Here is a 144,179-nt window from a genome sequence, read left to right on the forward strand (position 1 = left end):
CTCTTTGGTTTGTAAGTTTAGACTTCCTCTCATCCTTTCTCTTTATGACCCATCAGGGGTCAGAGCTTATTCCTGGTTGAGAGCAGGCATCAACTTTCTCCACCTTCGTTAGGTGACAAGTAGAAAACAAAGAGAAAGTCAGGGGCGAGGAGCCTACAGGAGGCCACTTATCTTCATTTCCCCTCCCTTTAGTTCAAGCAAAAGTAATTTTTTATGCCTAAAATGGATTGGCTTAGTTCATAGAGTAGGAAGCCAGAGAGCATGAGGCCAGTGCAAGCACCATACTAGAGTGCCTGTTTGCCTGGACTTGCTCTTTGTGTGTATACCTGTTGGGATCCAGCAGAGGGTGCTGCACATGTGGCCAGGTAAGATTCTGGGGATCAAGATCCTGGCACCCATCGTGAGGTCTAACACACACTTGGAGGCATTTATTTGCTTCCTTTTTAACAGCTTCATTTCTGCAAAGATTGGTCTATTTTCTCTATTTCCATCGAATATAACTTTCCTGTCCCAATTCTTGCCTTTGTCAGCTTGTCTCTCTCCTCGGTGGTTCTTTCTGAGATCTTTGAAAGCTCCAAATAAAAGTGCATGTATATATGTGGAGTGAATAATGCATGAATCCATTCCTTTCAATGCATGAAATTGTGCTCCTTGTAATGTCACTTGTTAATCTATACGGCAAAAACAGTGGAAGAAGGTCAATATGGTTAAAGATAATTAGCAATTGATTAGCACCTGAGAAGCTAAATAAAAAGACACATCTTCTCTCGATGGGTTGAGTTGATAAAAACAAGATTTCTTGTTTGAGTCAAGTTGTGGTATTCAGTGCTGCGATGGGGAAAAATCTCTGCGTTAATAACAGCTTGAATCAAGGTAAATATTTATTTGGGAAAAGAGACAGGAACCATTCCCAAGTATTCATTATAATGTATCTTGTTAAAGAATATCTGTCACCAGAATTCTAAAATCTTTATAAACACTTAGTGGTAAACATGTGAAATACTGATATTGTAACACCAATTAAGCCTACCATTTTTCCCAATGTATTCAATATTTTAAAGGTGGCTATTTCTCTTTGCAATCTTTTCAGGTAGACTCACAGAAAGCCAACCGTTTCATAGAACTAGATCTGTGCCACTGAATGGTGATCGGGCTGCCCGTGGCTGAGACGTAGGGACCACCCTCCCTCACACAGCAAAGGCATGCTTGCAGGGACTGCGTGCCATTCACATTTGTTTTTCTAGAGCCTTACACACATCTGAACATTAAAGATGCCCAAGAAATCCTCAATGAAAAGAAAAAGGTGCAGAGACTCAGTGAATGTATATGGCTTCACCCTAGTCTCAATTTTTCGTGCTTTCTCTCCTTCCGCACTCTCAGCCTCTTTTTATTCTCCTCCTTTCTTCTTGTGCTAGGAGCTTGGGAGGACCCATGATGGTTCCTCCTTCAAGTAGAGTGAAAAAAGGAGGGCTATAGGCTATAACTCTTTTCTATTTAAAATTCCTTTGGGCTGAAAGAGGAAAGCAGAGGGCACTATCACAAACTGTGAAGCACAGACCACCAATATCCTTCTGTTGGAGGAGGTCATGGAGAGGAGGTGACCGCTGGCTGACCTGTGAGCAGGAGCTGGGCAATCAGAGGCTCCTCACTCCTCTCCTGTGCTTGGAATGTGTGTTTGGCCCACTGTTCCCACAGCTGGAGCCATTTTCAAGGTGTAGCCTTGAGCTAGTAAGGTGTTGTAGAGGCCACTTGGATGGCATTAAGGCCTCTATATAAACTTTATGTTTCTGGCGGTTGGGTGCGTAGATCTACTCGTCTTGTGACTGCTAAGACAAGCCTTATATGTAAGTTCCCTTCCTTATTAAACTTGCCACCTACCCATCTGGGGTAGCTTGTCTCTTTCTTCAGTCTCTCCCTGCCCTCCGTGTATGGGGGTTGGTTTGTGAACCAATGCCTTCTCCATCTTTGATTGTAACAAAAGTTTATCAGAAGAGCTTCAGATATTTCCACGTTTCTATAAAGACACTTTATTACTTAAAATGTGGGGTGGAGTGGGAATGAGGACTTTATGTAAAAAAAATATAGACATTTACAAAACAAGAGGCAAGGGGAAAAGATACATCCTACTCACATAACTGGTACTTCAAGGGAGCTGTACCTTGGACTAAATCTCAGAGGTTTGTTAATAATCATAAAACCTGTCATTCAAATAGAGGTTAAATGAAATATGCAGGCAAACAGAAAAATCTTTGAATTTCAGGCTTCTTCCCTCTCCCCAACTTCTTTCCCATTCTCTGCCATCCTTTGACAGTAATTTCTTAAGGTGGGATATCCTTAAATGACCAAACATTTGCTAAAGATTTTCCTTGGGGCTTCTCTTATTCCACCTATAGACTATTTTGTTTATTGCAGAGTATTTTGTGATAATCTTTTAAGAATCTGGATGCTACTCCCCGATCCACATACTATAAAGTCCAATGGCTTCCCTGTGATATCAAAACCATCTAAGTTTCTGAGAGTCAGAATCATCTTGGCTTTCTTCCTGGTTTTCTTCATGGAGGAGGCCTGGAGGACTGGGGTAAAAACCTTGGTTCTTGATACATAAACAGGTTTCATTTTGGGGCAACCTTGGTGTGACATCTACTGGAATAGGAAGAATATAATCTGGTCAAATGATACGTAAATGTGCTCCAACAGAACCTCTAGGCGCCCTTCGGTGTTTCTGTTTCTACTGCAGATTGTTGAGGTTAATAAAATAGGAAACGCCGAGGAACAACCTGGCTGATGATGAGAGAAATAAAATTACAAAGAGTGAACCTACATTTTGTGATTCCATCGCTGTGTGTGTGCTTTACACAAACCACATGTGTCACCCTCACAACAACCTTCCAATAGAAGCAGATCATCCCTTCTTTTCACACAGGAAGGGATGAGGCACAGGGAGGCTGCCCTCAGTGCCCACAGCTCGTGATCAGTGGAGCCAAGATCTGCACTCAGTGCCCTGACTCTAATAGCCTTCCAAACACGTCTGTCACCAGTCACGTTTTACCCTTAGACCTTCACGTTTAGGGACCTGGCTAGAGACTCTCACTACAGAGTTAAGAAATAAACTTTGTTACCATTGCCATGTAATAATCAAGCCAAGGATGGCCAACAATCCTTTTCCTCTGATTAATACGTACATTAATCGCAAGCCTATTTTTGCATAGATCTACCAGTCATAACTCGGAAAGATTCCGTTGAGAAGGATGTTGGAATTTCAATGGTGGGGCTGATGGCAAAGAGAAAGGAAATGGGATTAGGTAGAAATGGAACTAGGGACATGAATCTGGTTGTAGACGTGACTGCAAAGTTGGTAGACCAAATCTACTGTTTGTGTTTAGTTTGGCTTTGTGTCCGTATCCAAGGGCATCTCATCTGGCGGGATTGACGCAGCAGCATAAATCTGAAGATATTGGTCAGTGGTGATATTCAGAATGAGAAAGGGTTTACTTTTATAGTTGTGTGTTTTCTGCCAGGCTTGGAGGAGTACCCTAGCCCCAATTTTTGCACTTGGAGTACCTGGGATAAGGAGGCACTAGACACATTCTGGATACATCAAGTCAGTGTAAGGTGTGGAGTAGATTAAAACAAGCTGAGTTCATGGCATGGCTCCTATCCCAACTCTGGGTAAATAAGAGAGAAACACCTGCATCAGGGCTGAGCAAATGTGAGAGGAAGAAGAGAAAGCTGCTTGTCAGATCTCAGGGTTGTCTTCTTCTCGTATGTTGCTTGTTAATATTGGCAAGACTAACCCTAGACATTTGCCCACTGGTGACCATGGGTCTCATGTATGCCAGCTTTCATCTGGATGGCTTAGGGACAGGAGAGGGCTGAGTCTATATATGAGAGTCATTGCCCACAGCAGAATGACAGTCCTGAAGAGAAAAACAAGAGGCGCGGGCTCAGGTCTTCAGAATGAACGTGTTCTGCGTTATCAGGTAAGCTAGCTCACCTGGCAAAGCCTTCACCGGCCCCTCTTCTGACAAAACAAATCTAAACACGGCAAACTGATCACGCCAAGCTTGGGAAGCAGTCAAAACCCTATTAGAAACAATTGATTCAGTATGTCTCTTTGTACCAAGTTAGAATGTTTTTTCCTAGGAGGTATTTGCATTCTGCTCAGTTTTTCCTTTGAATTCACTACGTTCTGTTAGACTGTGAAGTAACAGTGAGTTTCTGTTTCATGAATTCTAAAATGTGCTCTGGGTGACTTCTGCAAACCAAAATGAACCCAACAGAAGTCATTAGAAAATACTAGAAAGTGCCAGTGTTAAGTAGTACCTGGCTATAACTTTTTCTTTCTTCTTTTCTTTTAATAGGCTAAGTGGCTCTTGCCCAGGTGAGATATGTGATGTTAGAGCTCCACTCGTATATGTCAGGAGAACCCACAGATTGTGTTGGTATGCAGTGAAATACTGCACCTGTGGGCATATCTGTTGATTCAAGAATAAGGAGCTGGAGGTTGGGGGATGGTGAACTGGCAGAGGTGTGTGGTATTGGTGAGAAGTGGGAAATCAATGATTGTGAGGGCAGGTGTGTGACTTGCAGACCTGTGTCACCCAGTGCTTAGCAGAATGCATGGCTCATACCATGTTTGACCAACTTTATTCGACGAGCAAGTGAATTCACAGACATAGGGGCAAAATTCCAGAATGTTTCTTGTGATCTGAATGTTCCTTGTAACCTGCTTGGGATTGTCCAGATATTGCATAGTCTGGCCCTGGGGTGGCTCTGTCCTGCCATTATTTCCTTAGGCTATTTAAAGGTCTGATATCCCTTCTTTAGCGGGAGATTTGGCTGCAAGGCTGCAGGAATTTTCTGATGTTTGGGAGCCAAGATTGTTCTGGTTATCTATTATCATATAAGAAACTACTCCCAAACCTAGTGACTTGAAAGGACCATTTTATTATATTTAATGATTTTGTGAAGCAGGAATTCGGGCATGGCTCAGCTCAAGGATTCTTGTGCCACAGGCGATGCTGACTGGGGTTCCTTCTACATTTGGCAGAGGGCTGGTCTAGAAGGTCCAGAGTGGCTTTCTTCACATGTATGGTGCCTTAGCTGGGCTGGCTGGAGGGCAGGGCTCAGCTGGCACTGTCAACAGGACACCTATATGTGGTTTCTGCAGCATGGCGGTCCTAGAGTGAGCAGGAAGAGGAAGTCATCCGTTCTTTAGCCTGGGCGTGGATACTAGGACATTTTGTTTCTGCTCTATTGTATCAGTCAAGCAATCCTGGAGCCCACCTACATTCCAGGGAAGGGAACATCAACCCCATCTTTCCATGGGAGGAGTGTTCAAGAACTTGTGGCCATCTTTATTTGGTCCCAAAGAACCTCAAATTAAAAATGCATCACAATAGCCAAAAGATAGAAACAACTCAAATGCCCATCCATGAATGAATGGATAAACAAAATGTGGTCTATCTATATGATGGAATATTATTCAGCCATAAAAAGGAGGGAAATACTGGCATGTGCTACAACATAGTTGAACCATTATGCAAAGTGTAATAAGCCAGTCACAAAGGGACAAATACTGCATGATTCCACTTATATGAGGTCCCGAGAGTAGTCAAATTCTTAGAGACAGAAAGTAGAATGGGGGTGATTGGGGGCTGTTGGGAGTAGGGGAAATGGGGACTGATCAGATAATGGATAGAGTTTCAGTTTGGGAAAATGAAAAAGTTCTAGAGATGGATGGTGGTGATGGCTGTGCAACAACAATGTGGATGCACTAAATGCCACTGAATAGTACACTTAAACATGGTTAATATGGTCAATTTTATGTTATGTACACTTTACCACAAAAATACAATTAAGTAAATTAACGTAAAAAAATTTGGCAGGTCTCTGACTTTGAAGAGTCTTGTGCATCTCCATTAATGTATGACTTTTCTGAAGGGCTAAGGGGCTCAGTAACGATTTCTTTTAGGCCTGTGAGCATCTCCTCAACTTCTCTCTGATGTTTTGGTATTTACCTCGATCTCCTTTTAAATATGGATAAACTAGACCCACTTAAATAAGTAGAAGCACAGATATTTCCATTCTTGACACAACTGGGATAAAAGGATTAGGTGGTTTGAGTGTCATTGAAAAATTAAGTCCATTGAAGACTTTTATCCCCAGGAAAATTTATTCTTAAAGTACTAATGTTGTTGCCTTATGAAAATAAGTAAAAGAGTGTTACTAAGAAGTACTTTAACGCACCTGTCAGCATCTATCAGCAGAATTGACACATGACACCTCACCAACCTTGTCTACTTGTATGCAAATTAATTCAATTTTACCTTGCAAGTGTAACTGCTCCATGACAGCATGACAGACCTAGTGGGGTAAAGGGAAGCAACGGAAATAATCTATCTCAAATTTAGATTTTTTTGTTGTCTTTTTTCCCCTGGTGACATATTGTTTATTGCTGTGTTTTATTCTATAATGTTCGTGTTGATAATTTGGTAAAAAATTTAAGTGAAACCTATATTTGGAAAAGTGCATGAATCATAAATGGACATTCATTGCATTTTCACAAAGTGATGACACCGATGGAAACTGCGACCAGATGAGGAAAAAGCACACTTCCTGAATCCCAGAGGCCCCTCGAGCTTCTTGTCAATAGCCTCCCTCCCCATGAGTAGACTTGCTCTTGATTCAAATACTACAGATACTGTTTCCTGCTTTTGAACTTTTTATAAATGGAATCATACAGTAGTTACACTTTTTGAGTTGGCTTCTTTCGATCAGATTTATATTTGTAAGATTCATCCATGTACAGCTTATAGCTGTAGATCATTTTATTCTCATTGAAATATATCACAATTTATTTCTCCATTCTGGTATTGGGCATTTGGGTTATTTCCAGTTTTTTGGTTAATATGAAAAGTGCTGCTATGAACATTCTCATACAAATCTTTTGATACAGATGTGCCTACCTATCTGCTGGATTTATATACAGAAGTGGGATTATTGGGTCACAGGATATGCAAATGTACCTCTCTCTTTATACATACGAAACAGTTTTCTGAGACCAGTTACGTGGATGTACCTTCCCACCATTGTGTAAGAGTTCCTTTTGCTCTGCGTGCTCTCCACACTTGGAATCATAAGCCTTTGTCACTTTATCCATCTGGTAGAAGGCCGGGGGATCACGTGGTGCTATTTATTTGCCAGTTAGATGACCACTTTTGTGTCATGCCTGTTCAGTTTGTCTATTTTTTTCTACTGGGTTGTCTACCTTTTTCTTATAACTTCATAGACATTTAAAAAATAACTTCTGGATGTGAATACTTTATTGAATATACTTCTTGCAAATACATTCTCCCACAGCTGGTTTGCTTTTGCCGTCTCTGAATGATGTCCTTTGAGGACTAGAAATTCTTAATTTTAATGGATAGTAGTACACCATAGTTTTTCAATTTTTTATTTTTGCATAGCACTTTCTGTGTGTTTGTGTGTCTTGTTAAGATATTTCCCTGCCCGAAGGGCAAGAAGAGGGTGTTCTGTTTCTTAAAAAATCTTGGGCCTGGCCCACTTGTGTAGTGGTTAAGTTCCTGTGTTCCACTTCAGCAGCTCAGGGTTTGCAGGTTCAGATCCCAGGCACAGACCTAGCACCCCTTGTCAAGCCATGCTATGGCAGCGTCCCACATAAAATAGAGGAAGATTGGCATAGATGTAAGCTCAGGGACAGTCTTCCTCACACACAGACACACACAAGAATCTTTATTGTCTTTAAATTTTGGATTTGCAATATTATGATGTACGATGGTTAGTTTGTTTTTGGGTGAGATTAACATTTAAATCAGTGAACTTTGATTAAGCAGAATGCCCTCCATCATTTGAGTGGCCTCATCCAATTAATGGAGGGCCTGAATAAAACCAAAAGATCAGCCTCCTCAAGCAAGAGGGAATTTTCCAGCAGACGACCTTCAGATTGCACCATTGTCTCTCCTGGATCTCAAGTCACATTGGCCCTGCAGATTTTGGACTTGCCAGCCTCCATAATCAGTTACATGAGCCAATTCCTTATAGTAAATGTCTTTCTATATATACATACGTCCTATTTGTTCTGTTTCTCTGGAGAACTCTGACTAATACATGGTGTGAGATAGAGGTCAAGATACATTTCTCAGTGCCCTGAAGCACCTGAATTTAACCCCAGGGCTCCATGGGAATCCAGTTTAATACTATTGGTCTAGAACAAACATGTAAAGCATTCTGTAGGTGTAGCATGTTTTGCTTGCTTCTAGCTGCCCATCCTGCCGTATAGACAATTTGGAGTCTCTGGAGCATAGGAGTGGGCCTTAGAAAGAGAGAGACTGGCCTGTCCACCACACACAAAACAAAGGGATGCTGACGTTGAGATCTGAGCAAGGACGCTGCTGGGCAGAGCACAGTCAGGAATGTTGAGGGAGGGGTAGTGAATAAGAACAATGTCAGAGGGGAAAGGTGAGCAGTGGGGTAAGGCTGTGCTGAAGAAGAATCTGGAACATCTCCCTGGGCTCAGGGACAAGGGGGAGGGGGCTTTGTGGGAGCCTTGTGGCCCAGCTGATGGGAACAGCTGTGAGTCAGTTTTGCTCATGCTACACACAGGTTCTCATGGCCGTGCCCCAGCTGCACCCCCTGACTCTGGATCTTCCTGGAGAATCCAACCTCTAGTCTACCTAGTTTTCCATGTTAATCTCTGTTCACTCTGCTGTACAGAAAAGAATTCCAGGGGAAGAGATGGCTGTTTCTGAGACAGAATCTTATTCCAACAGCAGTATGTTGGAGAAGAGACTGAGGGGGAAGCATTCAGAGTCCCCTGGACTCCTCGAAATTTAATCACCTGCTAACCTGCCCTTTAGGACCTGCAGGCACTTCAGGGAAAACTGTTATATCAAGTAATGAATTTTTATTATCTTTTATCTTACACCTGAGTCTGTAGTTTATCGCGTGAATCTTATGGGCCCTTGGATCTATTGATTGTAAGGTCTGAGGAACGATAATTGTGTGGTGTGCACCTTGGCAGTTTCAGATCCTAAGAGATATTGGAATTCTGGAGAGTGTTTCTTTTAGCTTTAATTCAGCTAAGGAGTGTAGATTAGTTTATACAAGGCTCTGATGAAATTTCCCACTGATGGCAAGTGGTGAAGTACACTCTTGAGTAAGATATTGTAATTCCTATAGGTGACTGTTTCTTTGAAAGCAAAGATTCTGTAGGATTAGAATGTTATCAAGTATTCTTTCAATAAATCCTCCCCCTACCCCCTTTTTTTGTCTAAGTGACCCCATGTTGATTAAGATGATGAAGAGGATTTTCTAATTACCTTACTTAAGACTAGGTTTCATGTATGATGTGCATTCAGCCAGACTTAGGAAAGGCACATTTATTTTTGGTTATACCCAGAAGACACTCACTATGTATTTGTTAACTGAATGAGCAAAAATCACAAATATTTTTAAAATAAAGTATTTCACTTAAGCTCTGTATTTTCCCCTGAGTCTTAAGCCCTGGGAAAATGATCCCCTTTATGAATGTCTAGTTATTCTTGCTGTGTTCTATCACTATTGTAATCAGTACATAATTTTTAGGACAATTAAGCTGCTCATTCTAATGAAAATTTATCCAAGTGTTACTATTGATACCAAAGTGCAAAAGACAAAATAAAACAAACCAAACAGACAGAAAAGTCTTTCTCTTTTGTGAAGACAAATAAAGGTCAGCATTGGAAAATCCCTGAAGCATTGAAATTCTATGTAGAAGAGTCTATGTCGTTATCATGGAGGCCATTTTCCTCTGACCACTCACCCTCAGAAGGACTATCGGATCGTCTTTTCCAGGACATGCTGCTTCTCTGCACTGTTTGATATGGACACTACAGAAAGGGCAGCCTGACTCCGTGCTGAGTGAGCTGTCCACTTATTTGGAGTCAAATAAGTAATGGGGTTGAGAGTACCACTTGATGATAGATAGAAAGTGTGAACACAACAGGGCAATTATATGCAACAACGTATATGTTGGCTCCTAGGAATTTAGGCTTTATTTTGATGTCGCGTACTGTATCATCCTGTTCATACCAGGTGAAGTATCTGGGCAGAAAATAGGGCACGGGCGAGGTTAGATACCTGAGGTGGGGGCAGTCATCAGAGCAGAAGCAGATCGTGGACTGACTCAGGTCAGGAGACAAGATACCCAAAAGACACACAGTCTGTGCAAAGATGTTAGCTGAGTAACAATCTAAAGATGGGGGGGTGCAGGGGTTGCCAAGAACACAAAGCAAAGCAAAGGAAACACGAACCCTGCATCAGTCAGGGTTCTCAAGAGACACAGAACAAAATGTACTTATAGAGAGAGAAAGAGATTATTATAAGGATTTGGCTGATAAGTTCAAATCTGCAGAGTGGGCCATCAGGCTCAAGACCCAGGAGAGCCAAAGGTGCAGTTCATTCTGAAGGCCGGCAGGCTGGAGAACCGGGAAGAACTGATGATCCAGTTCCAGTCCAAATACTGTCTGCTGGAGAATTCTCTTGCTCAGGGAAGGGTCAGTCTTTCGTCCTGTTCAGGACTTCAGCAGACTGGATGAGGACCACCTGCATTATGGAGGGCAGTCTGCTTTACTAAATGTCTACTGATTTAAATGTTAACTTCATCCAAAAATACCCTCACAGAAACATACAGAATAATGTTTGACCAACTATTTCAGTGGTGTGGCCCAGCCAAATTGACACATAAAATTAACCATCACATAGGTGCAGATAATACACTTTTGGAAGATAGATCCTTCTTCCTTGGGTATGTTTCTTCTGGCTATAAAGGTAGGGCAAAATGAGTACGGTTTCTGGGGAGAACATTTCCCTCATCTGTATGCTGTGTATTGCATTAGGAGTACAAATGATTGAGAAAGATAAAGAGTCACTCTTCTATGACAGTGGGGAGGCGGGACCCCTTTTCAGACTGGCTACGCTGAAATTGGAGTGTTTCCAATATGGAGCACGAGGCTCTCTGCTGAGGGGGAGAGTCTGGAGAAAGATTCCCCACTCCTTTATGTCTGCGTATGGCTCTTGCACTATAAACTATTAGGGAAGAAATACTGAGGGAAGGGAAAAGCTTTTATGATCAATGTTGAGAATGCAAACACATACGCTGGGACGTCTAGTTTGATTATGATCTCAACCTAGATAAACCCTTAAGCTGTTTCATGTCACCAGTGCACGAGCTTCAGTACTGCAGCCTCTGTCTCCCCAAGTTGTGCATCTTCTCCTGCGAAAGGGACGCCTCTCACACTGCAGGGAGAGAGAACAAAGCAGAGGTCCTGCTTACCTTCTTCCTCTCAGGCTGATCCCAGCACATGGCTTACATGAAAGGGAACTCAGCTTCCAGGGAGGCGGGGTGTGGAGGAAGACCAGACTCTGGCATTTGCATTTTCCTTGATTTTAGCATGCTTACCAATGCCACGGCCCCTGGAGATGGTCTCACTTCAGCCTCAGCAGAGGCTCACTCCCAGAAGCGCTCAGGTTTGCAGAGGACAGAAGCAAATGGAAGCGGATGTTAAGACATTGATAGGCATATCCAGATATCTTTTTGTAATCTTTTAATTTTATGGCTATAAGAGAAATTGTGTTCTTAGGAAAATACATAGAAGAAACAGGAAATAGTGAAGGAAAAGAATAAAAACCATCCAACCTTAAGCAATCAATTAATATTGAGCATTGATCATGTGCCAGTGATTATGCTCAAAATAACTGAGATACATACATTCCACGTGCTCCATAGAGATCCACACAGATAAATCTCCATACTATGTTCTTTCTCTGTTTTCCCATATGTGTGTGTGTGTGTGTGTATAAATTTTCTTAAAAATGTATGTGCATGCATTTACTTAATGTATTTAAATTGAAGTACATTTGACATACAATATCCTATTAGTTTCAGGTATACAACATGGTGATTCGATATTTATATACATTACAAAATGATCACCATGGTAAGTCAGGTTACCATCTGTCACCACACAAGGTTATTACAAGATTGACTATATGTTGACTATGTACATTACATCTTGGTGACTTACTTATTTAATAACTGGAAGTTGTACCTCTCAATCCCCTTCAGCTATTTCTCCCCCTCCTGCAGCCCTTCTCTATCTGGTGACCACCGCTTTGTTTCCTGGATCTACGAGTCTGTTTTTGCTTTGTTTGTTTGTTCAGTTTTTTAGAATCCACAATAAGTGAAATCATACGTATTTATCTTTCTCTATATGACTTATTTCACCTAGCATAATACCCTTTTAGGTCCATCTGTCTTTTGAATTCAAAATTGAGGAATTATTTACGTGTCTCTGAATATTGCTTTTTTGCACTTAAAAATGACTTGTGAGCACTTGTGTCATTACGACTTATGTCATTAATATGGAGTCACATCATTTATTTAATTCTTATTATCTTGATATTGAATATTTAGGTTGATTTTAATTTTTTGCCATTATGAAAAATGCCCTTATGGTCTTCTTGGCATATGTATCTTTGCTTACTCTCTCAGGACAGATTCTCAGAAGTTTGATAGAGTCAAAGAATATGAACATTGTCAACAGTTTTGTAGCCTATCGTCAAGTTGCTTCTTTGTAAATGTCTGCCAATTAAATCCCTCCTGTTGTGCATGATGTAGTTAATTTCTTGTTCATTTACCAGTATTGGGTGTTATTTAAAAAATTGCCTAATGAATAGGCAAACGAAGAGAACTCATTTTAATTTGCATTTTTTGATGACTTGGGAGCTCACAGTGTCTGTCTGGGCAATGAGTTATTCTCCACCTGGGCTGACTGGAGTGGGTATTCCCAGTACCAGACCAAAGTCGGAGTTGGACGTATGCATTGTGGAGAGGTCTGTTCCCAGATTTTGTGGTAGGCAGAAAGTGAAAACAAGGTGGGGGAAGTAAATAAATGGTGGCGCTAAGCAGGAGAAACTGGCTGACTAGCAGGGGACAGGAACAGGGTGACCCATCGCCATGGAGAGGGACATCTGTCCTCTAGGCTCTGACTACAGGCTCTGGAGTTGAGGGCTGTATTCAGATTCTGGCTCTGCATTTGATACCTGTTTGAACTTGGCAAAGTTACTTAACCTTCCTGTGCCTCTGTTTATCACATAAAAATGGGGATGCCAAGAACACTCACTCCCTAGAATATTAGAGAGGATCCAATGATTGATGCATTGGACTTAGAATCCTTAAGCCTTAGAATTATGTCTGGCTCTTGACCCAGTAAATGCGACCTGTTCTTCTGTGCAGTAAGGCACAGACATCTAGGCACAGGTTCCTGAACAGGAACGCCAAGTTCTTCTGAAGAGCATATATCTGGTGTAGCATTTTCAGAACTTGGATGATTTTGCAATTTTTATCTACCATCCCCTCAAGGACCTTCTTTTCTCATGTCCCTCCCTACTTCCTCCCTCCGTTGCTCCTTCTCCCCCGTCCTTCCTTCCATAAATATTGCTTGAGAACTTACCCTTGCCAGGCACTGTGTTAGGGTTAGAGTAGAGTGGTGCTTTAGTCCTTTCAGGCTGCTATAATAAAAATACCATGGACTGGATGGCTTATAATCAACACATATTTATTTCTCACGGTTCTGGAGGCTGGGAAGTCCAAGATCATGGCACCAGGAGATTCTGTGTCTGGTGAGAGTTCTACTTCTTCACAAACAGCCATCTTCTTTCTGCCACCTCACAGAGTTCAAAGGAGGAGCCAGCTCTCTGGGGTCTCTTCTATAAAGGCACTAATCTCATTCATGGAGGTTCCACCCTCATGACCTAATCTCCTCCCAAAGGCCCCACCTCCTAACACCGTCACCTTGGGGGTTAGGATTTGACATATGGATTTGGGGGGACACAGACATTCAGTCCGTTGCAAGCAGTGAACAACTCTGACAAAAATCCCTGCTCTCAGGGACCTCAAATATAGGACACATTTCTTGTACATGCTCTGTGCTTTTATTTCCTGATTTTTGTCTTTATTCATATGCTTCATAGAGTGTTCTTTTCTCTCATTTTTCAATAAGTAATCCTCCCATTCTTTAACATCCAGTTCAAATTCTTCCTTTCTCCAAATCATTCTTGACAACTCCAGCTAGAATTCAAGGTCACCCATTTATTGGACACATGGTCTCTAGTGAGCACTAATAACGCTTTTCTTGAATGTTTAAAACTCTTGTTCTTCACCTCCCTGCTGGCACTTGTTGATGTCTACCTCCCACTAAGGTTATTGATGTTCATGACCCTTCTCTCCTGTGAAACTGAAAATCCTTTGCAGCTAATGTCTGGAACTTATCCGTCTTTGTCGCCCTTGCATTACCAAGCACCCACGTGCATGACTAATAAATGTCTTTTGAAGAAAATAAGTGAAGGAGGGAGTTGGCCATGATTAATGTTTCACATGGGCATGTATCAGGCACTAACCAGCTGACAAAAGATAAAAGGACTGTCATTAGTTCAAATGGGTGTGAGTCCTTCCTGGTGAGGCCTGGGGACAGGCCAGTGCTGGAGCCACTGCAGGTGGTGTCCAGGACTCTTCATACCTAATGGCATTTCAAGCATTGAGGATGGAATGAAAAATTTGATTGCCCTGAGTGCATTTTCCAAAGGATTTCTGACCAGCCCACTTTCCCTGGAACCTCAGATGTTGTGGTAGTTTCCTATTGCTGCTGAGACAAATTACCACAAACTTAGTGGCTTAAAATAACACAAATTTGTTATCTTACAGTTCTGCAAGTCAGAGTCTAAATGGTTCAAATCAAGGTGTCAAGAGGGCTGTGGTCCTCCTGGAGGCCCTAGGGGAGAATCTGTCCCTTGCCTTTTCAAGCTTCTAGAGGCCACCACATTCCTTGCCTCATGGCCTCACATCACTCCAACCTCCGCTTCCATCGTCACATCTCTACCTATGACTCTGACCCCCTCGCTTCCATTTTATAAGGACCCTGGTGATCACATTGTGTCAAATCAGATAATCCAGGGTCATCACCCCATCTCAAGGTCCTAAACTTAATTACATCTGAAAAGTTGGGAGGTGATTAGGTCACAAGGGTGGAGTCCTTATGAATGGGATTAGCACCCTTGTCAAGGCACCCAAGAAGCTCCCACCTGGTCTATGGTATTTTTGTTACAGCAGCCCAAAGACTAAGGCACATACATAAATCAGTGCCAAGATAGTCCTCTTTTCTTTTGCTTTTCTTCAAATGGCTCCTTTCTGATTGTAATTTGGATTTTTTTTCTTATATGGTTCTTTTCTGATTGTGATATCTTAACCCCCTACCAGGAGGTGATAATTCCACTTTCATTTTTAGGAGTTAAATATTTAAAAGTAAAATATCAGACAGGTCCATACAATTTATTCTTGTTTGGTGAATGATAGTCTTTGTCTGTATCATAAGATAAGTCAGTCATGGCCCCTTAGCAGTTACCTCAATGAACTTTGCCTCTTGTGACACCAGCCATTACTAACCTATTTATAAGCATTTCCTGTTCAGAAGCTAGTGATAGCACAAGAAATATCACACAAATGTTCTATTAGGAAGTTTGACGATTGTCACACTGAGGACCTCACGGAGCTGGTGAGAATGTTTGCAGGGAACGAGGTGGGAGGGAGAGACAGAGTCTAGATCTTACCCTGGGAACATCAGTAGCATTCCATTTCAATTTTATTTTACAGAAAACACAAAAAGAGGATTGTGTTTGTCTCTTCTTCCACTTGTATCTGGGAGAGTTTTGCAAGTCTAGGAAAAGGAAAGAAAATGAAAGATGTGATACTTATCATTAATATGCTCAGAGTCCAAAGGAAAATTTTGATTTCATTACTGTTTAGAAGTGACACACTATACTCGGTAGGGACTTGGTATCTGAGAATTAAATATTAATTTTTTTTTTTTTTTAAAGATTGGCACCTGAGCTAACAACTGTGGCCAATCATTTTTTTTTTTTCTGCTTTATCTCCCCCAATCCCCCCTGGTACATAGTTGTATATCTTAGTTGCAGGTCCTTCTAGTTGTGGCATATGGGACGCCACCTAAACGTGGCCTGACGAGCGGTGCCATGTCTGCTCCCAGGATCCGAACCCTGGGCCACCGAGGCGGAGTGTGCGAACTTAACCACTCGGCCACATGGCTAGCCCCTAAATATTAATTTGTAATATTAAATTCAGCCCAGGTTCTTTAAGTTTAATACATAATATGTATGATAAAGCAGAAGTATATCCTGATGGAGACCAAGAAACATGGGCTATAATTTTAGAAATCATTACAGATTATTTTTCAATTCTGTGTTTTCTTTAACCTTGACAAATATATAATGCCAAAGAACATATTTTTGTGTGTGTGGAGTATATAACCAAGTTGCCTAAAATAATTTCCAGCTATCTTCTCTACAAATGGTAAATAACTATAGAAATGTTGGCTTTTCGTTTGTGCCTGTCCTCTAGAAAACAGTGACTTTTATCTTCTTAGCTAAGCAGACTGGATTTTATATTGGCGTCGTCTTCAATTTAAAATGGGTTAGGATCTAACAGGTTGCTTGTAGGTTGGTGTTTCTGAGCTTAGAGTTGCTGTTCATGAACCGTGGTTGGATTTTGCAGGGCAGCCTGTTCAGGGAGCCAAGAGCCCCTTTCCAGTGACCTGTAAGAGGGGCCCCTCCTTGTTTGGGACAGCCCCCAGTGAAAGAGACGCTGCCCAACTGAACCAGCTGATCATCCTAGAACTAACTGCTCCCCAGACTGCCGTCCCTCCTCACTGGGGGTGAGTCCTGACCCCACTGCCTCTTCCTGGCTGGCTCACAGTCCTTCCCAGCCACCTCCCGCTGCAACCTTGATGGGCTCCGGCTTTGTGTCTCAGCCCATTGACTGAACCTAACATGTACTCAGTGCTCTGGTTAGCAGCCTCACAACTCTGGTGTTTATTTTGCTGTCTCCCATTGCTGTGGGTGGGGTAAAAAGCCTATTTAGTACACAGTGTATCTGAATTAGAGAAGAAACTAGAATCATGGAACCGAAAGACACTAGAAGAAGATCAAATCCAGGTCTCCTGCTGATGAGGAAGTTTCCAGTATACCCAGGACTCCACCCAGTGGTTTACACACCTCAGTTCATTTAACACGCAGAAGGAATTTATGAGGCAATATTGTTATCCCCAAATGATGGCTGGAGAAGTTGAGGCCTGGAGAGATTAAGCACCTTCTCAGCTCCTGGGGGATGGAGCTGGGATTCCACCCGGGTCCTTCCTGGTCATGTCCGTGCTCTTAATAATAATGGTCACCACTGACCTGGTGCTCTGTGTTCCAGCTGAGATTCTGAATGCTCTACATACATTAACTCATTAAGTTTTTCCAGCAATCCTGTGAGGTAGACACTATTATTGCCATCATCATGTATCCCTGTTTCAAGCATGAGAAAATGAGGCAAGTCAGTGCTAGAAAGAAATGGGCTATCAAGCCGTGAAAAGACATGGAGGAAACTGAAATGCATACAACTGGGTGAAAGAAGCCAATCTGAAAAGGCCACACACTGTGTGATTCCAGCTGTATGACATTCTGGAAAAGGCAAAACTATGGACACAGTGAAAAGATCAGTGTTTCCAGGGGTGGGGTGAGGAAGGGACAAACAGGCAGAGCACAGGGGGTTTTTAAGGCACTGAAAATACTCTGTATGATGCCAAAATGATGGATACGCTACACTGTACATTATACAAAGTCCAAACCCATAGAATGTACGACCCCAAGAGTGAACCCTAACGTAAACTCTGGGTGCTGATGCCGATGTGTCAGCGTAGGTTCATCAGTTGTAACAAACGTGCCATTTGATGAGTGATGTTGATAACAGGGGAGGTTGTGCATGTGTGGGGGCTGGGAGTTCATAGGAAATCGCTGTGCCCACCCCTCAATTTTGCTGTGAATCTAAAACTGCTCTAAAAATGTAAAGTCTTAAAAAAAATTATGAAAAAGAAAAGAAAATGAGGCACAGAGAGGTTAAATCATTGCCCAGGGGCCCACAGCAAGCAAGTGGCAGAGGCTGCGTGGCTTACAACCTGTGCTCTTAACCCCTACAGTTTGTGGTCTCTCAAGCCTACAATACTTAGCATTTTTCTAAATGTATCACTTATATTAACCCATAAATACTCTGTGCTCTTTCCACTGCACAAGCCACCTCTCCTGGTCAAGTCAGCTGCTATGACAGATGAACACAGGCTGGGCAGCTTAAACAACAGACATTTGTTGCTCACAGGTCCCGAGGCTGGAAGTGTGAAATTGGGGTGTCTGCATGGCCGTGTTTTGGTGAGGGCTCTCTTCCTGACTTGCGGATGGCTGTGTGCTTCCTGGCATCATGCTGTGTGCTCAAAGGTGGGGGAGCAAGGTCACTCCTGTCTCTTCTTATCAGGGTACTGTTCCCATCAGGAGAGATCCCACCCAAAGTCCTCACCTCCAAACACCGTCACATTGGGAATTAAGGTTCAACTTAATGAATTTTGGGAGGACATGAGCATTCAGTTCATGTCACTAACTAACCATAGCGTGCGGCCAGTGTTCAGGACGTTGGTTTGCCCCAGATTGAGGGAGCTCCCAGGATGGGGGACTTTTGTAGGACAATGGGGAAAGTCCCAGACAAACCAGGATGAGTTGGTCACCCTGCCTGAGCAGGAACTACACCTCACATTTCTCACCTTCAATCTAGTGACATTTTCTCCACACAATATATTTTCACTGGTCAGATGACTCTCTTCCTTGCCCTGTGGGTGAGTTGTGCTCATTTCTATGGTGTTTGTGTGTGTGTGTGTGTGTGTGTTGTTTTACCTGCCCAGAATGTTCTTTCTGTCCCCTGGTGCTTCCTCAACTCTTCAAAGCTAACACAGCTTGCATTCTTACCATTGTCGCGATCGTAGCAACCTTAATCAAGAACGCCAGGTCAGGTACCTTGTGCACCCCTCAGGCTTAACTGGGCTCAGCAGGAACTCAGGGACAACAAATGATATTGACTCTTGGCAAAATGCATTTCTCAGTGTTCTGTTTTAATGGGGTTCTGTGGAAATAAGTCTCCAGCACTTCCACCTCTCCCTGGTCCTTCCAATCCTATGAGCCGAGGCACCTGTGGCGGTAGGCTCCAGATCCGTGAGAAGTGGATTGAGTGGCACTCTTAACATGGCACATGGAGCTGCCCCTTTACTCAGTTCTCCAAGCCACCCTGTGAGGTGCACAGCCTCAGGCATGAGCTGGACGGAAGGGTGGAAACCAAATGCCTGAGTCCTATCTCTTGCTCTTTCATAGGAACCTGGTTTTCCTTCCAGCAGGGTGGCCTTGCCTGTGCACCTGCAGCTGTATAGACCCAGTATAGCCAGGGCACGAAGACCTTATCATGTTACGTTCAGTCTTCCCAACTTCTAGAAGCCTAGAAAAGAAAGACACTTGTCTGCTTTCTACTATTGTGATAAAAATGTCTTCAAAGAAATTTGATAATGACAAGAAAAATGAACACCACCTGAAATTCCCACAGTGTCCTTCCCTGGGTACTGGATAAGATGACTCATAGACTCTGGAAGGAATCTGCCAGGATCTAAGTTTATAGCTGATATTTATAGCTCCTTGACCCAGACAGAGAACTCTCCTGCCATGTCGTTATTCTGAGATAGAGAGCAGTTGGTAACTCCCTCACGTGGTCCAATTGCCGCTCTCTGCTAGGATGTGGCTGGCAGACTTCCTCTGTCTGTCAGTTGTAGACAAGAAGCTGAGGTGTTAATCCAGTGGGCTTGCACAGTTAGGTGGATGAGAGAAAGGAGCCGCATGTGGCAATTGACAGACAGAAGGTGTTCCGGATAATTTCAGGAAAAAGGGTATACAAACTTATGGCTTGACTTGCGTATGTTCTTTGCACATATTTATTTGTTTGAGTAGATTTCATTCCCATATTGGGACCTTACAGAGGCTACATGATGTTGGTGCACTACCCAGACCTTCTCAGGTGGATTTCTTTATAGCACGTGTGTGTGTGAGTACCCGTGTGCATGAGTGCCTGCACATGCATGCGTGTTATAGTGAGTGACAGGCAATTCAAGCTAGTCTGACCTTAAGAGTCCATCCTCTGAACCACTACCCATCTACTCTTTCTCAAACAAGCTTGCCTTACCCATGTCATCAAGTTTTAAAAGTTTAAAGTTAAAAAAATCTCATATATATACCCAGGTTCACAGCAACATTATTCACAATAGCTAAAAGGTAGAAACAACCCAAATGCATGTTGATGGATGAATGGATAAACAAAGTGTGGTACATACATACAATGGAATATTATTCAGCCTTACAAAGGGAGAAAATCCTGACAAGTGCTCCAACGTGGATGAGCCTTGAGGACATTATATGAAGTGAAATAAGCCAGTCACAAAGTAGCAAATGCTGTATGATTCCACTTACCTGAGGTCCCTAGCATAGTCACATCCAGAGAGACAGCAAGAATGGTGGTTGCCAGGGGCTGTGGGGAGGGGAGGAATGGGGAGTCTGTTTAATGGATAAGGAGTTTCAGTATTGCAAGAGAAAAGAGTTCTGGAGCTGTACGGTGGTAGTGAGGGTAACGCAACAATGTGAATGTAATTAATATCACTCAACTGTATGCATGAAAATGGTTAATATGGTAAATTATATGTTATATAGTTACATATATTTTATGCCACATACGCGTGCGTGCACACACACACACACACACACAAACTCATAAACATAAGGACTCTGGAACAGGATGGATCCCCAAGAGTCTTTCCATCATTGTCATGTCTACAAGGAAAACCTTGGCATATCACATCTCCCCACTGACTTCACTCCCTCCAGGAGGGCCTGCCCTTTGACAGGTGCTTTTATACATCGCCCTATTTACAGGGGACAGCTCGGGGGATGAGGGCAAGGGTATCCATTGATGTGGTTCTCCATGTGGCAATGGGATCTTGAACAAATCAGTGTGTTTCCAGAATGTTCAGCATGCTTCTAGAGCAGAGTTTTTTTCGTCTTTTGTTTTTGAATTCAGGTCAATCTGGCCCAACATGTTCACAGAGCAATCTTATTTGTGAACTATTTTTTAGTTTTCTATGGCATGATGGTTAATTTTATGTGTCAACTTCCCTGGGCCACGTGGTGCCCAGATATTGGGTCAAATGTTCTTCTCGGTGTGTCTGTCAGGGTGTGTCCTAATGAGATTAGCATTTGAATCTGTAGATGGAGTAAAGAAGACTGCCCTCCAACGTGGGTGGATCTCAGCCAATTGGTCCAGGACTGGAAGAGGAAAGAAAGGTGGAAGGAAGGGAAAGTTTGTTTTGTCTGCCTGGCTGTTGAGCCGGAACATGGATCTTCCCCTGCCCTCAGACCAGGACCCGCACCATCATTTCTCCTGGTTCTCAGGCTTTTGATTTGGACTGGAACTATGCCACCAGCTCTCCTGGGTCTCCAGCATGTAGATGGCAGATCATGGGACTTCTGGGCTTCCATAACCACGTGAGCCAATTCCTCATAATAAGTTATGAGGATACACACATATATTACATGTATATCTATATATCCTTTTGGTCCTGTTTCTCTGAAGAACCCTTATACATATAGACTATTGCATTACTCCTGAATATTTACCTTAAGGTGAGGTAAGGAATGTGGTAGTAAAGAATTCAAATATAAAAAACATAGCTTCAGAATGAATGATTTTAAATGTCTGTATATACTAAGGTTTGATTACATTTTTCATTACTGAGTTGTTAGCTATAGATTTATTTTCTGCTTTATGGGTTTGGCTGATCTTATTTAGCAAAAAAATAAACAAAACCTTAATTTTATTCGTCTGATATTTCTGTGGCCAGATGGTATCATTTGCTCCCAGCTGAACTGATGCTTCTTGACCACACACTCTATGCTGACAGATAAGATGAAATATTCTCTTGTGTGGTATGAAGCTGTTGAATATCTCAAAGAATTTCCTCCTGGAAATAGCAGTGCTGCTGATAAATGTGATATTGAACAACAGCGGAACAGATTTTCCTTATAGTAAGCGTTTGATCTAATTTCCCATTAGTCTTATGCTTCTGGTGTTATCTCACGGTTCCTAAATGGAAAATCACCCTCGGAACCCACATTAACTTATAGCTTTAGGCACAGAAGTCCAAACAATGAAAAATAACAACTTAGAAATGGTGAGGGCTGAGTGGGGTCCAGCTGGTTTTATAATCTTTGTCTACACTCAGTTTGCCAATTTGTTCCATGGGATTCTTTTAGTGATAGTGTACAGGGCTTTGATACCACACAGATCATGCCAATTTGATTTACAAACCCTGGCAACGGAGTCACCTAGACATACTTGTGGGGGAAATGATTAGAATCATTACAAGGCTGTGTGGATAGCTGTGGGAAGGGAAGATGCTCTTTTTTCAGGCCAAGACAATGGTCTTTTCTTGTGAAACATGCTATGAACACAAACTGCAAGTTTTTACAGTGATAAATGAGCACATCTTGGACACAATGACTGTAGTTTCCGAACCTATACTAGAATGAGTGAGATTAATCTGAATAATCTGGGACCTGTGGTTATGAGTCCTAGTGTAGCAGCTGTTTCATCTCCCTAATTCTCATCCATAAACCTCCTTCTTGTCAATATTGCCTGGGAACTCGGAGGGCGTGCTTTCTCCGGCCATTATAGGACACATTATTGGAGTTCCGCTGCATATATTTGGTCCATGGCCCATATGGTGGCACAATCAGAGAGTACAGAGGCAGGGAATGTTCCAGACCATGCCCATCAACTCTGATTTATGCTGAACTTTTCCCTGATACTTCAGAAGGGGTGAGTTCCCTTATGTTAGCTGCATTTGCGAATTGTTTGCCCCAGGGGCCAAAGGAAGACCCTTGAGAGAGGCTAGGGAGAATTTGTAAATTTCTTCTCTCGTATATTGTAACCTAAATATTTTACATATAGTTGCAACTTTGACTTCCCTAGGCCCTACCAGTTTGTAAGTACAAATGAGATTCCGTTATTTTTAATATCTACATCCTGTTGACCCATTGGTCTCACTTGCTGACAGTGTGTAACGAAAGTGAGAGTCCTTAAGTTGTCTCCCATGTAAACACAGATTTGCTCAAACCCTTCTGCTTTGTCCTGTAGGAATGTCCTTGGCCTGCAACTGTTTTGGGATGGGCATTTTGGCCTTCTAATTTTATACGTGTCCTCTGTGAAAACACTGCATCCTTGGGAGTTCTTACTGTTCTTATGGAGCAGGGTCTATCGGCTGATCCCAGGGAGACTGGGTGTGTGGGGCTAGCAGCCCTTCTAGGCTTTGGGTGGGCTGGTGGACATCCTGCTTCTGTGCTCTGTCCCCCTACCTTCCTTTCATTTTCCTCTGCTTCCGCATTGTGTAAAAATCTCAACCTTCAGCCAAAACGGAGGCCCCATATATCTCAACACATGCGTGTTGATTCCTAGGACAATGCAGTTCACACACAGCAACCTCTGCTTACCTTATCTTCCGTGAGCTTCAAAACCCTGTAAGGTATTATTGTCTCCAATTTGACAGATGGGAAAAGTTGGTTCAGAAGCATCAAGTGACTTGGGGAAAGTCAAACCACTAGTAAAGGTCAAAGATAAAAGTTTAACCTTTGTTATTTTGACTCCAAATCAGTGCCCTTGACCCCAAAGGGTCGGTGGTGCTAGTGGCCAGAGTTGGAGCCTTAAGCCAGGCCAGGCTGCATTTTGAGCTACACAGGCCTCTGGAGTCCTATTCACATCAGACAGAGGCCACTTCTTTAAATTTTGGTACCTCAGACCCGAACACAGATTCTAGAAGAGACAGCTGATGCTCAAATAATAAGCAGAGCCAGCCCAGAAGCAAGTCGATCTTTCTGGTTCAGATGTTAATAGAGATATTACACAAATGTGCGCAGAATACAGACTTGCATAATCTTAACCTGATTGTAAGGGAGGTATGGGAACATAATTGTGCATCAAAAACTTGATTACTAAGTTCTTCTAAACCCAGCTGTCGATAACCTTCCGTTTTCCTTTCTGCTGTATTCACTTCCATGAGAGGCTGAGGGATGGGGACGAATGTGGTCCTTCCTGTTTGTGATCAATGTACAAACTTGTCCTTATAGGACCAGTGATCCGTCCGGCTACTTGTTTAACCTCTCCCAAATGCAGTGTCTCTCTCCAGATTCAGAAATGATGTTCTTCAGTCAGGAAGGGTATCACATCCTGTGGGAGTCTGTGAAAAGTTTTAAAAAGAAAGGAACACGGAACGTTCTAGGAAAGGGATAAGACAATTTCTGTCAGCAGACCTGCGGTACAAACAGCAGCTGATGACTGAAGAAAAAATAATCAGCCAGGCTCAGCTGATAAAGGAGCCCCAAAGTGAGCAAAACCAAACTGTTTTCATTGCAGAGTTGACTAGCAAATAATTATGGATCCTTCCAGGAGCAGTTGTGGCAACATTGTACATAACTGATGTGTCCGATGGCTCATCAGAACCTCCTTGTAACTTGGTAAAGCGTCTTTGCTTTGACCTTGATTTTTGTGAAATAGATCAGCAGATAATGTCTTTGAAGTGTGAAAGGAAGAAATTAAAATTCTTTTGACAGTAAATGATGCATAGACAATACATTTATACTAAACACTCAAGTCTCTCTCTCAATTCCCCACCGCAATCAGTAGGTGGGCCCATTGATAGATAACATGATCAAGCAAGACCTTTTTATTTGGGGAGCACAGTTCAGCAAAAACAGTGAAGATGCAGCAGTCTTGGTATTTATGACACTGAGATATTTTTAAAAATGTGTTACATTGAAATCTTGTGACATACGCTGATGTCTACATGCTGTTTTGCCCACGTTAATTGACATTGCATTGTGGAAACATGCGTGTGTTAATATTACTATGCTGGGGGTCTGGGGAAGGGGGCTCAGGGCTCCATTTCTTGTCAAGACATATGGCCGTGTCATAGATAAAACAGGAGAAACCCTGGCTTGGTGGCACAACTTCATTTTACATGGGCTGCATGAAGAGAGAGAAAACTAAATGGGCTAATGGTGAGCCGTGAGCGACCGTCAGAGCAGCGACTTCTGTGCACAGCCCCTCCTTGCGTACATAATGATGCAGACTTGTGTTTTTCTGGAACTCATTCAAGCGTCCAGTCACTGAAGTTCCAATGAGCTGGAACCTCTTCCTTCAGCAGATGTTTCAGCAAATTGTCCCCCTGCTGCCACCACTTCATGGGGGTTTTCTAACTCAGGAGCCAGCTTCACTGCCTGGAGGGCTTGTGTGTCCACTCATTTGCTTTGCATGTTTCTGCTCGTGTTCAAGGCACAATTTGGGTCACTTTTACAATGGGAGTGACAACTGCACTAAACTGTGCTTTTTCATTTTTACTCCTAGGTCTTCCTCACCGAGTTCACCCCTCCGATGCTCCCAGCGACTGTGTTACAAACGCTGAACTGACACTGCACGTGTTTTTTACCCCTAGAGATTGAGCAATAATCCACTTACCAGTTCTAAACAGGACACATGTTATTGTCACAGAAAGCTGCCCTAAGGGATGCTGCAGAGCCGCCTAGCTTAAAATCACCCTATATTCTTTCTTTCTGACGTATGATTTTTAGCTATTGTTATATAGATCATGTTGATGTAGTAATTGCATTTTCTCTGGTTTTTAGAACTCCTTTACACTTGTTAAATCAGAAATCCCTTCTGAGCAGAAGATTTCTGTTGTATGTGACCAGCATCTGCATGATTCAACTCACAATGGTGCTTGAGGAAGTCGATATTAATCCAGTGGTTATCGCTGGGGAGCGGGGATCAAATGAGGGGTAGAGAGTTTTATTTTCTATTTCATAAGCTTCTGTGTTGTTCATTTATTGTCACCATAAGCAGATGTCACATTTCTAATAACACATAAAGGAAATATTTTCACAACGTGCACAAACAGTTGCAAAGAGGGTTAAATTGGTAAATCCCTCAGTTATGCATCCCAGGGATCAGTCCCTTTCGAGGTACAATTTAATGGAATCGAAGTCTAATTCAATTTTTGGACTTGCTTTCTGGGAGTCCTAGTTGCTCTGTGTTAGAATGATTGTGAGATCCCCTGGGAATTCCTTTCTGAGTACAAAACTTCAGAGAGTGGGAAGGAGCCGTTCCTGCTGCTGAAGGCATTTGTTACACATTTTCAGAAACGAATTTGAAGACATTGAAAAGGCGATATTCTTTTTGCCAGTGTTTGAATGATTTTTAAATAACAATCTACTGGAAATTTTTAAATTCGGTATTGCTGTTTAATATTAATGAGCTTCCACAGTGTTATCTATCATTTATAATAAAAAAAATCTCTCTATATAAGGAGATACAAAGTTATGCCTCCATCAGGATAATTTTAAGTTAAAGGGAAAATAACCCTACCAACCTACAGAAAGACTGTAACCCTGTCTTTGTGTAGATTTTCTTCCAAGCATTTTGGTCAAAATATTTTTTAAGGTAGCCATGTAGATGGGAAGAATGCAAGTCTTCTGAGAGGCAATGAATATTCTGGAAAATGTTTCATTCAATGAGTACATTAATTAGACTCTCTTGATTCGAGGTGACAGAAACCGAAGTAGCGTAAGTGGAAAAGGTAATATATTTGCTCATGAAACTAAGTATGGGGTAGGGGGTATACATGATGAGTTTTAGGTGTGACTTGTTTCAGGGGCTCCAGCAACGTTGTTGGGCCTCTGTCTCTCTCTGTGCTTCTCTTGGCTCTGTTTCACTTAAATGTTGGCTTCACTCTCAGGCATGTTTTGACCGTATGATGGGAAAGATCACTCCTGGCTAGTGGGTGGGAGTGCCAAACTTGTTCCAAAAGGAAGAGAAAGCCACTCTTTTTCCCACAGTCCATATAGCAAAACCCAGGAAAGATTCTAATCGAACCTATTGAAACGACCCCTGCCAGGGAGATGGAGTTCATTGGTTGGCCAGGTTGCATCACCTTCCTGCTATGATGGGGGTTTGGGTGGGCCTCATGGTGAACAACCCCACCAGGACAACGTGGAGTGGAGGAGGGGTTGTTCTAAAAAGAGAAGTCATTGGATGGACAAACCACAGTACCCACCATGGAAGGCCACTTCCCTGGGATCTGATAAATTCATCAGCTCCTAGGGAGACTGCCTAATGGTAATTATATTCAGGCACTTGATAATTAAGTTGATATTGCATTCTCTTAACTTTCAGTTCTAACCTAGTAGTTGTAAAAAATTACTTAGTTATAAATCACTTAGAACTCTTGCCACTTTTGTTCAACACAGTGTTGGATGTCCTAGCCAGAAGCAATTAGGCAAGAAAAATAAATAAAAGACATCCAAATCGGAAAGAAAGAAGTAAAACTGTCACTATTTGCAGATGACATATTATATATAGAAAACCCTAAAGACTCTCTCAAAAAACTGTTAGAACTAGTAAACAAATTCAGTAAAGTTGTAGGATACAAAATCAATATGCAAAAACCTGTTGTATTTCTATACACTAATAACAAACGATATATCAGAGAAATAAAGAAAACAATCCCATTGACAATTTCATCAAAAAGAATAAGATACCTAGGAATAAATTTAACTAATGAGGTGAAAGATCTGTGTATTAAAAACTATAAGGCATTAGTGAAAGAAATTGGAGAAAAATAAATGGGAAGATATTTCATGCTCATGGATTGGAAGAATGAATATTATTTAAAATGTCCATACTATCCAAAGAGATCTACAGATTCAGTGCACTCTCCATCAAAATTCTCGTGGCATTGTTCAAAGAAATAGAACAAATAATCCTAAAATTTGTATGGAACCACAAAAAACCCCAATTAGCCAAAGCAATCTTGAGAAAGAACAACAAAGCTGCAGGCATCACACTTCCCTGATTCCAAACTATATTATAAAGTTATAGTAATTAAAACAGTATGGTACTGGCATAAAAACAGACACATAGATCAATGGAACAGAATAGAGACCCCAAGGATAAATGCATGCATATGTGGTCAATTAATTTCTGACAAAGGAGCCAAGAACAGACAATGGGGAAGGGATAGTCTCTTCAATAAATGGTGTTTGGAAAACTGAATAGCCACATGCAAAAGAAGGAAACTTGGGGGCCGTGCCAGTGGCACAGTGGTTAAGTTCACATGTTGTGCTTCGGCAGCCTGGGGTTCGCTGGTTCACATCCTGGGTGTGGACCTCAAAATGGATTAAAGACTTCAATGTAAGACCTGAAGCCATAAAACTCCTAGAAGGAAACATAGGTGGTAGGCTCCTTGACATGGGTCTTGGTGATGACTTTTTGCATCTGACATCAAAAGCAAAAGCAACAAAAGCAAAAACAAAGAAATGGGACTATATACAACTAAAAAGCTTCTGCACAGCAAAGGAAACCATTAACAAAATGAAATGGCAACTTACTGAGCAGGAGAAAATGTTTGAAAATCATACATCTGATAACAGGCTAATATTCAAAACATATAAAGAACTCATACAACTCAATGGCAAAAGAAACCAAACAATCCAATTAAAAAATAAGCAGAGATCTGAACAAACGTTTTTCCAAAAGAAGACATACAGATGGCCAACAGGCACATGAAAAGATGCTCAACATCATTAATCATCAGGGAGATGCAAATTTAAACCACAGTGAGATATTGCCTCATGCCTGTTAGAGTGGCTATTATCAAAGAAAATAAAAAATAAAAAAAAAGTGTCGGCAAAGATGTGGAGTAAAGGGAGCTCTTGTACACTGATGGTGGGAATGTAAATTGGTGCAGACACTGTGGAAAACAGTATGGAGATTCCTCAAAACATTACAAATAGAGCTACCATATGATCCAGCAGTTCCACATCTGGATATTTATTTGAAGAAAACAAAAACACTAATTTGAAAAGATATATGCACCCCCATGTGCATTGCAGCATTATTTACAATAGCCAAGATATAGAAACAACCTAGGTGTTCTATATGGATGAATGGATAAAGAAAATGTACACACACACACACACACACACACACACATAATGCAATATTATTCAACCATAAAACAGAATGAAATCTTGCCATTCGTGACAACCTGGATGGACATCTAGGGCATTATCTAAGTGAAATAAGTCAGAGAAAGATAAATACTGTATCAGCTCTCTTACATGTTGGAATCCAAAAAAACCCCAAGCTCATGGATACAGAGAACAGATTGAGCAGATTGGTGGTTGACAGACACAGGGGGTGGGGAGGTGGGTGGGAGAAATGAGTGAAGGGGGTCAAAAGGTAGAAAGAATAAGAAATGTGGTGCATTACTGAGAAACACCAGAAAGAAAAAAAAAAGAAATTACTTAGAAAACCTGGGAAAAAATATTGCTTGCTTCAGTTTATCTCAAAGCTTCCTTGGAAATGCAAAAACTACATTTGGATCATCTTGGTGACCATTGCCTCAGACATTTTTCCCTCCCAGTTTGGTACAGTCTCCCTTACTATGCCACCTTATTTCATCTCATAAAAATCTGGGTCTCTCCTTAAATAATTTGACGTGTGATGATGATGATAAATGGAAGGTTCTGTAATGGGGTTATTCAACAGCTATTGATGATTTCTGTAGGACAGTGGTTTTCAAATTTATTTTTAACTGTAAAATGGGTGTCATCACCACTATCACCTGCATTACTTTTGTGGTGACGATTATTTCCTTTTCCCCTATATTCTGTTAAATTTGTTAAGGTGTATTTTGTGGCCCAGAATGTGGTCTACTTTGGTGAATGTTCCATGTGAGCTTGAGAAGAATGTGTATTCTGCTGTTGTTGGATGAAGTAGTCTGCAGATGTCCATTATCTCCAGTTGATTGATGATGATGTTGAGTTAACTATGTCCTTCCTGATTTTGTGCCTGCTGGGTCTTACAGATTTCTGTATCTGTATTTCTGATAGAGGGGTGGTAAAGTCTAGCTACGATAGTGGATTCATGATTTACTATGTTGATATGGAGAATTTCATTAGTCATTTTCTAATCTTAACTCATTCTTGCATTCCTGGAATAAACCCAACTTCATTGTTATGTGTTATCATTATTATGTGCTGCTGGATTTGATTCACTATTACTCTATTCATTATTTTGCACCTCTGTTCATGAGAATTACTGGCCTGTAATTTTTTTTTTTTTGAGTAAGATTAGCTCTGAGCTAACATCTGCTGCCAATCCTCCTCTTTTTGCTGAAGAAGGCTAGCCCTGAGCTAACATCCATGCCCATCTTCCTCTACCTTATATGTGGGACACCTGCCACAGCATGGCCTGCTGAGCGGTGCCATGTCTGCACCCAGGATCCGAACCGGCGAACCCTGGGCTGCCGAAGCGGAATATGTGAACTTAACCACTGTGCCACCGGGCTGGCCCCTGGCCTGTAATTTTTCTTTCTTGCAATGCCCTTATTAGGTTTTAGAATTCAGGTTATGTTAGCCTCATCAAAAGAGTTGCTTTCTTAACTTTTTCCTTTCAAAAAAATCCTCCATAAGATAAGATTGATATTATTTCTTACTTAACTGGTAGGAAGAATAAACTGGTGAAACCATTTGGGTCTGCAGTTTTCTCTTGGAAGAGATTTACATTATAAATTAAATTCTTTTCATACATATAATAGTCCTTGACTTTTCTATTTCTTCCTGTGTCAGTTTTAGTAATTTGTGTCTTTCAAGGAAGTAGTCCATTTAAAAAAAAAATTCTAACTTAATGGTATGAAGTTGCTTATAAATGCTCTTTTAATCTTTTTAATATCTCTAAGATCCTAAGTGATATCTATCTTTTCATTCCTGAGATTTGTAATTACTTATTTCTCTCTTTTAATTTTCATCAAAATTGCTAGGGTTTATCAGTTCATTGGTTTTTTCAAAAAGTCAACTCTTGGCTTTTGTGAATTTTCTGTTATGAAATTATTTCATTTTACTAATTTATGCCATTATCTTCATTATTTTCTTTTCTAATATCTCTGTTTAATTTTCTGTCCTTCTGACTTCTTAAGATACTTAGGTCACTGACTTTTCAGCTTTCTTCTTTCATCGAATATAGATGTTAAAGCAATAACTTTCGCAGTGACTTTAGCTGCATTCTACATTCTAGTTCCAAAGTATCCTATTTTTGTTATCATTAAGTTCAAAATATTTTCTAATTTCTGTATTTTTTTTCTTTGATTCATGGGCTATTTGGAAGAGAATCGCTTAATCTGAAACATTTGGGAATTTGTTTAATTGTTGTTTTGTTAATGATGTCCAGGCTAATTTCACTGTTATCAAAGAACAGATTCTACATCATTCATTCCCTTGGTATTATTGAACCTTCTTTGATGACTCATCATATAATCAATTTTGGTAGGTGTTCTTTGTGTATTTTAAAAAGCACGTGCATTCTGCAGTTATTATATGCAGCGTTCAATTTACACAGATTAGGCCAAATTTCTTTATTGTGATGTCAAATATTTCATATCCCTTTTTCTTTTTGTTTGACTCTTCTATCATTTACTGAAAGAGGACCATTAAAATCTACTAGTCTGTGGAATTGAATTTTTTCAGCTTTTGGAGCTATGTCATTAGGTCCAAGTAATTTAAGATGATTTTATCTCTCTGGATAATCTTTTATATCTTAAAATATCCTTCTTTATTTCTGTAATGCTTCTTGTCTTAAAGTCTAATTTGTTTGATATTGGTATAGCTTTATCTGCTCTCTCTCTTTTTTTTTTTTTTTGAAGAAGATCAGTCCAGGGCTAACATCTGCCACAACTCCTCCTGTTTTTACTGAGCAAGATTGGCCCTGAGCTAACATCTGTGCCCATCTTCCTCTATTTTATATGTGGGACACCTGCCACAGTATAGCTTGATGAGCAGTGCGTAGGTCTGCACCAGGGATCCGAACTGGCGAACGCCAGGCCACTGAAGCGGAGTGTGCAAACTCAACCGCTACACCGCTAGGCTGGCCCCTCTACTTGCTCTCGTTTGGATGATATATTGTTGTCAATCATTTTACTTCCAACAACTCCGTGTACTTAAATTTTCCATATTTAAATATGTAAGCATAATAGGGTTTTTTTCTTAAAATCTGGTCTACTAATCTTTTCCCTTTAATTGGATAATTTAGTACTTTCATATTTATTGTAATTACTGGTTTGGCTCATTTATGTTAATGTAATTATTGATATGTTTGTGTTTTAGATTTAATTCTAAAATATTAATATCTGTATTCTATTTGTTTTATCTCTTTTTGTTATCATTCTTATTATAATTGTTTTGAATTTGGAAACCTCCTGATTTCAGTCACACCTTCACCTCTACTTTGTAAGTACTTCATGCATGCCTCCAATTCTTGAGACTTTCTGATGTTTATGAACAGCAATATGAGTTAGCAATAATGGGCTTTTTATTAGTCCATTTTCTCTCTCAATTAGCTAATTATTTTTACATGCTTTTATTATCCTTCCAGTGATTATTTTAGAAATTAAAATATGCATCCTTGACCTTTTAGAGCCTACACAAATTATGCTCTTGTCTGCATTTTCCATCTTTTATTCTTTCTCTATTCAGTGAGGATATTTTATTTAAATCTACCTTACTCTTCACTAGTATTCTCTTCTACTGGGTCTATTCTGCTCTCAAACTTTTCTGTCTAACTCTTTATTTCAGTTATTGTATTTTTCAGTACTAGAATTTAGTTTTTTAAAATAAATTTCTGTTTTCTGGCAAAACTCTTCTTGTCATCTATTTCACTGAACACATTAATCACAGTTATTTTAAAATCCATATCTAATAACTGTGTGCCTGTTTCTTTTACTTACTTTTTCTTGATTTTTAATATTTTGTACGGAATGTAAGATATTGTGTATAAAAAATAGAGCCTCTGGATGATGTTATCTTCCTCCAGAAGGATTTAGTTTCCTTCTGGCAAGCAGTTAAAGGAGAGGAGGCAGACTCTGGTCCCAACAGGGGCTAAAATGAGTTGAAGATGTTTTGGTCCTCGTGAGATGGGATCAATTTCCTCTTTGTCCTCACTCCAGGGCATAGCCTGGGCTGTCTGCAGGGCTACCCTTCCTGGGCTGGCCTTGAACAATTTCTGCCCATTTTGCTTTTTAGTTTTTCAGTTTCTATGTTCTGCTTAGCTTCTAAATCTAGAGGAATATTGGAGTAAATTTGCAACAGGTCTCCTTTTTTCCCCAAGATCTTCCTCAATAAAATCCTGGCTGTTTGGATAACTTTGAGCTCCAGTTTTTGTTTTCCCATGTCTGTGAGACTACAGCAAGCCCTGGGCTGTGACCGTCTTCCTGGTTTCCCAGCCTCTCCTTCTGTGCTTCTGCATTGACACGCATTTCAGAAGAAGAGTGACAGAGTGTTTGTCTCGCCTTTAATATAGTCTTCTTTTTTTCTTACCTTTGGCCCCTCAAGATGTTGGTTACTCTCAATGTCTTTAAGCAGCATTTATAAAGACTATGCTGATTTCACAGTTGTTTATACTAGGAGAGTGAGTCTGATGTGAGCTACAATGTAATAGAAACAGAAGTTTCTTCTGTTTTGATTTCATGATTTCATGGATGCTTCTTCTGAGATCTAGTTATTTTTGTCTCTGTCTTTTGTGTTAATGATTTTCTTTTGTGTGGTAATCTTATCTTAGAGTGAGGTACTGAAAAGCTGGCTGGAATGTCTGAGGGAGGCAGGGCTTCATAGCCCGAGGGTGCTAAGGTGGTTATGATGAATGGCTGCCCTGCGTCTTCCTAATTTTTTATACCTGTAGGTGTCCTAAACTACTCCTTTCTAGAGGGAGACATTGTCTGGCATCCTGGAGGGGGCGTGAGCCTGGAGGCCAGTGATGTGGGGGAAAGAGGAGTTCTCAGGGTTCGATATGCAGATTTCCTCTCAACCCTGTGTTTCTAGTATGGTAACCATGCCCATCTTGCTCGGCCAGGACATGGCTACTGCTGCATTCACTGCACAAAATGAACTTCTAGTCTTCCAGGACAAGAAGGAGGGCAGGGTACCTCTGTTCCTTGGGCTGAGTTTCAGCCCATCCTCCTGATTTTAGCCACACCCTCATCTCTCCTTCAGAGGCAATGTGAATCAGCCTCTTCTGAATAACCCCCATTCACAAGTGTCAGGTGTCTCTGCTCTGCCAGATCAAGGAGCTTCCCAGGGTCCCTGGTTTGATTGCGGCAATCCCCTCTCCCTTTTGCACGTGTGAATTGGTGTATATTTCTGATATCTACTCACTGTCCTATTAGTTGGATTTCAGGAGGAACCTATGTTAATACAAGTGCTCAATCTGTCATGCTTTACTGCTGGCTTACAGTATTCTTAATCACTAAAAGTATTGCTTTAAAAATTAATATCTTTCAGAATCAGTTATTTCTTTAAGAAATCATACGTGATATCCTCATGATTTAAAACTATGTACCCAAAGTGCCAACCCAGAGAATTTTTCCTAGAGAGAGACTACTATTACTGACTTCTTAGTGCCAGAAATGTAAATGTAATACATTTTTGCCTATTTGACCACAAGAGTATAATTTCACATAATAACCCTAGTTCAGGGATCATTTTATGGGGGTAGAGGATGGGACTTAGGTATTGAGTAAAAATGATTTTGTCAGAATATTAAAAGTGAAGCATTTTTGCAAACAAACAAACAAAGCAACAAAAATACTCTTTTGGGGGCCAGCCCAGTGGTATAGCGGTTAAGTTCGCACACTCCACTTTGGTGGCCTGGAGTTCGCAGGTTTGGATCCTGGGGTCAGACCTACGCACCACTTATCAAGGCGATGTCCCACATATAAAGCAGAGGAAGATTGACACAGTTATTAGCCCAGTGACAATCTTTCTCACCAAAACAAAACAAAAGTCTTCTGGATGTGTCCTGGTGTGAGTTTATTACACGAGAGACAGACCATCATTTCAACAGAAATTTGATATGACCTGGCAGAGAATTTCATTGCTGTTTAAAGCAAGGGAGTGTATATCCATTGAGAATGTGCTGGGGAAGAGAAGACTGATATCTTCTGTTAAAAGTTATTTAGTTCAAATTGGAAATAGCTAGTGACACTGATAATGCATTTGCTATCATGAAGGAGAAGATTGGGTTCTTATCTGGACTGTAGTATCATGGAAAGAGTTATGGTTCCTCTATTAGGAAAGGTCTGCAGAGAATCAGCTCAGGGACACACAGGAACTCTGAAAATGGTTGAAACCTTTTGTCTCTGACAGGAAGATCCTGCTGAAACAGACAAAAACTGTGTGCTAAACATTGGATTTGAGGGTCCGTAGATGAACAGGACCCAGGCTAAGACCTTAAGAAACTCACCAACTTCTTAACAGAGCGCCTTTGACCTTCCTCCTTGCTCTGCTACCATACTATATCCAAGAAACCTATCCTTGAGGATTCACATTTCATTGGATATAAACTAATTTCCAGTAATTTCTTTCTCTCTTCCTTAGAACCTGGAACAGTTTTCCTTTCTCTATTTTGAAATCACACAGCATTATATCCTCCCTCCTAATGTTTACTTCATTTGGTAATCATCTATTGAGAATTTTGTATGTATGTCCAGAAATGAATTGGGTGGTCTTCCCTCTAGACTTCTACTTATGGCTTTAACTTGTCTTATTGATGTTCTTTTAATTACGGACATCCACGGTCTGAAGGTCCTTATATTCGGAGGACAGTTTTACTGTAAATGAAACAATTCCAATTCAAATGATCATAGGCTGAAAAAGGAATTGATAATGAGTAGGGAATTGGGGTACAGGTGTACTTAGTCTCGCCTGGGTCTCCTAGTGCAAACAAATGTCATCGGCACTGGCTTCACTTTCTCTTAGCTCTTCTTTCCTCCAGATTGCCCTCATTTTCAGGCAAACTTTCCCTACATGGTTTCTAAGTAGTGTGAGTTTACATCAACCCAAAATTAACCTCAGAAGAAAGACTGCTGCTTCCACAAAACTCCAGAAACATCCCAGAAATGCCTCCTCCTGTCAGGGTTGGGGCCACTTGCTCATTACTGGACCAATTCTTATGGCTCAGGAAATGGAGTATTCTGATTGGCTAGGCTGGGGTCACGTGCTCATTCTTGGTGCCAGGGAGAGCATTAGTCCCACCTGAACCATAAAAGCTGAGAGAGGGAAAGGCTACTTCCTACAGAATTTCTGGACCAGGAAAAAGAGGTCCACTGCCCTCCTGCAAGTTGAACATTTTCCTCCCCAAATCTCTGAGGCTTGAAGCTTGTCCATGCTCCTTACCCCTTTCCACCTCCAAACAGTAGCCAGCTCACCTTGGCTCTGTTCTTCAGGGCATTGTGTGTACTGGTTGTTGGCACAGAGGAAGTCCTCTACCCATTTTCCCCTCTCTCTAGGAGTCTATACAACCACCCTTCTCTCTCTGAGAGCTCAAAGACAATTAATTCTAACCCAGTTACTCACGTTCATATACTTCTTTTTTCTGCAACCACCTCAAATTCTCCTCTAGCTCCTGTCCACTTACTTCCAAAACTGTTCTCTTTCTTCACTCCATGTTTGACTATAAAGTCCCTGAAATGGTGGCTGATGGGCTTAAAAGCGTATAGTGTGATATATCTGTATAAAGGGAAGTGAAGTCAGATATTTATAAATGAATTAGATATAACAGAATCTCTTTAAGATTTACAAGTCTCCTTCAGAATCTTCACAAAAGTCATCTTTAAGCCGAATCATTTTCCAATTTGATTGTTTTTACTTAACTTTTGGCAGTTAAGATCAACTCTTTCCTGGCAAATTTTCCTTTAGTTTGGTTGAATTGTAGGCATTTCAAAAGGCATTGCAAATGGTTGCAGTGACATAATTGGCTGAATAGTTCATGGACCAAACTGGAAAACTAATAATGATTTATAATAATTCATCTATACAAAAACGCATTTTCTCATCTTTTGCGCAATCTGCCATACCTCACAAAATTAACATTGTGACCGCAATTTTTGGTTTTTGAGATGATTAAACAACATGTACTTATTGAGACTCTTATGAAAACCCTTTGTTACGTGCTGGATGGCGGGTCATATGGCTGGAGGTGGGGAGTGGACAGAGGGCGATTAGGTTGTAAAATGAATGCGGATTTTGCCCTTGCCCTGGAGGAATTTATCGTCCAGTGGGGAAATGAAAGTGGTGAGACTCCTACCCAGAAAAGTCCTCAGGAGCTGGGCTAAATCCTGCTTCTCAGGCCCTGGTGTTCTGAGCCCCTCGCTCTGCCCGAGATTATTTTAACAGCATTGAAAGGATGGTGAAGTATAACAGCCTAAGTTCAGAGGCCACATTTGGGGTTTTGAAAGCCTAATGTGTTCGCACTTCTTTGAGTCTGCAGAGAAAACACGTCTATTTTTCCTGTTTAGTGTTACCCCTAAAATTTCCATCTCTGAAGTGTAGTGTAAGCCCAATTTCTGTGACTTCGTAAATCAAAACGTCGTATAGATTCTTTGTAAATGCTATGGTGGATTTTCCACAGGGAGGAGAGTTCTCTGGGTACCCAGACCTCACTTCTTGCCTGCCCTGCTCACTCCTTTAACTCTATTATCTGCAAAACCATACTCTTTTTCCTTCCTGCTGTATCCCTCTGCATTCTTCCCTTGCTCTGCAAAGCCTCTTCTCAGATTAATTTCAGGGGTACGGGGGCAAGAGAAAGCCTTGGCCCCAGAGCCTGAGTGAATAAAATACTTCCCATCTTATTCCCCTCTGAGTTGAGCTATAGAAAAATTCAGAGAGTTGATAAAGTAAATGAAGGTCTTAACCATTTGAAACACACAGTGGGTAGGTGGTGGGGAAAATAGACAGGAGGAATGTAATTACCAAAGCTAATGGGGCCGGACAGAGGCTAGGACTCCAGCTGGGAATCTTCCTCCTGCGTTTGGCACTTCCATTGACTTCAGTGCAGACAATAGCGTGGGCAGACAAGGTGTTCTAGCAATTTCAGCATAGTAGCACATCAATGGCGGTGGAGGCGTGATGTCATCATCAGTTAGCCTTACTCCTGTGCTTATTGATTGGTGGGTTGTAGCAAAATTAATTAGTTGCTGAGGCACAGGATTGTCAAATCCTGTTAAATGATTTTATATCTGATACGGATATCTAAATCTATTCATTGGATTCAAGATACAATACCATAATGACATGTTAAATCAAGGCTTTATGTCATGGTGTGGGTTGCCATACACCTCTGAAATTTCTGTTTTTTAAGGGGAAAGCCTGGAAATGTCTGTTGCTTTTTTTGTGTACATTTATGTCTTTCGGTCAGGATTTTCAAAGTTGGCTAATTTTTAAAAAATACAGAATTAAAAATAGTGTAACTGAGTACACCCTTGAGGAGGTTTACGAGAAGCACACTCTTCAAACCACTAGAGAATAAGAAACCTAAACGAGGAAAAGAGAGTATTGTTCATCCTTGGAAGGTGAAGGATTCTCAATACCGGTTCCTGAGAAATTACTTACTTTCTGTTTGAAATCTGCAAAAGAAATGAAGGAATTAGAGCAAGCAATGGAGCCCAGTTATGCCTTCAGAGCCTCTCGCTCCCTGGACCATGTTAGGGGCCCCGGCACTGTGGCAGCAGGACTTGAGGACACAGGGAGAAGATGCGGCATTCTCTGTTTCCTCATCCACTACCTCCCTCAAGGTCTTACTGGCATTCCCTTGAACTGTTGAAAAACCTCTTAACTCGTCAGGCTACTACCTGGCGCTCCTTGTTCTATATCTCCTATCTGCTCAAAGGATTGTCTTTGTAAATGACAGATGTGAGCTGGGGGCCATGAGGACCCTCTGTTGGTCACGTCAATTGATCTAGGTGGCCAAGATTGAGCATCCTTCCTTCTGCACCAAGTTCCTGGATGTTTCTTCCAAACTTCAAGCTCATTTGATGAGGAGAGAGATGTGATTCTATCAATCTTCTGCTTTGAAACCTTTCAGGGTACCGATTGCTTAAGGATTAAGGGCGTTCAAGCTTCTCGCAATTTGTACTTACATCTTATCATAGCCTCATGTGCCACCTTCCCAACCCCTCAACCCCCAGACTGGAGCTGTGTTAGATAACATGCTATACTTAGAACACACTGTATTCTTTACTTCTCCCTGTCTTTGCTAAGCAGTGCTTTTCCAATACTTCTCCACCTAATAGCTTTCTTTAGTCTTTGAAACCCAAAATCTTCTCGACGAAAGCTTTACTGAACACTGATTCCCCAGGAAGGCCTGGTGATTCCCCAGACTCCTACAGAATTCTGCTGATCTCTAGTCTGTTTCTTATGGCAAAGTAGTAAGTAGCTCTGCAGGTGGACTGTGAGGATGAGAAACGTCTATACACCTGGGGATGTCATGTGGTAGAGAATTCAGCTAAGTAGATCTGGGTGTGGATTTTACCTCCATAATTGTTTAGTATTAAAATCTCCTATGAAATTCTTGGTTTCTTTAGCAATCCCAGGAATGACTCCCATTGGCTTCGCTTTGGTCAACTGTCCATCCTTGGACAACCCCTGTGTCTGGGGAGACAATAGGCTCATTGGCCAGGCCTAGGTCATGGGCTAACCCCCGTCCATGTTGGGGTGGGGTCAGACTCCCACAAACCACAGGGAGGAGGAGGGTGTGGGGAGGTTTCACAAAAGGAAGTGATGCAGGGGCACAAAGAATAGAATATGTCAATGCTACCTGCAAACTAGGGATGTGCAAATGAAAGGATGGCTGTGGAAATGATTGCAGATATCCATAGAAATAAGATAGAAAGAGAAAAGTTGACATTCTGCAGTGATCACCATGATATATGTCAATTGCCCAGTCACAAAAGAGAGAAATAAAAAAGGAACCAGTATAGTATTTGAACATTTGAACCAGAAATATGTTTTGCACGAGCTCTCAAAATTACCAAGAATATTAGCACTAAAGGGGCACTTTTAGGATTGCATTTCCTAAGAAAAAAGGAAGGGACACCATTCTGATTAAATCATGCTGCTGCCGTGGTGAATGTGTCTTTGCAACCTTGAGCGTCTCTAATCAGTGAGTGTCATGACCTGCTTTGCGTATCAATGGCAACCTCTTTGTTTGAAATAGTAACATGCTTTGCCCTGGATGGTTATAATAATGGAATTTAAACTGGTGGATACAGATGCTATAATTTTCACTGGGTTGTTATCCTCGTGTGGAAATTTGAAGAATCCATTCAAGACACGTTTCAGGGTCCATGCAGGAAGGTGGCTCATCCTGCAGATGCCTGATTTATCTAGACTCTCAGACCAACTTCTTCCCACTCCAATCCGTTCTTCACACCACTGCAAGGGTTGGCTTTCTAAAACACCAGTCTCATCACGATTCTTCCCTGCTTAAAATCTCCTGATGGCTCTCGATCGCTGTCAAACTTAGGAAAAGTCCAGAATCCTAAATGACACATTTGAAGCTTTCTTCTCCTGGCCACATTTGCCCTGCCACCCAGTCCCACTTCTGCTGCAGACACAGGGCCACTTTCTTTTCCCCAAATGCTCAGCTCGTGCATGCCTCTGGGCTTTGCTTACTCTGTTCCTCCAGCCTGCAGACCCTTCCCCATCCTTCCTCTCTGTGGTCAGCCCTAGTAAACTCAGTGGCCCTCATTCTGCCAACCACAGCAGAATTCACACCCCTTCTTTGCCCTCTCGGCAGCTTTATTCTTCTTCTCTAATGACACCTGTGTTGAAATAGCTGTTCACCTGTCTGGTTTCCTGACACCTGTGTGTGAGCCCTTCACAATGTCTTTTTGTCTTTTGTCTCCCAATTGCCAGTACAATACCTAGAACCTACTGGGCCCTCAGTATATGTTTACAGAATCAATGAACTTAAACAGACTAATGATGCAAAAGAATTTGTAAATTTCTGCATTCCAAATGAAAGTTTGGAAATTGTTTGGAACATGTAGCCTGTTTCTATTAAACATGCATATAGGGGCATTCTAGAGTCAAGGGTCAGTCCATCAGAGCCAGTTTAACGTAGAAATGGACAATGTTATTGAGGGTCTATCAGTGTGCAGAGCCTGGACCACCACAGTGCTCCATGACATAGAAGCAGCCCCCAGGTGCCACTGAGATGTGGAACTCTCAGCCCACTGTGTCATACTCACTGGCCCCAGGGAGTAGGATTTTCAGGTACAAGTCAGTTGGTTCCTGAATTGTACCTAGAATTGCCTAGAATTGGGTTCCAGCAGGTCTGGTTTGGTGGAGGAAGGGTTGGTCTGGAGTCCAGGGACCCCAGGTGGAGCATCAGAGGAGCATCCTTGCATGAGCATGGAATCAGGTCCCTAATAAGGGTGAGGAACCCTTGGAGGGTGATGTCTAGCTTCCTTCCTTCCTCTCAGCCCCACCCCGTTACCATGGTGGGTGATATTGCCAGGTGAGCAGGGGGAGCCACAGTGGTCTCATTCAGGTCCCTCTCCTGCCCTCCCCCTCTCACTACCCATAGGGTCTGGAGGAGGCAGCAGATCTTTCTTCCTCATTCACTGCTCACCCAGCCCATGCCTCTGACAAAGACCAGTACAAAGTGAGGAATGAATAGGGAGAAGATGGGGAGAAGAGGAGCAGTGGGTCACCACTGAAATGGGGTCTGTCGTGGGGAGAGGGGTCAGGGAGGCTCCTGGCTAAACGCAAATCAGTTACAGGGATAATGGAGGGAGTTTTAAGACTTTGTGGTCAGACATCTGGGATCTAATCCTGTTTCCACCAACTGAGGAAACTTGGGCAAATTGTTTAAATTCTCTACACTCGATATTCTTGTGTATAGGATGACAACACTAATAGTACCCCCCCCCCCCATAAGGTTGTTGTGATATGAAATGAGTTAGCACATACAGATAACTCACCACTCCTGGGAAGATTCAAATAGCCTGGCACTGAACTGATGAGAGCTGGAGTCCTGGGAGCTTTGCCTCTCTCTTCTCCCTTCCTCTCCTCTCTCTCTCTCCCTTCTCTCTTCATCTCTGTACTGTTGTCCACCCCACGCATCAGCTATGCAAGGGAAGAAGCCTTTGGGATGACCTCAGCTCTGTGCGCCATCTGACAGGAACTTCTAGATGGGAAGGGTGTGCAAAATTTGCAGACATGTTTCAGAACCGCCACAGCCCACAATGAATGATGATGGTGAGAAAGATGGCAGAGAGTAGCTGCATTCAGAAGCCAGCAATTTCAGATTTCCTGCAGTGAGCCCAGAGCAAGTGACCTCTGGAGTTCTCTCTCTTGTCCTGTGCAAAGTTCTCTCTAAACTGCTTGGAGTACTTTGAACACACCATGCTGCTTCATGCCTCTTTGCTCTTGCTGATGCAGCTCTCTCCACATGGGATTTCCCCATCCACTGTTAAATGTCTACGCTCCTATCAAATTTAACTCGAACATTGTCTCTTTCTGAAGCCTCACCTGCCCTCTTACCTACACCTGCCTCCCAGATTTCTCACTTTCCTGCTGATGGTTCTTGCTTTTGAGCTCCCTCTGCTCTTCTACACATTTCTACAATGACACCTCAACACTTCAATTGATGTGTTTGTTCCTGTCTCTTAGTTTGCAGGCTCTTTGAAGACAGGACCTGTTTTGGTTCATTGGTTTGTGTTTTGTTTTATTCATTCTGTATCCTCAGTGTCTGGTACCATGCCTGGCACATGCCAGACGATGACAGTTTGTTGAGTCAATGACTGAATAAATATAAGAATGCACTGAGTCCAATGGTCAGTGATTTATGCTTGGATACTGCCTGTCCTACCAGAAGGTGGATGAAGGCTGGCCATTAGGAACCCTAACTTACTGTTTGTGCGTCAGCACTTAGGGTGGGGGTGGCTGGGAGTGTTTGCAGAGCTTGGCAATAGAATTACTGCCTTTGCTAGAAGAGGCTGTCACTCTGGGGATGAAGCTGGCTGCCAAGGTCCAGGGGGATAGACCAAGACCAGAGTTCAGTTGTGAGCACCATATGTAAGGATCTTAGAAGACGGATGGGTTAGGGAGTATGGAACGAGAGTTGGGACCAGATAGGGGAGGAACAATGCCCAGGTCCCATCAAATGTCACATAGAGATTCACCCAGAAGGAAAGGAGTGCTATGTGGGAGACGTAACCAAGGATGGGAAGTGAGCAAATTAGTTCTGGGAGGGAATCTGTAGGCACAGCTTTATTTTGATATAACTTCTTGTTAGGGACTAAATGCTTGTGTCTCCCCAAATTCACACGTTGAAATCTTAACCCTGAAAGTGATGGTGTTAGAAGTGAGGTTTTGGGGAGGTGATCAGGTCATGAGGGAGGAGCTCACATGAATGGGATTAGTGCCCTTAGAAAAGAGACCCCAGAGAGCTCCCTCCCCTTCTACCACGTGAGAACACAGCGAGAAGCAGCCCAGGAAGAGGGTACTCCCCAGAACCTGACCATGCTGGCCTCCTGATCTTGGACTTCCAGTTTCCAGGACTGTAAGAAATACATTTCTGTTGATGATGAGCCCCCAGTCTGTGGTATGTTACGATAGCCCGAGCTGACTAAGGTGCTAGTATCACTCACTTTCTTGCTCAGTGGCTTGGACCCAGTGGGTGTCTGCACTGCCTTGGGTTTTTACAGGTTATAAAGTGGGGAAAAAAGGGCTCTGAATAAATTACCCATCGGATTTTCCCTACTAGAGAGATGACTCAAGACAGCCTGTCCAGGCCGCAGTGGCCCAATACGCAAAAGGAAATTCCTGGTCTAGGTCAGATGTCCTCATCTGTTTGGGATCTAGCTCAGTATCCAATAGGAGGATCTTATGCAGGATGCTGGAAGCCGTGAAAAGGTGAACACGAGTCTAAAACTGAAAGCAACTTTTAGAATCCTTGGGACACTTTGATCAGTTACCATCTTTGAACAGTTGCCAAACGGTTGGGCTCTGGGTCTAACAATTTGCTGCCCCTGACTGTGGCATTCACATACCCACCAGGAGGGCTTTCCAATAGCCTGTCAGATTTGCCACCTCTCGCTGGCCCAGCCTGCATGTACCCTGTACTCCTTCCCTAACTTGCTACAGGTTGTCTCCTCCTCGGCAGAACCCAAGTGCAGGGGGTGCTCCTCTCAGCCTTCGCTCTGACAGATGTTGCTGAAACATCATCTGTTCTTAGATGTAGCAAGAACTATTTGCAGCATTTCATCAAAGTTTGGAGGTGCATGCATGAAGAGCGTGGGGCACCCCAGGCTGTGAGGACTCAAAAGTTGTGAACTACTAGACCCGGTGATCTCCAAGGCCCTTTTCAGCTCTTGAGCTTCTGAAAAAGCAAATCTTCAGTATTAATTTTTCCATTAGTGGAATCCATCATTTTTCTAACCGGAAACTTTTATTATGGCTGACCATATGAATATGCATGAAATTTGCATTCGAAAGCATTAAATGCAAGATGCATTGAGGCTCCAGGAAGTTGGCACTAACTTTTGACCCTCCAGCTAACATGGGAGAAAAGAAATTTGTAGGCTCAAGTTTGGAATAGGTTGGATTGTCAAGAAAATCTTAGACCGTCTGGACAATGGAGGGGGACATAAATTGGTTGGCATAGGTTAAGATATATGAATTCAAAACACAAACAGTTGTAAAAATTAGTTGATGACAGGAAGGGAAGGCCACCTGCCCTTGCAGATGGTTGCAGTCATAGCAGGGTACTTTATGGCATCCGGTGGAAATTCAGTCTCGTGAAAGACATTGACAATGGCAGAAGTGTTCTCCTGCTGATTCTCTGTGCATTGAATCTCCTGCTTTTTATGCCATTAAATATTTCAACTTACCTTCAATATGAAAAAAAAAAAAGGTTTCCATGATTCTCATATTCCTTTTGAGTAAATAACCCCATTCTTTCATGTGTACTTCAGAAGGAAAGCCGTAAGTTCATTTCGGGGGACTTAAGAGAAGTCAACTCGTATAATAGTTGGGAACCACCAACGAGTTATGTGACGTTAGGCAAGTTACTTGCCTTGTCTCTGTAGCCTCAGGTCTCAGAGTACTTATCAAGACCTGTCTCATAGACTAGTCATAGGTGTTAAATAAATTAAAATACATGTAATTTTTAGAGTAGTATTTGGCCCCTAGTAAGCACTAATAAATGTTAGAAGTGATTATTCCAGACTTCTGAGAAACAGCTGCTCTTAGCCAGTGCCCGTATTAGCTCATTAAGCTTCCAAAACCTCAGGTTTCTCCCAGGAAATCTAGCAATAATAATAATTACTCTGCGCAATTACATGAGGTCATAAATGTTATAAAATATCTGCTGTGAATGGAAGCACTCCTAGTTGGTGTTATGGGTACTTCCATTGTAGACTTAGAAATGGAGATTAAGGCAACTTTCCCCCTACTATGAGCTACTACTTAATTTAACAAATGTTTTGGAAATGATAGCTGTTTCTAATTATGAAAGTAATGAACAGTCACTGTAGAAAATTACAAAATATAGGGAAGCCCAATGAAAGGTTAGAAATCACTTGCTAATCTCAAACCTGAGATACGTGCTCTTAGTATGTGACATAGGCCCTTTGTCGTATGTATATATGTACGTATGTGTGTGTATACCTACGTAGCATCTGTCTATATCCTACCCCTATGTAGAAACACTGGCTGCACACGAAAGAACTATAACCGTGTCTGCTCCCCTAAGCTTCTCATATTCTCCTGACAATGTCCAGTAGCTAAATCACAAGAGACAGCTGTCTGTCATCCTATCAAATAGGGTTAAGTTTAAAAAGAGGAAACAAGAAGAAGGGGAGAGAGATGTAGCCAAGGAAGTTAGAGGACACGGGGCGGGGGTTGTCATTTGGTCCCGATGTCCATTCTACCTCTTTCTTTGATAGTAGAACTCCTCTGTAGGGTGACAGGGCATCCTTGTTTGCCCCTGTCTTAGGGGCATCTTGGGATGTGGGACTTTCAATTCTACTCCAGGGAAAGCACCCGATCTGTGATGTGACTGGGAATAAGGCTGCCAACCCAAGTTTTAAGAGTGGGGTATGTGCAGAAGTGATGTGTGCAAATTCCTGGTCACGTCCTTTAAAAGGGATGATACCTCCCTCTATTCTCTTTCTTTGTTCTGGAATCCAGGAAGGTGGTTGTGGGGCTTGGGAACCAGCTTCCACCGAGAGCAACACTGGATGGTTTCAGTGAGAGCTAAGGAAAGCAGTTGAGACAAAGTAACCCAAATCAGCAAACCAGTGATGCTAGAAAGAGAAAAGACAGCCACGCCCGTCAATGCAGTGGGCTTGGAGCCCATGAGCCAGAGAGACAAGCAGCTCGGGAGCCAGCTGGCTAATCAGCCACAGTGAGCAGCAAGTTCTTGCTTTTCATTCCCTTTCCTCCAATGAGGGGAACAGGCTAGGTCCACTCTCCTCTTACTTGAGATTCTTAAATCCTTGTTTCACAAGGAAGTGTAGAAGTGGCTTTTGTTGGAGCCATGCCTGCCCATTGCATAATAGCTTCTGTTATTTATGAAATTACATGTGTTCTTGACGTTCTTGCTTATCTTTGGCCTCCAGCCCATAGAGGCCTGTGCTTGGTGATCATGGGTGAGCAGCTCTCACACACAGCTCCCCAGGCAGATGAAACCCACACCCCAAGATGGCCGAGTCACACACTTGCCCTGCACCATCACTGACCTCTGTATGACAACAAGAAAAGAAATAATCTTTGTATTTTTTGAGCAACAGTATTGTTGGGTCTCTTTCTTATAGAGGCTGAACTTGTACCCTGAGTGGCATGAATGCTCCAGGCAGCCCCAGCATCCTTGACCTGGAGAAGGGCTGGAGAGAGGATGTGCAGAGGGCATGAGGATGCGGCAAGCAGTGCAATCAGGGAGAGAGAATTTCTCTGCTGGCATGACAGGTTATAAAAGAATACTGAAAAGGACCTTCATGAGGCTTTTAGTAACTTCAAAATATTTAGGAACCTTGTATGCTCAAAAGAGAACATAAATAGCTTTAAAAAATTCCTTGCAATGATGGTTCTGCTTGCCTCACTGTTTCTCAAAGGGGTAAGTGCTCGTATTAGTTCCTGAGGAGAAAACTATACCTCCAGGGCATTACCTTACTATGAAATATACTTTCTTCCCTTATAATTGAGGAAGTCATAGCATGCTCCAAAAATATTAAAGCTTGTGTAGGAAGGAATAAGAGTTTTAAAAAAATTTTTTCAGAAGTATTGTGCTCTTGTGCAGTGCTATTGAAGCAAGATTCTGTGCTGACTCCTTAGCGAGATCTTGGAAGGAAACACAACTCCTCTGCTGACTTGTTCCTTGAGGACACAAAATCAGGCAGCCTCTCTGTGTGGGTTTTTGAGGGGCCATTGTTTTGGAGTATTTGTGGTTAGAATGTTATAGTTATTTGATTGTATCATAATTAGTATTTTTACATATAAGAGTGTACCCGAGTAACTTGAAAAGAAGTTAGGATATACTAGTTCCTTTGAAAATATAAAGACTGTACGTATTTCATGGCCAGTTTTGCTGTAATAAAAATTCCATATCCCTTTTTATTAAATAGCTGGGAGCTGGTATCTCTGAGGTGCCAGGGCATTATGTACATATCATGTGATGTGGAATCTAAGCACTAAAAAAACACTAAGCTATAGAACCCCTTGGATGAAACTATCACTATTGAGTTAGTGCTCTTTTAAGAGAAAACTGTCATTGTAAGCCAAAGTGATATTAATAATGTAGAAAAACTTATTTCTTTCAGTACTTTCTATACCACTTGTGATGGTTAATTTTATGTGTCGACTTGATTGGGCTAAGGGATGTCCAGATAGCTGGTAAAACATTATTTCTGGGTGTGTCTGTGAGATGTTTCTGGAAGAGATGAGCATTTGAGTCAGTAGAGAAGATCCCTAATGAGGGTGAGCACCATCCAGTCTACTGAGGGCCGAAATAGAAGAAAAACACAGAGGAAGGGCGAATTCATTCTCTTTACTTGAGCTGACACATCCATCTTTTCCTGCCCTTGGACATGGGCGTTCCTGGTTCTCAGGTTTTCAGACTCAGACTGGGCCTTAAGCCATCAGTCCCATGATTCTTAGGACTTTGGTCTGGGACTGAGTGATACCACCAGCTTTCCTGGGTCTCCAGCTTGCAGATGGCAGATAGTGGGACTTCTCTGCCTCCATAATCGTGAGTCAATGCCTATAATAAGTCTCCTCTTATATCTCTCTGTCTATATCCTATTGGTTTTGTTTCTCTGGAGAACCCTGACTAATATACCACTATTGATGACTTAAAATGGATATTTCAAATCAAGTTACCAAATATTTACTCAACATATATCATGCTTGAAGAAATTTTCCCAGTTTCTGTGAAGCAGGAAAAATGAATGTGGCTGAGTCCCTGTCTGTGGTGAACTTAGAGTCTGCTTTGAAATAATTTCAATTAAAACATGGCAGCTTCCACAGATAACGCTATGACAAGGACCTTAGTGGACAGAGAAGCTTACATTCAGATTTCCCTCAGTGGAACAAAGGCCAATGGCCATTCTACATTGGAGAACAAGAAAGTGTTCTGCAGTAAGTAAATGTTGCTGGTGGCTATTTTCATGCTTACTGGGATAAAAATAGTTTCTCATCATTTGGTTACCATTCGTCGATAGTTCTAGCTAACTTTGGAGGAGGACTGGATTCAGATAAGATTAATCCTGGTGAAGTGGCCTATTAAACCAGGTATTTATCAAAATGTTTTATGGGGGCAGTGGTTCATTATTTTCTCTGTTCGCTGTACGACAGGGAACATTAGCTTTCTGAACAGGTCATTTTGAAAGTACTCCCTGTGATAGGACTAAGACTTTACAGATTGCCTCCAGTGACTTTGGCTGTTGCATGCTTTCAATTTAGAAATAAAGCAGCCCGTGGCCTCATATCCAATTCATAGAATTCTAGGCAGAGGCTGGAGTTTTGCATAACAGGAACACCTTACTGCCAGGACCCGTTTCTGTAAGCAGGCCACTTGTAAAGTTGCTTTTTGATTGAACAGTTAGTTATGGCAGCACAAAACCTGACAGTGGTAAGCATTTTCTCTTTGTTTCATTTGGGCCCTTGGAGGAAGAAGAGTGTACAGTGTATTGAGAGGAGTTTATAAGTTATCTTGAAGCGGGCAGGGGGAAAATGGGGAAAGCAGTGTTGATTGCTTCCCATAACTTTCCCAGTCTCTCAGAGAATGTTTCACAGGCCATTAAACTTAGTAAGCTTTAGGTGACTGACGGAAAGACGAATGAGGGTCACTAGGTGTGAGTTTCATCTTTCAAATCGCGTTTTGACTTTACTATGCAGCAAAAGGGAATATAATTAATCTATTATTTCATAAAGAAAACTACTTGTGGCATCATTGATGTATTACTACCCCTAACTCTGCTGTGATGTGAAAATTGGAGGTTAGGGACAATGCTCTGAGCCAATTCTAAAAAATGCTTTGATCCTCACCTATAAAATATATGTCTTCAAAAGGGTAGCTGTTCTTTTATGTCTATACACATGCAGACACGCATCCACACATACCTTTGCAAGTTACACATACAGTCATACAAGGAGAACATTGTACCACTGCTCATTTGAGAACTAAGGATTATACCTATAAGAGTGATTTCTTGGGATAGAACTTTTAAGATGAAGAAAAAAAAAATCTCCCTACTTGAATCCTGGCTCTGGATGGGAGGGAAGTTTTTAAACCAATTCTTCCTTTAGGAAGTTTCTTTGCTGTTTCCTTGTGTAGTATATTTCGAGAGATGAGGGATATAGACCTTTTATTTAACAAAGAGCCTTAATAAAATTTTAGGTGAAGATTCTTTTATTTATTTATTTTTTGTTCTAAGAGGAATGACAATTGATAGAATTACCTGAAACTTTACTAAATTCTTGATCTTTTCCCTTGTATTTGTTCATCTGGCTTTCTTTTCCATCTCAGAAATGGAAACCCATCTTTCCAGGTACATTGTCCACAAAATCTTGGAGTTGTTGACTCTTCTTTTTCTTCCATGTCCCGTGCCCAATATGACAGCAAACTCCATCAGCCTCACCTCCAATTATATACGGAACCTGATCCCTTCTCACCCCTTCCATCCAGTGTCTGCTCTGTGCATAACCTACTATGAGCTACCGTCATCTCTTTCCTAGACAATGGCCTTCCAACTGGTCAGTTTGCTTCTGCTCTTGTCCTTTTTTCTCCTCAGGTCATCTCATCTTCTGCTCAAAAGGTTTTAATGCCTTCCAATCTCACTCAAAGTAAAAGCCAAATTCCTTACCGTGGCCAGCAAGGTCTTACACGATCTAGTCACCTCTTAGCTTTCTGACCTGACCTCCTACTTCTCTCACCTTTGCTCGTTTTCCTCCAGCCACACTGGGGTCCTTGCTGTTCCTTTAAGAACCTAGACATCATTCTGCCTCAGTGCCTTTGCACAGGCTGCTCTTGTTGCCTGGCCTCTTCTTTTGCTTGTTATCTACATGGCTCCCTCTCTCATCTCCTTTGCACTGACACTCAAATGTTATCCTTTAACGGAGGCCTTCCTTGACTGTTCTGTGTAAAACTGTACCCCTCAGCCTCCGTCCCCCTTTTCTCCTTTGTTTTTATCTATGTCACTTTTCAGCATCTGACACACTATATGCTTTCTTATTTGTTGTCTGTATTGCTGCTCCAGATTGTAGTTGTGTCTGTTTTGTCTGTTGCTATATCTCGATGTCTAGAATAGTACCTGGCACATAGTAGGCATTTGATCAATATTTGTTTAACAAATGCCTAATGAAGTAACTAGGATTTGGGGGGTTCTAGTGCAGCTCTAGAGGGAGAAGATTTTGGGGGGGTGGCCCTGGAAGGCAATCCTAAGTGGAGTTGGAGGAGAAAGAGAGGGATCCACCAGGACATGACAATCACGAGAAGTCAACTTAACTCTCTTTGGTCTTTTGGCAATGCAACTCAGCCTCATTGTCTACTTCAAATGGTGGAAGAGTAAGCATCCTCTGGGTAATATTTCAGAACTATGCCCTAATGTGTGTACGTGTATATATTTATCCATGTTTTATATGTACTCACTCTTAGACCTATCTGGATTTAAGTTGAATTGCTCTCCAATCTCAAAGAATTAAGTGCCAGGTGATAATCTAGTTTTTAGACGATAGCTTTGGGATGAGTTAATTAAGATGTCTGAATAACTTTTTTTCTTATCAGTATCATTTTTGAAGAAAGCAGGATTTATGCTAACGATATATGTGTAGTGTGCCTACTTTAGGGACAGGCATGGGGCCAAGTGACTAATTAACTCTCTGAGCTGATGAAAGAATTTTAAAGTGAGCTGCCTGATTGTCACCAAGTGTCTCTTTCTTAGAAACCTGGAAGGATCTTTTATAGTTGAAAAGGAAAACAAAGACCTCATAGCATTTTCAACCTAAAATGAATGAAAAGACGTTGGCATAGAAAGAGGATGTGAAGATCCTGGGTGGAAAAGATAAACGACCACATTGCAGACGAGTTCATCAATGGAGGGCCCATCCTTATGGTCCTTGAGTACTCTCTTGTGATTCAGAAAAGATTTGGGAAGATTGGGAAGAGTTTTTACAGGAAAGAAAAAACAATGTGCCAGGTTGTCAATGAGAACGTCTTTCCTTACAATAAAGTTTTATAATTACACTTGTAGTTTACTTATATGTCTCTATTTCTTGAAGATTTTGAAGTAGCAAAGCATAGTTAATTACCCGTAAGTAGTCGATCAAAACGTGGATTACACTTTGGGGGCGCACAGGTGGATTAAAACATTGTCATGTAATTTTGAAATACTGGGTGGTATTCCTCTAGGATGGAGTTTTTGGAAATGCACATACTGCAGTAGAGATAGAAATTAAGCCTTTCGTTGGATTAATAATTGTGACTGACCTGTCATGATAGATCAGTGATTGACAGGGCATTCAGTTTTAGGGGAACAAATCAGGACCTGGAGAGGTGTGTGTTTCAAAACAAAAAGTAGCTGTTTGTACCCTTCATGGATTTAGGAAATAAAGTTGTGAAAATTTATTTAGAAATTTCAGGTAGCATCAAATGAGGGTGTGAGATTTTTGTGTTTATCTACAGAGCATATGGGTTTAAGCTTTTTGAGAATCTTGAATATTTTGAATGTAAATTGGCAAACTTTTTATTGGTGGGAAGAATTGCTGACTCTTTTTGGCTAGAAAGGAAAGCAATAATTATGTCCTGGTTACCGTTTTTTCCAGTTATTTACTGCTATGTAATGTATATCTCTAAAGTTAGTGAGATCAAACAACAGCATTTTATATGCTTTTGGATTCTGTGAGTTAGGATCCAGACAGGGTATTGTTGAGATGGCTTATTTCTGCTTTACAGTATCTGAGACCTCAGCTGAACTGTCACCGGAAGTGCCTCCTGTGACCTCTCCATGTGGCTTGGACTTCCTCACAGCACAGCGGCCTTGGGATAGTTGAGTTCCTACAGGGGAGTTCAGGGCTCAAAGCACAAGTTTTCCAGTGAACACGGTGAAAGCTTTAGGAGCTTTATGATCCAGCCTCAGAAGTGAAGTTACTCGGCACCACTTTTGTCCTATTCTTTTGATGGGAATTGGGTACCTAGAAGTGGGGTCTTGGGAGGGTAGCAAGTGTATTTTGCATGTGAAAGAAATTTCAATAATTTGTTGCCAGAAGATGGTCTGTGGTGATTTTTTAAATAGCTGAAAATTATGTGACATTCCTCCCATCAAGGGGTGGGGTTTACGTCCCTGTCTCTTGAGTCCGAATGGGCTGTGGCTGCTTTGAATAAAAGGGTACAACAGAGAACAAAGAAATAGAACTGTGGGGAAGTTCTCTTATATTCCTAGTTTTCTGAGAGTTTTTAATCATAAGAAGATGTCAAAATTTGTCAATGCTTTTTTCACATTTATTAAGAAAATCATGTGTAAATTTTTCTGTTTCAGTCCATGGATATAGTATAGTATATTGATTGGTTTTCAAATATGAAACCAACCTTTTATTCTTGGGATGAATAGCACTTGGTCATGATGTATTTTGCTTTTTATATATTGCTGGATTCAATTTGCTAATAAGTTTTTTAAGGATTTATATGGCTATGTTTGTGGTCTGTAATTTTTTTTTTCTTGTAATGCCTTTGATTTTTGTATCAGGGTAATTCTGGTCTCAATTAATGAGTTAAGAAATGTTTTCTTCTATTTTCTGAACAAGTATGTAGAGTTGTTATTATTTCCTTATTAAATGTTTGAAGGAATTTGCCAGTGAAGTCATCTGGGCCTGGAGTTTTCTTTGTTCTAAGATTTCAATTTACTTTTTAAATTAATTTTGTTACAAACTATTTCTTTTCTGAGGAAGAGTCACCCTGAGCTAACATCTGTGCCAGTCTTCCCCTATTTTGTATGTGGGATGCCACCACAGCACGACTGATGAGTGGTGTAGTTTCGTGCCCAGGATCCAAACTTGTGAATACAGGCCACCAAAGTGGAGCATGCCAAACTTAACCACTCGGATTTAGGGCTGGCTGCTCAATTTCTTTAACAGATGTAGGATTTTTCAGGTTATTTCTTTTGGGTGAGCACTGGTAGTTTGTGTCTTTCAAGGAATTTTTCCATTTCACGTATGTTACTGAATTTATTGGTATAACACTGTTCATAATATTCCCTTATTCTCCTTTCAGTGTTTATAGGATCTGTAGTAATGTCTCCCTTTTCATTCCTGATATTGGTAATTTGTGTTTTCTCTTTCTCCCTCTCTCTTTTTCTCTTATCAATCTGGCTGCAAGTTTATTTATTTTGTTGACTTTTTCAAAGAATCAGCTCTTGGTTTCATTGACTTTTCTCTATTGCTTTTCTATTTCATTGATTTCTACTCAACTATTTCCTACCTTCTGATTTCTTTGGGATTAATTTTCTCTTTTGTTGCTAGCTTCTTAAGGTGGAAACTTAGATCATTGATTTGAGACCTTTCCTCTTTCATTACATTAGCATTTATTCCTGTAAACTTCCCTCTAAGCATTTAGTTTTGTCCCACACATTTTGATATGTTGTATTTTGACTTTCAATTACTTCGAAATATTTTATCATTTTTCTTTGATCTCCTCCTTGACCCATGGGTTATTTAGAAGTGTGTTGTTCAATTTTGAAATGTTTGGAATATTTGGGGATGTTCCAGATATTTTTCTATTATTTCCCTAGATACTCTAGTATTTCCCCTGTCTGATCCATTCTGCTTTGCCCTAGTTATTGGGAACGTTTGATGGTCTTTATTGAAAATGATTAAAAAAGGAGGAGCGCAGGAGTTGCCTGAGCTTTACTAACAGTGTAAATTACTTGGTGCTGAATCTTGTCTGATCTTCTTGCACCCAGTGATCCCTGGGGCAGTGCTGTGGATTGAGAAGCATGCTGTTCTAGGGTCCAGCAGACTGGCTTCTGACCTGCTCTTGCCTAGTAAAATGTGGCTTCAGCTGACTGTCTGAACAGTGTCTCAGTTTCTCATCTGAAAAGAGGACACAATAATTCTTTCCTTGATTAAGTCACAGGATTGCTGTAAACATCAAAGAGACAGACATTTAATAAATTGTTGACCATGGTGGACATTTACTATCTGTAAAGTTATATATCATGCTGTTATTTAGTAGGGTTACATTTGACTATTTAAACAGATCATTATAAAACTCCTTACTTTACGTTATAGGACATTGAATGTACATGTTAAAACACAAGATTAAAGATAGTACTCACTTCATTAACATCTAATAACCAAATTTATAAGTAAGAAGAGTGTGATTATGTAGAATACCTATCCACTTGAATGGAGAAATGGGTATAATTTCATGGACATTTTCATTGATGAACAAACTAAATATCTTTTTGAAAATCTATGCTGAGTAAGTGGTGGGTCAAGCAGCCCTGAAATGAGATTTTAATTACATTAAAATTATTCTGGCATTGTTCTGGGATTTCCGAAATTCACTTTCCTAAACCTGCCAGTTCATTTGATACCAACAACATGAGAGTTATTCTTTGTGTCTCATTGGATCATCTTGCAGGCCACTTAGGAAAACTGAATCAGATAAATTTTAATGTTTGATGTTTGGGCTTTAAAGAAAAGAGAGAATTACAAAAGGAAAAGCTGCGGAGATCCCTGTTTTTTTGACTTGTACTACTGTCAGCAATTCAGTGGCTTTGATATAGTTTAAGGGTGAAGTATCTTTGAAAAGTAACATTTTAAATTCTAGTAAATGAGATTCTAAGGGAAATCTCTCTGGAGGAATCCCTGGACATATGTTCTGCTGTATTATTACATAAGGTCTATGATAGAGAAACTTTCAAATCTTTTCCATTTTATATACATACATACATATGTATACATATAGATTTGTGTGTATATATATATTTTAACCACAGCCTGCTCCTTTCTTGGGGTCAGAATATCAGCATCACTTTATATTTTTATTCATTCAACAAACAGTTGGCAGTGTTGCAGATGCTGAGCACTGAATAAGAGACAATAGAGAGTGTCAGTCTCTGCTCACAAATGAAGGATTCATTCCAGTTGGGGAGGCATTTAATACACAAGTAAACAAAGAAGATAATCTCAAAGGGGAGAAATGCTCTGAAGGGCTCAGGTCATGGTGTAGAGCAGGGGTCAGCAATCTGGAGCCTGTGGGTCAAACCTGGCCTGGAGCTTATTTTTGCCAGCCACGTATATTGGATCGCAGGCACACTGGCTCATTTGCACATCATCTGTGGCTGCTTTCACACTACAATGGTGGTGAGGTTGAGGGCTGGCACCAGAGAGGAGTGGTCTGCAAAGTCTAAAATGTTTACTGTCTGGTCCTTCACAGAAAAACTGTGCCAGCCCCTGATCTAGAGGATGACAGAGGGGAGAAGCTAGCAAGGTTTTCCTTCAGAGACCTTGAGCTGAAACCAGAATGATGAGGAAGAGCTAACCATGGAAGATGGTGAGAGAGAGGAGGAAGTGTGGAGGGAGGAGGAAGTGGAGAGGAGATAACTCATAGGTACTCCTAAAAGTACTTGTTTTGCTGTTTATATTAACAATTGAAGATGTATTAGTTAAGGTTCTCCAGAGAAACAGAACCAATAGAAGATATCTACCTATCTATTATCTATTATCTATGTATGTATGTATGTATGTATGTATGTATCTGTCTATCTATCTATTTATCTCTAAAATAAGGAATTGGCTTACACAGTTATGGAGGCTGAGAAGTCCCATGGTCTCTTGTCTGTAAGCTGGAGACCCAGGGTCGCCGATGGTGCAAGTCCCAGTCAGAGCACAGAAGACCTAGCACAAGCAGCCAGGTAGAGAGAGGGAGTGAATTCTCCCTTCTGTTGCCTTTTTGTCCCAGTCAGGCCCTCAATGGATTGGGTGAGGCTCACCCACATTGGGGAGGGCCATCTTCTTTACTCAGTCTACTGACTCAAATGTTAATCTTATCTAGAAACAACCTCGCAGACACACCCAGAAATAATGTTTAACCAAAAATCATGTTTAGCCAATGTTTAACTTGACACCCTGTGGCCCAGTCAAGTTGACACATAAAGTGAACCAACACAGAAGGAACTGCTAGATTTCAAAGTGAGATAGTGAATCTAATAGGGATGAACTTGTCCCTGTCTGAGTTCATGGACCCCTGGCCCCAAGTTAAGAGCCTCCGGTGTAGAACCTTGTTTTTATCTAATCAGAGTGGAGCCAACAGAGTTTTAAGCAGGGCACTGACAGGACCCGACTTATACCTAAAAAAAAGCTCTCTCTTGCTGCTCTGTGGGGAATGGATCACGGGGGAGCTCTGGTGAAAGCAGGTGAACCAGTAATTTTGTTTAGTGATTTTCATTCCATTGTATATTATGCTTTGCTGTGGCCTTTGATCTTTTCAGAACTGGAGGAGTGAAGTTCATCCATAACAAATGGGAAATTCAACAGGTTCAAGTCAGTATTCCTGGCACTGTCTTTTCCAGAAGTCATTTTAAGTGAGAATTGTCTCATTTCATTCATCTGGAAATTCAGAGGGTTGAATTAGACAGGCTTTAAGGCTCATGCAAACTTTAATATTCTCTGATTCTATACTTTGTTTTTCTTTTAACTGTAAGTAGCCATCAATAATTGTCTTCACTCATAAATAGGTAGAACGAACTGTTTGGAGTGTGTTCACGACTGCGTCCTATTTATCATTGTTTAAGAGACTGTCATGCCAAGAATACAGCATGTTATCATTTTCAAATGACAAAAAGTACTAAATTATCCAGAGGAATTGCTCTTCTTTATCACAATCTGCAGGTGGAATAAATCCAACATCTCTACCTTTTACCCTTCTCAATTTCTATTTCTGGTTTTCACATAGCCATTACCTCTAGAAGTCACTACTCTTTAACTACTTCTAACGTTTTCCATCTACAATTAAATGGTCTTGTGTTAATTCACACTGGCAGTGAAAGGTGGATCTTTTGCATATTCAGTCTGAATCCATGAATGTTAATTGTTGTGTGGAGCTACCCAATGAAGGTCATTATTGCTTTATAGAGCCTATTCTTATTTTTAGTTTGCGTGGTTAAAAAAATGGCAGGATACTCACCTAAGATTCCAACTGAAACTGAAGTGTTCATGTTCAAGGTGATGGGAAGAGGGATGGGTACCACATGGCATTTTCTTTCTTTGATATCCCTATAGTATTCAGGCCAAGAGGTGCATAGAGTCTGCTGCTACCAAACCATTGTAGTTCTTTCATTATTAAAATACAGATGTGCCCAGCAAAGTGGGAGTATCCTGCATAGGCACATAAAGACGAATTTCATTTGCCATGTCTTACAGAGGTTGGTCAGAAAGATTCTGGTTATACATGGGCGATTGCCTCAGGTCTGGGACCTTGCAAATCGCCCAAACTGGTTGTGGGTCTGTGCACGGAAATCACTTGGAAGTGAAAACTCAGCAAGTTTCCAGTGAAGCTCCAGCTTGCTGAGAATCTCTTTTTTTTTTTTTTTTTTTGGTCTCGCTACTTGGTCTCACCTCCTCCTATCTCTGGAGGGATCCGAGTTCTCTAGTTTCCTCTTTGTTCTGTCATTTTCAGGAGAAGTCAGGAGATAGGGCTGTTCTGAGGGGTTGAGTCAACAGATATTTGTTTTTAGCTTCCAAGGATATTGAGCAGGACCTGAAGTGAGAGGCAGCCATGACATAAGGCTAAGAGCTCTGGACTAGATATCAGAGGACAAGAGTAGAGTCAGGAGAGCTGTACTAACGTAAAGTCTGACTACAATTTTGAAAGCAAATACCTAGTATGAAAAAGAGGTGATGTCCTCATTCTTCTTTTTGTTTATACGTTTTCCTCCACTGCTGTCATTAAAGGGAAATGGAATCATCTCGAGTATTTGTAAAGTTGAAAAAAATGCTAGCCTTTGCATCATTATTTTTTAAGGTATTAAAAAGATGAAAACAAACTTATTTGAATATAGTTTGGGAAATAATTGTTTTCCTGGATATTTAATATTTTAAATTTTACCTTCAAATATAGTTGAATGTGGGAGTCTGTGTGTGTGCACGCAAATGTCACATACAGCTCCTCATGAATGTACATCTTCTATAGTTTTGTGACACCTCATAGTCACATCCCAGTATACTTTTTGAAGTTGTGATGTACCGTTCAGACTGCAGGAACCCAGTGCAGTCAATAGACATTGTATTATAGTTCACATGGGATTTTATAAATTTTAGTTGGAAAGAAGTATTACCTAAGAAAGTACACTTCTTAGAAAGAGTGTTATAATTTTAGCTATTTTGTGAGTGACACTATGAGAACACAAAAGAGAGCACATGGCCCTGGTTTCTTGTCAGATATCATTCTATCCACAGAGCGTCATGGAGAAAATTTGGCAGACAGTTATATTTTGTTTATCATTTTCCTCCCCCGACATTCTTTACACCCAACAATGCCTTGCCTGGCCTCCAGGCTTACCTCACTCTTCCTTGTTTCTCTCACTACACTGGCTTCTTCCAGTCCCTTCCTTTCCACACAGTCTTCCCTCCACTTGGAGACCTCTGTCTGTCTTCCTATTTAACAGACACCCCTGTTGCAGTTTCTCATAGCCCAGGCAACTGTCCTTAGAAGCTCCTGAGTTCCTATTTTATATTAGCTGACATTTAGGAGAAGTGTACTTGTGGAGTTGGGCAGAATCATTCGTGGACTTGACTTTTCATTGGATGTATTTATGTGTGTCTGATTTTCATTTTTCTAGCTTTGGATGCTTTGCCAAATAGTTGAGGGCAAAAGGCGTCTCTGTCACAACTTTACAATAAAAGTCTTAGTCCATTCAGGCTGCTATAGCAAGGTACTGTAGATTTGATGGCTTATAAACAGTAATGTATTGTCTCACAGTCCTGGAGGCTGAAGTCCAGGATCAAGGTGTCGGCAGGGTTGGTTCCTTCCGAAGCTGTGAGGAAGACTCTGTTCCATCTGTCTCTCCTAGTTTCTGGTGGATTGCTGGCATCTTTGGCGTTCCTTGGCTTGCAGAAGCATCACCACGTCACTGCCTTCATCTTCACTTAACATTCTCCCAGTGTGTCTCTGTGTCTTCACATGACTTTCGTCTTAGAAGGACAGCTGTCATATTGGATTAGGGGCCACCCTACTCCAGTATGACCTCATCTTAACTATCACATCAACAATGACCATATTTTCAAATGACGTCACATTCTGAGGCATGGGGCATTCGGACTTTTTTGGAGGAGGACACAATTCAACCCATAACACATAGTTTGGTCAGATTTTGAGGTTGGTTTCTTGGGAATGACCACCACAGTGTACAGAGACCAGAGTCAGCACACCTGCCCTTGGGGAGCCATGCCTGTCAACATCTTCATTTGAGCTTCCCTTGACGTTTGAAACAAGGAGCGTGAAGCATGCAGGCCCACCAGCAAGACCGTGGTCCAGGCAGGAGGAGAGGCGTGAGGCTCTGTGTTACATGCCATTTTCCTGGAATGACGTTGATGTTTTGATTTGATGCTACTAGAAACGTACAGATTAAAAACAAAATAAAACCCCCAAAACAGCAAAAAATAGACCCATGGACACACAGAGATTGTCTGTAATAGCAGTTTCCTTTCCCTTACTAACCTCTCTGGAATTTCTAAGCTGTCTTCCTCTCCTCTTGTAAGGTACTCTCGAATGCATGTGCCCGTCATTCTGGATGGACTATGGATTCTGGAATGTCTCTGCAAGGCATTTGTAACCTTGGGTCCTAAGTCATGTCTGTAGATTGTCCATCTGTGAAATGTCCGTTACTGTTTGTTTTTTTTTAAACCATGTTCAGAGAAGGAAACTCTCTTTAGTGTATTTTAACTGTAAAAACATTTTTAAAGAAGCTCAAAGAAAATATGTTAAACCATAATGCTTTGATCTCCTTGGTGCCAGAAGAAGTGGGCAGCCTGCATCAATCCCAGACAATAAGACCGAGAAGGTGGCACGTGAATTTCAGATTTCTGCACACTTTTTTTTTTGGGGGGAGGAGAGGATTACAGATTGGAGAATGTTCTATGCTCACAATTAAGTGAATTACTTGCTGGCTCATCTTTAATTACTTTCTCTTCCTCAACTTTGCAATTAGCTGATGTTGCTACAAATTTTTGTCACATACTTAATCTTTATATAGCACTTTTGGCCAGAGTGCAGTTAAAGTCTCTGAGCTACTCTGTTGTCTTTATCCAGAGATGAGGCTTTTTGGGCAGTGACATCTGACAAGGTGCACTTGTGTAACGGCTTGGCTGTATTGAACCGGAGAGCAGGTGAGTTTTATTTTTGGTGCTCCCAGCCCCTTCCCATACCTGCAGGTGCATGGTGCCTTGTGGCTGCACATTCCTCTTCCCCTCCTCTCCTCATCTGAGTGACAGAGGGTTTATTCAGCACCAGGAGCTTTGTCAACACCATGTCTTTTAATCCTCTGCAGACACGTGGATAGGATTCTACCCAGCTCACAGATAACATAACTAAGTCCCAGAAAAGCTATGCTACTTAGCTATTAGAGGAAGAACCAGGATTTTAGCCCTGGATTGCCTTGTCTCAGGCTGTGTTCTCCAGTACTTCTTGTTGTCTGCCAGTGGAAATCACTGTGGTGTTGTGGGATCAGTTGATGTTAGAAGGAAGGAAGACATATACCCATTTTAGGGGGAAAACATTATAAGGCAGGGCCCTGAGTTGGGAATTGACAACTCCTATGGGAGAAGAGCCCGAATGTTTTGTGCCTGACTGGTGAAAGAGAACATGGTACCTTGGAATTCCCAAGTTTTAAGTTCACGGAATTTGGAAGTGGTGGGGGGAGGTCTAAGTACGTGTCCACACTGAGTAACGTGAAATTTGAAAAATTTAGATGTGTTGTTTCAGTTGTCAGAGCGACAACCAAGTATCCTGTAGACATTACATATATGTATTTAGTGATGACTCAGAGCAAAATATGTAGAATTAAGAGTTAAATAAAGAATTAAGAATTAAATATGTAGAATTAAAGAGTTATAGGCAATAGTTAAAATCACAACTGAGTTAACTAAAAAGTCTCTACCCAAATCCATCAGTCCATTTCCGATGTGTTGATGAGAACGCCCAGGCTCAGGATGGCTAAGGGACATGCTCGGACTGACTTAGAAGGTGGCGGAGGTGGAGGGGATGTCGCTCTGTTTGATCCCTCATCCCGAAGTCTTTCCATGAGCTCCTATCCATCGAGTACGAGAAGAACCTCAGCCAGCTGCCAGGCACTCTGCTATAGGGAGATGCTGACCTCGCTTAGTCAGTGTGAGCCCACAACATTAGGACCCTCTGGTCCAGGGGCAATATATAAAAATACCCGGGGAGGGAGGCCGATTAACCCAGTTCTTAGGATGGACCAGCCTGCTCTTACAAAGAGCACTGTCTACTTCTTCCTGCACCTGGGCACTTAATGCCAATTATAAGGGCCACCTGGGGGATTCGGGCAACCCTCTCCAGCTGCTCTTCACTGAGAGACTGATCATGACTTAAGAAAACTTTTTGTTATAAGCATTTTCAAAACTACAGAAAAATACAGAGAACGGTACAGTGAGAACCCGTCCACCTACCTCCTGGACTCTCCTAGTGTTTGCATTTGCTTCAACACTATAATTTTTGCCAAACAGTAAATTCTAGATATCACAATACTTCACCCCTAAGTACTTCAGCATGATCTCCAAGAAATAAGGACATTCTCCCTAGTAACCTCAGAACTATTCTCAGAGTTACTAAAGCGACAGTCATTCCCTGATATGTTCGTCTAACCAAGGGCTAAACAGAACAGCCTCTAAATTGCATTCTTTCTGGATCCTTCTGTGCCATATGTTTTGATCTGGTCCGGCCTGAGATAGCACATTCTTCCTTTCATGGCCTTGTAACCAAAAATCAGTCTTCACACACAGTAATAACGACCACAATAGGTATCCTTTATTGAATGTTTACTATATGCCAAACCCTGAGCTATGCTTTCCATTCATTATATTAGTTAATCCTCACAGCCACTCTAAAACATGGATTTTGTTATTGTCCTCGTTTTATAAATAAACTCAGGACAACATAGACTTTAAATGACGAGCCTTCATGAGTGAATATCTCTGGAAATCTGTACAGCTGTATATTGTTACAACTCTGTCTTCTAAGCAGGGCATGGTATGTTGCATTTTGGCCATGGGAAACAGCTTGTTCTTTTAAAGCAATGACACGACTCTATTTTCATGGAGTGTGTTTGGGGGGGCGGTCCAACAAGATGCTTTTTGAGGTGCATGGACACTTCCTGTGTCACCATATCTGTCCTTCCTCAGGCAGGCGGTAGTTCAGGAGTGGGCATGAGGACATGAATGTTTTATTACCCAAAGCCTCAAATGATGGAGTCATGTCAGTAGGAGCGGAGGCATCCTTTCCTGAAGGGAGGATCCAATCAAGTTTTCTGGTCAGGGCTGGCTTCCCAAGTGTGAGGTCTGTTCTGCTGCATGTTAAACCGGCACGCGGGGGTCGATGCTCTGTGGTCACTCTCTTGGAATTCTTAGTTTGTTCTTTGAATTTGTGTTTTGTAAGTGAACTCTGATAGATCAACGGAGCGTGCGCTGGGGGGTTGAGCCTGGGCACACTGTCCCCCCTCCTTCCACCTCCCTTCCTCCTGGATGGGTTTTTAGCTGCCCTTCCTGCTGCCCCCGCCCTCGTCTGGCTTGGGCACCAGCTTGGGGAGGGCTCAGTCAGGTGCACCTGCCTGGCACGCTGAGTCGTGGGGCGGGGCTCCAGGTGCGGTTGGGCACCTGTGCAGGTCTGTCCTCACCCAATGAGGATCCCTGTGCCCCTGAGGGAGGAAGTATTAAATTAAATAGCAAACAGAAAACACTATGACAGGTGGAGAGAGAGAGCACCAAACAAAGTAAAAAAGCTGTTTTCCTACTTTTTTAAAAATCTTTTTTTATTTTTTGAGAAAGATTAGCCCTGAGCTAACATCTACTGCCAATCCTCCTCTTTTTGCTGAGGAGCCTGGCCCTGAGCTAACATCCATGCCCATCTTCCTCTACTTTATATGTGGGATGCCTACCACAGTGTGGCTTGCCAAGCTGTGCATAGGTATGCACCCGGGATCTGAACCGGCAAACCCTAGGCCGCCGAAGTGGAATGTGCGAACTTAACCACTGCACCACTGGGCCAGCCCCTGTTTTCCTGCTTTTTAAACCAGAGGTCCTGCTTTCTATTTTACACCAGGTTCTCTTCTGTTGCCTGAGTGGGCTGACATTTTGAACCCTCAAACATGTGAATATAAACCAGAAAGAGCTTAGGTTTATGCAGAAGAGGAAAGAGAGAAGTGTTGAAGTCACACCTGGGTGCAGAGGTGGGTTGGATTAAGCAGGAATTTCTGGTGAGGGTACAGCAGGACAGGATGCCGTGGAGACAGCATCGAGTCGGAGTGTGTGTCTGGTATCTCCAGAGCATGAACTTGGGAGTCAACATGACTGCAGAATCAGAGCCAGGGGCTGCAGGCAGCTGGCTCGGAAGCTTGTGTTCCTGCATCCAGGGCTCAAGAGCTTCGAATGGTGGAAGGAGGAAACCCGTGTAAGGAAAGAGGTGACCTGGGAAGCAGAAGAGAATGAGAATGGTAATAATAGACACATAGCACACGTTATGTTCCTGGGACTCTTAGAAATACTTAACATAGATTAACTTTTAACCTCGGGAGTTGGCTGTTTTTCAAAGGAAGAAAGCATGGCATAGAAAGATTAAGTGAATTGCCCAAGAAAAGGAGTGCTAGACCTGAGATGTCAGCCCTGGGAGCTTCAACACCAACCTGTACACTTCTCAAACAATTCCATCCTCCAAAGGGTGAATCTCTTGGAAGCCAGTAGAAGCCAGCTTCTCTCTGCAGGAGCCTTGTCTTCGGGTAGGAAGTGCATCTGGAGCATTTTGCCTGACAAGAAGCTATTGGTTCTACTGAGTTTTCCTAGAAGTTTTATTGAATTTCTGTTCTGAGTGACTCTAATGCGTTAATGGACTTTTGGCAGAGAATGAGGTTGTTGATGTCTTTTATTCTTTTGTTGTTGCTTATTCTGGGTATATTCTCCGTTGAGAAGGGCAAGGTTTTCTCTTCTGAACTTGCGGCAGACCTGAGGCAGGGGGATGAAGAGGTGGGAGGAGGCATCTCATGCCCATTGGAACCTTCTCAGTTGTTCACAACACCCTTCATTTTTGCCCCGGATGTGATGAGTGATTTTGAGGAACGGAGGAGGGAGGAGAAGATTCTTTCATAGAACTCTCCTTGTAAACCCTTGTCGGTGGAAACATTTCCTTAAGAGGCATATGAATATGGTGAAAAGCCAATCAGTGTTTGCACAGGAATTTGAAGTTGGGAATAGAATTCAGTATCCTTTGCCAATTGAGTCATTTGTCTATGCCTACGTTTCCAAATATTGGGAAGTAGTCAGGCACTTGCTCAAAGGGATTCTATGGTTTTTCAGACTCCCTAAATATGACAAATGCAAAAGGCATATTCATCTTCAAGCAATATGGCGGATGGAGAATATGCCGGCAAAAGGCTAGATCTACATTTACAGTGTCCGTCTCTAGGATAGAGTCAGTCTGGATCTGAACAAAATTATTAAATAGGGGCTTATGGAACCTATAGTTCCTTTTCTACTCTTTGCCCTCCATCTTAAATTATTTATAACCTTGTTGCTTGAAGTATATATAGTCCAGGCTCTATTTTTTCAACACTGAGCAACTATGGCCAATAAGAGAAATTAAACTTATCACTCTTTCATTCAATTCTCACTCAAAAAATTATTGGATTTATTGAGTGGAAGAATGTGAGAAAGCTGCATAGTACTCTTCTTGCTTAGATATAAATAAAAAACTGCCATAAATATCAGCAGATGTAAACATATATTAAGGGTGGTATGTGCAGGTGTGGTCTGCTCTCCCAGAATTTGAATCTAAGCTTAGCCATAAAAGTTGTAGTACCCTGTTTCATGCTTAATAATTGATTATCAGGTGCTCTCATTTATCCAAAAATACCGTATTTCGCGTAAAGTCATACATCGTTTTATGATGGGGATACGTTCTGAGAAATGCATCGTTAGGTGATTTTGTTGTGGTCTGAACATCACAGAGTGTACTCGCACAAACCTAAGTGGTATAGCCCACTACACACCTGGGCTGTATGGTAGTAACCTTGTGGGACCACAGTCCTATATGTGGTCCGTCATTGACCAAAACGTCGCTATGCTCATGACTGTGCTATATTAAGCACTCTAGAGGCATTATCCCCATCTTTTGTTTTCACAAATCCCTCTATGAGGAAGCAATTTTATCACAATTTTGCGGTTGTGGAACTGCAGCTTAAGAAAGTTTCAGTTACCCAAGTGAGAAGTTTCCTGTTTGAAGTTCACTCAACAACAGAGAAAATTCAGGGATTTTAACAAGTCCTCAGTAATTTTTGTCCATATTACTCGTTCTCTCTTTGCCATGTGTAAAGGAACAGTAACATTTATTGAACATTCTCTACTGATCAGGCACTGGGGAGTTACACTCTCCATATTATCTTATTTTAATTTTCATGAGTGTCTTTGGAGATAGTGTTAATATGCCTGCTTTATAGATGGGAAAATTGAGGTTCAGAGCAGCAAAATAATTTGTTTTACATAAAACAGCTAGTGAGATGTCATCCCACCAGTTGAACCAGAGGGAGGTGGACTGGAGGAAATAAGAGAGGAGGAAGAAATCAGTCATTTGCAATCTCGTTGAGATAGGGGTTGAGAGGATGGCAGGCTCTGGATGGAGGTAATAGGAAACTCCTGGGTGTTTCTCTCCTATTACGTTTCCTCTCCAGTCCCACCTCCCAGTGAGATGAAATATTCAACCATAAAACAAATCAGAAGTTATCGTCTCCTGGTGAGCTGTAAAGCTTCTTTATCCCCTCCTCCCACTTCTAATTCTTCATGTACTCAGATCTACTCTGAGTCAATCCACTCTTCTAGACGCTTCACAAGGAGTAGGAGGTATGTGTAAGTAATTGATAGTGACCTGCCAACATGAAAGGTTTGGCCCATCTCAAGAAAGAGCCCTGCCTCACATGGAGTGGAGCACGAACGCACTCAGAGTTCAGAAGATGGTGTAGAATACATCTTTCACAGAGCTATCAGGCCATCTACTTGTCCATGTCTGTCTCAGATGAGAACGTGCAAGTTCTTTCCCTTTTATTTTCATTTCCTTCTTCCCTCATTTTCTAGCTCCTCTGTCCTCTCCAGGTACTGGCTTCATCTTGCACCTCACGGCCATGAACAGAGAGTCCTGTTTTCCTTGAATTATTGCATTTTCCAGGCCTTCAGCTCTTCTTAAGCTAGTATTAATTCCTTGTTTCTTAGTCAGCTATAACAGAATCCCACAGACTGGGTGGCTTAAGCAATAGACATTTATTTCTCACAGTTCAGGAGGCTGGAAGCCCAAGTTCAAGGTGTTGGCCAACTCAGTTCCTGGTGAAGACCCTCCTGGCTTGCAGACAGAGCCTTCTCTCTGTGTCCTCACCTGGAGAAGAGAAAGAACCCTGGTGTCTCTTCCTCTTCTTATAAGGGTACTGATCCCATTACAGAGGCCCTACCTTCATGACCTCATCTAACCCTAATTACCTCCCAAAAGCCCTACCTCCCAATGTTATTACATTGGAGGTTAGGGCTTAACCATATGAATTTTGGGATGGACATGAACATTCAGTCCAGAACACCCTGTCATTGCATATCTGAAATATATAGTTACACTAAGGGGTCTCTTTCCTAACAGGGGGAAGACAGGTAGGCCCAAGTGAGTGGGGAAATAGAGAACCCTGCCCTGAAACACTCAAAAGTTAAGGGAAGACGGACAAAAAAATCAAATATTTGGGTTAGATTCTGCCTACCTAGAGTTGCAACAAAGGAACTTGAAAATTAGATGAAAATTAAAATACTGAGTGTTCAAGAATGACTTGTGAATTTCCCAGAAGCAGCGTGCCTGAGCGCTAATACCCTTAGCTAAAGCCTCATCTTCGGGCTTCCTGTCCTGGTGGATAGCGCTCACACTGAATTTCTGCTTTGTTCTGTTTGATTCTATGACCATAAATATCCCTCTGTGAAACACTTCGAGTGACCCCTTGCCAAGGAAATGGCTTTTTCAGCTAGTGAATCACGTCTTTACATGGCATTTCTTTCTGTTCCCTCTCTTTATTTCCATGTGAAATATTCCAGATGACATTAAGTGCACCTGAAATTGTCAAGGGAAAAACCAAGCAATGTACTTAGAAATATCTGCATATTCAGGACAAACCATTTGCCAAGTATTAACACACAAGAGGGAGTAAATCAGAGGGAAGAAGGAAAAAGTTACATTCCAATTTTATGAAACAACAGCTGCCATAGCTGAAAAAGGGAAAAATCAATATCATAAAATGCTGTTTGATTTTTAAGGTGTAACAAAGCAGAGCCTGTCCAATAACAGCTTTTTTGGCAGTGTCCTCAAAATTTGTTTCTGCATAAATGGATTCTTTGACATGAAGTTTCTAGAATGGTTTATTCATAGTTGGGCAAGACTCAATGTGAGGTTGTGGGAAAAGTACGGGAGTAGGCATCTGTGAGCTTTAGATTTATGGCCTGGTTCCCTGTTTCAGTTAGGATTTGTCATGAGTGACCAGAACTGCAGTGTCTTAACCCAGAGACAGGTGCATTTCTCTCTCACATAAAACTCCAGCGGCAGGTGGTCTAGGAGAGGGTGTTGGTCTCAGGGATCTTGACTCTTTCTAGCCCAGATCTCCATGATGCGCAGAACTTGTGCTCATCGTCCAACATGGCAACTCAGGCACCAGCTGTCCCAAAAGCTTTTGGGGCAGCAGGGTGGAGGAAAATAAGGAAGAAGGAACAATGCACATACACTAAGTGCTCTTTTTTCAACGCTACCTTATTGAAATATACTGCGCATGTACAAAACGCGCAGTACGAACATACGGCTTAATAAATTACTGTAGAGAACATGTTGACAGAATTACCACAGCAGTCAAGAAAGAGATGTGACAGCACGTCAGAGCCCTCCTTATCTGCTTTTGCCATCTCTTAATCGGCATCCTTGCTTCCTTGTTGAAGGTAACTACTGTTCTTTTTGCCTATTTTTGAATCTTATATAAATTGAATCATACAGCACATATTCTTTGAATCCACCTTCCTAAAATATTTTCTTGTGAGATTCATTCATGTTATGTGTAGCTTTAGTTAATTCACTTTCATTGCTGTATACATTTTACTTATTTCTTTTATTGTTGATGATTTGGGTTGTTTCTAATTTGGGGTTATTGGGAATTGTGCTGCTATGAATATTCTTTTACAGTCTCTTAGTGCACCTGTGTCAGTATCTGTTGGGTGTGTGTATGTTCAGAGTGATTGTATGAATTTACCACCAACAGTGCACAAGAATTTCCAATGCTCCAAGTACTTGTCAACACTTGGCATTGTTTTTTCCATTTATCCATTCTTATGGGTTTATAGTGGTATCTTATTGTGGTTTTTGTTTTCATTTAACTGATTACTAATGAGATTGCACACCCTCTTGTTTATTTACAGCCTTTTGGATATTCTCAGCTGTGAAGTGCCTGTTCATTAATTCTCTTGTCCATTTTCCTGTTGGGCTGTCTATCTTTTTCCCATTGATTTTCAGGAGTTCTCCCTGTATTCTGGATACTGTTCTGTTGTCAGGTGAATATGTTGTAGATATTTTCCTCCACTCTATGGCCTGCCTTTTCATTTTCATTTTCAATAGTGTTTTTTCATGAACGGAAGTTCTTAATTCTCACAGGTTCTAATTTATAAAATTTTTATTTTGTGTTTTTTGCTTTTTTTGGTGTCTTGTTTAATCTTTCTCTATCCCAAGATATAGAATATACTTTCTATATCCCAAGTATCCCAAGGAAGATACTGATCTCTATGTTCTTCAGAGCTTTATTATTTTGCATTTCACATTTAGATTTGAAATCTAAAATAATTTTTGTGAACGGTGTGAGATAGAGATGAAGTTTTGTTTTTCAATATGGATGTATAACTAAAAACTACTAATTAAAAGGACTTTTTCCCCTCTGCTGTGCAATGCCAGCTTTTTTCTAACTCATGTTTTTATATATGAATGGATCTGTTTCTGAAATCTGTATTCTGTCCCATTTGTTCATTTGCCTAAACTTGTGGCAATATCACATAGTTAAATTACTGTAGCTGTCAAATCTTTATATATGGTAGACCCACCTTGATATTCTTTTTTTCAAGAGTGTTTCATTTAATCTTGGTGGTGTTCTTTTCTATATAAAATTTAGAATCAACTTTTAAATTTCCACACAGAAATCTATTGGAGTTCTAATTGAAATTGCATTGAATCTCTAAATCATGTGGAGAATAAAATTGTCTTTACCACTTTAAATTTTATTTTTCAAGGTTATCTACTTTGATTTTTAAAATTTCTCTCAATGTTTGTTTCCTGTGTAGTTTTGCAGATACTTTTATGTATTTCTCACTAGATATTTGATATTTTTGAGCTATTTTAAATAGTATCTTTTAAAAATTATATTTCTAAATTTTTGTTGCTAATGCAAAAACATAGAATTGATTTTTGCCTATTTATCTTGTATCCAGTAACCTTGTTATACTGACTAATTTTAATAATTTTTATGTAGATTTATTTCTTACACAATCATGTTCTCTGCAACAATGACAGCTTTACTTTTTCCTCTCCAGTCTTCTTACACTTTTATTTCTTTTTCTTGCTTAATGGTGCGAGCTAGAACCTCATCACAATATTGAATTGAATGGTGCAACAGGTACTTTTTGTCTCATGTGGGAAATCGGAGGGGAAATTTTCAGTATTTTACCATTGAATGAAAATTTTCCAGGTTTGTATAGACATGTTTTTATCAAAGACCTTTGATTTGGTACACAGACTTCAGGGAAAAGGCAGTTCAAAATGCTGGACTTGCCTCTCCAGGGGTTCATTTTTTCTATGTCATTACCCTGTAAATAGTCAATGATTTCTTGGTTCTCCAATGTCTTCAGGCAAACCTTTGAATTTGCCTGGCTTTTCTTGAACTTAGACTATGCACCCTCTCCAGTCCTTATGTTCCCATATCCAACATGTGGACAGTACTTCATGTTTACAGGATTTTTGAGGATAGATGGGAGAATGTACTCTGCGTAATGAGGACAGTGTTTCATTCTTCTTGAATAACATATACTGTAAAATGTTGAAAAAAATTGTTGCTTTCAAAACTCATGAAAGTTATTGAAATTTCAGGGCCTAAAAATCATGAATTTTTATTTGATCGTCTAAAAATATTTTACTTTCACATCCTATCATTGAATGAAATTATTCACATGTGTTTCAAGAAGTTGGTGGGAAGTTGTATCCTATTGACAAAATCCATTATTTAGTACAGTAATAAAAGTCAAAATCTCTACCACATGTTAAATGTTTGTGCATACAGGCTTAAGACTAAACATTTAGTTTGTGTTCTTTACTTTTATCATTAATTCTTCTGATAAGAGTGATATAATTATAAATATAAAAACATAGTTGTAGAAATTATATAAACATGTAATTATAAATAATACAAATATTTTATTAAAATAAAAAATGAATCAAGCTAATTAATGCAAGAAATGGGTGTAATTTTAATGTCTTAAATATAAAATTCAAATATGTTACTACCCTATTGGAGATAAAGGGAGATTTTACTTGAGCATTTTGCCTTGGAATGGCTCAACTAAGTTTTTTAGCTTAGTTATGTACAATACCTGTACATAAAAGCATAATAGTAGCCCAGAAAAATCGAGTAATTCATATTTGATTTCTAGAAATACAGGCATAAAAGGTAGTCATTTCACCTGTATTGCAATAGTCTAGATACTCAGATACTCTCAGAAATAAAGTCTTAAGTTAATTGAATATAATGGTTCCTAACAAACTATGCTTCACTGAATTATGTAATTTTTTTTTAGGAAGATTAGCCCTGGGCTAACATCTGCCAATCCTCCTCCATTGGCCCTGAGCTAACATCCATGCCCATCTTCCTCTATTTTATATGTGGGATGCCTCCACAGCATGGCTTGACAGAGGTGCATATGTCCATGCCTGGGATCTGAACTGATGAACCCCGGGCCGCTGAAGCAGAGCCCATGAACTTAACTGCTATGCCACTGGAGCAGCTCCATAAATATTTTTTATTTAGCCATTTATTGAAACTGTGGCCACGTGGAAAATATATTGAGGGAGTCAGCCTGCCAAGGACGATCATGAACTGTGTTTATGAACTCTTTAGAAAGTTTATTTTGTATTGGATCATGAAGCTGTGTCTCGGTGAAATGCCAGAGTAGTTTTGCATATTTTTCTGGGTGTTTTCTAATTACTTTTGAGTTAACTCTGAAATTCGTTATAAATGCATCCGTACTGTTTTATTAGAGGTTTTTCTCTCAGGATGAGCAAGCTTATATTTGATTTTAAATATGTATTTAGTGATAGCCCTAGGGATGAATAATTAGAATGAATTTACCAGGGTTCTTTTAGAGCTGAAAAAAGAAGTTAGGTAATACATTAAGTATATACAGAAAGCTTGTTTCCAACACTTTATGATGTAATTAACAAAAAATTCATAGTCCTACAGTATAATAACCATGTGCTATAATTTATCCTACACAGTTATAAATGGCTTATAACTTATAAATCTTCACCATCATATTCATATTTGAAAATAGGACTGTTAAAATTCAAGAGTGTAATTTTGTGTAGTGAGGTGACTGCATCCTACACTTGAAACAAGAAAATAAAAGACTTTCAGAATGTTTAAGCGGAAATGACCAAAACGTTAAAAATAAAATGTATTTCTAAGAAAGATTAAAAATGATCTTATCGTAGTTCTGAGTCGCAGCTCCGCCATGACCGTGCTCTGCTTGGTGAGCGTGGGCCCGTGGCTTAACTTCTCTTGGCCTCAGTTTCCCCACCTGTTAAGTTGAAGTCAATCTCCGAGGGCCTTTTCTGCTCTTTCTTCATCTGAGACTGAAGCGATATTTATTTTCAATCTTTCTCGTTTTCTGATACATACCTTTGGAGGCTAAAAAAATACATCTTTGACTATGAAATATTTTAAACTCACAGAAATATGGAGAAAATAGAAAAGATGCCTGAGTACCTTATACACTCAAATTTACATATGTTAGTATTTTGCCATATTTGCTTCAGTCCTTTATTTGAGGTGATGAAATCTGCCTCAGTTGGTGAGAGCCTGCCTCCCTCACTCCACTCCAGGCTACTTTTCTGACTTTGCTCAGCTGTCCTGCCCTGCGCTCACTCTGATCCAGCTGCTATGCTCCTTGTTAAGCACCTGCTCAGCTTGCTCTTTCTCTTTTGCATGTACAGTTCCCTCCTGCTGGAAATTTCCTCCATCACCCTCCACCGCTATCCATCCACGTGGATCCCAGGGGAGTTCTTCCAGCTGCTCAGCTGCTGCTTCTCAGTGTGACCTTCCCAGACACCTTGTTCCTGGAAAAGTCCTCCCCACAGCCTCTCTCCTTCGCTGCCTCAGTTTTCCTCAAAGCACTTATTATTCCTTTGACTAGAGTGAAGCTCCATGTAGTTGAGGATTTTTAATAGTAGCAAAGCATGGAACAGTAATCAGCAGGAGGGAGGCATTCAAAAAATAGTTGAATGAATGAACGAAGTCTTGTCTAGTGTGCTTTTGTGAGAGTCCAGGTAGATTCTCCATTTTGTGGGACCTAAAGCTCATTATACTTAAGAGGACCTTCTTTAAGAAAAAGAACACAGGGGCTGGCCTGGTGGTATAGTGGTTAAGTTTGTGCATTCCGCTTCGGCAGCCTGGGTTCACAGGTTCAGATCCCAGGTGCAGACCTACACACTGCTAGTCAAGCCATGCTGTGGCAGCACCCCACATACAAAATAGAGGAAGATGGGCACAGATGTTAGCTCAGGGACAATCTTCCTCACCAAGACAAAAAAAAAAGAAAAAGAACATAAAAGTTCAAATTGAAAAAAAGTGAAATTGAATATTTATTTAGAATAAAAAAAAGAATAAAAACAAATTTCAAATTTTAAAAAGGTGACAAATACCATGAACATCACACAATCCATAAAAATAACACATCTTTATTAACTGCCTAAGAGACATCTATAGTACTTTTTCCCACAATTTATGACTCATCTTCTGATTGACTATATGACAGTGATTTTATAGTTTCTTTTTATGGCAGAATAGAGATGATTTTTTCCAGCAGGTCTGATCAAAATTCGTATCTTGTTATCACTGATATTTTAGATAATCTTCTTCCAGCTTCGCAGGTTGTAACTGAGTGTGTCGCGAAAAGTTTAGGGGATTTTATCAAATTTGGGGAAAACTTTATTAGGTTTCTTTGATGCATGAGCTTTAACAGGTCAGGACATTTCAAGTTATCTTAAGCAATGACAAATCTTAAATAATTTTACGAATTGAAGGCTGTCTCTGATATGTTCGAATTTTGGTATGGCCAATAATTCTGAAAAATTATATAAAATTGATTATCTAAAATACAAAGTATAAAAGTTATACAAAATTGATTAAGGCATATTAAGAGCATTCCACTTGTTTGTCACTATAAGCTGGTCAAATACTGTTCCTGGCAAACGTTGCGTGTCTTTGCATCTGGAACCACTAAACTTCATCTAGACAAGGTGCATTAGGTGACACCAAATGGTCAAATCTGATCAGTTGTAGCATGTGAATCGTGAGAGTTCATATGCAGACATACTTGTATACAGTGTTGTTACAGGTTCATGCCTTATAAACTGAGGTTTAATAAGTTTTATCTTTCTGTGAATCCCATCAAAAATAAACAAAAATGTATGGTGCATTTATAATTGTATATGCTGCATTATGAAGTCTCTTCTCGACAAGAGAGAACTTCCATTGTGGCTAGACATCTATGCAAATCCAATTTTCCACATATAATTTTACTTGTTTTGATGATTAAAAGAATTTTTCACAGATTAGCTTTCGGTTCTGTACATTTCAAACCTTGTTTAGTTTCTTTCTGTTATTGACATACTCCAATGCCAGGTACATAGGAAGTATCTCTCACATAAGCATATCCCATATCAGTATATCCTATTTGACCTCTGGCCCTATACTTTTGTGTCTCATTACCAGGAGAATTGGCACAGTGTCTAGTAGGAGATTTCTGGAAGCCATTCTGACACTAAGACAGCTGGCAATAACCTAATTACTTCACACCTACTAACCACATATGTATGTTCCAGTAAACACAAACTAAATGTAAACCCAACTAAACTTCCCCTTAGCTGGATGTCAACAATACCCACAGAAAATCTAGCACCTCCTGAGGTGATAGAAAGTATGACAGAGGAGAAGATGGAAGGAAAAGTAACAGTGATTCTGTTGATTGTATTTTTGAAGACTGTACAAATGCTCAGGACTCTATGAACATTGGAAGGAGCATTTTTATAAGTGGGTGCTTATGTCAGATGGAGAGTTCTGTTTCAGCACAGGCCTATCAGTTGAAATAACATTCCCTCCAGTCACAAGCTCCCAGATCAACTGATTTTAGTCCAGTTAAGGGAATCGATTCAGTAGTTCAGTTCATTTCAAACATTCACTGAAACAAGCTGAGGACTAGAGTTGATGGTCATAGTTGAGTAACATATTTCACAGTTCCCTATTCTTGCTTTTGATTCATGTTGCTGCATTTTGGGAGTGTATTACTTTGATCCTTAAGGTGAATATTCCTCCCATTGAGGTATTTTCAAGTTAATGTACCAAATATATACATGTCCCTACGATGTGCCAGACATTGTGCTAGGAGCTGGGAAAACAAAGACGCCCGAGAGTCAGTCCCTAAGCAACTTAACGTTGAGTACTTAAATTCTTATATTACAAAGATGAATGGGATGAAGTCCATAAGGGACAGAAAAAAAGCAATGTGTGGTTTAAAGAGGAAAGATGCTATATGGAACATCCATGCTATATGGTGGCATCCAAATGTTATTGGGGGGCCTTTTGAGATCATCCTTGAAAAGTAAGAAGGACTTCACAGACTTTGGGGCCAAGATGTAGAGGTGGAAAGGTAGGAAAAACATTCAGGGAATAGTCTTATTTGGCTGGGGCATTTGCGTGTGTGTGTGTGTGTGTGCATGCTAATATGATATAAAACTGACATCATATGGAGGAGAGCCAATTTTTAAAATACTGCTTTAAAAGGAACAGTATTTTTCAATACCAGAGTGAAGAGATTTACCTGTTTACCAGCAGGCAATCAATAACTGAAGTTCTTGATTACGGGACAAGTAAGATTGAAGAAACACCCAGGAAGACGGCTTTGGTATTGGTGCCCAGCATGGACGGGAATAGAGAAGAGAGAGGAGACCAACTGGAAACGGGCTGTCATATTGCACATAAGCCATGATGAAAGCCAGCTGAGGGCAGTGGCAGTGGAGATGGAAATGAGATGTTACAGGACTCAATGTCAAGGGAGAAAAGGGAAGATGTGTGTGTCTCAGCTCCCAAGCCTAGAGTCCTGAGATGATGCTCTGTTAGCAAACAGAGGAGAGTGACAGGCCCAGCTTCCTTCTTTGAGGGGAAGATGAGGTTTTAGATATTTTTGAATCTAAGCTGAGGTGAAAACGTTTATGTGGGAGGTGGATGTGGGTTCTGGAGCTGAAGAAAGAGACCAGGGCTTGTGAGAAAGATTTTACGGTTATCATTCTCGTGAATCCCCAGGAAACAGCACAAATGCTGGCAGATTTTCTCCTTCTCTTTTGTTGTCTTCTTGCAGGAGTGTCAGGGCTCTAGAATACTTGATGCTCTATACATCAGAGCACAGTAGAGTGTTATCCTAAAGGTATGGGAAGGTAGCAATTCTCAATGAGGGGAGGAGAGGCATTTCCCTCTAGGGTGGGGTGTGCATCGTTTAAAGGAAAAACCCGCTTACTTGAGGGTCACTACTCTATGGTGCGAAGGGGACTGGATATTGAGCATTTTCCCCTTGCGGAGGTCAGTAGGCATCGGGATGGTCTATTGCTATTTCCTGATACTGGAACAGATGCATGAACCCAGAACAGGAGGCTGAGATAAAGCAGGGCTTTGAGCGTTGGACCAGTCTGCTTGTCAGCTGGGAGAGTGAGTAGCTTTTAATTGTCCCTGACTCTGAATATCTGACTCCTGACTAGTTAATGTTAATAAACGACTGAATGTATAGTTGAATGAATAAAGCTTTCAACATTTATTGTACGCTTACTCTATTCAATTGTTCAGCCCGATTAGCCATCATGTATCTCTTGGCATCCAGTGACCAGTTGTGAGAGATACTCCCAGTCCAGGAGAACTGGCAAGTCCCATGTGGACTCCTCGAGAGGATAACAGATTTGGAATAGGAGCGGCATGCACATTCACCCTTCAGTTGGGCCAGAACAGCTGAGCAATCAGGGAGGTTTCTTTTTTCCCTTTCTAGAGGGTACATCAATTTTGTTAAAATTTTCCTTTACTGTAATAATAAAAAGAAAATACTCCCTCCAATTTAATCACTGTAATTTTATTAATATAGCTAGAGAAATTACAATGACCTTTTATTAAAAAAGCACCACGCACATAAATCGACGGTAGGCAGATGAGATTATGAAGGGAGTCATTTCTTTAGCAGTCGAGCTTCATCTCCTATGTTGTAAGCTTATGAGATGATCTATAAATTGTTTGTATTACTTATAGCTTCAGAGATGACAGCCTAATCTGAGCAATTAGATTCTTGGGAAAGATCAAGACACTTATTAAATCTTATCTTAGTCACTCCTAATTGCACCCATCCATTTATCTCCCTGGAATAAATTGCTAATGCAAAGCTACAATTCAATCACAACATAACTAGTCTTTATTTTAGATGATTAAAAAAACCAACACTGTCGCCACATGTACATTAAAGCAATCTATAATTAATTAATGAAGTTAGACCCTGCAGACTGCTATCACATGAAGATATAAAGTATATCTCCTGGTTTGTTTCAGAAAGTTACACATTACGTGATTCAGGAAACAGCCGCATTCAGTAGCACTATGGATGGGTGGTTTGTGCCTTCCCCTCAGAATTTCTATATAGAAGCTCTAATCCCCAATATGGTGGTATTTGGAGGCGGTGCCTTTGGAAGGTGATTAGGTCATGAGGATGGAGCCCTCCAGGTGGGATTAGTGCGTTTGTAAGAAGAGACAAGGAGATATGATGTCTCTCTCTGCTGTGTAAGGACAACAAGAACTTGGCAGTCTGTGACCTGGAAGAGGGCCCTCACCAGCACCTGCCCATGCTGGCACCCTGATCTTAGTCTTCCAGAACTAGGAGAAACCAATGTCTGTTCTTTAAGCCCCCGGTCTGTGGTGTCACAGCAGCCTGAACAGACTGAGACAAATAGCTACAGATATTTACTGTGTGCCTGCTGTGTGCCAGGCATTGTTGTGGATACAGCAGTGAACAGAACAAACTCCCTTTTCTTATGGAATTGGATTCATGGAAGCACAGAGAGGCAGACAAACACACAAAACATAACATTCCAGGTGGTGCCCAGTGCTCTAAAGGAAAATAAAGTCAAAGAAAAGTGCCAGCATGCAGGGAGGAGGCGGGGAGGGGAGGAGGAGAGTGTTGCTTCATATGGAGCAGCCAGGAAGGGCTTCTTGATAAAGTGTCATTTAAGCAGAAACTCGGAGGAAGGGAGAGAAGGAGCCGTGAGGATGGTGGAGGGGGGGTGTCTGGGCAGCCCAAGAACTGGTGACAAAAGCCCCATTGGGGAAGCCCTTTTGGTGTGTTTGAGGTGCAGCCTAGAGGACAGACTGAGGGAAGGAGAGGGGTGGGAGGGGGTGATGGCAGGAGGAACAGGAGTGGGGAGGGTGAGAGGAGAGGGGGCAGGTGATATAAATTCTTGGCAGCCCCTGTGAGGACTCTGGACTTTATTCTGGATGGAATGCAAAACCATTGACAAGATCTGAACAGATCAGTGAGGTGAGATGACTGGAGCGCCCTGCGTGTCCTTGGGTTTTGGATTTCAAGAGCAAGGGTGAAGGCAGCTTTGAAGGCCAGAGATGATGGGCGGTGGTGGAGGTGCTGAGTACCCTCCGGAACTACCCAGGGTGGAGCAGGAGAATTTGCAGAGAGCTGGAGGTGCAGAGTGAGGGAAGAGAAAAGGTGAGGGCGAGGCTGAGGATTCCTGCCTGGCCAGGGGCCTCTTCCTCTCTACCCTGTAATTCTAATCTCCAGTCGCAATTGGAACCTGTTGAGTGAGATCTCTGATTATCTGTCCTCGCCCTCAGTCCTCTACCTCTCTCACACTGGTGCCCAGTATCTGCTTGCCTTCCTTCACCCATGTCACCAGGTCCAGGCAGCTGGATATTTCAACCCCACATAAGAGGTGGCTCTGGTGACAGGACCTACACATGGCTCCAATGATCTGCAAAATGGGGCTTATTTGACACAAAGGATGCCAGATGGAAGAGAAGCAGGGTTCTAGCAATGCTGGGTGGGGGTGGGAGAGTCCTACAATCTTTCAGAGCTCCTCCGATCCTCTTCCCAGTGGGACATTAAGTTTTCTCACGGTGGCAGAGGGAAAAGTTCCCAGCAGAATTTTTGGAGGTCCAAGCAGAGGCTTTTGGAGGAATGGAACACCCTGGAAGCCTTGGTGTTGGTTTTATCTACTAACGATTTTATGCCCTATTGGTTTGAACATTTGTCAGACAATGATTCAGCAAGAGCAAGCTCTCTGCATTCTTACTCAATAATACTTTTGTTTCACACGCCTGTGCTACTAGGTAGCTTTTGTCCTCAGGCGACAGCAGACAAGTAGCCCTTCCTATGTCACACGCACCACAGAAATGTGTTTTTACAGTAACAGTAGAATTAAGAAACCTTGTGAATTCTCTGTCTATGTTTAAATGGCTTGAGGAAATTATTTGGAAGAGCCAAGTTCTGTAACACTTTCACACAAACTAGTCATTTCTGACATGATTATCATATGCTCCTGCTTGAGATGTGTGCAAATGCACACGCATTGATTTTCTTCCTCATCAAAGTGCGTTTGCAGGTGGCTGCCTGCTCTTCTTTAGAAGCCTTGTTGTAAAAATACCGAATTCTTCTGCAAATGCAAACTAAATATCGGTCATCACAATAGTTGGCTGTCACTGTAGCAACTTTGCTCTCCAACTTTTGGACGCCAAAACTCAACGTTCTCTTCTGTTGAGCAGAGAGCCAACCCCAAGTGTGATGCTGCAGCCTCAATATCCATGAAGCAGAGGTGAGCCAGAGAGCTGGCCCTCCCTGGAGTCCCTTTATTGATAATTATGCAATGGCGCAAGCCTTGTCAGAAAGAGGGAATACCAGCTGGTCATCAGTGACTTTTTTCATGGTGCCAGAATATATGTTTTTAAAATTTTATTGAGGTCATATTGGCTTTTAACATTGTGTAAATTTCAGGTGTGCATTATTATATGTAAGTTTCTGTATAGACTGCATCATGTTTACCAGCAATATTCTAGTTTTTATCCATCACCATTCATATACGTCCCTTTATCCCTTTTTCCCTCCCCCCACCCCTTTCTCTGGTAACCACCAATCTGTTCTCCTTATCTATGTGTTTGTGTATCTTCCACATGTGAATGAAATCATACGGTATTATTGGCTTTCTCTACCTGATTTATTTCATTTAGCATAATACCCTCAAAGTCCGTCTATGTTCTTGCAAAGGACATGATTTTGTCTGTTTTATGGCTGAGTAGTATTCCATTGTGTGTGTGTGTCTGTGTGTATATATATATATATACACACACACACACCACATCTTCTTTATCCTTTCATCCATTGATGGGCACTTGGGTTGCTTCCATGTCTTGGCTATTGTGAATAATGCTGTAATGAACATAGCGATGCATGAATCTCCTTGAATTGTTGACTTCATGTGCTTTGGATAACTCCCCAGTAGTGGAATAGCTGGATCATATGGTATTTCTATTTTTAATTTTTTGAGAAATCTCCATAAAGTTTTCCATATTGGCTGCACCAATTTGCATTCCTACCAGCAGTGTATGAGAGTTCCCTTTTTCCATATCTTCTCCAACACTTGTTATTTCTTGTCTCGTTGATTATAGCCATTTTGATGGGTGTGAGGTGATATCTCATTGCAGTTTTGATTTGCATTTCCCTAATGATTAGTGATGTTGAACATCTTTTCATGTGCCTGTTGGCCATCTGTATATCTTCTTTGGAAAAATGTCTGTTCATATCTGCTTCCCATTTTTTGATTGGGCTGTTCATTTTTTTGTTGTTGAGTTGTATGAGTTCTTTATATATTTTGGAGATTAACCCCTTGTCGGATAAATGATTTGCAAATATGTTCTCCCAGTTGGAGGGTTGTCTTTTTGTTTTGTTCATGGTTTCCTTTGCTATACAGAAGCTTTTTAGTCTGACGTAGTACCATTTGTTTATTTTTTTCTTTTGTTTTCCCTGCCTGGGTAGACATGATATTTGAAAAGATAGTGCTAAGACTGATGTCAAAGAATGTGCTGACTATATTTTCCTCTAAGAGTTTTGTGATTTCAGGTCTTGCATTCAAGTCTTTAACCAATTTTGAGTTAATTTTTGTGTGTAGTGTAAGATAATGGTCTACTTTCATTCTTTGCATGTGGCTGTCCAGAATATGTTTTTTAAGTGGCAAAAGTTCTCCTAATTTCTAATGCCATTCTCTTGTTTTCTGAGGATGATTTTCACTATGTTTGGTTATTTCTATTGAACGCCTCTTTTCCTACCATCTTTTCAAAATGTCTCATACTGCATTTTATTTTGCATAAATAAGTTTTATATAAATAAGGTGGAGACTTGTTCTACTCTCAACAGTTATACAATCACTGTGGCTGGTTTATATTCTTGTGGAAATGGCAACTAAGTCCCCCTCCCACACATTATGGGAGAGAATCTCTTTGAGAAGGGCATTTGGATAGTGTTCTTAGCTAACATGATATAAAACAGATTCAGGGAGGAGGCAAATGCTTTTTAGCAGAATATATTTGGGTTTATTATTTTGGTAGGAATGGGGCCAACCATATGTTAGTAGAGCAAACATGCATGGTTTAGGTGAGAAGTATGTGGTATTTTTCCTTTTTTTTCCTTTTGTGAGGAAGATTGGCCCTGAGCTAATATCTGTTGCCAATTCTCCTCTTTTTGCTTGAGGAAGATTGTCACTGAGCTAACTAACATCTGTGCCAGTCCGCCTCTATTATATGTGGGATGCCGCCACAGCATGGCCTGATGAACAGTGCTAGGTACGCACCTGGGATCCAAACCTGTGAATCTTGGGCTGCTGAAGCAGAGCGCATGAACTTAACCACTAAGCCACCAGGCCAGCCCCAAGCCTGTGGGATTTTTGAAGGAAAAAAAAAAAAACTAATACTGCTTGTCCCTTGGTAGGATCTCACACTTGTCATTTATAGGATCACAATGCAGTGTTACTCAAAGTGTAGGCTGCAGACCAGCAGTATCACTATCACCCGTGGGCTTGTTAGAAATGTCAATTCTGGGCCCCACCCAGACCTCCTGCATCAGAATCTCAAGGGGTGGGAGGTGCAGGGGGGAGGCACCCAATAATCTGTGTCGTAACGACTCCTCCCATGATGGTGCATGCTGAAGTTTTAGAGGTAGTGCCATTGTGTGCATCCCACTGGGTAAAGACTCCCTTTTCTTCAGCTTTCTTGAGGTATAACTGACAAATAAAATTGTAAGCTATTTAAAGTGTAGCACATGATGATTTGACATATGTGTACATTATGAAAGGATTCCTTCTGTTGAGTTAAGTGACATCCATCATTTCACATATTTGCATTTTTTGGTGAGAACATTGAATTTCTACTCTCTTAGCACATTTCAATTATGCTACACAGTGTTATCAACTCTAGTCACCACGTTATACATTAGATCCTCAGACCTTATTCATCTTATAACTGAAAGTTTGTACCATTTTACTAATCTCTCCCTATTTCCTCCACCCACAGCCCCTGGCAACCACCATTCTACTCTCTGTTCTATGAGTCTGACTTGTATTTTTTTTAGATTCCATATAAATGTGATTCTAGGGTGTGGCCTCCCTTGATCATGCTTCACATTCACCATGGTTTTCTCCCTCTGCTGCAGCTTATCTAACCTTTTTATCATTCTTTCACAGTCCTATAAATATGTGACTCTTCCCATTTACCATATTTGTAGCATAAGAAAGATATATAGTAGACAGTGCATTTAGAACAGTTTTTCCCAAAGTGTGGTTGTCAAGCAAGTGGCATTGGCTGCCTGTCACCACGAGTAGAAGTTGGAACACTTTTGCCCACTGCATCTTGATGTCGGAGACACCATGGAAACACAATGCAATCCAACACTTAAATAGAGAAAAGACAGAGTAAGAGGAGCATCCACAGTGGATGTTGGCCTTCCATGGCCTGCGTGTCCTCCCAGCAACCACTGCAGTGCAATTGGGCTGCATGCACTGCTCTTGTGCAACAGAACAAAGGACTCTGACTGCTCCCTGCTGGGGACAGATATAGCAATGGAGTTGGCCAGTGCCATATGACACACATACCTAAGAAGAACAAGGAGAACACGTTGAGTCTAAAACAGGGAAAGACATTCCCACGCAAGGTGGTGAGTCCAGCACGGGCTGGGACGACTCGTTATCTCTTGTTAGGAGGTGGTCCGGGCCCAGGGCCCTTTCTTAGGTGGCTGAGTAGGGGTTGAAGGACTGCATGCATGAGACTGCCTCTCCCAACAGCATGCAACAGAATTATTTACACATCTAATAAATTTGGAAAATTTTCCAAAATTTATTAGATACGTTTCCAAATTATCTAATAAATTTACAATCTTATAATCTTAGATCGTAAGTTCTCAAGACAGCGAATAAGGTATACAGTGTTTCCCATCCTTATTTTACTGCAAAACCTTAGTTTGGGTGGAAGAATTGTGGAATTATTAGAATATATATTCAGAATTATTGTTTTACAGGAACAACTCTCCTGGTGGAAAATTCAGAGGATATGACAACAATGAGTTATGCTTGAAAAGGTCTTTCACTTTCAAGATACTTGGTTCTCAGGAGAGGCCATTATAGTGTGATCAAATGCAGAGTCCCTTCACCAACGCTTATAAAATTGAAAATAAAGACATTCACCCAAGTTCTATTACCCTTTTCTTCTATTTTACCCAAGATAAATTTCAGTAGAATATAATAGCTTTGGTCAATGCAGATTGCATTTTATGTCCCCTTCTTAAAACCTTTTTAAGTAATATCACAAACCTCAATGCACATATAATGTAAAAAAATAGACAGACATGAGTTTGACAGCTCTTAAGAAAATTGCTTAGCATCTCTAAATCCATAGGGAAGAGGAGCAGAGGAATCAGACCTGGGATTGACGTCTCTTTCTGCCACTTTGCAGCTGTACAATAGACCAAGGGCTTACCTGTTTAGTGAGATGCTTTTTGGTTAAGGATCTGAATCTTTCATTGGGATTCTGCTTTGATTTTTCCCTTTGCAAGACCGAAAAAAAATAAAAAATCCACCAAAGTATAGTTATTTCAAACACCTTCAACTAAATTATAATCTGGAGATTTTGAATTGCTCCTTTTTGGACTAGGATGCGCTGATCTCTTGTTGATGGAAACACTTTGCACGGGCGGTTTCTTTGCTATGGTGCTGAGTCACATCCAGTGATCACAACTGCAATTCAAAATGTTGCCTTTGATTATTCCTCCCAATATGCTCATGCTGAGATTTTCTTCTTCTGAAGCTATTCGTCTGAGAATCGAGAATATGGTCCCGTTTATTTTCCTTTTAAAAAGGATACTAAGTGAATACAAGAATTTCTTGTGAATTTTCTAGGTAAATATACATTCATTGATTCTGAGTAACTCATTTAAAAGAAAGTATCATGGCCTTCGTGGCTTTACACAATCTCGAATAGTGCCTATGTGGATTTGACACAGCCAACTTGGAGGTCATCTACTGTTTCTTAGCTTTTTTCCTATTTAAGATAAATTTTCAATTATTAAATTCTATTATGCGAAGACAGCATGTTCCAATGGATAAAGTCAAATTAAATGGATAAATCAAATAAAATAGTTTTAAAGATTCCTCCTCTAGTCTATGGAACTATAGCAAGACATGGGATGTGGCTGCTAAGTCTTTAATACAAGAAAGGGTTACTGGAACAGCCCTATTCTAACACTGCTACTATTTTGTCTCAGTCAGTTCCATGGCTACTTTTTCTCATTGTTTTTAGTCCCAACTGCAGTTTTATCTCCTTAATCTGCTTCTGCAACCTACAGCTTCATCTCCTCGTGTCTAACACCTAACAGCTCCACCTTGTTTAGAATGCTTGCCTGCTGTAGATACTTCTACAACTTCTTTCTTTCATTAATTCAGAAAGTGTTTGTTGAGCACCTACAGTGTGCTGAATGCTCTTCTTCATCAATGAATAAAACAGACAAAGATCCCTGTTGTATTGGAGTTTGCATTCTGAAAGGAAGACAGATAATAAACAATAAACATAATGAACAGTGAGCTACACAGTATGTTAGAAGGGGATGGAACTACCATCTTACACAGAGCAGAATAAAGGGGTTGAGGAACTTGTCAGGTGGGGAGAGGTGGCAGTAGTACTGAAGAGGGTGGTCAGGAGCTCTCTAGAGTCTCCTTTCTAAGGGCACTAAGCCCATTTGTGAGGGTTCCACCTTCATGACCTAACCACCTCCCAAAGGCCCCACCTCCTAACACTATCACCTTGGGGTTAAGATTTCAACATATGAATTTGTGGAACACAAACCTTTAGACCATAGCAGTACTTAAAGGCATGACAGTGGACAATCTCATCAATGGGGTTGACTGTAGGAAGAAGAGGACCAAGGCTGAGACCAGGGCCATGTCAACATTAGGAGGTGGAGGAGAAAGGGAGGAAAAAGAAATATAGATTGAAAAGGTGCTGCCCTTGAGTTTAGAGGGAAATCAAGGGAATGTGGGACCTTGGAAGCTGAGTAAAGAAAGTGTATCAAGGAGGAGAAAGTGATGGTAAGTATCATATAAGTTGATGGGAGACTTAACCACTGGGTTTGGCAATGTGGAAGTTGTCATGATCTTGACAAAGAATGATTTTGGCTTAATTGAGTGGGTTTCAAAAAGAATCAGAGAAGGGCAAGTAGAGACACATTTTAACATTTTTGATCTGTGATACGTCTTATAATCAGTGATGTTTCACTGTTGCCATAGACCAGGCAACAGCTGTGATGTGGTTGTTACTGCCTACATGCGCATGACCGTGGTCACGACTGGTCTGCATGTTGTTGCCACCTGTGCATTGTTGGTACTGCATGTGTTGAGTTACATTGCCATTTAAAATGCCTCTCTTGTTGTTCTCATTTGAAAATTTCACTTGCCACATTCTAGCAAAATAAAAAAAGTGTGAGAATCAAAACTTGAAGGATGGGTGTTAGTAGCTTCGGAGAAAACCCTGGAGATAAGAGTTGTGACTTTCCTGTAAAGAGAGAGTTTTCCGTCTTGCCACTCTGAGAGTTTACATGCCAGACAACATTGTGCCTGTAGTGAACAATACTGTATTGTGCACTTGAAAATTTGTTGAGGGTAGACCTCATGTTAAGTGTTCTTATTAGAATAGAAATATTAAAAAAAGGGTTTTTGATGTGACTGAGGTCTCTGTTGTGTGGAAGACTTCTAAATGGTAATAAATTAGGTTGATTTAATTAGCAGTATTTTTTTTCTATTTTAGTGGTCATAATTTTGTGCTTTATAACGAATGGAGTACTGGATAATATGAAATATGGTATATGAAATAAGTTTTTTGTTTATAAAATGTTACAATTTTATAACATGTGGATTCCTTACATCAACATGTATACACTCAAAATCATTGCTCAGTTGCACTGGCAAATTTCTGTTGACCTGGTAGCCAAAAAATTATGTTCTCCAAGGAGAATCATTATCCAGGTAACGTTATTGAAGGTTAGCTGATTTAGCTGAAAGATTTACAAAATCATATGTGTAAATTACTCCACTTATGGTAGCAGTAATTTATTCTAAACAAATTGGATCCACAGCCATCTGTTTTAGCTGTTAGTATAGGAAAAGCATGTTTTTTTCTATCTCCACAAAGTTAGGTTCAAACCGCAGATGTAGAACAATGCAAATTAGACAATGCATGCCTTTGAAGTGAAGAAAAGTGTCACAGAGCAGTAGTCCAGCCTCAAAGTTCCTGCCCATTTCTTATCCCAGGGATAGAGTGATTTTCCTGCAAAGCCAGATTCAAGAGTGTTCCTATTGGTTGAAGATTGCAAAATAGCCAAGGGTCAGAGAAATATAGAACTACTTCTGTGGGCCTAGCGTCATTCTTCCATTCCTATCCCAGCCCTACCTTCTTTCCCTTATGTCTCTTCACCCTCCATACCTTTTTCAGCCTTTAATGTCACATCAATGAAGGGCACTTGGGGTACTAGCACCACCATCTCTTTCTTGAAATCTCATCAAGAATTCTCTTTCAGACAGCCCTAGGATGGATTTCAAACCAAATTACATCCAGGTGTGACTGGGCCCCATGGGAAATTCCTGCTCTTATATCTTGCCCAGTACCAGGGAGAAACCCCAACCTGATCAACAATGGTGAAGATTAACAAGACTCCAGAGGAGACAACTAGGCAAGCAAGTAGGTTGGCTTGAGACAGCTCCAGTGGTGCTGAAAGTTGGTACAGGACTCAGTTGGCCAGAGCAAGACAGTTTAAATTCACAACACAGCAAGACCAGGAGCATCAGCATGGGGGCACCAGTTCTCCTTCACTAAGTGCCACGGAACGGTGTGTTGGACACAGATGGCGACTATGCACACAGTGGATTATACCACAGTGGAGACATCTAGGGCCAGGGACCCTATGCAAAGCAATTAAAACAAGCCAGTTTTCTCGACTCAACAAGTTCTTGGCTGATTTCAAGTTTTCAAATGAGTATGTCACCTTTTCAGAAACTCAGATTAGACACATTGACAGGAATTGGGAAAAAATTACTTAATTTATCTCATGCAACACTTGACTGGCATTATCAACCAAATCTTGGTTGGTAGGATGAGGCTAATTGGCAACACTGATCTCAGTTATGTCTCAGGGAATAAGTCCTGGGCATCTCCAACTGAATAAGTCCTGCAGGGGACTATTAGGTCTTGTTTCAGATAACCATTTAGCTTTTTATCTTATGATGTGCATAAGCTGTTCTACCTGAGTGATGGTAGTAATCCAAACACTACAGGAAGTATTGGTGACCATACATACACCTGCTGGTGTGGGCAGAATGTGGCCTAAGGTCAGCCTGTTACCTGGTATGTCCTATCATCCATTAGGAATTTAGACTGTCCTGTTGATCTTCTAGGGCTTGTGCTGTCTCTGGCTGGTTGCTCAAGTCAAGCATAAATTCCTGGCCATTGTCTCTAGGAAGTGGACTCTGAGGACAGGGAGCAAAGCTTGCACTATTTTATGAAACCAGAAGTTTTTGCATTCCCAGATAGGACAGCTTTCTTTACCCAGAGACCCAACAAGGGGAACATGGTGTCAACGCAAATAATTGTACGAGGCGATAAATGGACCAAAAAGCAACCCCCATTCCCAATGGAAAGACCTTCTGTGGCCCAGTCTCCCCAGCATACAACTATATGGCACAGGTCAACCCATTTGTGATTTGTCATTAAACTTAATTGGATTACTGTTATATTACTTGTTAAAAATTTATTTTATTTATTACATTTTTTATTGCGATATAATTGACATATAACATTATATGAATTGCAGGGGTGCAACATAATGATTCGACATTTGTAGGTATTGTGAAATGATCACCACAATAAGTCTAGTTGACAATCCCCCACCATAGATAGTTACGATTCTTTTTCTTGTGATAAGAACTTTTAACATCTAGTCTCTTAACAACTTTCAAATATGCAATAAAGTATTATTAACTATAGTCTCCATGCTGTGCATTACATCCTCATGACTTAGATATTTTAGAGCTGGAGGTTTGTAGCTTTTGGCCACCTTCACCCATTTCACCCACCCCATGTTATGTTACTTTTGTTAAGCCACTTGGACAGTGTCAATAGTAATTGGAGCCTTATGAGCCATACCTTGCACAACCCAAGGCCACTTAGGTATTAGAGGGAGCATATAAATTGTATCAGTCAGAATAAAATGAGGATGTGCTATTCTGGGTGTTTACACGATTAGGAGGGGGTGGTCAGGTTTGGGAACTGCTGTTGGTGGTATTGGGCACAGCAGAATAATGCAGGACTAGCCATGCCCACATGAGTTTTCTATTTCCATAGCAAGTAGATAGGAATGACAAATTGAGCAGCAGATCATATCACTAGCCACTGCTGTGCTACCCAGGCATACTATGTGATTGTTTGCCAGATGGCGGTGCTGAATCTAGGGGACAAAGAAAGCATTAGTTATTCCCTCATCCTTGCACCACCTGTGGTCTTAGGTGACCCTCCCCGGGTGCTGGAGTGTTGTTCTTCCCCCACAGTCAACTGGTCTGTTTGTTTGACCTTATAGATACTACTTCACGCTTTGTCCAGCCATCCCCCAACTGCACACAGAATTTCTGTCCGTGTGAGTCAGGGGTTACGGGGGCTGAGTCATGATGACAGAACTTGCAAGGTCCATGATGTCCCATGTTGCTGCCTGAGCAGGCCACCTTAGGTGTATTTGAGAGTTCATGACTGATTACAATCTTTGTGGTCTGTGATCCACTCTACCTAAACCTGAAACCAGGTGGTAAATAGAAGCTACAGGTTGGAGTAACCCTCACACTGTCATTTAACTGCCATCCTAAGATGACACCTGGCAGGCTTCCCTGGTGCTAAAGTCAATGGACAAAAGGAAAAGCAGTGGTCAAGATTGTCAGGATGGAATTGTAGACACAGGGACCCAGTCTCCCTCTTCCTCTACTCCTTCTGTCATTCCAAACAGGACATTCTCTTGCAGGGAATTGCTACATTTCATGCCCACACTAAGATGTATTGTCCATACTGCTGATAATGAAATCTATCCATAAATCTTTATCAGTTGAATCTTTAAAAGTCCATTCAGCCTCTTGATGATGACAGGAGAATGTCCTTCAAATGCCATGACCATCAGCTTACTGCTGGGTCCTTTTTGCGCCATGAACTGTGTGCCATACTCTGACACCTGTCTGGATAACCACAAACATGAACCAACTTAATCTTGCATGCTATTATGTGGTCCCAACATGCTACTCTCACGAGAATAACAATTCTGTAATGAGAATAGGTGTCAATGGCTATTAGACCCTGCTATGAGGTGGTGGCGGAGGACCAATTTGGTCTATTTGACAAGAATGGGCAAGATCCCCTTTGAATGCATGTCCTTGTTCACCTGTAGGAAGTCAGATCAACTGCTGACAGGTAGGAGAATCCTGGTAGGCCAAGTTTAGCCTCTTTGGCACAGAGATGGAGGGCTATCTTTCGAGCTCGTTGGTTTATGATGGCAGGATTCAGAGGCCCAGGCCAGTGATGAATCCAGAAAGCCTGTATGGCTAGCTACAGAAAGATCTCAAAGTTCAAGACCGATTTTGGCCATGGTTTTGGCATACTCTACAAGTCTAAAGGGATGCTGGAGGTGCACAGTGGCTTCTGTTCTCAACACTACTCAACACAGCACTGTGATGCATACCCCCAGACCAGGGCAAACACAGCTCCACCAAGCATTAGCAAATGATGTTGGTTGACTAAAGATTGGATGGAAAGAGGGGGAAGAGAGAATGCTGGACTCAAAAGCAAAACTTAATAGAAATAGCCTGTAGATGCCTCTGTTCTCTATGAGTTCTTGTCTTCTTTTCAAAGCTTCCATTGGCGCTCCCTCTCCAGGCTTGATAGGGCCTGCCTCTAACACTTCCCTAGGCCCCCACCTACCTAGCTCTCTCTAGATCTCCCTTTACTATGAAGAATACTCATGTGTTTTCCAGGTTCTCCCCTCGTGTATCTTGTTCCCATTTCTAAGCTCAGCAATCAAGAGGCTCACGTTAGTATCCATCCTCTTCAAAAGACAGAAGGAATATTATCAATAACAAATAATTTTCGCTTGTTATAAGCATATTTTTAAAAATTTCATGTCACAAAAAGTTGAGGTAACAAGTTTACTTTTATGGCTTACATCAGTGAGGACGGGTGGAACCAGGGACAGCAGTGTGTCCAGCTTGCTTCAGCTGCAGGGAATCGATTCAGTTTGCCTTATGGCTCCACATTTGTGATCATGTGGACCTCTCCGGAGTCTCAGATGTCTACTAGACTGTCCTAATGGGGCTACTTACCATGAACTCTAATTCAAATCCAGGTCTCTGTGCCCTTATCAATAAAGGACAGCATCTATTTCTTTATAGTGCATACGGTCTCTCTGCTCCACCTTCAGAATTTTCTTTTCCTGACTTTTGGCAGAAACACTCTTGTGTTCTCCTCTTCTTGAACTTTTCTCTTGAATTTTCTAAGGAAATGACAAGAGTACGACCCATTTTATTTGCCGTATTCTCTCCTACTTCCTCCTTTCTCCCAAAGAAGACCAAGAGATTCAGACATTGCATTGAACTTCTCTGACTTAGTAAAGTCAATCCCTTTTTCTTGTCTACCATCATTTGGTGGTAAACTAAGAGACCTCCCACTGACCCATCTCAGAGGATCCTCCCATCCTCACAGCTCTGGGAACACAGCTCAGGGTGCAATCCTGACCCCTGTGGGATGTAACCCCTTTGTTGAGGGGGCGCCGTTGATCTCTATCACCTGGGATTCTTTGTAGCACAGGACAGCAAAATCAGCACGATAACATTTGCCCTGCTGTGGATGGAGAATGCTAGTTTTTAATATTTATGAATACTGTGGGTACAAAACGTATACATTTCCAGCATTTCATTGTTCCTTTTCTCCTCTTTCTGTTTCTCCTCACTGTGATATAATTATCACAGGCAGAGAAGCTCAAGGATGATGTTATGAAAGATTGGTTACCATATGTATGGAATATTAACAGTGCCTATTCTGCCATATATCTCCCTTGTGTGGATAAACGTCTTTCATTTTTTTAGGTAGTCGAAAGTACGTATTTTTGATGTACTTGCATGATGATTCTTGCTCCCTTTCTGTCTTTTCTCTGTCTTATAAAAACAATAATCAACAGTATATGTATACTTCCATTTGAAAAACATCTTTGCGGACATGTCAAACTCAGACATTAGCCTTCTGAGAGTATTAGAAGTTATTTTAAAGAAAGACTGCAAGGCTCTTTCCAATCCTGGGGAGCTCATTTCTTCGCTTTTACCTCTTCCTCCCTTCAGCCTACATTCCCACCCGCCTTGTCGCTCCACTCCTGTTCCTGAGGTCAGCGTTCTTTCACGTTTCTCTGTGCCCTGGCTGGGACCCTGTGGCTGCACCTCCATCTTGCGTACCTGTACTAACCTTTTGGGACTCAGCTCAGTGTCACCTCCTCCTTCATTCTCTCCCAGGCTCTCACCCCACTCAGGTTGCTTGGGTGCCACTGTTCTCTCCAGAACCCTGTGCATTCCTTTGCCACAGCACTTCCCACACTTTACTGGGACGATCTATTTATTCATAAGATGTTGTACCCTTTTCATGTTTGTGTCCAGAGAAATCAGCATCTCTTCCAGCACAAATCAGGCATTTAGGATGCTTACTGGATTGCACGAAACCCTGTATCTTTGGTCCCTAGAGCATTTCTTGATAGAGTCAGCCCTAAATAAATATGTATTGAATGAATGATGATTCTTCTGCCTATTCCTCTGTTTTCTTTATGAATGTTTTTATGAGTTTGCAACTTTTAAAAACTCTTTTCAAATCCATCAAATTTTGTCCAAGAAGAATCAAATTTAAATAGATTCAGTTATATATTAAATTTAGAATACATATAAATATAACTTCAAATGTATAAATATAGCTATTGATGAGTAGATATATTATGATAGCCAGAAAAATATGACAGTTGTGCTATGAAGATATAGTTCTTTATTTACACACATGTAAAATTTTATTTTATGGGAAATTAGGCATTTTATATTTATAAGATTGTGATGTTGCAGACTTTTTGTTTTTTACTAAAATGAATCTTTTTTGACAACGCTGTGCATATGTGTGCATGTGCAAGGCATACATGCACATTGGATTAAAGACAAGACTTTCAAAATAAAGAATAAAATTGAATGGTATTGTGGGAAATACTTTCGGGAAAGGCAAAGAGGAGTCGGAGAGAGAAGATTTGTATTTGAGACTTGGCATAACCAATCATTAGCTGACTGATATTGGAAGTTCCCTGGGTTACTCTGGATTCAGTTTCTTCATCTGAAAGATAGGGTGACAACTAAAATAATAATACTAATTTTATAAGTTGTTTACATGCATAAATTAGATGACGTGTATCATATTTTATAAATTATAATGATAGTTTTATTAATACAGTCAATTCTGCTACAACACTTGTTTTGACAACGCGAATTTGTTCCAATGCAATTGCTATGTTTGGAAGCAATTTGAGCAAAATGGGAATTTCAAGTTTGCATAAAACAATTTCACCTGTGAGAAACATGCTATGAATGAAGAACACTGCACCAGCTGAGCTGTGGTGCCTAGCAATACACAGAACACACATCTCAAACAGCTCCCAGCCGCCTCAGTTCAACACACGTGTTCTGAGCCCCACGCATCCACGTCTGATGTTACAGCTTCCTGCCTGATTTCAGACAGCCCTCCTTCGCGATAACTCACACACGAACTCTCCTGAAACTTACCTCCACAGACAAACTTCGGGTCTTTTACAACATGCATTGTCACATTAATTGTAGTTCTTATGTATTTTTAACAATTTAGCATGTGTAAAATTGTGCTACCGTTTTCACTAAAATTTATCTTTTAAAATTTGTATGTCATTGATGAAGCTTTTGAATGTTGTCCCATTAGCTCAACTTTTTCCATCAGCTCCATGGTTTTATTAACCAATTTTGCAGAGGGTGGTGATTTTTAAGAACGCGTATAACATGTTATAACAGCACTGACTGTATTTTATAAACTAGACTTTGATAAATTAAAATCTTTTTCTTTTAAGTCATAGTTCACCCTGTCAAGTAGGTTGCATAATTAACACAGCGAAATGCATCAGTGAGTATATAATTAATAAATAGTGAAATGTTTTAAATTGGCAAGTCACAGCCTGAATGTTAAAAAAGGATAAAATACAAGTTTGTATATTGTAATGTTACTGGATGGTGGTTTCTGATGGTGGTTAGCAAGCAACAAGCTTGGAAAGTCGTGAGCTAGGAGAGGGACTGAGGTTAAGTGGAAGTGTTCCAGGGAATCAAAACTCAGGGCTCTCTTGGGGCCAGCCTGGTGGTGTGGTGGTTGAGTTTGCATGTGGTGCTTTGGCAGACGAGGGTTCACAGGTTCAGATCCCGGGTGCAGACCTACACTCTGCTCATCAAGCCATGCTGTGGCAGTGTCCCACATACACAGTAGGGGAAAATTGGCACAGATATTAGCTCAGGGACCATCTTACTCAAGCAAAAAGGGTAAGATTGGCAACAGATGTTGGCTCGGGGCCAATCTTCCTCACCAAAAAACCCCCCAAAACAAAAAATCTCAGGGCTCTCTTTGTTTCTAAACATGCTCCCTTAATTGTAAGCATCCCATGGCATGCTACAACTTCACTCCTGGCTTTGCCTTATTTCTCAAATTCAGATTTTTCTTTTACTGTGACTTTTTCACTTTGTTTTACTTTTGTAGTATATATGTTTTTGGAGGCTGTTTCAGTTGTTTGGGATAAAGTCCTTTGGGATCAGGCAGAGTGAGATTCCAAACTTGGAATGACATACTAGCCATGTAACGTCAGCAAGTGTGTTGACCTCGTCTGTTAAATGGCCATGATGACAATGCCAGCCGCATGGGCATGTTGTCGAGGGCCTGGCATGGAGGGAGTGCTCTATGGTACCATCATGAATAAGAAAGTTCCCTCTGCATTATCTGATCAAGTGAAGGCTCAGCAATATCTCTGTGTCTCCCACAGTGCCCTCCTCCTTGATTTCACTGTTCACACATCACATTAATGTTTAATTTCGTTTCCTGCCTTTCCTCCTTGCCTTCAGCCGGTTGTTAGTGTGTCTGCACTTGCCGATACTCCCGCTGTCCCGAAACTCAGACCTATTGCATTACTCAACCATGTTGACTACACTTCATGATGTATTCGGTGCTTTGAAGAATAAAACTTTATTCCTGCTCTATTTGGGGAGGCAGGCAAGAAAACTTGTGGTTAAAATGTAGTGTGAAAATGGTCTAATAATAATATATATAGAGAGAGAGCATTAATAGGGTACAGGGGAGAAGAGAGACATCTCAATTACAGTGGTGAGGGTCGGTCAGTGAGCCTTCCTGGAAGGGATGATTCTGGGGCTTAATTTAGAGGCATAAGGAAGGTTAGGCAGACCTAAGAGCTGGGGAATCAGTTTTCTTTTTCAGGTCCAAGAAGTTTACATCACAAGGCAGATTATTCTGCTTCTGAAATGCTCTAAGCCATGGAAATTTCTTCCTTATAATGAGCTCCAAATCCACTTTTTTGTAATGTGTATCTGGGGGTCATACTTGATCCTCCGTTTCGTGACCACAGAAGTAAACGTGATGGGTGTATCCGTAATGTGTCTTGCATTCTTCACTGACGTGGTTCTGCCCCTCCCTCACTGTGTCCTCACACTTCTTGACTGGCTCAGCTTTGTCAAAGTCTCACTCAAATTATGACACCTGGGACTGAAAGCAATACATTCACATGCTCAAATGGCCGGAAACACCTGGATACCATATGCAGTCCTTGTCCTGGCTCCAGTGTCTTTGTTCATTTAACCTGAAATGACATGCATTTCTATTTTTTTGGGGGGGAAGCTTATAGTCATTGTACATTCTCATGCAATTTTCATTCAGAGTATGGTACATTAGCTATTACAATAAACAATAAGCTATCCCATAAACTGTCTATCCCAAGATCCTAGATTACTGAGTCAGGTGAAACACAGCAACCTCTTGCTTGTTAGATTTACCTTTTACGTCTTTATGGAAAATTGTGGATAAGACTGAGTGGGAAAACTTAATCTGGTGTCACGCCACTTGAGACTGTCTTCAGGGTTTCACTCCACTTGTTGACATTTGTAGGGGTGTTATGACTACCCAACCAGCTTCAAACTCCCCCAATTCCTCTCCCATTTGTCTCAATATTTTCTCTCTTATACAAAATGATGTCACGTGAAGCTTGGTCAAACTTTACTTAAACCCAGTTCTCTTATGCTGATGAAATCCTCTTGTTCTATTTATTCCATCACCAATAGAAGAAAAGTGATTTTGGTTTCACCTGGCCTTAGTAAGGATGTGTTGGTTCCTACCTATCATTATAACCCACGTGCTAGGTTATAACCAATCACTCATTTAATAATCAATCTTCATAGGGCCGGCCCTGAGAGGTTAAGTTTGTACACTCGCTTTGGCGGCCTGGGTTTCGACAGTTCAGATCCCAGGCATGGACATGGCATCACTCCTCAGGCCATGCTGAGGCGGCATCCCACAGAGCACAACCAGAGGCACTCATGATACCTATGTCATTTGATTTAGTTGCCAGAATCTTTTCTCATTTTAGACAATTCAGATATTGCTAATTTTCAGCCTTATTACTTCTTTCTGTTTCATTTGATTAAAAAAAGACTCAGCTGAGATTCTTTTAAGGAAAAATAATCTCAAACCTGTTGCTGTATTTTGAAAGTCTTCATGATCTTAAGGAATCACCCTCCATATTATTAACCAGTAAAGGCGCAGAACATCAGAACCGGTCCTTGCTCATGATCTTATGTTCTTGGACGTTACTTCCCTAGATCTTTGCTTCATTCCTTGCTCTGTTTTCTTGATGTCTCTCACTTTCACTTCCAAGGGTTTCTTCTACTGTTGAACCCTGGCTTTATGCCTCTACTCCACTGACCATGAACTCTCTCCAGGTTGTCATATGCTGTCTGTCCAACATACCTCCACAGCCCATGGAAACCTCATATGTGGGTTCTGCTGTGGAAAATAACCCATCACTAGCCAATCTGACCTAATCCTAGTTTTATAGGAATGGATGTACAAACATTTGATTGTAAATGAAAGGCCTGCATAGAATATTAGGGAAGTAATTTGTGAAGTAAAGTCTTGTCTCGATGGGCAAATATTTGGTGTGGTATAAAAGATATATAAGTCAAAAAGAAGGTGCTAGCCAATTAAGGTAAATCCATCTTTGGTAGGTAATCACTATACAGTCTGAGACATTACTGAACCCCTAATATACTCTTACTATGTGTTAGTTAATATATGTTTGCTGAATGAACTAATAATCTAGATTTCATTTATTTTGACATAGATGTGTATGTGTATACAGATGTATATATACAGATTCCATATCCTTAAAATCCTTTTAGGGAGCATGCTTACAATAATTCTCTTTTCTTCTTCTAAAGTTCACTAGAATGTTAAACCACATGAGGGATTTGATTATCTTATGAGAGTATGGAATTTAAATAGAATTGGGTAAATAGGATCACCATACATCCAGCTGTTCAATTGATTTCATGTTCATCTCGGAATGTAATTGAATTTGAAGCTCGAGAAGAAGTAAATTGAAACCAACAATAACGGAACACATTACTTTTGTTCCTAATACAGTGATTGAAATCAGCTCTATATCAAGATAGAAATGCGGTAATACCCGTTATTTACACAGCACCTTTCTCTAAAGACCTCAATTCGTTTTATACACAGTGCACTTGATCCTACTGCTGACGGAAAAATACTTGCTTCATCGGAGGAGGTGTCATGTCAGACGTGAAATGCTCTGGACGACTTGAATTGCTTGGAAAAGACAACCAGCGCCATTTCAGACAATTTATGTCTCAATTATCACCACAGTCACTTTCACTGTCCTTTATCAGTGGTATGCCCAAAGTGGAAGAGAGTGTTGCTTTTACAGGTGAGACCTTAAAATCTCAAAGGAGAGCATTTCCTTCTGTTAGGGATCCAATATTTCTTCCTGCAGGAAACCTGCAAAGGTTACCATGGGTTTTTATGCAAATTTCTCTGAACTTGCATGCTGCCTCCGACGAGAGGACTCTACTCACTTTCCAAGTTTCGAGCAAACCATATGGAATGTGGACATTTTATTTGGGAAGAATAGAAGAGGAGAATCTGCCTGTTCCCTTTCTGTGTTTCCATTTAGGGATCTTCAAAGATCTCTTCCACCTTTACCACACCCCAAATCCCTTTGCATCTTTACAGGTCGAGTAATAAATCCCTTCCGTTTCAATGAGGAAGGGTCCTTCAGTAAAGGTATTGCATGGTGAATTTATATAATATGTTAGCTTGTATTATATTATATATTTCCTATATAATATATATAATACTGTTGTATATATATTATACTCTATTATATTATACATTATACATAATATATAATATATATTATTCTTAGCTTTTGTTCAATCAAGTCTCCTATTTAAATAATTAAAACAAAGTAGCACTAGCTAGACCTCTGATTCTTAGTTCATTTTCATACAGCTCCGCACAATGGGTGCCATGGGGGCACTGCTAGTGTCGAGGCCCTGGTCTGCTTGCTGGAGTCACACAGATGAAGATGTTCTCCTGCCCTCAAGAAACTGTCAGTGTCTTGCAAAAGAGAGAACAAAACAGAGACTTGCTAGAAGGCACATTAGATTACTAGACCCGATATTTAATTAAAAAATAAAAATTAACTGGGAAACTAATTAGTCAAGAATAGATCCCCTGGGCCTGCCTGGGGGCATAGTGGTTAAATTTGCATGCTCTGCTTCACTGGCCCAGGGTTTGTGGGTTTGGATCCTGGGTATGGACTTATACCACTTATCAAGCCATGCTCTGGTGGTGTCCCACATACAAAATAGAGGAAGATTGACACAGATGTTAGGTCAGGGCCAATCTTCCTCACCAAAAAACAAAAAAAAAGAAAGAAAGAAAAAAAAGAATAGATCCCCTGATTTCTGCCTCACTCAACCGACATCCAGCTAGCACCTTCTACCTGCAGTGGTGTGCCAGGCACTAGGGATGGATTTGTGCATGCACGGCTCCATCAAGGAACTCACAGGGAAGACAGACACACTACTTGGTTACCTCATTGTTATCCTCTTGTTTTAACACGTCCAGACCCCTCTATGGTGTGGCTCTTTGGTACATTACCTTAACCTCATTCCCTAGGTTGGGTGCCCATCACCTGTGCTCCCACTGCGATCCTGCACAAACCTCCTTCACTGCACTTACAAGATTATTGATTTAGGGTCTGTGCCTACCAACTGGAAGATAAAACTTTTCTATTACATTTCTCTGGATCTATAGCCTTGTATTAGTCAGGGCTCTCCAGAGAAACGGAAGAGATAGGATACAGATAGATAGATAGACAGATAGACAGATACACAGACAGACAGATACAGAGATATATAAGAGGAGATTTATCATAGGAATTGGCTCATGCAGTTTTGGAGGCTGAGAAGTCTCAGGATCTGCCATCTGCAAGCTGGAGACCCAGGAGAGCTGGTGGTGCAGTTCAGTCTGAATCTGAGGCTCTGAGAACCTGGGGCTGACTGCATGTCCCAATCTGAGCCTGAAAGCCCAAGAACCAGGAGCTCCAATTTCCGAGGGCCAGAGAAGATGGACGTCCCAGCTCAAGCAGAGAGAGAGCACTCACCTTCCTCTGCCTCTTTGTCCTACTCAGGCCCTCAGTGGATTGGATGACACCGACCCTCCTCAGGGAGCCCTGAGCTTTACTCAGATCACTGATTCAACTGCTGATCACAGACAGAAATACTGTTTTACCAGCTATCTGGGCATCCCTTTGCCTGGAGAATTTGACATAAAAATAACCATCACCAGCCCCTAGTACCATGCCAGAAAATATTTGGTGCTCAATAAACGTATGCTGAGTTGAGCAAAAATACAGCCTTTTCTGTTTTAAAAAGACCAATTTCACTTAGTTATTTGAGACATTTTGCCACCAAGCCGCCTGCTCTCCATCTAGTCTGCCTTGAGGCCTTTAAGAAAGACATTGTTGGTCTTTGTGATTGATGGCGGCTTAGCCACAGCTGTCCCCAAATAGGAGCCCTGTGGATTCCGTATTGGCAAGTACTGTCTATCTGGCATTATTTCTCCTTATGAGTAGGCCTTTCCCACTCATGCAGAAATAGAGCAATGGAAGTTATAGAAAATTCATTTTTTCTCCCTCCACCATTTGTCCTCTGCCTCCAACCTCGGTGGAGAAGCACCTTGAGTCCGGGAAGAACAAATGGGCTGTTATGTGCATGTGGCAACATGTGAAAGAGAGCACAATACATATTTCTCCATAGCAAATGATGTTTGAGCTCTGTCTCAGAGCTAAATGAGTGACTAAACTTTAAGTGAATAAGAAGAAATACCTCCTTAACCACCAGATCATGGTGACCTCTGAATTAGCTGTTACAGGTTATTATCGTCCTACTGTTTTAGAGGCTTAGGGTGTAATTAACTCATGCATTTTGCACAACAGAGAGAGAAGGTGAGCTGTGCCTTCAAGCTCCGGGAAGCCACTGTGTTTCCTTACTTTTCACTGACTGAAACTTCAGTCCTGCGGAGCACTTAGGGACATGAAAAGGAAAAGAAGAAAGAACACCGCTTTCTTATTTTCTCCATTCACTGTTCAAACGGAACAGGACATTCTGAAGTTTGCTTTACTGCTCACTGTCTCTACTTAAAGAATGCTGAAACTCTTAACTTCACAAAAGAGTTAGAAGTTACCTAATGAAATATCTGCTTTAACTCATGTATCAACAAGGATGCACACTATGCTTGCTTTCTGTCTTGCCCTGGTTGGGAAAAGAGAGGTTAAGACGTGACCTCCACCCTCGGGGGACTTGGGAGTCAAGGCCTGCCTCGTTTTCCCTCTTATGTACAATAACTCAGTTGAGCTTTAGATGGATGGGATTTGTAATACCTGTGATAGAAAGTGGACCAAGGGCTGCTTCCTCCAAGTTCATACTGTGCATCTACCACCCAGAAATGGGTGTAAGAAGCAAAATATCCTACTAACTGCCAGAGGGAGATGCTCACTACCACTTATACCGAATCTGGGATTGCTATCATTTTGTGCGAACACCCCAAGTGTCTTGAGACACAGTGGACAGTGTTAGGACAACTTATCCACAGGAGAATTCAATCATTGCATCCTTTGCAACCGGCATGCTCCCTGGTGGGGACTTTAGGACAGTGGTCCTACTTAAAATGAGATCTCCTGTCTAGTCAAGGCAGACGACTTGCAGAGAAATACAGCAGCACCAATCCTGAGCCTCTGGGTGGTTCCTGGATGGAAACCAAGGGGCTGCCCCACTTTCTACACACAGGCTGAAGAATCAGCTTTCCAGAGGCCGTTGGGTCAGTTGCTCCATCTGCTTTTCTATTTCCAAAATTTTCTCTCTATTGCTCCCTTCTGTTCTTTTTCTCTTTTAAATAATACCTTCAGTGGCATTTTTTGGGGGGCATTAGAGCCATTTTCATATGTCCAAGCCACCAGAAAAATAAGTCTACCTACAGAGATTTGTTCTGTGTGTGTGTGTGTGTGAGAGAGAGAGAGAGAGTGCAAGACAGAAAATACGAGAGATTGTACGTGTATTTAAAGAACCACTCCAGTCTGGTTCTGTTTTTGAAATTAATTTAAGTGCATCGAGTTGATTCTTCATTCCGAGCACTCAATTTCTTGTCTAAGACATGTTATTGGAATTCATATCTAATGGTTATCTTGGTGAGGGCTGATGAGAATGACGAAGTGAGGGATAAGTTGTCTGAATGCCATTCCCCCACAAGCACTTGTAACGATTCCCCCTCTGCCTTCTCCACCCAAACTGTCCTGTTCTCCACACACAACCCTCTAATAACCTCAGTCCATCTCTCTCTGTGTTCCCACATTCTTACCTTCCTTCCTCCGTGAACCACGCCATTGTCTTCAAGTGCTCTCATCAGCAAAGATACGATCATCCATATGGGGTTATTCCCTGGGAAAGTACTCTTGACATTTCATTTTTTTGTGGCCACTTCACATTCAAGGCATCTTCAGGCTTCAGCTTGTATTTTATCACCTATCTGGCTACTTTTCCTTTGGTTTTAGCAATTTCAACAAAGTCAGAAAGAACACTCAAATCAAATGACTCTGCTGCCCAGAATTATCCTTAATTAACTCAACTGTTTCTTAAATGTTACTATATGCCAGCAAAGTGCTAGATACATAAGGAGATATGGGGCTGAGTCACTACCGAGACGATCTCTAGGGTTAGCAGAGGGGGACAGAGGACAACAGTGTGATTGTGTGGGGGATAAGGAGACAAGTTCTTCGTATTGCCACCTGGCAGAATGGGAGGGTGGTTATTTCTTTCTGGGATGGGGGCAAGAAGGCTTCAGAGAGCTTGCAGTTGGGGTGGGAGTGAAGAAAGCATTCTAGGATATCAAAAAAGACATTAATGAATTATCCGGTTGGGGAAGACTGCTGAATTGAATTGACTGAGGTTTGAGGATTATCTTCCGATTGACAATTTATGGGCTAATTATACAGTGTAATAGAGGATTGGCCTCAATAGCCAACGGAAACTTCTCTCGTTCTATTTGTTTTCTGTGTATCCAGGGCTTAAGCACACAGTAGGCATCAAATAGACGTTTGTGAATGAATGGATGGATGGGGATGGATGGATGAAAAACGACATTTTTAAGTTTGTTTAATTCTGGCTTTTTTGGATTCCGTCAGTAGCTTTGAACATGGGATGCCTACTCCTTAGCACTGACTGAGATCAACGGTTCACTTTATAAAGGCTTCTACTAAGTAAGACTTTTAATTACTGACGATCCGTCCTGGCTCTGAGCTGGAAATGCAGCTGGAGACAGGCTTTCAAGCTCTCTTATTAACTCCTCAGGGCACCTGGTGGTTAACCTCCCTGAATATTTCAGCAGCTCTGGTGCTGTGGATTCCGGGGCGTTGTGGAGAGCTGCAGCCTGATCTCATCAGGCTCAGGGATTTCCACTCAGACTCCGGCTGGATGGCCTCCTCGGATTTCTGTCCCCCTGCCCTGAAGGATGTATGATAGCACCCCCAGGCCACCCCAGGAGTTTTCATCATCCTTCCACCTCTCTGCTTAATTTGTCACTGCTGCAGCATGATGTCCCATTGCTGGGCTCATGGCACTCAGCTGGTCCCAGCTCTGCCAGGCGGCATTTGCAGTCCACGTCTTGTCCCGGAATCTGGCAGAGGTTGCAGGAGAATTGCTCAGATTTGATGAGATGTGCAGGAGCCCAGAGAAGCTGATTAAATCATGGTCAACACATAGAGCACCCTGCTGCTGCTTTATGGTTCAACACGCTTGTAATCTCTCCTGAAGGCCGTTGTCCGTCCATAGTGTGATCTGAAGGCCAGTTTTTATTCAAGTGACCAAACATTGCCTGGTTCTTATAGATGTATGAGTTCAATATAAATTCACGTAGTTCCTACTCTTGATGTTTCTGGCTGGAGTCTGTTTTATCACTTAGAGAAAGTTAGAGGGAGGAGGAAGAAAGATATATACATATATACACAATATATGTATCTATATAGTTTATATACATGTATCTATACAGCATATATATTATGCAGTATATAGTATGCATATATACAGTATATATTATACACACAGTACATATATGTGTATATGTGTATATATATGTATGTGTGTGTATATACAGATACAGTAAAATAATGTTAATTTAATCTCCAGAAGGTAAGAGACAGGAAACTATTTTTTCCTGGTGCTATTAAGTTTTAACAAGATCAAAATGTTTTAACAATTTACTCATTTGTCTTCAATGATTACACTACATCCCTCGCTCTGCTACGCTGGCACGAGTTTTCTTTCAAATTTCAGACCTTGTTGGCTTCTGAAGCAGGGGCAGTTCAAGGCTTTGTGAATATAACATTTTGGTCAGTAGCAGAGAGGGTCAATCAGGTTATTTTTGTAGGTTTGTTTGCAATTTGAAAAATTTCTCTGAAAATGTGGGTCATAAAAATTTTTTAAAAATTTGTTAAACTTATACTGTTTTACCTCAAAATAGGAACTATTCAAATTGCTGAATTTTTTAATCAGCTTTAAGAGCTCATCAATATTTTTATGCTCTTTTCTAAATAGCAAAGGTGTTCTTTTTCTTCAGTAAAAAAAATGAGGAATATTCTTTAGAGGAAATTTTTGGGTACAAATTATAAAATATACTTGTACATGCACAAAAAGATTTTTAGACGGGAACCAACCCAAGCATTTGATTACATGGTTTGTCATGAAATAAAGACTCATTACACTGTTTCTCTTACCTGGGTTTTAAAAGTGTTTAAATTATCAAGGAAGGTTCTTATTAAAGAGCCTTATTTGTTTTATTAACATTCTCATCAGTTCTGTCTAGACAAGTCAAGAAAATTGGGAATGAAAAAGAACCATTGTGGATGCCCATTACAGTAGTTTGGAAGCAATTGCTTTGGATCAGTCACAGACACACTAAAAATATTATAGATTCAGATGTGGATTCTGTCAGAAATTCCTGACTATGAACGGCCAGAGGCAGAAAGCATCTCCCTGGGGTCCTTGAACCCTCCTCAGACATTCCTTCTCTGCACTGCCACTATCCTATATTGGGGGTCTGACTTCTTAACTTTGCAAAAGCCCCCAAAATGGTCTTCACCCTGCCACTATGTCCTCCATCTGGTCCACGGACTCTCACACTTTTTCTGACTCCTTAGGGCAAAACACCATGATAAAGGCACTCTGTCCTTCTACGGATCCCACTGGGAAAACATTCAGAGACAACAGTGAAGTATCATTGTTCAAGTGCATTTGTGGGGAGGGGACAGGCATGGATTTGCTTGAGCAGCAGGGGCCTGAGTGGTTCCTATTTCAACTGCAGTCCCCGCAGTTCTTAGAGTCTAGGCCCCACAGCACTGAGGAGCTAATGGGCATCACAACACTGAGGGCTTCAACAAACAATCCAACAAGCACAGGCTTCCGTCAGAAGCTAGGAGAGCATTGATTTAATACTGAAATGCAAGCAACGGCAGCAATTGAAAACCACAGCCAGCTCAGAAGGTTGTTGATAGTGAACTAATAATGTGACCAAATATTTTCCAAAACCCCCAGCTCTCTGGAGGTCCCTGTGCAACAGAGGCTTTGCCTGGTTGCCTAGCATTTGAGAGGTAGTAAGACCCCCTACTAGATACTAAGTCAGGATCCTCGGTACTCTCCTCAAATGTGCTACTTTTAGTTTATAAGTACCTGTGATGGTTAATTTTATAGGTCAACTTGACTGGATCATGAGGTACCCAGATATGTGGCTAAATATTATTTTTGGGTGTGTCTGTGGGGGTGTTTCTACATGAGATGAGCATTTGAATTAGTGGAACAAATAAAGTAGATTGCCTTCCCCAATGTGGGTGGGCATTGTCCAATCCGTTGAGGGCCCAAATAGAGCAAAAAGGTGAAAGAATGAGGAATTTGGCCCTTCTTACCTGATGGCTTGAGCTGGGATCTGCATCTTCTCCTCCCCTACAATCCCCCTGGTTCTCAGGCCTTTGGATGCAGACTGAATTACGTCAATGGCTTTCCTGGGTCTCCAGCTTGCAGATGGCAGACTGTGGGACTCCTCAGTCTCCATAATTAAATGAACCAATTCCTTATAATACATCTCTTCCTATCCTATTGGTTCTGTTTCACTGGAGAATCTTGACTAACACAATACCAAAGTTTAATAACATGGAAAAATAACTTCATAGATCACTATTAAAATCCCATAACTAAAGTGACCATATATGCAACCTGGACAATTTTGAGAGAGAAATGGGGCATTGTTAGTAATTACACAGAACAAGTGTAACCTGGGCAGTCCTGGGGAAACTAGAATGGACTTAGAGTCAAGGCATCCTGAGTTTAGGTAGATGTCTGTGTAATGAGTCACTATTTGCACATGACAAAAGATGGAGGAACCTAATTTTGGGGTCAGTTTGGTGACTCCCAGGAAGAACCCGAAGCCCTCTGCTGGGCCACAGGCTGGAGTCTGGGAAGTAGTGGTCTAGTCCAGTCTACACACTTCACCAAACCCATCTTTCATTTCAGTGCTTCTCTGCTCAGTAGAGAAAGCTGGACTCGAGCTTGTTATGTGCGAGGCCCCTTAACTTGAGGTCATGTTGCCATATTTCTTATTCTTTCTCTGCAGGAAACTGCAGCATCCCTGCTCACTCTAAGCTCTCCTGGAAACCCCGCCTGGTACTGTCACCTCTTCCTCCCACCCTCTTAAGCCCTATCTATCTTTTCTCAAGTTATATCTTCTTTGAGAAAACTTTCCCAATAATTCTAATTGAGTTTATCAATCCTTTTCCTGAACTTTGAGAATTAAAACAAATTTATATTATACCTTTTGACAATCATTTGGAAATTTGGCATGTTTCCCCTGACTGTGTGGAAAGCCCCTAGAAGCCGTTATCTCTATTTCATCTTTCCCTTTATCCTCTTATCTCCTATTCCAGCTCTCAGACAGAGAGAATATTCATGGCATAGTGGTTGAATCAATGACTGTTAATGTTTTAGATAGATTGGAGAATTTTGGAGATCAGATTATATGATTGCTAGGTATTTTCACTTGTGACATTTATAAATGATCGTCCTTGTTTCATTCAATATATCTTATGTGACTTGTGGAATGCTGAGTTTGTATTTAAGACCCACTCTTCTTCTGTCGAATATTTAGACACCCATGGTAAAAATCCAAATAGTATTTTAAATAGCTTTAAATCTCTACTTGGTCTCTTGGAAAAGGCCTAAAGTGTTTGCTTCATAAATAAAAAGCAAAACTTTAAAATCTTTTCTTGTCTATCTCCCCGATCCCACTCGGCATAGCCTGCCGGATGCCCGGGTTTTTCTTTTCCTCTCTCTCAAAACTCCCTAAGACCTGCTTAGACTCACCTCAAAACAGGCCTTGTGTTTCTTGATTTTTCCATTTGTTTTCCCCAAGTGAGAGACGTCTTTCCTTTCTTGTATAGTTCAAGCAAGCATGGTTTTAAAAGACTCAATGTGGCTGCAGAGACAGAAGGCTTCCCGCTGACTGTGTGTGGCATGTTGGGTACTGAAGTGCCACAAGGAAAGAGGAGTTGGGAGAAGCGGGAGGGAAGAGGCTGTGAAAACTCATTTTAATTTTTTCCTCTGTCACAGTTATTTTCTTGCATTAACTTTCCTTCTAGTAAAGTGATTGGTACTCGTAAATATTCAGTGAATGACCAGAGAGATATGATGTTTTATAAATGAACTTCTCTTTGAAGTGATTGAACTCAAAATGAAATCAGAAGTTGTTTTGGACACTGTACCATTTCAAATTTCACAAAAATCCTAACATTACCAGAAGGATTCTTCTTTTTTATTCATTCTCCTTCTCCAAGCTTCAAAAGAAACATCTTTGGGTGGAATCTAGTCATGAAGAATTAAAATCTAAACAGAAAAAAGTGGGCAAACATTATAAACTATTAAAAAGAGATCTTTAAAAGGAAGACCCATTTTAAAATTCTCTCTTCCCCTCGTCATCAATGTCAGAAGAGGTTAACATTTTCATTTAGAATCAGCAAGTATTTATTGATCGCTGACTAAATCCTAGGCCCTGTGAGGTTCCCTGGGTGGCAAGTGGGGCACGATGAAGACTGTCTTTGTCCTTTTTGAGCTTACAGGTTTAGTGTGTATGTGTGTGTGTGTGTGTGTGTGTGTGTGTGTGTAGGTGGTATAAAAATAACCACAGAGGGGCCCAGCCTAGTGGTATAGTGGTTGGGTTCACGTGTTCCCCTTTGGTGGCCCGGGGTTTGCAGATTTGGATCCCAGGAGCAGGCCTACACACCACTTGTCAAGCCGTGCTGTGGCAGGGTCCCACATGCTAAATCGAGGAAGATTAGCACAGATGTTAGCTCAGAGACAATCTTCTTCAAACAAAAAGAGCAAGATTAGCAACAGACTTTCGCTCTGGGCCAATATTCCTCACCAAAAAAACCCAAAACAAACAAAAAAATGAAATAAAACAAAACAAAAACCACACAAACATATGTGTATATACTCATTGTGATAAGTACTGTGAAAGAAAAGGATTGCAGTAGTCACCTCTTATCCAGTTTTTTTTTTTAATTTTAATAGTATATTTTATTAACCCACTTTTTCAAAAACATTTCAACATGTAATTCTTATCCACAGTTTTGCTTTCTATAGTTTCAGTTACTCATGGTCAACTGAGGTCTGGAAATATTAAATGGAAAATTCCCCGGAAATAAACCATTCATAAGTTTTAAATTGCACACCGTTCTGAGTAGCAGGATGAAGTCTCACACTGTCCCGCCCTGTCCCATTCGGGATGTGATCCATCCCTTTGTCCAGTGGACCCACCCTCTTTGTGCTACCTGCTCATGAGTCACTTGGTAGCTGTAATTAGATCAACTGTCACAGTATCACAGTGCTTGTGTCCAAATAACCCTTATTTTACTTAATAATGGTCCCAAAGTGCCATTAATCTCTTACTGTGACTAACTTATAAATTGAACTTTATTATAGGTATGTATGGATAGGAAAAAACATAATATATGTAGGGTTCGGTATTAGCCATGGTTGCAGGCATCCACTGGGGGTCTTTGAACGTATTCCCTACCGCGCCAGTTAAGGAAGATGGAGAGCAAAAAAGTGAGATGTAAAGGATGGCATCTCTGAGGAAGTAACGTCTGTGAGACGTGAAGGATGAATGAGAGTTGGGTGATGAGGAATGGGATCATTCAGGCAAGTGACACCCTGACCGTGCAGCTGGAGCCTCAGACCTCAACAAGGTGAGTTGAGGCCAGGCAGCTGGCAAGCTCACTCACGTGAGTTGAGGCCAGGCGGCGGGAGGGCAGGCAGGACTCAGATCACAGAAGGCCTTGGGGACCATTTAAGAATTTCTTGTGCTCTGTTGGTGGGAATGTAAATTGGTACAGTCATTATGGAAAGCAGTATGGAGATTCCTCAAAACATTAAAAATAGAACTAACATACGATCTAGTGATCCCACTTCTGGGTATTTATCCAAAGGAAATGAAATTACTATCTCAAGGGATATCTACACCCCCGTGTTCACAGCAGCATTATTCACAATAGCTGAGAAATGGAAACAACCTAAGTACCCACTGACGGATGAGTGGATAAAGATGTAGTAGATATATACAATGGAATATTATTCAACCTCAAAAAGAAGGGAATCCTTTCATTTGAGACAACATGGATGAACCCAGAGGACATTATGCTAAGTGAAATAAGGTAGACACAGAAAGATAAATTCTGCGCAATCTCACTTATATGTGGAATCTAAGAAAGTTAAACTCTTAGAGAGTAGAACAGTGGTTACCAGGAGCCGGGGTTGGAGGAAATGGGAGCTGTTTGTCAAAGGGCACAAACTTTCAGTTAGAAGATGAATATGTTCTGGGGATCTGATGCACAGCATGGTGCCTATAATGAACAATACTGTATTGTATGCTTGAAATTTGCTAAGAGAGTAGATCTTAGGTGTTCCTATCACACACAAAAAAGATAACTATGTGAGGTGCTGGATGTGTTAATTAACTCGATTGTGGTGATCATTTCACAATGTGTATGTGTATTAAATCATCATGTACAACTTTAAAATATCTCATTGTACAACCTAAATATATACAATTCTTAATTGTTGATCATACCTCAAAGCTGGGAGAAAAAGAAAAACTAATTAAATAAAATTAAAAATAACATGAGAGAATGGAATTTTGGCTATAAGTAAAAAAAAGAGAGAATTTGGAATTTGTCACACTGCTGTGGAAAGCTGCAGGACTTAGTCGCCTTGCCTGAGAGCCTGGGTGGCGGGATCTTACTGCACAGACGAGGAGAGGAGTCGGACGCCTGGGTTCCGCCCTTAGGTCCTCCCCCAACTGTCTATGTCAGGGGCTCTAGAGTGTCCTTTAGCACTTGGAAAGACCTCTTCCCCTTATGCTTCTCTTGACTCATTTACAAAACAGGGACAACAATAATTGCCTGGTATTAATAACAATACAAGATGTAATTATAAAATAACGAGGGACTTTCGCATGTGAAACCAGGCTGTGCTTTACACTTACCTCTTCGGTACCAAGGAGGTACAGTTCATGCAACTATGGACCAATATAGCGAGGTCATGCCTGCATAAGGATTCTGATGAAATGTGGCACTTGCTGAGAACAAATGGTAACATTTTACTGAACAGGCAGCCGCTTGCCATGTTTTCTCAGATGCTGTAAAGGGAAACAGTTGGATTCACAGCATCTTGCTTATGGGTGATGTTCCCCAAGGGGAAAAGGCGGCATCTAATTTAATTTATTTTTTAGATCTAATGTCAGTTTACTTAACATATCTTGTGTTGAGTGAACTAGTTCAGAGCAGAGAGAAATGCTTCAATCTAGGCTGATTTCACCTGAAAATTGCTTGCTGTTTCGAGGTTTCCTTCCCAGACTTGTGAGGAGCTTTGGGATATTATTGTTGAGATAATAAAGAAGAGGAAGCAAGCTGCGCTTTTCGTGTTGTTATGGCTTCAGGCAACCTTTCAAAAGTTATACATTTACAAGAGGTACCTCAAGCTACCTTCAGAAACTGCACTTAAATCTTGTTTGAAACCCTAAATGTTGCATATAGATCAATACTACTGAAGAACTAATGGCTGACTGGTGAGTGGCTGGTAGTGTCTAAGGGTAACACACGCATTAATGTGAAGTTCTTTCAGGGGGAAATAGAGCCATTGACACAGCACCTTGCGTGCCTGTTCCTACAGGTGGACACCATGTTCCCTTTCCCTCCACTGTGAGCGGGCAAATCAACCTTTGTGATTCTCCATAACAGTTATTGATGCAATGACTGAAGCCATTAATACTGATGAATGCTAGCTGAAATCAATGCCTTTATTATGCACATGCTCCCCACGGGAAATTTCATGGGAAGTCTCATTGAAAAGTTTATTTCTTGAGTATTTGCAATTGAGACAATCTCCTTGGCATATGTAATTAAAGAAAACGTTTCTTCATAAATATTGCATTTGTGAACAGTCCGTTAAAAGATTCCATACTGAACTTTTATGGAGAATTACTTGTTTACAAAGTCTAATTTATAAACCCAGGTAGGTAATAGTTTGGATTTATTATTTTTCTTTCTGGGTATTGTGGCACGGTAGCTAGGGGGGAGGGTGTCACTTTAAGTGGGTGGTGGGAAGTCCCTGTTCTAGGTCATAAACTTGAAATTTGACGAAAGGAGAACATTGCTTCTCTGAAGCTCTCTTCACAGCTGTAGAATAAGGGGATTGAACTAGATGGTCCTAAAGCCTCCTCTAACTCTGAACACTTCTAATTTTCACTCTTGTTTAATACAACTGGGCTGTGCTCCCCGCTTCTGTTCAATCAAGCACCCTGTCCTTCCATGTTTTCTCTCTCCAAAGCACTCTTTTCTTTTTTCAATTTTTATTTTATTTATAGAAGTCAATACTAGATCTGAGATTTCATGATACAAGCTTAATTCAATTAGTTAATTAATTGGTTCACTTTAATTTAACGGAGTCACGTTACACAAACATTTGTCATTAAGCACAACGTGTGCAGGGTACCACGTGCCCAGGCTCCCTTTTCTCTTCTCTCTCCATCACTCCATTCTTCCTAAGGTTTCTTCTATTTATTGCTTATTTTTCCTGTGATCTTTCTTTCATCTTCCCTCACTACCCACACATACTTTTATTTCTTGATTGCCAGTGTTGTTCATTAGATTAGACTAGGCTAGGCTACGAGGTGATAAAAACAAATCATGAAATTTAAGTCTTTCAACTGAATAAATGTATATTTCTAGTGCACATCAAAGTCCAGTATGGGTTGGATAGCTCTCCTGGGAGCCTCTCCTCCAGGCTGTGACTCAGGGATCCAAGATCCTGATATCCTGTGACATCACCATCCTCAACATAGGCCACAGTCACAGGGAGGACGGCCCAGGGGGTTGTAGGCTGGGCCTGGAAATAGTGACCATCACTTCGATCCACATTCTACTAGCCTGAATCCAAGCATATGGCTCCAATTTAACTGCTGTGGAGGCCTGTAAATTCTTCTTCTTGATGGCCAGGTCAGTCTCTAGTCAATCTTAGCCAAATCACGTTAAATCTAAGTATTCAGAGAGAAGAGAATTTTAAAATAGGGGCAATTGAGAAATTGATTATGTGAAGGAGGGGAAGAAATAAATGAGATTTAGTATTCATAGTAAGTTAAAAAACAAAAAACTTTTGCTAAGGTGTATGAAATCGATCATTGTGTTAACAATGACAGTGATACTACATGCTAATAGATATTGAATGCTTTCTTTATTGAAGGCACCATGCTGATGTGCTTTATATTAATGTATTGGTTCTTATAACCCTCCTAATAACCCATACAGATTATTGTTATTCCACTTATAGATGAAGAAGTTGAGGCTTAGGGACCAAGCCTGAGTTCTCTCAGGGAGTGATCGACAGACTGAGGTTCCAAAGCCAGACGCTAAAGACCATCACCCTTAGCTTCCTCCCTTAAAATAATGATGATGCTCCATTTTATTTAATTTAATTCTCACTACAGACTTAGGATGTAGGGGCTTTTACCACTTCACAAGTGAGAATACTGAAATTTGGTGATGTTAAGTGACTTGCACCGAAACCACAGTTCTTAAAAATAACAAGGGTAAGTGATAAGGTAAATAAATCTAATGGACTTGATCAAAGTTTACGGCATGACCTTCAAACCTAGAACACCCTCCACAACTCTTAAGCTTTCCAGCTAGATGTCTCCACCTCTCTCTTGCCCTCCCTCTTTCAAGCACAGTGTCTCTCACTGCTATTGAGCACTGGCAGAAAATACAAGGTGATGTTGCAAAAGAATTGTTGGTCCTTGTTTGATTCTAACCTGACTATTTTGATGACTTCTGCTTTTTAAAGATAACGCCATGCTATGTTTGCACCCCATTCTGATGTTTATATGCAAACACTTCTCAATAATTAAATTTCATTGAAGTGTGCCACATGTCACCTCTTATTTTACAATATTCTATATTTTTAGCTATATCACAGAATTGGGCAAAGATTTCTTAAAAGACTAGAACATAACATATTGCACTGGTTATTTGAAAGCAATTTCTTTTGAAGGCCTCTGCTGTATTCATGGGGAGAAAAAAGCAACTGCGATAAAACCATAAAGCAAAATATTCTGAAAGGTTGCATGACATTGGGCTATTCAAGTTGCTTTCATCTGCTGCCTGAGAAACTGGGTAATATAACTTCAAACATGCATTTCAAAGATATAACCTCTAAATTGCGTTCTTAATATTTAGTACATTTTCCTTTTAGTGACAATAAACTAATTTGATATAATAAATCTGTGGTTTATATAACAAGTTTTTTTCCTTTCTTTTTTTTAACCCACACTTCAAACCCTTTGCAGTGTTATTGTGGTTAAAGGCATAGACTGGACCCAGGCTGTCTGCCACAGACTTACTTACTGAGTGACCTTGCTCAGGTCACTTAATTCTCTGTGCTATGTTTTCTGTAAATGGGGTAGTAATAGCACCCACCTCATAGAGTGGTTATGAAATTAAGCAATATTAGTAAAATACATAAGAGCAATTCCTGGCACATTGAAATAGCTATATAAGTATCTGATTTATAAAAACTCTGTTTTTTTTGTGTCATTAATCTGCAGCACATCCTTGCCTAGAGCCAATATCATTTACATTTCACTTGGAAATTGATTTTCTTTTGAGAGAGGTCAACCCAATGAGTCTAGAGGTAAAATGACCAATTAGTGACCAGTACCTACCAGTTACTGGGAACAAGATGCATGGTTTATTCTTCCTTTTGCTGAGAAAAAGACCCTGAAGAAATAGGCTAAATTATGGCAAATTAAATACAGTGATACTTCACTCATCTTGAATCTTCTTAACTGGCAAGCTCCCATTTAAGAAGAGGGGACAGAAATGTTCGTAAATGACCATAGACCAGAGATGAGCTGTAACAGAGGACCAGGGAAGCACCCGGAGGGGAGAGGGACTGTGTGATTCATTTGGCAGGGAGAGTGTCCATCAGGAGAGCTGCATGGAGGCGACGGAAAAAGGCCTCTGCCAAAAAGCACCCAAAACATGACTCCCACGGATGTATTACAATTTTTTTTCTTCCTTTGGTTCTTCTTTTAGGAATCTGTTTTCTCTTTTCCATCCTAATTGTCTAGACCTCTCCTGGGCCCTCCTTCTCTCAAGTCCAGTCAATTACTGTGATTTCCTTCCTAGTTGTCTGCTGTATTATTCCATGCCTTTCTATCTTATTCTCTTTTATTCACTCTGTTGGGCTAAGAGTTCTGCTGCCTTTCAGGATTCTGCTCTCCTGAACAGAGCTACAATGTGAACCATCCTGAGGCCAGAAATACAGTTCGTGCAATAAGGTTTGAGTTGAAGTAATGTAGTGTAGAAGAAACATTCCTTAGAAAAGACAGCAGCAAATGGGCATTGACAGGGTGGAGAAGGCTCAGAACCAAATGGTCACATGGCTGAATACGTGGGAGTAAGTGGGTGTGAAGGTGAATGAAAGAGATCTTTGAGAGCAGTTCCCAGTGGCCTTCCTGCTTCTGGGAAGGAGCTAGGTACTCATATCAGCTGAATCAGCCTCGGCAATCAATGAGGTGACAACTCAGTCAATCTCTGCATCCCACTGGAGTCCCTTCCTTTCCCATTAGTGCCTATCACGTGCACAGTTTCTTTCCTTGTCTGGACAGAGATGTGGGTGTCTTGGGAATGCACAGAGAGCTGAGTTTCTGCTTGAGGGGTTAGGGGAGCTTGCCTGGGTCTCTTGACTATCTGCACATGAGGTGCTGTGACAGGTTTTGAAGCAAGCAAAGGATGCAGGCTCCATCGTCAGTCCATGTACAGATAGAGCACATTAGGAGAAACCATGCCGGAAACGCTCTCTAGAGAGAAGCTCTCGCAGGGTCTGAGCACCGAGTGCAGCCAGCACATTGTTCATGTTTCTCTTCTGTCATTCCCCTGGTCACTTATGAATATTGTGGAAAGTGGAAGGAAGTTGGGGCCAGAGTGCCGTTATGGCCTTCCACAAGTCATTTGCCGCCTCAGGGTGCTCTCTTTCGAGACTCACATGAGTCACTATTAGACACAACCTGAATGACAGGTAGGTATCTCATGACTATTCTCTGCTCCGCATTTCAGCCTCTTAATAAAGAGAAACCAAAGCCCCAGTGCCTGCATATAGGGGCAATTCCGTCAGTTTTCCCTGGATTACTTTGAATTATAATAGTGATGAAAGAAACAGAGGTACCAGTTAACACTCTTTTTGGGCCTATCTTCTTAAATTTGCACACACTTCAGGAAAATAAAGAAAGCTTTTCTTTCTCATGGGTGTAGTAGGAGCCTGTCAAGTGGGTATCATGCTTTCAGATTTGAAAACAATTTAAAAATATTTCATAATTGCTTACTAAATATTTGTGGATGAGCTATTATTACTATTTTATATATGGGGTGCAAAACAGATGACTGACCGAGGTCAGAGAGAGCTGGTGGTTTTATCCACTAACTTACCTGGGGCATTGGAAAATTACGCATTTCAATCCAATAGTTTCTGGGAATGGAATATTCTCAGACTGAGAAATCCATGCATTGTCAAATTACACCATTCAATACTTTTAATAGACTAGGAATCCCAGGAAAATATAGTTAACTTTCATTTTTAATATTATGGAAATAAGAGAAAAAGCAGAAGACATTCAAATAAACTTCTATCTCCTTATGTCCTATAATAGCCCCCTGAATGAGGAAATACAGATACGTATAATTTTTAAATTGAATTTAAGTTAATCAAATCACATTTAATCATTTAATGGATTAATTCATTATATTTTAACTTAATTAAGGCTCTGGATCTCGGCATACCATCTGGGGTCAAGGCGCACCTGGGGTTTGGTCTAGGTTATGATCCTTGGGGGCTGACTGGGTTTAGCTGGGCATGTATCATGAGTAACGATGATGCCAGCAGAGAGTCAGCCATTGATGATTAAGTAGCTAGGAACTAAAGGTTTTTTTCCTTTTTGCAATTACCGATTATAGCTTTCAGCTGTTTATCATACTGATTATTAACTGCACTGCTTAGGCAATATGCTGTCTGACTCCCACTAGGCTCCTGTAGATAATACCTCCCTGGAGCCTGGGTCACCATGGTAATGGGTGTGTGAGCTATTTTTCAGGAATTAGAACCCCTTATCCACTCCAGGCCCGTTGAGATCAACTCATCAACTGGGCCCATGCAGATGTCCGATAAGTGACCTTTTGACAACAAGAGGCTAAAAACTTCACCCTCAGATCATGCTCACGCCGCCATTTTGTGAACATGGGTCCTATGAAGACGCATGAAGTCTGACTATGCTTCTGCAGATCAGCAATTACCTCACCTCTCCTCACCTCCAATCACCTCTCACCACATTTCAGACCATCTTGCCCCCTGTCCCATAAATATTCCTGAGTCCCTATTTTCGGGGACGTGAATTTGAGGATCATGCTCTCACTTCCTCGCATGACTGCCTTGTGATGAAATGCTTTCTCTGCTGCAATCTCCTTGGCTTGGTGTTTGGCTTTCTGGGTGGCAGGCACAAACGACCCTGGTTCGGTAACAACTGCAAATTATATAATACGAGGCACAAACCAGAAAGTGTGAGGAGAAAAGAAAGAGGTCTGGAAGAGGATACCAGGCAGCTTGAGGTGAAGTGGCTTAGTGTGCTGTGGGAGCGAGACAAGGGTGTCAGAGACCCCTGCCATGGGTGCCAGCCTCAGGGATCATTGTCTAACTTGATGTCAGACCCTTCCTCCAAAAACGTGATCGCACACCTTGGCCCACTCTCACCACAAAACCAAGCATGTGAAATGTCCAGCTCAGCATTTGCCTCCTTTCCCTTCTTAGCACGCTTATGAATATCTGGGGGCTGTAGGACTGTGTGTTTGGGGATGGGGGAAGGAGCAGTATTTCTAGTATTCTATGAGCATTTCAGCAGGAGGTGATAAAGGGTGACCAGGGACGACATGGAGGGGCAGGCACAGAAGTGAGGGCAGGGAGCTTGGTTTGCTTCCATCAGTGTGTAGGCCCCGTGTCAACCTGGCTAGGAAGACTGGGCTTGGATCAGGACATCACAGAATTCACACTTAGTCTGTCCTTTGGTAACTCATCACTTGCCCTTTGCCCTTTTCACCCTGTCTCTTGTCTAAATGAGAGACCCCTTCAGTTCACCTCTCAGCTGAGCGATTCTAGATCCAAGACATGAAATGAAAAGTCTGATCACTTGTAGGAGATGAGGCATCCTGATTATCTGGCTCCATCTGGGGGCAAAGATTCTGAAGAACTGAGGACACCTCCAAATTCTGACAACAGGAGTGGCCCTGGAGAGCTGCCCGTCTTATCGAAGATGACAGAGGAGTGTTTACAGACAGCTGAGAGAGGATTCACCTCAGCCCAAATGTGTGGCTGCCTGAGTCACTCTGGTCGAAAGGGGAATCTCTTTATTAACTAGGTGCCAATAAGACAATTGCAATTTCTTTGGAGAAATGGGGAAACTTAACACTCTCATTTGAATGGGTCACATCAGGGCCTTAGGAGCACAAAGACTGCACTGAAATTCTTGGTTTCCTATGGTTCCCACACCTTCCTACAGCACCTTTGAGTTGTTTGAAGGGCTTATTCCAGTATTCCCTTCCCATGCGTGTGCAAAAAATACTAATTAACAATGATGATTTGATCCTAGGCAAAGCGTTTAAAAGAGAATAATGAATGCATTGAGCTAATTTCTTGAGAGAAGATACTTAGAGCTGTTATTAATATAATGGAAGAGACTTTTCATTTCTTTAATTAAATTCATTAATTTTTTTCAGATTTCTGGTTAAGAAACACTGAGTTAGTAAGAACCTATCCTTAAATGTATATCACCGAATGTTCTTGTGTGCCATGGATGAGGCAGATAACGTTAGTGTTTTTTTTTTCTGTGTGAGGAAGATTGGCCCTGAGATCACATTTGCCGCCAATCCTCCTCTTTTTTGCTGAGGAAGACTGGCCCTGAGCTAACGTCCATGCCCATCTTCCTCTACTTTATATGTGGGAGGCCTGCCACAGCATGGCGTGCCAAGTGGTGCATAGGTATGCACTTGGGATCCGAACCAGTGAACCCCAGGCTGCCACTATGCCACCTGGCTGGCCCCTCTTCCTCTTTTGTTTTTCGCTTGAGGAAGATTAGCTCTGAGCTAATGTCAGTGCCACTCTTCCTCTACTTTGTATGTAGGATGCTTCCACAGCATGGCTGATGAGTGGAGTAGGTCTGTGCCCAGGATTGGAACCCGTGAACCCTGGCTGCGGAAGCAGACTGCGCAGAACTTGAACCACTTGGCCACTCAGCTCGCCCCTAACGTTAAATTTTTCTTTTACAGATTGGCCCCTGAGCTAACATCTGTTGCCAATCTTCTTTTTTGTTTTTTCTTTCTCCCCAAAGTCCCCCAGTACATAGTTGTATATTCTAGCTGTAGGTCCTTCAGTTGTGGCACGTGGGACGCAACCTCAGCATGGCTTGATGAATGGTGCCGCATCCACACCCAAGATCTGAACCAGTGAAACCCTGGGCCACGAAAGCAGAGCACATGAAGTTAGCCACTCAGCCATGGGGCCAGCCCCAAACATTAATTTTTATTGTGGACATTGTTGATCATCTCAGTATGCCTGCCTGTCTTCTCCTTTCTTAATAGCTGGTAATTTCTGATTGGAGATCAATGAGATTTCAGAGAAATGGATTCCACCCCCAATTTAAAGGACAAAGCATATGACTGCAGCTAAACGAATTGGCACATTCCAACTCCTTAGCCATTTATTAGTTGGAGGTAGGATGTGACTTAACCTTGCATAATTAGAATAAATCTCAGGGCATGTATTAGGGCACTCCAGACAAAGAGAACCAATGGGAGATATATATATATAAAGGAGATTTACTTTAGGAATTGGCTCACATTATTATGGAAGCTGAGGAGCCCATGATCACTATCTGCAAGCTGGGGACTCAGGAAAGCCAGTGGTGTAATTCCAGTCCAGTCCAAAGACCTGAGAATCAGAGGAGTTAATGGTGTGAATCCTAGTCTGAGGGCAGGAGAAGATGAAATGAGATGTCCCAACTTAAGCAGCAAGGCACAAAAAAGGGGCAAATTCCTCTTTCCTATGTGTTTTGTAATATTTGGGTCCTTAACAGATTAGATGATGCCCATCCACATTGGGGAAGGAAATCTACTATACTGATTCTACCAATTCACATGCTCATCCAGAAAGGCCCCTCCGGATATACCCAGAAATAATAGTTAATCTGGGCATCCATGGTCAGTGAAGTTGACACATAAAATTAACCATCACAGGGCATCTCCTAAGGATGTTGGAGAGATGATGCTTTCCCTGGATAGATGAGAATGAGTGAGGAATTATGTAACCCTGGGAACTGCTGGCAGGCCTCTTGGGAACATCAGAGGACCCAGATGATATCAGGAAGGCAGAGCAGAGAGGCAGAGGGAAAGGGGGCTCTTGCTGGCATTGCTGAACTGCTCTATGAACCCTCACCTGAGGCTCCAGGACTTCCTTTGGACTCTTACTCATGTGAGTCAACAAAGTTCCTTTATTGTTCAATGTAACTTGGGTAGGGTTTTCTGTAATTCACAGTGGAAAGATTTCTCACTGATTAGGATGGAATGCCTTTGGCTGCAGAACCAATGACTGGTTGCAGCTCCCCTGAGTCAACGTTGTTCACACCAACATGTTATCTCTTGGTGCTCTCCAAAGTTGCAAAACTTGCATGGGTGCTAAATGGGTGCTTCGTTCCCATTAGACTTTGATACCTAGGAGTCATATTGTACTTCACACAGAATGGGAAAATACCCTCTATCTCAGGACATTATTACACTCTCCATGAAATGTTTTATTTGGCAGAAAGGCATGCAAGAGGGTTGAAGAGAATCAGGAGGTCCAGCTATGTTGGATGGTCGCCTTAAGACACTTACTTCTCTTACATTCCCAGTGTGAATTAAACTTCACCAAGCCTTTTAGGTTAGGTAAGCTTAAACTATCCCTTAGCCTTTTCTAGGCAGATTAGCTTCTTTCTGAGTGCCTCTCAGTATGATTTTGCAGGTACACCATATCCTTGAAGACCTGGCTGAGTTTGATCAACTAACAAGAACACTCACACTGTCACAAATTTTGTCAAGCTGTTTCTGAGCTTTTATCCAACAATAATTTACTCTGGGCAGGCGCTCTGCATTCTAATGATTTGTCTTTATCACTGTTCATCTGCAGACTTGCTGAGGTACAGCTTTATGCTCTCAGAGGATCCAGACCAGAACCAAGTCGCTCCTCTGCCAGGAGACCTAGCTGCATCTCAACATGTCTCCTCTTGACTCGCGTACCAGGTGTCGCATGCTCCCCTCGGTATCTCCTCAATCCCTCTGCTTTGAGACTCTGCTCCAGAGGGGTTCCTCCTTGGAGGTTCCCTTTGCCACCTGAAAAACAACGTACGCAACTTGATGCCTGGTAGACTGATGTGGCAGAGCTGGTATTGTCGCAGATGAGAGAGCAACAGGAGGGAAGCTAGACTTGCCGCCCTTGTGGCCAAGAATACAGTTTCTAGGTCATGAGTGGACCAGTCTCCTGGCTCATCTCTTTATGTGTGAAGTATTTAATTTCTTCCAGCCTATGTTCAGTCATTTGTAGAAATGAGATGATTGGAATTCTTTCCTCAGAGGATGGTCGTGAAAACAGTGAGGTGTTGTGTGTGACAGGTCCGGCATATGACAAGATCTCAGACAACATAACTCAAGTTATAATTGACAAAAGATCAGAACTCAGATTCTCTAGCTCCTAGACTAGTATTCTTTCTACTGTAGTTTGTTGTTTGAAAACCTTAGGCTTTTTCAGGATACTTAAAACTACCGAGATAAGACAGCCAGACACAGCACAGAAAGAAAACCACATCCCAAATGAACCATGACCTACATTCAGTAGTTATACACTATAGCGATACAAGGCCCCATCTGGTATGGTCCACCTGGTTAACACCTATGCATTTTCAAGACTCGACTCTGGAATTGATTTTTCTAGGAATCCTTCTTTGAACACAGGCCACCTGCCTACTGCCTGCTTCTCCTAATGCAGACCTGTCTCAGTATCCTGTTGACTGCCAGCTCCTACTTTCTGTGCTCCCACGGATGCCCCACGTGGATGCCACTGAATGGCTGGTTTCACTCATTCCTAGGCCTGACTGAAAGAGGCCAAAGGGAAAAGACTCGGGTACAATGTCATGGGGTTCAGGTGTTAAAGCTTCCTTCTTGGACGTAGTGACTTTGAAGTCCGACATTAATGAAAACACTTTTCTACTACTTAAACTGTTGGGTGTGACCTGGGTTTCTTATGCAGACCAACCTCCAAGCTAAAACATGGAGGCCTGGGAAATGAGCACACCCAGAAGTAGACCTGTGAGGGCTCCCTCAGCTGGACACGCGAAGGCAACATGTCCATCTTATTGCACAAAGGAAGGAAGTCATTGCTTATCCCGACTCACAGATTCAGACATCCTAAGCCTCAGAAATGTAGGGGGTTGGGGGCCAAGGGAACTCAGCCTAGTGCCAAGCCCTCACATTCTTTTCTGTGCCCTGAAGTCACTGGTATCCTTAACTTATCCCCCAAATATCCTGTCTTAGCTCTGGCTGCTATAACAAAACCCCGTAGACTGGGCGGCTTCAATAACATACATCTATTTCTCACTGTTTGGAGGCTGAGTGCCAGCAGGATCAGGTTCTGGTGAGGCTCCCTCCTGGGGTTGCAGCTGGTACCTTCTCGCTGCATCTTCATGTGGTCTTTCCTTGTTGTGTGCCCATGGAGAGAGAAGGAAGGAGAAATCTCTCTCTCTTCTTGTAGGGCACTAATCCCATTATGAGGATCTCACCCTCATGACCTCATCTAAACTTAATTACTTCCCAGAGACTCCACCTCAACTACCATCAGACTCGGGGTTGGGACTTCAATGTACGAATTTTGGGAGAACACAAAGCTTCAGTCCATAATGAATTCTAAAGGATGCCCATATCCAGACTTTCCTGTGTACCAGCCATATTCTTTGGAACGTGCAGGGTGCTTGAAAACTGCTGTTTCTTTGCTACCTGGTGTGATCTTGCAAAGAGGCACCCACAAATGTGACCTGGAATGACTTTTGGCCACATCAATAAATAGAAAGGGTTGAGGGACTGTCAATAATCTTCATAAATGATGTCATTTCTAACTTTCAAATTGAAGCAGAGGTCACCTTTTATTTATTTTTTCTTCAATGCACAGGGTACACATAACTACTTTTCATTAGTTTAATTTGCCATGAGCAGTAATTTTATTGTTCATTTGAGAAATTATAATCATCTTTGTGTGAGTGCTTCATAGCTTCATAATTTAGCATTTGAAAGGCCTCTGTTGAATTCTTCCCTTGGCTTCCAGCCTCTGCTATGATGTGGGAAGAGCAAGTCTGGTTAGGAAAAGAGAGAAACTCAGGCGTTAGGGAGCCTAGATTTGTACAGTGTTAATGGCTCCTGGTCCTTGGTACTGCGCTGTCAAAACCAGCGTTTTTTTGTATTCTGCTGTTATCAAGCAATGAGCAGAAAGAGGACTGGAATTAAAAGCAGCATGCACATGTCACATGGCTAATTCAGATTTGTTGTGGTGATTTAATTAGAAGCTACAAGAAATTTGTCTGTGTTCTGATGTTGGAACCCAGAGTGTGCTGGCCCTGGTAAGGGGAGCATGATGTCAGAGACTTGAGATGAAAGAGGAGCATTCCAAGGAACTCCAGCATGGCGACTTCATGACAAACGAGAACATTCTATGAGGTGGGTCCTTTTGAAACAGTATGTTAACCCTTGGACAGCACATTTGAAATATCTGTGTGCATTATAGACAAGATAACTTGCAGGAATTACTGGTCAGCATGTGTAACTCCTTCAGAGGAGGGATGTGTCTGACCTCTTTCCAGTTCAGCAGCCCCTAACATACTCCTGAACAGATGGTAGGTAATCAATAAATACTAGCTTTTACAAAAATTTTTTTAAATTGTGGTAAAATATCATAATATAAAATTTACATTTCTAACCATCTTTTAGTGTGCATTTCAGTGGCCTTAGGTACATTCACCTTGCTGTGCAGCCATCACTGCCATCCAGCTCTAGAACTGTTTCATTTTCTCCAACTAAAATCCTGTAACACCCATTAAACAATAACTCCACATTTCCTCTTCCCTCAGCCCCCAGAAACCTTTATTCTACTTTCTTTTGTATGAATTTGACTACTCTGGGTACCTCATGTAAATGGAATCATATAGTATTTGTCCTTTTGTGACTGGCTTCTTTCACTTAGCATAGTGTCCTCAAGTTTCACCCACGTGTAGCATGTGTCAGAATTTCCTTCCTTTTTAAGGCTGAATAATATTCCATTGCATGTTGTGATGGTTAATTTTATGTGTCAACTGGACGGGGCTGAGGGATGCTCAGAGAGCTGGTATGACATTATTTCTAGGGGTGTCTGTGAAGTGTTTCTGGGAGAGGTCAGCCTTTGAGTCAGTGGACTGAGTAAAGAAGATGCCCTCCCCAGGGTGATGGGCATCCCACAATCCACTGAGGGCCGAACAGAACAAAAGCCAGAGGAAGGAGGCATTTCCTCTCTTTTCTTGAACTGAGACATGCATCTTCTCCTGCCCTCAGACATCAGCACTCCTGGTTCTTGGGTCTTTTAACTCAGGTTGAATTTCACTACCAGCTCTCCTCATCTCCAGCTTTCAGATGGCAGATCGTGGGACTTTCGGTCTCCATCATCTGGGGAGCCAATTCCTATAATAAATCTCCTCTTATGTATTTCTCTATATAGCCTATTGGTTATGCTTCTCTGGAGAACTCTGACTAACTCATATCTATGTACCACATTTGTTTATCCATTCATCCGTCTGTGAGCAACGTGGGCTGCTTCCACCTTTCTGTCTATTATGAACAATGCTGTGATGAACATGTGTGTACAGATATCTGTTTGAGTCCTTGCTTTCAATTCTTTTGGATACATACAGGAAATGTTTGTTGGATTTTTTGAGGTCCAGAAATTTGGATTTAGGACATTTTTTTTAAAGTGGCATTTGAAAGGAGAAGAGACGCTCTTCCTCTGGGACTCAGGCTGATTTTGATCGGCCCCTGCGTTACCTGTGTAGATTGGCGTGCCACTGCTCCACCCATCCTCCCATCACCTGTGCCATGGGATTTCCAGCTACCTCCCAAGCTCGTGCCTGTTCTCACCATGTCTGGAATCCTTCTCTCCTGTGTCTCTGTCTGTCCAAATTCCAACATCCTTCAAAGCCCACTTTGTGGCACGTCCCACAAGCCCTCCTTGACTGGAGCAGATCACATGGATCTCTCTCCCAAGCAGCAGTTAGACCAACCTGAGAGCTTCCTGACAGTCAACCATGTAGGATCCAGCAAAACTGCAGCCTTCTTCAGGGCCAGGACGTGTCTACTGCTGACTCCCACTGTCCCAGACTTGTGCAGAGGGGCCTCGCCCTCTGCTCAGACCCCTGTAGCTGGGTCAACTGGGGTCAGAGAAAAGTCCAGGGCCAATGAGTCTGACTATATTGCCCAGCAGAGTTAACAGTCTGGAGGTGGAGCCGCACTATTAGCTGGAGCTGAAAAGCAGAGTTCAGAGTCTAGAGGCAGAGCTTTAGGAGGAAGGAAACAAGTTCTCGTGCTCTGGAGATTTATACAGCTGATTGCACCAGGGAGGGCAAGAAAGGGAGGGCAGAGCTAACACTCGCTGTGCGCTCCCTGGGCGTCATGGAGCCCTGATTTTAACATGTGAGATAGGCAGTTTGTAAATGAAAAACTCGTCTTCTGAGAGGACCGTTGATGCAATGTCACCTGGCTGCTAAGAAGGACAGACGCAACTCAGCGCCAAGTTCCCTGACCCCAGAACCTCTTCTTTTCTGTAACTTACTGCTTCTCTGTCTCTTCTGAGAAAACGTCTTCAGCCTTTCGATCCCTGAACTATCCCCACTTCCTCTCCCTTTCCTGTTACTTTGTGTTTATCCTAGTGCTTACTTTGCTCTGCTCAGAAGTTGGGGAGTTTTGGATTCCAGCTCTGATGTTAGTGGGCTGTGTGATTCTGACAGCCTATGCTTGGTTTTCATGTATAAAACCATAGAGTCTGTTATGGACTGAAGAGTGTCCTCCCAAATTCATGTTTGAAGCTCTAACCCGCCATGTGACTGTATTTAGAGATGGGGCCTTAAGATAAATAATTAAAGTTAAACGGGTTATTAGGGTGGGCCTTAATCCAGCATCGAGTTCTGTTCTTGTAAGAAGAGGAAGAGACACCAAGGATGCACGTGCACAGAGGAAAGCCCACGTGAGGCCACAGAGAGAAGACGGTTGTGTGTAAGCCCAGGAGAGCAGCCTCAGGAGAAACCAAACCTGCCGACACCTTGATCTTGGGCCCCTAGCCTACAGAAGGGTGATGAAATACATTTCGGTCATTTAATCCCCCCATGTGGCATTTTGTCATGGCAGCCAGAGCAGACCAACAGAGGGTCAGACTAGGTCATGACTCGAATGTGTGTCCCGGGGGTGGGGATTTTCTCTCCTTCACTCATATTCCCAGCATCTAGAGTGCTTGCAGTGGACCAATATATAGGTTTGGTCAACTGAATGATTTTTAAAAATTATCTGTGTGATCCTTTATATAAACACGCTCTTGGGTGGAACCCAAATATAAAAAACAGACAAAAACATGAGTGTTTTAGGTCAGGGGCTGGGACCCTTGTGTCCCCAGCTGGCTCCTGTCGTCAGAGGCTCTTCCTCAGGACTTGGGGCCTCCATGGACCACTCAGAGATCATCTCCGAGGCTGCTCTCAGCCCTGACATCATATTACAGTGTTAAACCAAGGCCAGCAGTCCCGCGTACAGGAGTCCTATAAACAGCTAAAGCACAGACCAAAACACAGCCAGAGGACCTACCATCTGAGTCAGTCGGAGGATGCACAGGTAGGAGCAGTGGACGCAGAGCAGAGTGTTTTGGAGGAGCTGGTGTTTGAGCTGCCCTTTGGAAGATGGAAGGACTTGGAAAGTCAGGAAAGAGAAGGTCGGGCTTTCCAGGCTGAACACTGCACAATAAATATTTACTAACTCAATAAGGCTTGGGTTTATGCTCCAGTGGGAGGAGTCCTGAGAAAGAAGCTGTCGTGAAATGTCATTGAGCTTCTCCATTTCTGACAGCTCCAAGGAGGGTCAGTCACTGACCTGGGGGAGAGCCCCCTCTGTCCTCCCTGCCACAGACATGGTATTGGTCACCTGCCCTCACTCCATGGACGCCCTTGTTCTTATCTTGATTCAGTCCCAAAGATGAATCCATTAAGTGAAATCTAGCCCTTGTCCTCCTGGGGTAAATTTTACGAAAAGATGGAGAATGTTCAAGTGGCTAATTTATGGTGGGCACTTCATTGGGTGGGATCACATATCATCTCATTTGATCATCAGAGCAATGCTGTGAGGCAGATGCCACTTCCACGGTGGGAAAGTGAGATTCAGAGAGGTTGAGCAACCTACCCTAGTCCCCCAGCTGACAGGGAGCTGAGCCGGGAGCCAAACCCACATCATCACCTGACACCAAGCTCTGGGTTGCCTTTTAGTGGTTCATCCTCCCTACTACTCCCAGATACCTATGTGCCTCCTGAGATCCTGACTTTATTATTGGCGATAGCCCCTTCTTGGCAGCTACCTTTCACAGTTGGAGTTGATGATTCTGATGGCATTCCTGTTCATATATCTATGGTTTAAAGGCCAGAGCGTGACATGGACCTTTCCTGAATGTGTGCGAATGTGATCTGCCCCAGCTCCTGAGACGTCTTGGGTCACTGAAGGTAACTTTGGAACTTTGCTCCTCCAACTCACTGCTTAGGCAAAACCATGAAGCTGGATAAGCCTGTCTTCTTGCCTCCCTAGCTTTCTGGGAACCTCCTACTTTGACTATTTTCTCAGGGCTTTATCTCCAGGCTGTTATGGCAGGCCCACCTTCCCTGTTCCAGAGTCTGCAGAATGGCCTTTCCCTCACAAGGCTCCCATCTGCCATATTCCACTCTTCAGTTCTCATTAAGTTAGTCCAAATGCTTTTCATGTCCCTAGTAACTTAATGTCAGTGCTATCAGCTATTCCCAACAGGGGGAGGCATATCCCTGGAGGGAGGGGGGTTCACAAAGGCTTTCCAAGGGGTGATGTGAACATGGATGGTGGGTAGATGGTTGCAATGGCGCCCTCACTCAATGAAGCCCTTTAGTATCCATAACCTGGGGTAGTCCTCTCTCATACTGACTCTGAGCCTGACCGAGTGGCTTCCTTTGGCCTTTGGAACATTGGCAAATGTGACACAAACAGAGGCTAGACAAGTGCTTGTCCTTTGAAGCCTGCCCTGTTGGAACCCAATCTGATATAAAAATGTTTGGGCTGTCCTGGGGCCCAGCTGACAGTTCCAGCTACCTGCCAGGCATGTGATGAGGGCCCTTGGATCATTTGTCCCAGCTGAGCCTCAGATCACTGCAGCTGCTTGGGGGACCCAGGTGAGACCAGCAAAAGAACTGCCCGGCTAAGCCCAGCCCACATTGCAGAAAGTGAACAATGAATCACCGAGTTTTACGTCACCAAGTTTTAGGGTGATTCTTTTTAATGCTGCCGTAGATAACGGAAACAGAAATTGGACCTTGAAGTGAGGTGGTGTTGTGATAAAGAAAAGCAAACAAACCTAAACTTAACCTTGGCTTTGGTACAGGGCAGCAGAGGAGGTGAAAAGCGTCCGGGCACCACTAGCAAAGGCTGGAGGGATGAAAAGCACAGTCAGGGAAGGTGGGACAGGCGGTGAGGAGTTAAAGCCTTGAAAAGGGGCCTGGGGCTGCATAATAGTGACAACTCCCATCTAGGATGACATGAAAGGTAGAAAATGTACCTAATGCGCTTGCGAGTCTGGCTCAGGGTTTCCAGGCAGAGTTTTTGGAAGTGCTGCTTGGCTACTTTTAGCCGCACGCGATAAGGTGTGGGACTGAGAAACGAGCTCGAGTGAGTCTCCTCGGTCTGCAGGCAGACTTTAGAGGGACTATGGAAGGCAAGAATCGCTGATGGTGAAATAAAACTGTTTCGTGTTTCCAGGCACCGGAGTTGGCAAGATTCCCAAAATAAGAACTAGCCTCCAGGTCAAGACTAAATCGAGATGTGGCTCTAAGAACCTTTGCTGTGCCCTCAGAGAGATTTAAGACAGCGTGTAGTAGGCCTTCTCTAGATGAAAAGGGGTCCATGCATTTCAAGAATGCTGTCCCACAGCAGCCTGGCATACGTGAGGTAGGAAGGTATCATCTCAAAAGAATCAGGCAGGTAGATTGTAGGAGACGTGAACCACGGAAATTCCGTGACAGCCCACAAAGCCTTTAAGAGAGATGTCTTGGTGAAAGTACTGTCTGTTTGGACTAAAAGGACCTGAGATAATTCAAAGACAAGAGGGCTCTCATCTTCCAGCTTTCCTTCTGGAGGATGCAGACTAAGAAAGCTACGGTGCTGCAGACACAGGTCATTTCTTTGGAGAGAGGAAAGCCCTCTCAGAAAGTGGAGCCTAAACTCTAGAGAACCATCGATAATGGATTAAGGGACCACACCAAGGAAGCAGAACTGGGCGCTAAGGAGCATTCTCTCCCTGCACCATGGGCCTGGCTGAGTTTCAGGATTGCTATGGGCCCGTGACACAGCTCCTGTGTTTTACGTGGGAGTGTTTGTTGTGGTTATTCTGTGTTGGTGTCCGTTGGGCATGTGCTTCAGGGGCAAATGACTTTTCCTTTGAGGTCATAGTTTTCTGGATCAAGAAGAGCTATACCTGAAGATCTTTTTCCACACTGGGGCCTCATGAAGATCATAAGATCATGGACTTCAAGCCTGATACCGTGACTGGATGAGACTTTGGGGTCCTGGCTGATGGTGGGCATGTTTTGTCTGTGGGGGAGATTCCGCTGCAGTCTAAGATGCCTGTGGTAGGTGTTACAATCGTGCTTCCAGTATCCATGTTCTTGGGCAGTCCCCTCCACTGCTGAGGCTGCACGCACCATGTCATTGGCTCTGTCCACTGGGACATCAGTAAAAGTGGCACAAGCAGAGGTTCGATAAATATTTGCGAACTAGGACTCACCTTCTTGACACCCAATTCTCATATGGAGAAGTCCAGGCTGTCCTGCTGGAAAGGCCATGAGTTGGAGAACGGAGGTGCCTCAGCTGGCCGCCCATCCAACCACCAGGCATCTGAGTGGGGCTGTGGTGAGGCCCCCAGTCTCAGCTGAGCCCTGGATGACTGCACGATGGGAGTGACGACAGGTGAGACCACCAGGAACCTGCTCAGCTGAGCAAGCCCCAAATCGCAGAGTCATGAGCATCACATGTTCGTTGAGTTTGTGATGCAGCAACGTTTAGTGGGGATGGATACCTGCCAGGAGCCCAAATTCCACATGCCCAACATTAACGTGCTCAGGAAACCAAGAAGCTGCCCGTGGTGGGGGCAGCTTGTTGGTACCCTGTCCTGCCTCACAATCACATTCTATAGAAGAAAGATCCACCCCAGGGCCACAGTGAATCTTACCAAGTTTCTCTAGAGCTTACTCCGGTAAAAACAAAACCTGAGGCCAGCCTGGTGGTGTAGCAGTTAAGTTCATGTGCTCCACTTCAGTGGCCTGGGGTTCACTGGTTCACATCCTGGGTGTGGACTTACCCACTGCTCATCAAGTGATGCTGTGGCAGGCGTCCCACACATAAAATAGAGGAAGATGGGCACAGATGTTAGCTCAGGACCAGTCTTCCTCAACAAAAAAGAGGAGGATTGGCAGTGGATGTTAGCTCAGGGCTAATCTTATTCAAAAAAGAGCAAGGAAACAAAAAATGGGACTAGAACTGATGCTGAACCCTGTTTTATTTTAGCAATGTCACATTCAGCCTTCGATACATGATCTGATTGAAAAACAACCATGTAATTTGTAACTAAATTTTCCTTTTTTGTCTAATAATTGTTAAAATATATATTACTTTTTTTAGTATTATTTGTGTAAATAATTGCAAAGGATTGAAATTATTTGTAATAATTATTACAAATTATAATTTGTAATTATATATATAATTATAAATAATTGTAAAAATGATTGAATTGAAAAGAAATATTTAACTCTTGGAATCTTATGATTCAGGAAATTTAATGTTAGCTTCTCTCTCTATACACACATATAGACACATGTATATAAATGTAAATACATATCAGAGCAGAGTAAGAGGGTAGGCAATGAATTCTCTCAAGCATAAAAATGTTTTACAGTAGGAGAAAATTCTGTGGGAGATAGTGAAATATAAGTTCAAGGTGAAAAACAAACCATGTAAAATTTCCAACAAACAAGAAATTATTCACATATCAAATTGATTTTGTTTTTAAATTTGGTTGGATATGTATAAAAGACATGCACTGTTTCATTTTTTAATGTCCATATTTATAATAATACACCAGAATTTGTATTAATGTGTTATTCTTTTGCAACCCTTTAAACTTTGGTCAGTAAATTTTACATGTCAATTAAAAACTGTGCAGGATTAGGGAGGTAGTGAGATTTTCAAAATTATTTCGGAGAGTCAATAAACAAGAAAGTTGGAAATCTACTGCTCTATATGTTACTCCAGTTTAATTTTTTGTGGGGCAAAGTTGTTGAAACTTCCTGCAATAGTGTAAAATATAACGAGATAATAAATAATAAACTCAGAGCTGTGTAAAAGTAGAGGGATAGGATAGCTAGGATGGTTTGGTTCTTTTGAATATTGGAACAGGCCCAGAATTATTTTTGGGTTGACTATTGATTGTGTCTGAGGCTCTCCCTTAGTCTTTGTTTTATTTTAAGATTTTCTTTTTTGCTTGAGCAGGATTCACCCTGAGCTAACACCTGTGCTAATTGTCCTCTTTTTCGTATATGGGTCACTGCCCCAGCATGGCTGCTGATGAGTGGTGTAAGTCCATGCCAGGAACCAAACCTGGGCCTTCAAAGTGGAGCATGCCGAACTTAACCTTAGGCTAAGGGGCGGCCCCTCCCTTGGTCTTTGATTCAGGTTCATAACCTTTTTGGGCCACTTAATTTTCAATAGTAGACATGAGTTCTTTTTCTACCAACACAGCGTAACTGGACAGGCATGTATTCCAGCATTCAGCTAGTTGGGTTGGAGCACAAACTCAGGCTCACTGCTATCCATTGCTTTATGAAAAACGCCACTTGTGGGAAGGGGTATTTGTAGAGGGTTTTGTAGTAGGCACTTGATTCACACATGGGGCTAAGATCTGACTTTGCGTTCAGTGAGACCCTACGAGCGGGGAAGCTGAACCACCTTGACTGGCCCTTAGTGACTGGCCCATGCTGTGATGCCCCAGCCACCGTGGAGGCAAGTGACAGGACGTGTTGAGGACATGGCTCCTTTTATTGCAGAGCACCCAGGGGAGAAATTTCTTGTCAGCTGTGCATTTATTTATTAAACTGTTGGTCTAACTCATATGTTAACTATGTTTCTCACTCTATATTGACTGCTAGAAAAGTTGCAGCTAAATTTCTACATATCCCCAGCAAACGGGCAGGAAATATTCTGAGTATTAATCCCATTCCTGGCTTTCTGTCATTTTTTTCTTACTTCAGACTGCCTTGCTTATTTGCTTTGAGCTTAAGTTCATCTTGTTGTATTGTGTGTAGCTCCATGTGTCACCTTAAATCATCTTTGAAACAAGAAGCAGACTAAATAAATAAACAAAATAGTTACTCGGAGGCAGCAAATAAGGAGTCTGTCATTATTATGTGTGCTGAATAGATGGATTTAACGTGAAGCTCATGATGTGTAAGCTCCAAGGCCCCTCACTTGCGTGGGCCCCTGCTAAGGCCCTGTATCTAATTTTGTACTTACTTTTTCATCTTCTTTTTGTCTTAAAGAAGACCCACCCCCCAAAGTGCATAAGCTCCAGTCTCCACAAAACATGCATGTGATCCTGCTCTAGTGGCATGACGACTTTCGACCATAGCAGAAATTACAGCTCCAGTAGAAACAGAAGAGCAACGCTTAGTGCCTGACCAGGCAATCAGGTTCTCTCTTTTATAGCAGTTAAGGACGGTCTACCCAGCCACCTAGCTCAGTGGTTGGCCTGTAGTGTCTCTGAATGTTAGAACCAGACCACGCAGTACTAGAGACCACACAGCTCTGCTCCTTTTATGTGACAGAGAAAGGAACTCCACTGGACATTTAGCGGATATTATCTGATGAGTATCCTGAAAATGTGCCATATGTACGAATAACGTGTAAAAATGGATTTTCTAGCAGAGTAGAGGATTTTCAGGAATTAGTTGAGTATTTACTCTAATACTATGGCCCTTTCTTGTTCTGACATTGGATGATTCTAAGTGGTAGCTTACAGAGAAATGCTAAAAATAGCTCATGCCAAATAAGCCTTGGGGTCCTCATTGAGGTGGTAACTGACCTTGCAAGGAAAGAGGAAGCCACAGCTGTGTTTTAAGTGAATCTTTTTATTCCGGTTGGTGTGAGTTCATTTAAAGGATGTGGCCCAAGAAGGAAAATCTAAAATAGTTTTTAATCGTTCCCCACTCAGTGGAGAGGCGGGGTGGATTGGCTGTTATCTATAAATCCCTCTTTCTTAAGCACTTTGTGTTTAAAAGCTTCTTTTTGTTTTGGATGTCATTTCAATGAAACTTCTGAGCTTGGTATAGGAACAAAGTCTTATCTCTTTCCATTCACGTTCACAGCGACATGTGAAATACCCTGCTATTTTTATTAATTGTTTTCTATTTGTTTTTCTCTTCTTTCTCCAAGAAATAGTAATAATATATATAGAAATGCCATGTTATAACTCATCCTTCGTGCCACTGTAATAGGATAGGTCCTGAGTGTTAGTAATCAAATGAGGAAGTCTCACCCCACATTTGCATCCTCGAGCCTGGGGGTGGAACCACATCTTTTACACAAACAGAGCCGATGGGATGGGATGTCCACTTCCTCCTACTCCATGACTCGGAAGAGAATAAGACAGAATACAATAGGGCATTTTGGCATTCTTTAAAATGCAAGATATGAAGTGTTTCAGTGCCATACTGAAAATGACCCTTCCACCTGCCGACTTGTGTCACTTGTATACTTTGAGTAGTGGCTTCATATTTGTTGAACTGTGTTATTTGGAGAAGGATAGCTTAGTGCCCTTTTCATTGAAGATGGGTTTTCTAATTACCATGATTTATGCCTTTCTGTCCCTGGGTTCCACAGTGACATGAAATCCACTCATTTCCCTGCTCTCCAGGTTTCCTAGGTTTTGCTGTCATTTAACAGCCTCTTGTCTGGTCTCCTCACCTCCAGACTTACCCTGCACAGATTTCTCTTTCACTAGTTGCCTGAGGAGTCATTTACTTTCAGTGGCTCACTCTTACCTACTTTGGCTTACCACTTGCTGTAGCAACATCATATTCCTCTAGCAATATCCAAATCAACGTTGCTGCTTGCAATGTGTCATGTCTTTGAATGTCGGTGTTGAACATTCTCCCCTAACTGGTGCTTCCCCACCCACTTGTCTCCTGCTCATTTTAAAGACATGGTTCTGAGACATCTCTTCTGAGGGGTCTTCACGGAATCACCTCCTCAAACCACCAACTCCGATTAGGTGCCTCCTCTATGTGCTGTCTTGACAGCCTGTTGTCCTAAGAATGTACCTGCTGGATAAGGGATGGGAGAGTGGATGTGGCCCTGGGAGGAAACAGGAATGAGGCTTGGAAGGAAGAGTTCACTATTCTCACAGGTCCCAGAAAAGGGGTCATGTGGGACTACATGGGGAAGCACCAGGATGGTCAGGAGGCAAAAGGGACAAGACAATGAGAAAGAGGAAGCTAGAGCCTGTATTGGGGTTTCTGTGGGAGAGGCAAGGTGGGGCAGGGGGAAGAGTTTAGGATTGGGGGTTTGAATAACTTCAGTGGGCTCTGAATAATAAGGGTGGTCCCTAGGAATGTTGCCTTCTGGGTTGTGTGGACCAGGCAGAGGAGGTCTGGCTCTGGGCCGGGTAGTTTGCATATCAAAGGTGTGCTCCTAGGTGGGCTAGGCCACTTAGAATTGGCTAGCCCAGGGAGGGCCAGTCTCTCCCCAGCCAGGACGGTTTTGTTTTTTTTTCTTTTGGTGAGGAAGATTTGCTTTGAGCTAACATCTGTTGCCAATCTTCCTTTTTTTTGCTTGAGGAAGATTAGCCCTGAGCTAACATCTGTGTCAGTCTTCCTCTATTTTGTGTGTGGGTTGCTGCCACAGCATGGCTTGATGAGTGGTGTAGGTCCACGTTTGGGATTTGAACTCGTGAACTGGGCCGCTGAAGTGGAGTGTGCCAGACTTAACCACTGTGCCATGGGGCCAGCCCAAGAACAGATTGCTTAAGATGTCAAAACATCGTAATGTACAAAAAATTAAAAGATACATGTATATATAATACACCTGTGCATAACTCTATTGCTGTCTTTTTTGGTAACAACTTTATAGAGATATAATTCACATACCACACAATTCATGCATTTCAAGTGTACAATTCAATGGCTTTTTAGTAGTTTCACAGAGTTATGCAACCACCACCAGAATCAATTCCAGAACAGTTTCATTACCCCATAGCCAAACAGTGAGAACTACCCAAATGTCCATCAACTGGTACATGGATCAATAAAAAGCAATGTGTCCATGCAATGGGATATTATCTGGCGTAGAAAGAAAAGAAGTATTGATGCATGCTACAACGTGGATGAACCTTGAAAACAATATGCTAAGTGAAAGAAGGCAGGCGTTTCCATGTTGTTTGTCATTATTGATTCCCATTTCTATTCCTATTCTCCTTCTTAGATTATAGATGCTGCAAGGTCAGGGGACTTCTGGTGCATTTTGTATTCCCAGCTGGGTATTTGGTATCCAGCAGGCGCTCAGTAACTATTGGTTGAAAGAAGAGACAATGCTAGACACCAAGCCATACAGACTAGAGAAGTGAAAAGTAAGTGGACTTAAATCCCGTGAAAAGGAACCAGATGTTGTCTGGCTCTTAGATTTTCAAAATAAGATGAAAAAGAACAAATTGAGGGAGAAATACTCTTACTGGGGCTCGTTCGTTCTTCATAGTCATCCCCACCTTCCCACCTGTCACCCAGTGAAGAACTGAGGCTTTTTCCTTTTCCTTGATTAATCCTGCATCTATCAAGAGGACAACAGCTTGAACTATTTGCCCAATTTTCTCTAAGACTCTGAAGGTTTTTCCCCTCATTCCTTCCAGCCCAGCTCACCTCAGTCACCCCTAGAAGGCCAAGGTTTGTTCCCCTAATGCTCGGAATTCACTGAATTTGTCCCAATCACTCCCCTTTCTCTCCCTTCCCAGATAATCCTCATCTTGATTTGCAAACTCCAGTATATCTTCAACCCAATTTTGAGTTTGTTGACCGGCTGCCTGTCTTCTTGAGAACACGGCCTGTCTCAGAGCCCCGACGACTGGAGGCTTACATTCTCATTCTCAGTTCCCTCAGGTCCCAGAGCCTCCTTCATCCTGTTGCAGCTTTGAAACCCCTTCCCCTCCTCCTCCTGTGAACCTTCCAGATCCTCTGAAATTCGTGATGTCTGGCTATACCAGTGCTCTCTCCCACTGCTCCAGTCATTTTCCTTCCTTTATTAATAAGGTTACTCCTGGTTTAGGGTTTCCTTCCATCCTTACGCCTACCATCCTTCAGAGACTTTAGCATCTGTACGTCAACCCTCCATCTTGCTGGCATTTTCATGTCTCAGTCTCCTTATCTCAACAATCTTTCCTCCACCGACCTCAGCCACCTACTTCTACAGTCAAACCCTAAACCCCAGTCGATACCAGTAATGATAATAACTCGACTCTTGAGGATAAAATAGTTAATACCTATGATGGATTATGATGTGCACTTTCATATTTTCAATCATTTAATGCTCATAGCAACACTACATTAAGGTAAGTATTATTATTATTACCTGCATTTTGTAGGTGAAGACCTTGTTTAGAGTAATCTCTGACAATCTGTATTCCTCCAGTTCCCACTCCCGCTCCGTGAGCTCTTCAGTCTGTAGGAGCCCCCTAATCCACTTGTCCTGCCATCTTACCTCATATAAATAATTTACCACGTTACAAACTACAAAGAGTCATAGTCAAAGAGCTCAGTTTTATTTGATGCTGGAAATCAAAGTTTTGTTTGGTATGGGAAATAAATGTTAGTTATCCCTCAATTCGACTCAACCCAGCTAAGCTTGTCCCTGGGCCAGGTACTTTTCCTCATATATCTCGTGAAGTCATTTTTCTCCTTCCAGTCTTCTCTGCCTTTGTGCCTGTTCTAAGCCGAATCTTCTCATGGGATTCTCTGACTGTCTGATACTTCAGTATATATAAATGTGAAGCACATGCTTCTCCACCAGGTTGAAGCACCCTTAGGGCCAAACCCTAACAGCCAGCTAATTGGGAAGTCTCTTTTTGAACTCAACTTCCCCTGAACACTTGCCTTCATCTTCCCTAAATCTTTTTTGTCTCCTCATCTCTGCCGTTTCTCTGGACAGCCTCTTTGATTGTTGCTAATAATGATAGAATTTTCTCCCATTCTCTCCACCTTTGTAAATCCTAATTTACCTATCCACATATTCGTCCACCCTCTGATTCAAAATACTCACCAAAATGCCTAATAGGGGATGAGTACTGTGTTATGTTTTGACAAAAGAGGGGAAAATTTCTACCTTTAAGGTGCTTACAGAGAATTAATGCAAAACTTCCCCAGTAGCAGCAGTGGAAGTAGAAGCAGTGGCGATGGTGAGCATTTACTGAGCATTTACCCTGTGCCAAAAACGATGCTAAATGCTTTGTAAGCATCAACTCGCTTTTCTGTATTTTACAGATGAGGAAATTGCAGCACAGAGAGATTAGATAACTTGTCAGAGACCACGAAGCTAGTCAGGGGCATGCTGGGATCTGAATTCAAAGGATTTGATGTCAGAAACCATGCTTGCATTTGCTACTAGAAATGACCCTTCAACCTAGCGAACATTCCCAAATCCTGACCAAGCTGTGCCGCAAAGTATGTCAACACAATGTGCGGTCAACAACAGGTGGCGATAAGGTTGTGACTGGGCATTTTTATCTCCGCCAATCTGTTTGAGTCTGTGGTTTATTTACCACATTTGTACTTACTTTTGAATTGTTTTGAGCTAATATTTTTAACCCCATTATGATGTATAAGTGAAAAATCATATGTTAAAATTTCTGGTAATAAGAAGCATGGGGTGATGCAAGAAAGGAACATAAACTGTTTTGAGAGTTTTCAGAAACTAACGTGTTACAATTTGAGTGGTATGAACGGTTGAGTAGTTGGAATGACTTTGAAGGAGAGAGAATGAACCAGGCAGACTGAAGCATGCTGTGTTCCAAGAGGAGAAAGTCACCAACAAAATGAAAACAAAACAAACAACCCAAAAATCCATCTTCTGAGTACGTGGCTGGGAAGTGGGCATCAACCCGAGCAGGCCTGTAGCCTCCTGTTGGTTCAGGAGAAGGCAGGGAGTGTGAGAACTGAAAAGTAAAGTACAGAAAGAGTCTACTGCTGAATCTTCTGTTACACCTTTAGCTTCAAGTCCTGTTTCAAACTGGCCACAAGTAAAAGGTGTCCCCAGCCTCTAGTGACGATGTAGAGCTGTCAGAGATTCAGTGTCTGAGGCTTTGGGGGAGGGAGGTTGGGGGAGGTTTCCAGCAGAGAGAATGAGTTTGCAGACAACAGGAAACAAGATAAAGTGATAAAGGGAGGAATCCTAGAAGGATGGTGAGTGAGTTGGTCAATGACTCTGGCAGAGAGTAGGAGGGAACCTGAGACCCAGTCATGAAGGTCTCTTTGAGCCTTATCCTGGGAGAATTTAGGAGCTTTTCAGGTTTCAAGCAGCGCTGTCCCATTTAATTGTTACACCCTTTATGAAGTTTTCCTCAGTCTCTCCAATCAAAATCAGTGTCCTTTTCCTTCATGCCCTGTAACTCGAGTCTTTAACTTACTTATCCAACAAATGTTTATCGACACTATACCACATATGAGGCATCAAGAGGGGGACAGACAAGTAAACTCAGGAGGGAGATGCTTTGTTTGAAGGATGCGTAGGACATTAGCAGAGCACAGTCTTCAGGATCCAAATCAGTCTTCGGTATCCAGGAAGGATCCTGGAGTGCAGACCTGAGGTGGAGGTGGCTGAACAAAATGGTGGTGGGAGTGAGAAAAGAGAGTCTGTATGGCAAATATAACTTTAATAGGTCTTATTTGATGCTGCCTCAAAGTAGAGTGTTTTGGAAACTAAACAAAGTTTAAAAAACTTTGGTCCCCCTCCCAGGGGAATTGATGTTTGTGTAGTTCATCAATGTCCTTCAACTGGAATGAGAGCCCTTCTTTCCTTCTCCATCACCAATGGATTTTTAAGAAAATTGTTGAAGTTTTCAAATGCAGCCACTTTAAGAATTTTGCTTGTTTAATTATATTTTTTTCTAGGACAGTTCATAGTCACTCTCACGCTCTATCCACTCACTTGCTCAGGTTAGAGTCCCAGAGGCCAATCAAAAGGCCGTCACCACATAATTACCACCTGATAACGCTACTCTTCACTGCTGGGTGTCATGAGAGAAATTACTAGAAATAAATACATCGCTGGATTGTTGGGTTTGCATTTTCCAGTTGAAGCTTTCTAGGCATAAAACATTGTCATCATATTTAGGCACACTGGTGCCAGGAACTGCATGTACATAGCCAAGCACTTTCAATGAAATAAAGACAAAAATCACCTTTTTGCCAAAGCACCATGAAGCATTCATTACATCACTTATACATCACTCAGGACAATAAAAACAACGTAAGCTGCAATACTGGTGATGCTTGTTTACAGAGAGGCGGGAAGACTATCCCCGGAGAAGAGCAGCTCTAACAGAACTGCTATACTGCTGTGAAGGATTTAATTACCCCCCTTTTCTGCGTTTTTGCACTCATTTTATCTACCAGGAGAGCCCATAGCCCTCAGCCCATGGCCTGTCCTCAAACAGTGACACATGGCTTTGTTCTCTAATGGCTGCCAGTTTATCTCCAGTCATGTCTGAACACCAGCTTCATTGATCAAATATGTTTTTGAGGCAGGAAGAAAACTCACAAATATGAATTGGCCACCATGTCCAACAGAGTTGATGCATAAATTAATTTTGTTTTTCACAAAAACCCACAAGAGTGGGTATTGCTTGGCCATTTTTTGATGGGTGAGGAAACGGAATCTCACATAGGTTACATAACTTGCAGAAGATTTGAAATGTCTTCTCTCTGATGCCAAAGTCATTAGGACATTTGTTTGTCACTGAATAAACATTTATTGAGGTTTCCCTAGGCAGGCTCACAGTCTAGTGGGAGAAACAGAAATGAAAGTCATCGCTATCAGTTATGGGGAGTTATGGGAGGGGATTCCATGATCACTAGAATTTAAATCAACCTCAGGAGAGAGGAGTGGGAGATGGAGGGGAAAGAATCTAAAAGGAGGTAACACTTTATCTCAACTGTAAAGGCCAAGCCATGTATTTCCAGATGGAGAAGTGGACGGAGGACATTTGAAGTGGTGGGCATCTCATGCTCGACGGCTGACCATGAGAGGCAGCAAGATAGCTTCAGAGTGTCGAGATGCCAACAGGGGAGTTAGGCGCTCAAAGTTGTGACCTTGAGGAAGTCAACAAGTAGGAGCGATGTACGTAGGACCTGTTATCCTATCCTGTCTCATTATGACTTAATGTGATACTCTAGAGGCCGTAACAGTCCTATGTGTTAGTGCGAAAAGGAGGATAGTGATGGATTCAGCTAGGGGGAGTTGGTAGAGGCTTTGCAGAGCTGGCACTGGAAAGGTGCAAGGGGATTTGCTGTCAGAACAGAGGAGGTGGTCTAGAAAGGCAGACAGAGTGAATGAGAAAATCATGTGTGGGGTACATGGCCAGTACTTTGGTGTGACTTTATCATGCAATGCTTCCTGAGGTTATGGGCAGTTTTAAAAGTAGACTTTGATATTCAAAGCCATCTCCAAATGCCAATGATAAAAATTTCTGCTTCCCGAATAGGCAAAAGAGTGTGGATGAGGGATTTTTGGGCGTGCCTTCGGTAGTACTGCACTAGCAGTTATCCACTCTGCTGCAGTGGATAGTCAGCCAGCTGGTTTCTGAAATAAACAAAGTGCAGAAATGTCTTCCTATTAATGGTAGCATTGTGGGGTGCGAAGTATAAGGCAACAATATGGATGAGCTAAATGGAAAAATACTGAAGAGGAGTGAGTGATATAAAGTCTCAACAGAGCAACTCTTCTGTAAGGAATCAGCACTTTAAAAAGAAATTTGAAGCCATTATTTTAAATGTGGCCACTTAATCTACTCAAGATGGTTTCGATGGTGAAGGCTGCAGGTACCATTAGAGCAAGAAATTTGTGTTCTTTGGTGAAGAGCGACTTGGGGTTTTGCTTCCTGTTCTGTATCTCAGCACTAATGTGTGTGCACAACGGACCTTCATCTTGTGAGAGTCACGCTTTTTCATTGCTAGGGAAACTGGCCTGGCTCCAGAAACTAGTTCCTTTTGGTTAGGTGGTGACCATCCAAACCTTCACTATGTCGTGAAATATGAAGGCAGTAAAAACGAGCCTAAGGAGAAGAAATTATAACCATATTTATGGACGGTCATTGTGCACCAGGAGGGGAGCAGCCCATGTTCCCAGGCTCAGGAGACAGGCTTTCCAGGGAGGCCTCCCCCGAAATTCCTGACAGATAAAATGCACATTAATGTTTCCTTTGCACAGGATTGCAGAAACGTAAACAATAATAATTCAGTGAGATTGAACCAAGCCAAATGGAATAACTAGAATGCTCTGAAGCTGCGTGAAAGCTTTCCAGCACCATCAGCCAATCAAACCCTGAATCCTCATCCAGGGCCTGCCATGTATAAGGTGCTAAGAAGATCTAAAGGTCTGAACAGTGTGATAGTTGCCTCTGAACCACAGCTGAAACCACTGACTAACAAACACTTTTTCCTGATTTGTTAGTTTTTTAGTATGATTAGTCACAAAGATACAACAAATAAGTCACATTGAGTTTAAGGCTTATCTCTATCCAAAAATGCTAAAATTACACAAATATACCTGCCCTGAAATATTCAAGATATAGGGCCCTCACAAATGGATGGCTCCTTTTCTTAACATTTCTTCATTCATGATCAGGTATTAAGGCTTTACTAGGTTATTGGGAAAAAAATGCATATTCTTACAGACTTGTATGATACTGGAGTTAAATTCTAACATAGTTAGAGCCTTCCCAGCTGGGGGCCTTGTGTAAAATTCCTTAATAATTTGTAAGAGTAGCATTTCCTATTTCTGCCCTAGTGAACCTGATACTGGTGTGTGTGTGTGTGTATGCGCGCACATGCATATCCACAGGCTGAGTCTCAGTAATACCAAGTCAGTTCAATAGTTGACATATAATGATCCTTTCTCAATGAGCACTGTTACAGATGTCTGTGTTTTATGATGCTTTAGAATCAGGGACTCTCAGCACATGTTGCCTTTCCTACTTGAAGATGATTATGGAGGGTTGAAAAGATCATAAAAGATAACGACAGAGTACATATAAATGCAATAAAATGTATGAAAAGGAGAGAAGAGAATGATAAAAATAGAGGATAATGATAAAAACGGGATTCAAGATTACTTCAGCTGAGAGAAGTCATGGGAGATGGAATGGTTTTGGGAAATAAATGGCAAGATGAAGGCTTTTACCAATGTCCTAGATTTTATTTTGAGTAGTGGATTTATAAATGATTGACATATTATTAAAAATAACTGATCAATTACATACATATATGAAACCATGCAAACACCCAAACGTACATAGAAGTGGGTCCTACATAGACTAATGATGAGAGTGTGTTATCAGTCAAGGATTATGATTAATTCCACTGTGTACACCAAAGGTCCAAAAGAAAAAATAACCAGGAAAAGGACCTCATCCTGAGGACTTTGAAGCTTTGAGATTTTCCCCCCAAAAGCAAATAAACAAAACTGAGGTTAAGAAAATGAAAAATTATGACATGGACAACCAGAAAGATAATCTAATCTATGGATTATTGATATCCCCAAAACGAGAGCCAATATGACTTTTTAGATACAACACCAAAGTCACAAACCATGAAAGAAAGGATTGATAATCTGGGCTTCATTAAAATTAAAAACTTCTTTTCTGCAAAAGACAATGTCAAGAAAGTGAGAAGACAAATCACAGAATTGGAGAAAACATTTGCAAAAGATCCATCTGATAAGGCACTGTTATCCAAAATAAAAAGAACTCAAGACTCAACAATAAGACAATGAACAACCAGATTTAAAAAATGGGACAATGACTCATAATGGGACAGATACCTCAGAAAAGAAGATATACAGATGGCAAATAAGTTTATGAAAAGATGTTCCACATCATGTGTCATCAGGGAAATGCAAATTAAAATGAGATATCACTACACACCTATTGGAATGGCTAAACTGCAGAACACTGACAACATCCACTTCTGGCCAGGATGTGGAGCAAGGGCAACTCTCAACTGTTACTGGTGGGCCTGCAAAACGATGCAGCCACTTTGGACGACAGTTTGGTGATTTCTTACAAAAGTAAACATACCGTTACCATGTGATCCAGAAGTCATGCTCCTTGGTATTTAACCAAATGAGTTCAAAAGTTATGTTTACACAAAACGTTGCATACAAATGTTTGCAGTAGATTTATTCATAAATTGCCAAAATTAGGAAATAAGCAAGATTCAACAGGTGAATGGATAAAAAGCTGTGGAACATCCAGACAATGGAATAATATTCGGTACTAAAAAGAAGTGAGCTATCAAGCCACAAAAAGACACAAAGGAACCTTGAATGCATATGACTAAATGAAAGCAGCCAATCTGAAAAGACTGCATACTGTGTGTTTCCAACTGTATGACATTCTAGAAAGGCAAAACTATGGAGATAGTAAAAGATCAGTGGTTGCCAGGAGTTGGGGGGTGGGATGAGGGATAATAAGTGGAGCACCACGGATTTTTAGGGCAGTAAAACTGCTCTGTATGATACTATAATGGCAGATACGTGTCATTGTATGTTTGTCCAAACTCATAGAATGTACAACACCAAGAGCGAGCCCTAAGGTGGACGACAGACTCTGGGTGATGATGGTGTCCCAGTGTAGGTTCATCAGTTGTAACAAATGTACTATCTGGTGGGGAGGTTGATAGTGGGGCAGGCTGTGCATGTGGGAGAGCAGGGGGTCTATGGATACTCTCTGGACTTTCCACACATTTTTGTTGTGAACGTAAAACTACTCTTAAATGTAGAGTTTATCAATTAAAAAAGAGGGAGAGCCAAGACAAATAGAACATAGTAATAAAGCCGTACTTGAAGGTAGCGCTCCTATGTTGAAAAGAAGTAGTATTTTTCCCTTCCCACCAAAAGAGGCTGAGTTGCATTGTCAGAATGGAAAACAAATATTTATCTGCGAAAGTAAAGAGCAATAGCTCAGAATAATGGATGGCTCTGTAGAATCTATTTGCATTATTTCCTAGACAGCTCTGAGAAGAGTTTGCAAGAGAAGGCTCCAGTATAGCTAAACCTTATTTCCCACTCTGCCACCAGCCTGTTTGCACCCCTGTGAAAGCCAGCACCTCCAAGCCTCAGGAATCAAACTAGATGCTCTGCAATCGCTCTTTGAATTCTAACATTTCTATTTAAAACTTTTCCCATTAGAGAAGGCATTGTTAAATAAATAAATAAGTCCAAGGGTGCAGCAGTATTGTGTTTTAGACAGCCAACGAGAGAAACGCTGCCATAAAATACAGACTAAATAAACACGCTTTAAAAACTGCAGCGTCTTTATAGGCACTGAAAATCAATATCAAAATTATCCATTTTTTCCTAATATATTAGCTCATGCATCTAGGTTTTCTTTGGGGAAGAAGGAAAAAAGAGGCAAGAAGGATATTTTAATTGTTTAAACTGGTTATTCCCCACAATTAAAAGATATCAAAAATAACTTTTAAAAGATTTTTTATTTCCTGCTTAAAAAAAAAAAGAAAAGTGAAAGAAACGTTTACAAGTATCCTTGCATA

This window comes from Equus quagga, chromosome 22, assembly GCF_021613505.1.
Source record: "Equus quagga isolate Etosha38 chromosome 22, UCLA_HA_Equagga_1.0, whole genome shotgun sequence".
Taxonomy (NCBI): Eukaryota; Metazoa; Chordata; class Mammalia; order Perissodactyla; family Equidae; genus Equus; species Equus quagga.